Source organism: Micromys minutus (genome assembly GCF_963924665.1).
Source record: "Micromys minutus genome assembly, chromosome: 12".
Taxonomy (NCBI): Eukaryota; Metazoa; Chordata; class Mammalia; order Rodentia; family Muridae; genus Micromys; species Micromys minutus.
In genome coordinates this window covers 18,603,862-18,748,040 of record NC_137981.1, presented here as the reverse complement: position 1 = coordinate 18,748,040, position 144,179 = coordinate 18,603,862, and the positions used below count along the sequence as shown (strand labels likewise).

Below are 144,179 nucleotides of genomic sequence, written 5' to 3'. Positions count from 1 at the left end.
GCTGGGCCATCTCTCACTGAGAATCAATAACGATGAAACAGACAAAATCCCAAAATCTCAAAATAACAAAAACAAAGATATCCAAGTCATAAAATCTGCTAGAGTCACAAAGACAGCACAACTCCAATCTCAGCTGGTTCAAAGAAAGTGTCCATTAACAAGGGATTAACACAAGGGAAATACACAACCAGTCAATGGGGAATGAAAACATTTCACACAGCCTGGTCCATTTGAGCCCGCCCAAGGAGTGAGGAAAGGGGTCTCAGAAACCACCAGCCATGTTTTAACTTAAAGGGACACACTGTGGGTCTGAAAGTTTGGAAACTTCAGCCAAGCAGATGAGAGAAAGTACTGACTAGAGGCCTCTTTTAATCCTGTCCTTTGTCTTTCAGAGAGTCCTTACTGGAAAGGTCACACACGCTCACCATGGTAGCTTTTTAACTGTAAAGTTTAGCTCAAGTCCTTGCATGCTAGAGCTTTGGGGGTGATAGAACAGAAACAAACCCTGAGAGAATAAATTAAAAATAAAGTGGAATGCAGTTATCCTAGGCTATCACAAAATATGTAAAATAGTGTGCCCTATAAAATGTCAGAGTAGCGAGCTGGAGAAAGGTCTCAACAGGTAAGAATGTATTCTCCTTTTCCAGAGTAGCCAAATTTAGCTCCTAGCATTCACACTGGACAGCTCACAACAGTCTAAAATTCCAGCTTCAGGAATCCCAGCACACTATACACACATGTACATACTTACACACAGATACACGCATATGTGCAACAAAACTAATTTTTAATAAAAGAAGGCATGATGCTGAAATGATCAAATAATGCAATGATCAAGTACTGTATCCTCTCAAATTGGTGTTGAAGTGCATCTGTCAGTGCAACAGCGTTAAGAGGTGGTGCCGCTGGAACGGGAATGAACTGTGAGGGCTTTGCTCTGATAAGTTTGGTTCATTCTCCTATGAAGACACTTGGGGACCAGTGAGATGGCTCAGCAGATAAAGGCACTTGGTGCCAAGCCTGCCAACCTGAACCTGATCCCTGGGACCCAAGTAATAAAAGCGGAGAACCAGATCCTGTAAAGTTGGCATCTGACCTCTACACATGTGCCATGGCATGTACAGATCCCTCTCCTAATAAACAGATAGGTAGATAGATAGATAGATAGATAGATAGATAGATAGATAGATAGATAGATGATAGATGAAAGATAGATGATAGATAGATAGATAGATGATAGATAGATAGATAGTAGATAGATAGATAGATAGTAGATAGATAGATAGATAGATAGATGATAGATAGATAGATAGATAGTAGATAGATAGATAGATAGATAATAGATAGATAGTAGATAGATAGATAGATAGATGATAGATAGATAGATGATAGATGAAAGATAGATAGATAGTAGATAGATAGATAGATAGATAGATAGTAGATAGATAGATAGTAGATAGATAGATAGATAGATAGATAATAGATAGATAGATAGATGATAGTTGAAAGATAGATAGATAGATAGTAGATAGATAGATAGATAGATAGATAATAGATAGATAGTAGATAGATAGATAGATAGATGATAGATAGATAGATAGATAGATAGATAGATGATAGATAGATAGATAGATATATGATAGATAGATGATAGATAGATAGATGAGATGTAAGAAGTACTTAAATAAACAAAACACCCCTGAAAACTGCCTCCTCTTCCCATGTGTCTGCAATGTGTGGACAGAGGAACCACCTTAGAGATGGAGTCTGAGCCCTTACCACTCTCCAAATTCCAGCCCCTAGAACAGTGAGAAATATATTTTTTTCTTTTCTTTTCTCTGAGAATTTTTTTCTCTGTGTAGCTTGGTGTCCTAAAACTCACTCTGTAGAGCAGGCAGACCTCGAACTCAGAGATGTCTTCCACTGCCTCCCGAGTGATGGGATGAAAGACATGCACCACCACTGCCAGGTGAGAAATACATTTCTGTGACTTTCCTGTCATCTGACCTATGGTGTCTTAGAAAAGCCTCAGGGACAGATGTAGGGAGTGGGCATTTTTCATCTTAAAAATATCTGCTTAGAGATGATCATAAGCAAAACCAAAATGAATAGAGCAGCCCCATGGGCAGAATGTTCTATAATGATCATATATTTTTTTATAATGCCTGTGTTTTTCTTAGTAGCCAAGGAACCTCTAGAATTCAATTACATACATGTCTTATCTTGTGGTAACATTCAAATGTGCCTGTGAGGGTTAACATTTATAAAAAGTGAAAACTCTGTTTTCCAAATCTGTCCTGCCAGAAGTTGTAACGCTATGCATTTGTCGAGTCTCTATGTAAGCAGATACAGTGAGTGCAGAGGAAACAGCGTACTTGCTCATCACCGTGGTTCTGGACCTTAAGACTGACCCCATGAGCACAGCAACCAGGGGACCTGAACTGTGCCTGGCATCTGAAGTCTCTCTCCCAGATGCCCATTTCAGAGAACAGAAAAGGACAGAATTAACTCCTTATTTGTGTTGAATCAAAAAAAATTAATAAATTAAAAAAATTTAACCCTCAGAAGAAAAAACAATCGGCAATGGCAGAACATTGAAAATTGAGACTACCCTCAAAAGTATAATCATCTGCAAGTTTCCCACAACCTGGGTTCGGTCACCATCCTGGGAGAAAGTCATGTTCTAAATGGCTTCCCTGGCCATGTAGTGTGCACTCCACCAAGCTTCAGAACTGCTCGTGCCCCCAGCCTCTGCGATGGCACAGGTTACATATTCAGCCTGGCATGCTTGTAAAGTCTACCTACTTTTCTGACTACCAAAATCCTCCTGAGCTCATGAACTGCTAGCATCTTACGTTTCCTGAGGAAAGCACTTGATTTTAGCGCAGATGCAAAGCTCTTAAACTTACAGGCAGAGGATTTGACACAGATGGGGCTGGGGGTTGGGGGGAGGGCATAAAACGACCATGAATGTAGAGAAAGAGCCGAGGATAATCTGGAGATCATTGGCCTATATCTAGCTTGGAGAAGTCTTTTCTTGCCAGGTCTTCAAGCGTTTTTAAGATCGCTACTTAGCAAGCGGTCATAAGGCTCAGGGTCTCTGCCCTGAGTCATTCGTGTAACATCCCACAGCCACTTTCCCGCTACAGGTCGTAAGGTATTTGCTTTCACAAGAGGCTATCTGAGTTTCTCCATTGGGCAGGATTTTAGCAGTGCCTAGAGTCAACAAATCTCCCAAGGCAAACACATGACAGTCATGAAACATATGAATGTAAGGTCCTCAGGAGTTACTGGGCACTTACGGCCTATGCAAAGTTTTAGGATCAGAACCCCTACAATCCAGTCCCGTGGCCGGAGTCCTGCTCCAGGTACTATGATCCGGAGACTGGTTCGTGTCTTTTCTTGGAATCAGGAAGTCACGAGACACAACTCAGCCAATGAGATGCCGAATTAGATCCTGGGACCTTTTGGGTTAAGGTTGGCAATCTGAGCTGGAAGGCTCCTATGCCCCACTGTCCTTCTCTTCTTCCTCTTGAGCTGTGGCAGCCTACAGAAAAGATGAATCCAAAGACAAAAGCCACCACCTTACAAAATCGAAATAGATAAATTCAGTGAGTGGGTTCCTGAGGTCTTTGATCCAATACAGCCAGTTCAGACGGCCTCTTCCAGGCCTTGGAGACTAAGCCAAGTAAACCCACCTCGTCATCAGTGCGCCGGCGCTGTAGTTTTGAACTGCCAAGTTCACTTGTGAATGAGAAGCCAGCGATGGGTGTGAGCTTCATAATCCTCATTCACAAAGTGGGCGTCTAATCTCTACCAACTCCCGGGCTTTGCCGTAAAGACCGGTTGGTGCAGACGTTAGACCGTGTCCAAACGTCTGGCACTTGGAACAACTGTTGTCAAGTGTCATCTCGTATCTTTTTCTGTGGGCCATCTGGAAGGAACCGAGCTTTTCCCCAGGACAGCGCTGTCTTCTGAAAACTTGCACTTTATAAAGACCCCCGCCTGCATCCCTCCATCTTCCTGCAGGAAATTCTCTGCTTCCACTAACCTGTGCTGATTATATCTAACACTTGGAGCAAGCCGTTGCTCTGGTTTTTGTTTGTGAAACCAAATCTCTTGACTACATTTATTTCATTCTGAGAACTGGCCATACCAGCTGCTTAAAGAGCATGTCAATAAACTCAGAGAAACAGTCTGGATATTTCAAGCTTTGTCCCCAGACAGTGGGACTCACTGTCTACATTTTTATTCCTGGCTGTTCTTTATTCTCTTCTGAATACACAGAACAATCATAATCCTGATTAATTTTATGTGATGAGCAGATTCTGTCCACCCTTTGATTCTGTGGACAACACATCAGCTCTTGTTCATTTTTTAATTTATAGTCGAAGTCTCCAGGGAAAGCAATGTATATGGGCTGAAAAATAGATTCTTTGTAAAGATTTAAAGCGTCTGCTGCCATGGGCATCACAAGACCTTTGGAAGGCACCAGCTCAGGTTCCTTCCTACTTGTTTGTAACCCAAGATAAAATGTGGCTTCTGCACACCATGGGATTGTATTCAGCCATCAAGGAATTGGATCCTAGCTGCAGGTGGCGGCACACACTTGTAATCCCAGCACTTGAGACAGAGTCCAGAGTGTCAGCAGTTCAAGGTCATCCATGGCTACAAGGTAAATTCAAGGCTACCTTGGGCTACCTGAGGTCTTGGCCAAAACAAAACAAAAACAACCGGAAGAAAAGAAATACCGTCCTTTACAGTCTCCTAGATGAAGCTGGAGGATGTTGTGCTAAGTGGGGAAGCTGGGAATAAACTGATAAATACCACTGTTCTCACTCACACCCGAAGACTAATTCCTAAAGACAGAGTAATGCTTATCTGAGCCTGGTAAGGGAGGAGACGGAGAAGTCGAAGTCCGCCACTGTGTAGAAAATTGCAATTGGATGGAAGGAATAAGCCCTATTGTGCTCAGCACAGTAAAGTTAGTGATCTATTTTATTTAAAATAACTAGAGGAGAGGCTTAAGAGGCTCAGCAGTTAAGAACTCTTGCTGCTCTAGCAGAAGACTTGACTTCACTTCCCAAGCATCCATGTGACAACTCACAGCTGTCTGTAGCTCCAGGTACACATCCAGACACACACATGGATACACATACCTACAGGCAAACACACACACACACATAACATGAATAAACAAATCTAAAAACAAAAGCCAAAACAAAGCAAAAAAAACTAGAGGAGAGAATTTGACTGTTCTTAACAGCAGTGTGATAGGAATGCTAACTAGCTTGGCTCACTCCTTATAGACTGCATACTACCCTATCCCTTATATACAGGCACAATTACCACCAACTGGAAAAAGGAACGTCATCTAGGAGAGATACAGAGCCACATAATAGCAGAGAAACTCCCTTCTCTGAAGTTCTGTTAAATAAATTTACTAGTAAATGAAGTCTAACTTTCAGCCTAGGTCATACAGAGGCAGGGGACTGTGGGGAGTCACTGGGAGTGGGGGTTTTGGGTCCATCTCTCTAGTCTCTACTCTAGTTATTTTAAATATATAATAAATTGCTAACTTCATTCTGCTATAGAACACCAGGGGTCATTCCTCCTGTCTAACCAATGCACTGGATAAGACAGCTCATGGTCAGTCCTGAAACCCACATGGTGAAAGGAAAGGAGAACTTGTTCTCTGATCTTCACACATGAGGTGTGTGCACATGTGCATGTGTGCACAATTATTGAATAACTTGAAAAGAATGAATCTGTTTGTCAGGCTCATATACTGTTAAATTAGAATAAATGGCTAAAATGTACCTCTTTGTCCAAATGAATCTTTGTATTCATTTTAAAATTGAAATGTAGAGTTGATTTCAGTGAACTCTGGGTATTTTACAGTTTCCAATTTTCTATGGGAAGACCTATGTCAGGATTGTCTAACAGACACATAGGGTGCACCACAAATGTGAATCTGACATATCGTGTTACCCTTTGTCTCGGTGTATGCCTCTGAGTCCATTTCCAAGCTCTTCCATATAATGTCCTGTGTATCATGTGTCTTCCGCCTTCCCTAGATGCTTGGGATGGAACCCCTCTCTCACCCACAAGGTGAAAAGATAAACAGGGCCCCAGTTTGGTCTATGCTTGATGTTGAGTTTCAAAATTTCCAAAATATCTGAGAGAATGTGGACTCCTCTCTGACTGTTCCCACGTGGACACTAAGTTCGGCAGTAGCTCCATCGGTAATACATTTTCCTCTCTTGTTGGTATCTTTAGTCTTTTGTGGTGTTTATTTTATTCGGCTCAGATTTGCACCTAATCTTCCACTCACTGTGTGTTCATGCTCATTTTTGGATATTTTTGAAATTGGTGACCTCTGAAAGAGCCAGAGACACCTTTGCCAGGTCCTTGCAAAGCACCCCAAAGACTGTTGGATAACTGTGCTTTTGTCTCAGGAGAGGTGGCCAGCTATGGTCCCTTGACATATGAGCCAAGCAAACAAGACAGAGATTTGTTTTCAGTCATCCAAGATACATCCTCACAAACCCAGTAACAGAATTAAAGAAGAACCGTCCCCTGAGCAACATGTTACATGATTCTTTACAGAATTTATCTTAATCAATAATAAATACCGAGTTTGCTTTTAAAAGATTGCAAAGTTGGGTTCTTAACTAGTTAAGTAGGTAATTGCTTCATTAAAAACATTAAGACAAAATTCTGCTTCCGGGATATTATTCTGTGCGTGTGCTATAGATGTGAAGTTCTCTTTGTGAGGAGCTTTTAGATGAGGCAAACAGAATACATGAGGAAGCCACCACCTCCACCAAGTTCATCCAGCAGCCATTTAGTCACCCCCTTTAAGTCATCTGCACTAGCAGCCAGATGTCTGTACAAGCCAGAGGTGGCCCCAACTCAACAGCTGCCTCCAGAAGATGGGTTGGTGCCACCTGCTTAATGATGTAAGACAGTACAAAGAAAAGTTTACAGGGGTGGGAAATGCCAGTTCTGAGGCTCAGCTGTGTGGGGAGGTAGGGAAGATCCTACTGTTAATGACCTGCTTGAAGAGTATATAGCTCTAATGAGTTCCTTCATTTGTTCACACAGAATGCACAAGCATTGGTTATAGCTTAGTTTGAAACATTGGCTTTGCCAGATGGATTGTCGTAAACTTTTAATCCCAGCACTCCAGAGACAGACAGAGTCTCTGTAAGTTAGGAGCCAGCCTGGTCTATATAGGGAGCTCTAGACTGGCCAACGCTACATAAAGAGACCTTGTCTCAAAAACAACAAAATGCATCTTTACATTCTTATGAAGTAGCTTTAGCTATTAGCCATTAAATACTAAGCGCTGGGCAGGCATCCTGCTAGCTGTTGGCTGTGTATATTTTGTCCACGTTTTTCTTAAGATAAGGTCCACGTCGTAGAGAAGAAAGCAGCAGGTCAATGAGGCTGAAATAATCAGGTCAAGGTCATCTTGTTTCTTGCTCACCTTCCTCATGGCTCTGTGCCGCCCTGTTGGTTGGTTGTCTCTCACCATGGCAGCTCACAGGATGAAACAAAACTCCACATGGGAGACATCACTGTTTCCTGCTAACCTTCCTATGCCCAGCTCTAGGTGTGCCTAGCACTCATAGTAAGTGCTCAGTAAATGTTTGCAATGCCTAACAGTGAAGAAAAGCCAGAGGAGGGTACGGATCGAGTGTTAACGTATTGCAAACTGAGCAAAAGAGAGAGGCAGAAAACGTGGCCAGCGTTCTTAATTCACAGAGATGCCACGTGTCACTCTGCACCATTCTCAGTGGCTACATTTAATGATACCCGTGTGTGATTTACGTGGTCAGGAATAAAGTCAGCAGCAGCAGCCATCATTTCGAGAGCCTGCCTGGGCTCTTCATACCTGCTGATTTCCATTAAATGCTGCTTAGAAAAATAATTGTATGACGGGACCCTGTTGGCATGAAACATCAATCATTGGTCTGGCTGATAAAGTACATCGTTCAAGGTGTGCAGAGAGACAAGCAGCCTTTCCTTTCTTCTTCATCTTTTTTTTTCCCTTTCCTTCCAAGATACTTTAACCGAAGACCGGAGTAGCTGATGGTCCCCACCAAAATTGGCCACCGGTGCGCAGCTGCCCTGCGGGTGGTGTCTAGTCATCTGTGTCACGGGGACATCAGGCACAGATTCTGGCTGCAAGGGGTGCCCCAGTTTAATCTCATTTTTGAATGAATTAATATTATTAGTTTTGACGAATTAATGGTATTAAACGTTTGAGGTTAGTATGATTTATGCCCACATCCAACTATTACTAAACGTGCCTCATTTGTGGGCAAGAAAGCCTGCTGAATCAGTCCAGGGAAAGCCACTGGGTCTTAGCTTTCTAAATGTCTTACATGACTTATAAAGTAGGCCTATGTACTTGTGGACAAGCAATTCTTTATATATAAATTTGGTCTGACGTCCATACTAAAAGTGACTATAATTCAGTGGATAGGCAGAGGAAACCCTAAATTTAAGCTGTGATCACATTATAATCCTTTCAAGAATAGCCTTTTTGAAAACCTGGAGCCCCTCTGCTCTTTTTAATCCATCCCATGCCTATTTGTGAGAGAGAGATGTAGATAGACAGACAGACAGACAGACAGACAGACAGATGCATGGATAAATTTATATGTATATCTTTTTCTGTTTTAAGCCCTCTTTGTCTAACTTAAGTCTAAATGAAGTGCCTATTATTAGAATCATGTCACAAAATGTATGTATGTTCAAGTTTTTGAGGACACAATGATCAAATGTTAAATGATTCAAGAATTTTTTTTCTGAATGATACTTCAATCGTTTAAGGCTGCGAGCATATATAACAAATGCATCTCATTTATATAGTTAGTGGCTTTGTGCTTAATACTGTGGTAAGGGCTCAAAACTTTAGGCTTCTGCTTGTATTTAATTAACCAAACTTTGGTTGTTGATCATAGCAAAGGATAATTAAATTAGCTCACAAACCTGAGAATAAGAGTCTAAAGACCTTTCTTCACAGTAGGGCATCTTGGACTTAACTCATAAGTACCCAATAAAGGTGTATCAATCACTGTGTGTGACAGTGTCTAAGTTCAAAAGTCATTTTCATCACTACAACAAAGTACCTGAGGCTGGATACTTTATAAAGCCAAAAGGTTCATTTACCTCACAGGTTTGGAATTTGATCATCTAAATAGCGTGGCACTGTCCCTGGTGAGGACCTAATGGAGGATAGCTTCACAAAGGGAACAGAGAAGGGAAAATCATGATTAGTTGGGAAGCCAGACTAGCCGAGGAACATCTTGGAGGGTTCCACAGTAGCTCATAAATATGTCTTCCAAGGCCTTAGTGACTTAATTATTTCCAAGCAGACCCTACTTCCTAAAGGATCTACCCTCTCACATCATTGTACTGAGGACCAAGATTCCACGAGACACACTGTAGACAGAAATACTCAAACTACATACAAACTAGTACATAATCAGTATTTAGAAGATTCTGTAGTATTTGACTTTATTATCATTATGTGTCTTGCGCTTACAGAGTACCTCAGAGTGGCCATTACTAACCAGCTCACCAGCTTCTCACTGTCATGCCTCAGCCTAGATGACTCATTTCATATCACACTATCTCAAGATGTTTGTCTCCTTCTGCTTATAAAATTCCTGCTCAGTTTGTCTTTCTGTTGGATAAGAGGTCATTATTTGGTGTCTATTGGGAAAGGAAGGAAATGTTTTCTACTTTTGAGCCACCTGGGAAGGGTGGAGGTCAGAACCACCATGGGCCTTTCCTGGTGGCTCGTATCTTCCTTCTACACACCACCTTTGCGGCTGCTGTGAGCTCCCTGCATGAGTGGAATGGCTAAGAAGACAGCCCAGCTTCCACTTACAGGGGGATTTTGACTGTGTATTCATGATAACTAGGGTTTTTATAACACAGAGGTTCAGACTGGAAGAGACTTCAGGAGGTACGACGCTCGGTTGTATGTGTCAACTTCTCTGGGTCACGGGATCCCCAGATACTTGGTCAAACATTATTATGAGTGTTTCTGTGAGGGAAGCTTTTAGGTAGGATTACCATTTAAATAAGCAGACTGAGTGAAAAGCAGATTTATCTCAAGAATGCAACCAGTACTCATCTAAAAGCCTGGATAGAACAAAGGGCTTACTGTCCTACAAGAGGGAGAATCCTTTGTTCCTGGGATGGTTGTTTTAGACTGTCAACCTGACACAATATAACATCATCTGGGAAGAAGTCTTGAAGAGAGACTGTAGAGATGAAATTGGCTTACAGGTATAGCTGGGTAACTGATGTGAGAAAACCTGACCACTCTAGGAGGCATCATTCTCTAGGCTTTCAGATCCCAAACAGGGTAAGTGTAGCAAAGAGCTGAGCATGCCCTCATTCTCTTGCTGCTCTTGGCTGTGGATGCTTTAAGTTCCTGTTTCCCTGACTTTCTAGCTGTGAGAGATGAAAATCTGGAATTATGTGCAAAATTAATTCTTTTCCATTTAAGTTGTTTTCATCAAAGTATTTTCTAACAGCAACAAGTTGCAGTGAGAATAATAATAAACCAGTACCTTCAGCTGCAGCCACAGCATTAGTTTTCTGGGTCTCAGCCTTGGCAGTGCACCTACAGACATGGGCCTTGCCAGTCCCAAGAATTGCATGATCTAATCCCAATCTATACATACATGACAGGTAGATGATTGATAGACAGACAGACAGACAAACAAACAGGTAGATAGAAGGATGATAGGTGATAGATTGATTGGTAGATAGGTCATAGGTCAATTGATAGATTGTAGATAAGTAGATGATAAATAGATAAATAAATAGGTGATAGATGATAAATAAGTAGATGATAAATAGGTGATATATCAATCAATAGATGATAAATAGATGATATATAGGTGATTGATCAATTGACAGATAGTTGATAGATGATAGATGGGTAGATGATAGATAAGTAGATAGATAGATAGATAGATAGATAGATAGAGAGAGAGAGAGAGAGAGAGAGAGAGATAATACATAGATGGTAGATGGTGTCTCAGTTGGGTTTTTATTGCTGTGAAGAGACACCATGACCATGGTAACTCTTATAGAGGACAATATTTAATTGGGGCTGGCTTACAGGTTCAGAGGTTCAGTCCATTATCATCATGGCAGAAAGCATGGTAGCACGCAGGCAGACATGGTACCGGAGAAACAGCTGAGAGTTCTACATCTTGATCTGCAGCAGCAGAAGGGGACTCTTCTGAACTGGGCAGAGCTTGGGCAGTAAGAACCTGTCCCATGCCTAACGTCTCACCAGCAAGAACGATGAGTGGAAACAGGATTCTTCTGTGAACAACCTTTATTGTACAGTTCTCTTGAGCAGGGGACCCCAAGGAAGAAAAGTGCACTGCTTATATATGCCCAGGAAACTCGTGTCACTACCTGATTGGTGCTCCCTCCAGTACCTCATTAGCATGCCCCGAGAGCGGGCTGTGACGTGCGTGGTACATGCGCACTACATCCCTTGGGCTGGACAACAGTTCTGTTTGCTGAATCATTGGCAGGAAACTGGCGCCATCTTTGGGTGCGGCACAAATGGCTACCAACAAGAACCCTCAATGCCCACCTACATAATAACACACTTCCTCCAATAAGGCCACACCTATTCCAACAAGACTACACCTCCTATAGTTTCACTTCCTGAGGGACAAGCATATTTAAACCACCACAGAGAGATAGGTAGATGATACATAGAGAGATGTTAGATAATAGATAGTTAGATAGATGTAGATAGGTAGATGATAGATAATAGATGAACAAACAGACATCCAGACAGGCAGCTGAGGGAGGGCCATAGAGAGTTATGAATGTAGCTGGGGTTTTGACTCAATAGCAAACTCTTACAAATATAGTATCAGTTACTTTTCCTGTTACAGAAACCAAATACCTGGCAAGAAGCAACGTGAGGCAAAAGAAGCTATTTCTAATTACATTTAAGGAGACTTGGTGCATCTGTGTTAGGGACGTATTGGGACAGGCGGTGTTACTGTGTCTGCAGCCCAGGAGGAGAGAAGGATGAATGCTCAGCAATTTCTCTCTTTCATGCAGCCCACAGAATGGTACCACACACAGTAAATGTGGCTTCTCACCTCAATTAGCCTAATTAAGAAACTCCCTCATAGACATATCCATGTGTCTCCTAAGTGGCTTTTGATACCATCAAGGGGGCAAGATGAACCAGTACAGAGACCTTTCATCCAACTGTCATAGTGTCTCTAGCATGATCAGGATACTGACAAAGTCCACCTCCTATTCCCATGGATACCCAAGCTTTAGAAAGCCAAGTCCCTTCCATACGATGTTACTGGGTTTGCATATAACCTATGTAATCATTTCATACATTTTAATACTCAACAGAATGTAAATGTTATGTAAATGACCTTTATGCTATAGAGTTTAGGGAATAACAAGAATAAAAGTCTGCATATGTGGGACCTGGAACAAGAAGTCCCACACAGCTCTCTGGCTAGAGATGAACATGATCTCTGCCGTCTCCACTGCTGGGTCCCACTGGTTGTGTGAGAGCTTGGGTAAATGGAAAAGAACAAACTGGTTTGGCCGTTTCTGATATCTCTTCCCAACGGGCGGTATTATCAGCTCTTAAAATAAAGGCTCTCAGGTAGTGGAATGATTCATTCATATATATATATATATATATATATATATATATATATATATATATATGACTTCTAAAATGGTCTTGTACTTCCTATTGGCTTGGCCTGAGGGCTTGGGAAAACCTTGTCTACATATTTAGGGGTAGTCCAGCTTCTGCCTGGAGCTTATGTGACCTACGGTCACATCTACCTGTGGAGGAGGAACCTGGGGTGTGGCTGATCCTACCTCACCGGCGGAGGAGGGACTTGGGGCATGGCCAACACCCAAAGGGGCAGTGTGGTGCTTATGGTGACAGAAGGATTCCTGATTTGGAGATGGGGAAGCTTTCTACCATTTCATTCATTGCTTCCCGGGCTTCACCTGTCTCATCCAAGAATCATGGTTCCCATCACAGCCTAAGTCCCACATGCGCATGCTTCGGTAAAGATAGTTTGGGTTTTCTTTTTAGTTTGTTTGATCTGTTTTCTTGGATCTATGGAACTCTTGAATATGAAAGCCATCTACATTCCTGGAACTGACATGACTATGGAAGAGATCGTGATTTGATTAAAGGGCCACTGATCACAGTTCACTGTAGCAACTGTCCAGCAAAGCCTGTTTGTCACAGCAGGTCTGAGACAGTCATTTCAGATTCAGCTCCAGCACCTGTAGTCCGAGCTGCTTCGTCTCAGAAGGCAGTGGATGCTATTTTGGCTTCAGCTTTCTCTGCAGTGTGGTGAGGACGCTGTGGGCAGGACTCTGTCCTCAGTAACAGTCCTAGTGTGTGCTGCTCAAAGCAACTGCAGCAGAAGAACAGCCTCACCCTTTTCATCTTCCACATTTCCATGGGCCATCTTAGTAAAAGCGACCATTTCAGGCTTAGAATGTAGCTCAGTGTCAGAGAGTTTGCTTAGCATATACAAAGCCCTAGCTTTGCTCCCTGCCTCTAACACAACAACAACAGTTACATCTGAATAATATTCAGAAAAGGCAAAGGGTTTGGTTCCTCTTGTTGCCTCCCAAACTCTCAGCACAGGACCCGGGAGTATTGCTCTACATGGAGGGCAATGGGAGGCCCCGCTGGTGTGAATGGTTCTCTCCGTGTAGGACACTCATGTATGCACCGTCAGTCCTGAGCCTCCAGGAGACCTGCTATCACCTCTGTATTTTCATTCAGCTCACTAATGTGGAGGTGCTTGGGCTTTACTCAGACCTAGTCCCCAGTTCCATCCAAGTCAGCCTGTTCCTTATAGTATAACTCACCTCCCAATGGACTCTGCGAAGCCGCCCGGCTCCAGCCTGGCTCTTCACAGCCTTGACCTGGGCCCAGGAGTGAAGGGGCCTAACCGTCCCTGGGACTGAGCACTTCTGCAAAATGCTGTCACAATTCCAGAGTTCCTAAAGTGTTTTATCTACCTTTTTCTGCTCAGGAGAGAGAGAGAAAGAGAGAGAGAGAGAGAGAGAGAGAGAGAGAGAGAGAGAGAGAGATAGAGAGAGAGATCTTTTCAGGTAGCCACTCAAAACAAAGTCAAACAAATCCCACAGTAAATACAGGAAGCTGATCTCTCCCACTCACCCCCCCCTCATGTGTATGTGTGTGTATGTATGATGTATGTGTGGTATCTGTCTCTGTGTGTGTTGTGAGCATGTGAGTATGGTCTCTGTGTATGTGTTTGTGTGTGCGTATGTGTGTGTACACGTGTATGGTGTCTGTGTGTATGTGTGTGTGTGTTCCAAAGCTTTTTTTCCCCAACACAGTGATACTTTTTAAATACTTTTAATTTTATTTATAGGTATGCCTGCGAGTCTCTACCTAAGTGCTTACAGAGGCTATAAGAGGGTGTCAGGTCAGGTCCTGAGCCACCTGATGTGGGTGCTTAGAACCGAACTCTGGTTCTCTGGAAGAAGAGCAAACACTCTTAAGTGCTGAGCCGTCTCCCCAGCCCTGCCCTTGCCCAAAGACCCTGAGTGTTCTTCTTGTACCTGTGTATATTGTACCGTGCCTACCAACTGCCAAGTCGACTCTAATCTCCCACAGTAATTAGCCCTAACCAATATTTAAGTGCTTAATTTTTTTCAAGTTCTGTTTGTTTTGCCCATGACACTAATTTATGGTTAGGTCATAGAGACGGCAACCACCATCACTTAAATTTCTAAGACGTGCGTAAGCTTCTAAGGACCTTATTTTGGAGAGGAAGGGGGGAAGCCTTAAGGTGTTGTTTATTTTATTATTATTATTAGTTTAAAACGATCCCAGGATTCTTCTTTCCACGCTTAACTTCATTCTAGGGTCTTTAGGAATAAGCCGCAGTGAGCCTGTGTGTGTAAATCGGCCCTGGGCCATTCTTTATGTTGATTATCACTTCTTTTGGTGCTGTGAATGGCTGTTCAGTGACACTGTCAGCAAGTGGAAGGAACCAAATTACTTTAATTATGGAGTAATTGCGCAGAGTGATGGTAATTAAATCTTGATCAGTTTAAGTGAGTGAATTAATTGCTCTAACTTGGAATGCACACCACCACAAGAGGGGTTGTTTTGCCATTTAATTAACACCATCCACTGAAGTCTTATCATATCGGAAATGTAGACAATTAATGAGTCCGATATTACTCTCACCTTCACAGGAACAAGAGCCGAACGCCCTGGCAATGGTGGTGTACTTGGTATGCCTGTCACTTGTGCAGACACACTAGCTGTGATCTCTGTGCCTCTTTGGAGAAATGTTCAGGCAGAAGAATTTCCGTATATTAGCTTCAGGCCCCATTTCATTTCGGTATTCAGACCTACACAACAATATACATTTCCAAACTGTTTAATGTTTTAATGTCTACAGCCTCAATCTCACTGCGACTCCGAGATCATGCATTTCCCTTGCCTTTGGGAAGCTTTGGTGCTCGCGCAGACATACGTAGGGGCTCCATAAAATGTGTCCAGTTCTCAGTCATCATTTACTGAAATGACTTTTCTGTCTCTTTCTATTTATTGCCCATTTTTAGTGTTGGGAATTATTTTGTGTTTTTTTTTTAAGATTTATTATTTTATTATATATAAGTACATTGTCACTATCTTCAGACACACCAGAAGAGGGCATCAGATCTTAATACAGATGGTTGTGAGCCACCAAGTGGTTGCTGGGATTTGAACCTCTGGAAGAGCAGTAGGTCCTCTTAACCACTGAGCCATCTCTCCAGCCCTGTTTTGTGTTTTTAAAGCATGAAGACTCCTTCCTGGACCCAGATCCCCAGTGCTTGCCCTTTACAATGAAAACTTCTGAAAATTGCCAGTGCCCAAGCCCTGTGCAGAATTTAGGGGGTGGGGGTTGAGAAACAAGAACAGATATGCTTTTAAATTTCTTAGATGACTCTAGAGTACACCACAGGTTGAGAATAACTTATCTAGAAAGGTCCAATTTTTTTTTTAAAGTTGAGGTAGAACTATTTCTAGTTTTCTGAGAAAATGCCAAATTGATTTCCAAAGTGGTTGTACCCATTGGCATTCCCACAGCAATGGAGGAGTGTTCCCCTTGCTCCACATCCTCGCCAGCATGTGTTATTGCTTGAGTTTCTGATCTTAGCCATTCCGATGGGTGTGAGGTGAAATCTCACAGTAGTTTTAATTTGTATTTCCCTAATGACTAAGTACTTTAAGCATTTCTTTAAGTGCTTCTAAGCCATTTGAGACTTGTCTGTTTGGTTCTGTACCCCATTTTTAAATTGGGTTATTTGGGTTGTTGGTATCTAACTTCTTGTGTTCTTTATGAATTTTGGATATCAGCCCTCTGTCAGATGTAGGGTTGGTGAAGATCCTATCCCAATCTGTGGGCTGCTGATTTGTCCTGTTGACAGTGCCTAGTAGAAATGGCAAGGTGGCCATGAAAATGTACGGACATTTACAATTGCAACTGACCAGGATGAGGAGATGGGAGAGGGGAATCTCCACAATGGGACAGAGACCTGGGATAAAGGAGGCACTCAAGAATCAATGGGGGTGACATTATCTGTGGCTCACTATATTGGGGAAATGAAACCTGAAGAAGCCACCTCCTGTAGCAAGACAGGAACCACGGTGGAGTGATAGGGACACCAACCCACCCACAAAACTTTCAACTCAAAATTTATCCTGTCTACAAGAAATGCCGGTGCAGGAGATGGAGCAGAGACTGAGAAAACTTGAGACCCACCCCATGGGCAAGCACTATCCCTGATACTGTTATGCTTGCGTGTTGTCCTCTGAAAGGCCCCGCCCTACAGACAACCCCAACACATACAGACACCCACAACCAGTGGATGGAGGTTGGGGACTCTTTTGAAAAACAGGAGAAAGTATCGTGGGTCCCTGAAGGGGGACAGGAACTCCACAGGAAGACCAACAGAGTCAACTAACCTGGACTTTGGGGCTCTCAGAGTCTGAACTGCCAACCAAAGAGCGTACACAGCTGGACCTAGGCCTCCTGGATCGTGTGTAGCAGACGTGCAGCTTGGTCTGCATGTGGGTCCTGAACCGCTGGGATGGGGGCTGTCCCAAAAGCTGTTGCCTGTACATGGGATAAGTTCTCCTGTGCTGCCTTGTCTGGCATGATGGAGAAGAAGTGTCTAGCCTTGCAGAGACTTGAAGTACTAGGGTTGGGGGGGTACCCAAGGAGCCTTCATCCACACAGAGGAGGGGGGTAGGGGAATGGGGCGAAGGATTGTGGAAGGGGTGACTGGGAGGGGTCAGTTTGTGAAAGCGTATGTTTGGGATAGTGCACAGTCTTGTTGTGCATGACCAGAGCATGCACTGTGAGTGATAGAAATACATTGCGGAGAATGGGCCAACACTCTTGATAACCACTCCTAAGCAGGGTAGATAAATGGATGCGCCAGTAAAAAGCTGGTGTACAGAACAGAACAGTTCAGTGGCAGAGAGATGGGGGCAGAACCAGAACGGTTGGCGGGTGGCCCTAGGGAGGTTTAAAGGAGCACTAGTCCCTTCTGGATAGGAACAATCAGGAACAGGGATGATTGCACCATTGGGTATTCAATAATTGTAGTCAAGAAGCAGAGGGGATGAAGGCTAGGCCAGCAAGAGTACAGTTTCGGGTGTTGTTGTTTTGGTTTTCTGTTGTTTATTTTGTGTTTTTGGAGAAGGGGGCTAGCCTAGTCATTTCTGTCTGCAGAGCCTTTTTGTCTTTGCTCTTTTCTAATCTGATGGAGGAGAGAAGTTAACTGCTCCTATTCTGTGAGCATGGCGCATGCTCAGGGAGGGATAGCACAAGGTAGCTTCCCACCACACTCTTTGCTTTTCTCAATGGACAAGGGTCTTGATTCCTTAAATCGTATTAGGACTTAAATATTGAAGACTCTTTGGGACTGAAATAACCTAATAACACTTTGATTGAAAGACTACTTAGGAGTCTGTATGAAGGAGGCTCTTGACTATGGCAAAGATGAGTTCAACAGATGATTCAACCGAAACGGAGGAGCGTTCCTGGCAATGTGAATAGAGGGCAAGGAATACAAAGGTAGGAAGGAAGGGTGTGAGGGAGAGGAGGCCAGAAAGGACAGAATGGACAAAGGTAAAGGATAGAAAGGAAAGGGTAGAGCGGATAGAATAGAGAGAATGGGAGAGATGGGTGGGAAGGACGAGGCTGGGGCAGAGCAGGAGAGAGATCGGAAGAACACGGTGGAGGACCAGGTAGGAGGGAGACAAAGAAATAAAACAACTGAGACAAACAATTGGACGTTACGGACTTGCTTATTTTCACCCCACAAAAGGAAAACCCTCATGCTTAAAGTTCCTGCCTGGACACCGAGTTGGGGCCTCTGAAGTGTGGAGCTCTCTTGTTCCAGCCCTGGGAACGCAGCAGTAGGCTTTTCTCACTTCAGATGGAAAGAGCTTGAATGTTCATGAGTGAACATTTTATTTATGATCAAGAATGGTAACACAGAGACAGACACACCGCTGGCTTTTGACTTTCTTGGGGGAGGGACTGTCTGTTGTCCCAGGGCAGTGAGTCACGGATAGCAGGGACTAATGACAGGAAGTGACTGACACCCTCCATGACTCACCCGTCCAAGGAAGTGTAAGTGGGCTATCCTGCTGAACCTGTCCTGAAGTTGACGAGGGAGATAAGGAGCTTCCTTTGGTCTCCGGTAGGAAGCCACAGTAACTGAACACAAAAGACAGCTGATCACGGTACTTTTTAAAAACTGAAGCGATAATTAGATTCCTCTCTGGACTTTAGTGTCCGGGGTGGATGTGTGTACATGTCTGTGTGTGCTCACACCACAGGAGGACGTCAGGGGTCCCCAGCTACTTGGAGGACATCACTTGGATAGGATCTCTCACCGCATCTGGAGACCTGGGGTTTTTCAGGGAGGTTGAAAGTGGCCGCCAGTAAGACTCTCCAGTCTTCCCTTACTAGGCTTCCCAGCGGGTGGGGTTACAGGCCGCCACATGGGGCTTTTTATAGGGATTCTGGATCTAAACTCAGTAGGGCTTAGCAAGTGCTTTTACCCTCTAAGCCATCTCTCCAGACTCCTGGACTTTTTGTTTTTTATAATTTTTAATCCGTGAAATGGTGATTCAGTGGTATGAAAACCAGATGTATAACAAAAACGTGTGTGTCGGAACAGGAGCAGATCACACAGGATTGCGGCTGCTGATGATTATAAGGTTGACACTGTAATCCTCTGGGGTGGGGAGAAGGCATGGAAAGATCTTAGTCTCTCCTTCTAGTCTCTTTTGGGGCTTGGGATTGCCTCGAATAGCTTAATTTTAATCTGTGGCGGCACGGTTACATAAGGGGCTTGGGAAAGAGTACGTCTTAACATTTGCTTCTGTTCCATTTCCCGCAGATGCTCCAAGGAGCACGCCGCACTCACTGGTTTGATGCATTTCATGAGGATTCAGAAGACTTGTTTACCTAGTACGTCTATAGGGCTCCTCTGCAGATTACTGAAACCCTCGGAAAATGAGGATTCTATTAGTTCATGACCTTGTGTTTTAGTGGGGTGTGGGGAGTGGCTTTGCAACCCATAAAATGTGTTAATGTAGGGATAGAAATCTTTATCCCCCTACGTATACTCAGTCCAATCAACAGGAAGGATTAGGTTCTAAATAATCTGACATTAGTATTAAAACAAACATTTACAAACATGTGTGCCCATTACTGGCTATTATGTACGGAGCTTTAGTTCTTTATCCTCCAACCTTTTACTAGAAAGCATCAGTATATACGACACTAGGTAGGGAATGCTAATTAGGACTTAGGTCACCTTTTCATTTAGTAGCAGAGGAAAAGCTGTGATAACCATTTGAGAAAGGATAAGTGAACAGCGTGTCACACAAGAAGGGGTCTAAGGCTAGCTTAGCTTCGCACACTTTGCTAGTGACATGCTGAGTTGCTGAAGGGCATCTGCAGTAAGCGTGCCGGGCATCTGTGAACCGAGTTCACAAATGAGCGATGCTGCGGTTCAGGTCCCAGCCAGTTGAAACTGGTATGGGTGCAGCGGTGACTGTCCTCCTGTACCAGTGGCTTCTCTTGCTGCTCTGATCAGGTGCGACAGAAGCAACTTGAAGGGCTTGTGTTCTGTGCTGTTTGAAAGGCAGTCCATCTCTGTGGGGAAGTTCCAGTCTCTTGAGTATGAGGCAGCGGATGGTTACAAATCTGCAGTCAGGAGGCGGAGAGCTATGAATACAGGCGGGTTTGTCTGGTTCAGTCAGTTGATGGCTCCAGCCCATGACCTAGTACCTCTCACTTCTGAGCTCAAACCACTGTGAAAACAACTTCACTGACACCCCAAAAGGTGTGCTTCACAATGACTCAAGACTACAAATTGAGTTGACAATCCATATTACCAGTCACACCCTTCAAACTTGTTCCAGGATCCACACCCCCCTCACCTGAGCAACTCATCCTACAGACACACACTGAAAAAATCCTTGGATGCTCAAATTTCTTCTGTAAAATGGCAAACTATGGGTATATAGCAGATGTGTACAACCTATATACCTTAAACAAACCACAGCTAGCTCACGTATGCATCGTGCATTATAGATGCAATATAAACAGTTATTCTGTGTCACTAGAGAATAAAGACAAGATAGAGGGTTTTGTGTTACACACACACACACACACACACACACACACACACACACACTCAGTTCATGGTTGGTTGACTCTAAAAATTTGGGACTTGTGAATGCAGAGAGCAGACTGTAGGTGATGTGTTTCATTTTTATCACTTTTGGAAATAAACTGTTACTAAGGACGCATCTCTCTCACTTTTCCTCTGATCGAAGCCAGCTTTCATCCTGAGTCTCTATGATTGTCTCACTTCTGGAGCCTTTACATTAGCATCTCCAGTGGTTTTCATTAGAAACTGCAGCTGCATAGCAGTGTAGCTCCTGCGCTTGCTTTCATGTGGGTCTGCAAGCCTCCTTCCTTACAGGTTAAACGGGAGTGAGTCACAAACATGACACTCAAGTGACATTTTTAATCATGGTCTGGTTACCATGGTGCCAAATGAATGAAATCAGTTACGTGAGTGCTTCTGGCAGACAGGGCACCATCCCTACATGGAATGTAGTCTGTCGGCACTTGAAAAGAGCACAGGCATTATGTTAGTTTGTGAGAGATGAACAAGGCAAAGGGCATGCTGCCGAAACTATGTTACTATGGCAGGCTTCAAAATGAGCAAGCTAACCTCCTGGACTCAAAGCAGAAAAACTGCTCACAAGTGACCTCTTCAGCCAGTGCGTAGACCCCCCCCCCATATAGGTGAGAGGAAGACTGGTAAACACAGAACAATCATCTGCTTCAACAAGAAACCGTGGTGTGATCTAAAACTCTTCCACACAGCAAAGCGTCACTTGCCTGTGTCTCGGTTAAAACTTTTATTTCTGGGAAAAAAAGACACCATAACCATGGCAACTCTTATGCAAGCAAAACATTCCATTGGGGCTGCCTTAGAGTTCAGAGGTTTAGTCCATTATAGTCATGGTGGGAAGCATGAAGGCATGCAGGTAGACATGGGGCTGGAGAGGGAGCCGAGAGTTCTACATCCAGACCCACAGGCAGCAGGAAGAGAGAGTGAGACACCGGACCTGGCTTGAGCATCTGAGGCCTCAAAGCCCACCCCAGTGACACACTTCCTCCAACAAAGCCACATGTTCTCCAGCAAGGCCAAGCCTCCTAATAGTGCCACTTCTTGTGGTTCTATGTGGGTCGTTTTCAAACCGCCACGGCCTGATAACCCTGCCTCCCCAATGCCTAACTCAAGTATGCGTTTTTCCTGCCCATGTGACAGGAGTGACCTGATGCCAGCAATGCTCTGAGATGCTGAGGACCTTAGAGCTTGGGAGAGGAATAATCTTAGCCCAACTTATTTCCCTCCTGTTTCTCCTAATCTCTTTTGAGCACATGTTTACCGGGGGTCGGACTTGGTTTGCATATACAAGCTGCAGCCCCAGCACAGATCACGGTTCATACAAGGAGAGTTGGACTTGGTGGAATTTGTCTGCTTTGCTTTCTTGGCTATGTGGTTCAAAGCGTACCGGGTCCAGATTCCCTTGCTAAGGGAATGTTAAAATGCCTCGGGTGAGTCTGGCTTTAATTCCATGACTGCCAACATAACGGTGCTGAAATCAAAGCAGAAACGAATCTCAGTGGCAGCAGCTTTGAGCCAGTTTGCATCTAATGAAATTAGCATGACTTGCCTGTTTCCAGCAGGTGACAATCTGTGGCTGGGGGTGGGGGTCGGGGGAGAAGACAGGTCACTCACTAAGGTCTTTGACTCTTGCAGAATTAAAATAGGTCTTGGTTGTTCTAGCTTCAACTTTTGCATATCTTTCCCTCTCTCCCCACCCCCTACTTCTTCCCTCCCCATAAACCTTCATTAGCAAACAGCCTGCCCATTTATAGAAGCAGACCTTGAAAGAACAGTTGTGCCAGTTGCAGAGATGTGCTTGGCCCAGCGATCTCAGGCAGGAGGCATAAAGACCCCAAGCAATGTCCTGTGGCTTCAAAGGTGAATTCTACAGCAGTTAAGAGTCGAGCTGCCAACAGCTCCAGGACACGGAGCCTCTTTTCGTGTGGACGACCCTGATACTGCTTCATCTTGGGGGAGTTCTGGGTCTTCAGATTCAGGGCCACATCAGGAGATAAAGACTTTAAACTCTCCATGCTTCATCGGGACTCTACATTTTTCCTTGGCACAACAAACACTCCTCAGCTCCCTTAACCAAGCGGTGTTCCTTGAATGTGTCAAGGAAGGAAACAAAGGCTCCTGCCCTCTTTAGTTTGTGTTCCATCTACCCCAAAACTGGGGGCTGCCTAATTTTGTTTAGGACTGCAGGTTATATAAGGGACCCAAAGAGGACGAAGGCATAATTATGGGATCACAAAACTCACAAATACCACACATGTGCATCATTTTCTTTATGACTTCTCATATCTGTTCTAAAACAGAACGAGGATTCGACTTTCTGAAGCACCATGCTTTCCAGAAAGGACTCTGAGAAAGCACAAAGCTCTCAGTGTTGTGGTGTGAGTATGAAGTGGTCCACCCTTTGCCTAAGGCCATGCAGTGGTTGAAGAGGTGCAGAAAAATTTGGGGACAGGAGCCCAGCTGGAAGAAGTACATCACTGGAGTGGGTCCTTGGAGGTGTCTTGTTCCTGGCCTCTCCCTTGTCTATTCCTGTTTCCTGTCTGCCATGAAGTGGAGAAGCCTCAATCACAAGCTGCTGCCGCCATGATACCCTACTAACTATGAGCTCATCATTGACAGAGCCAAGGACCATCCACCCACTATCCATCCATCCATCCATCCATCCATCCATCCATCCATCCATCCATCCACCCACCCACCCACCCACCCATCCACCCACCCACCCACCCACCCATCCATCCATCCACCCACCCACCCATCCATCCATCCATCCATCCACCCACCCACCCACCCACCCACCCATCCATCCATCCATACACCTATCCATCTAATAAACACCTAGGCATGGTCTAAAGTGGGCAGCAACAGCCACACTTCTTACTTTCCTTGACATAAGCAATGGGAGTTTAAACACTGAACACAGAAAGAATGCCTAACTAAAAAAAGCACCTAGCTCTCACACGGCTTGCTGGCAGTAACCAAAGCAAGACCAGTGATAACAGGCTAGTTTTGTAAGTTCCAGAACTGCCTGTGGTGAGAATAAAAGGTGCACTACCTTTTACCTGATCGCCTCGTTTTCCCTGTGCCTTTGCTTTGCTGGTACGCTGATGTGCTCTTTAGCATATTTCTCTCAGTGCCCGGATGTTTACCGTATTTCTCTCGGTGCCCGGATGTTTACCGTATTTCTCTTGGTGCCTGGATGTTTACTGTATTTCTCTCAGTGCCCCGATGATGTTTAGCTTGTTTCACGCGGTGGTCCGATGTTTAGCATGTTTCTCTCACTTAGGACATTAGTCCCTTTCTTGTGGAGATTTTCTTAGATCTATGTCACATGCAATGTCTTCCTTGACTTTTTGTTTGTTTGTTTTTAAGACAGGGTTTCTCTTTGTAGCCCTGGCTGTTCTGGAACTCACTCTGTAGACCAGACTAGCCTCAAACTCAGAGATCCTCCTGTTTCTGCCTCCCAGGTGGCGGGATTAAAGGTGTGCGCCATCATGCCTGGCTTTGAGCAGCTTTTGATATGGCTTTTTATTGTCATTATACCATTCTTTAAATACCTAGGTGAATATATTTATTGCTCACCTACCAAATGACAATCACCATCTATCATTGGTAGTGAAAGATGATACCTGGAGAAACAGACCACTGTCCCTTAAAGACCTTGGCCCATTTCTGACAAACACCTCAATGCCCCATCTAGGGCCCAAACTTTATTCCTTAAGAACCATCTGTTTCTAGCAATGTCTGACAATACTGTGCAGCTGGACGTTCTCCCGGGAAGAAAACGGACTGTGAGTCAGGGAGCATCATCTGGAAACAGTATGTCAGGATTCAGTGCAGACGGGTTTAGTATGAGACTTATTCCTGGATCTGCGGAAGAAGCGATGCTGTAGCTCCCCTCCCCCAAATACTGTCTGGGGAGCTGCATGCCTTCAAAGTACAAACCTCTTTGCAGATCTTACTGGGGAATCTGCACACAATAACGTGAACGGCAAAGCAGGCAGTCTGACTGGGAGCCCAACCTGTAAGGGATGAGCCAGAAAGCCTAGCAGATGTATCATGTGGCCAGGGTGACCACATACTGCAGAGGCCACCTACTGATCGGAAAGGCCGAACATTCATCAGACATGCCTGGCGAGGTGCCTCGCATGCCCTGTTTGATCTACTAGCCACTGCTCCTTGGTAGACTTCGATTCTGTAGATGCAGTGCACCAGAGGAAGGAGAGCTGCTAACTAGATTTTCTCAAGAGAAAGCGAAATAGGGAGGTGAGCCCATGCCTGTACCTCCAGCATTTGAGGGCCTGAGATGGGAGGAGTATGAGTTCTAGGCCAGCCTAGGTTACAGTACATGGTGCTACACCCCCTCCCCACCCCCGCCCAAAAAAAAAAGAAGAAAATAGAGAAAATATAAAACCCATATGAGATACATCCCAATAAGACCAAACATACTTGCAGCGAGTTCTTTGGGACTCAGCGTCTGTAAGGCTTTCGCAGTTCTTGTTGTTATTACCGTTGCTTTATTTATGAAAGCCCATTTAGTTTCACAGATCGGTAAATCCCTTAAAAATGTGCTTAAGGATAGTAAAATAACCACACTGGGTTACAGAGAGTGTGAAGGAACGTGAGTCACAAATAAGAGTCCCACTCAAATGCCAGGAGGTATGTATAGACTGTGCTCGAAAGAGAAGGCTGGCCAGCACTGTGGATCACTGTCCCCTGCTTGGTGAAGAGAGAAGAGAAGCCTTGGGGAACACTGAGGGTGTGCTTCTCACCATCCTCCAGTATCCGTACTGCCCCTGTCTAATTAGCTCCCAACGTAGATGCCTACTGACAGAGAGAAATGGCTAATCGCTCCCTTTTAGTTACAGTTAGACTCATCCCTCTCAATCTGAGCTGCAGGCATGGGGCTTTATACACAAGCCTCCTCACTCACCTGGCTCGGCCGTCGGCAATTGGTCAAGGGCATGGCTTGGAGAACACAAGGCCTTTTGAAAGAGCACCAGGTCGTTGTAATGCACAACTAACCCCTAAGGTGAGAACTCCAGGCTTAATGAAACCCTGGCCTATAACTCACTGAGCACTTGGGATGGTTTACAAGGGCGCTTCCTTCCTTCTGCGGTACTGAATGGGTCTTGAACACAGGGCCTTGTGCATACTAGACAAGGGCTCTGCCACTGGAATATGTCCAGCCTTTTCACTTCAGAGCAGAGTTTGGCTAATTCTCCCAGGCTGCCTTGAACTTACCCCAGGCAGGAAGGAACCTTGAGATTCTCTTACCTCAGCCCCTGACTGGCTAGAATTACAAGCTTACATCACCAGGCAGATCCTTTCTCGGTCTTCAGATCCGCTCCTAGATAAGAATGCTCATTTAAAAATCTGAATTAAGATCACAGAGAGTCCTCCCACTGAAAATCCAGTCCTTTCTTTGTCATACCTGCTGCCTCTCCTGGGAGATGACAGGGATAGCACAGGGGGACCCAGAGGCAGGAGGAGACTGCAGCTTGTATTCTCAAAATGAAACTGACCGTGCAGACATGAACGAGGTTCTAGTCCAGGTTTCCTGCTCAAACTGAATTGCTACCTTAGAGCCTGTCTCCCTCCTGGCATTTATACCACCAGCATTTCTGCAAAGTTGACTGTTATCACTCGTGTCTTCCCTGCTGTCTCTGTGCTTGGGGGGCACCAAGACTGTACAATGACTTGTCTCCAAGGAAATCTCTTTCTGAGTTGAGTAGCAGATGTAACTGGGACGGTGGCAAGTTGATGGGAAAGGCGGTGAATTGCTCCCCCACCCCCATCCCCGTTTGAGCTGCACCCACACCACATGGGAGCTTGTTAGAAATGCAGAGTCCCAGACCTCACCTTCAGGACTGGAATCTGCATCTTAAATCCACCCTTGGGATGGATTTGTACACTCAGTTTAGAAGCCATAGCCTCGAACAGTAGCGGCAAGACTCAAGTCCCCTTTGGTAGTATTGGGAAGATCTGTTTTTACCTTGTCTTTTGCAAGAGAAGCCCCTGCCGTGCACGCCCTTTTTGCTTTGTGCAGAACATGGCTGCAATCTTCCCTCCACTTCCTAAAGCACAAGAAACCCAGAGAAGCAGAGGGCTGGGCTCCTGTTCATCATCCAGTCTTTTGTGAGACTCTTTCTATGGCCCCAGGTGACCTGGCACAGCTGCTGGTATTTAGTTGCGTTCTGCACCAGCAGCTCTAGCATTTGGGAAGTGAAATTTATTTTTTCCCCCTCTCTCTCTGGATTGTGAATGCCCGGGGGTGAGGGAGGTGAAGAAAGCAGGAATCAGAGAAGATCGCTGTTGGAAGCATCAGGTGTAACAGGGAGGTCAGAATCGCTTTTGTTTTCCATTAAGGCCTTATGTCAGCCTTGGCCGTCTTTCCCTTGAGTGGAAATGGCAGACCTGCTCTCATGAAATCAGGAACAAAGGTTTATAGTTCTAGAGAGCTCAACGTTTGACTCATACGTTCTTATATTGAGTTTCACTTTGAACAGAGGTTTCCCCTCTATTCAGAATAATTGCTTTCAGAAACAGTCAACGGAAGTCTTCCTGTCCATGATCTTCAAACTTGTGTGATAATAACTTAATTGTACCATTTAATAAGAGAATCTCGGTTCCATTTAACTTTACACCAGTGTGTGCCTTTTGTTTTATTAATAAAGCCAACTGGGCTCTTGGAGTTTAGCTCCTCTGTAACAAACCTGTTTGGTTCCTTGTTTTAGCACTAATAATAAAGACCCACCTTTGCCACTGAACATAATCCAAAAGAAAAGCTAGTCAAACAGAGAAAGAAATTGCACATAGTGGGAAACTCTTCAGAGTTTAAAGGATGTGGGTGACTTTGAAGGAAATCATTCCTATTCTTGCAAAGTTGCAAAATTATACTATATAATGTTTGCATTAATTATGATCCCAAGTCATAGGTTAGAAATATAACTAAACCGAATAGTCATAAGACAAAAAAAAAAAAAAAAAAAAAAAAAAAAAAAAAAAAAAAATGCCTGTGACAGCTTCCCAACTCTCCCCTCCAGGAAAGTCTCTTAAAGGAACATTTAAAACATAGGCTTTTGTTGCTTCAAGCTACAGAGCTTGGGTCAGATGGACCCTGCAGTGTGGCTGAAATATCTCAAAGTCACTCACAAATGTGATTTGACCTGCTGTTCTTCCAAAGACGTATGAAAAATGTGTTTCTTGCTGAGATAACTTGAAGTCACATAAACATAATCTCTTTAATTCGTTCTAAACAGTTCTATATTTTAAGTCTAAACACAATAGTACACAAAGCATCTGGCTTAAGAATTTATTTTCTTTTCTTAGGTGTGTTAGTGGAGGTGGTGAATTTTCTTCTCTTTCCACTTTACGGGAGTTTGATTTTTGAGAGTAGAATTTACATTTAAAACTAAATTAATATATCCTTTCAGTTTGGACACACAGACACACACACACAGACACACACACACACACACACACACAATGTTGTTACCTGGTTAAATGTCTGCAATGTGATTTCCTAACGGTGGTATCGCTAAGCAAAAGCAAACATTCTTATTTCTAATTAACTATCACTCCACAGACCAGAGGAGACCTCAGCAAAGCTGGCAACAAATTGAACAATATCTCCTTATGTAAAATCTGTTCTGGTCCATTGTTCTTATTTATCTGAAATAATAGTACTCACTCAAGTCTGTAATGGCAGTCACGGCTGGAGGGAGTTTGCTCTCCGTATTACGCCTCCTATCTGCTCCTTCTCCCTTCTTTAAAGAATTTTCAAGGAGAAAATCTGAATGTGGCTCAGATTTAAGAAGAAACACAAAGACGAAGATGGTCTGATGCTTCACCACGTAGGATGCCATTTTAGATTGTCGAAAGATTTTTACTAATTCTTGTTTGTTGCTCTTGGAGCCAAGGGGAGGAACGAATTTGCCTTATGTTTGAGGAGTGTGAGACTTGGGGACTCCTTATTCTAAGGCAGGGAGTTGTCTTGAAACAGTCCATTAGTTTCCTCTTCCCTTTTGTTGTCCTTTCCTGCGTAGGACTCCCCAGGGTTGGGGAGGCTGTACAGTTTGGGGGATACTGCTTGTCCTCGTCACCAGTAGAGTCTGCTGCAGTGCTGCGGAATCTCAGGGTCTGTCACAGTGGGCAAGGTGAGTGGGTGAGATGCCTTGAACAGGCTCTCCCTCTAGTCACAGACATGTCCTTTAATGGTCTGGGTAGACTGGGTTATGCATATCATTTGATTAGAAGAAGAACTGAAAGGTTTTAGCCTCAGCAGTCACACAGATAATATTATCAGCAACCTCTTTCTTCCTCTTTTTGTCACTGAATTGGCTTCACTTAGCTCTAGTAGAGTGGGAAGAGGTACTTCCTCCATCCACAAACTGTATTTTCAGGTACCAAATCTTTCACCTTATAATGTGTTCACGCTCCCAATAGTCCCCGTATGGGGATGTAGAGTTACTTAGATAGAATTAACTGCTTTGGAGAGAGTGAAGATTATGTAAACAAAACTACAGCTACTCCCCCCACCCCCTATTGGGAAATAGAGTGTGGTTTTTCACAACAGTGTTTCTCTATGTAACTCTGGCTGTCTTGGAACTAGCTCTATAGGACAGGGCTGGCCTCAAACGCATAGAGATCTGTCTCTTGAGAGGTGGGATTAAGGGTGTGCACCACCATCTGACACGGATACTGTTTTTATCAACATCACCTTTTCTTTTCTTCTTCATTTTTTCCCCCAGTGTCAGCCACGCATTACTTCCCAGCTTTTTGGTCTAGCTCAGCCGCCATCTGAGGAAGTTGAGGTGTCCCAGGGAAGGAAAAGATTTGTCTTGTGTGCCTGCTGTCTTTGTCCCCAGTCCCCGGGAGAAGACCTTTGCTCTATCTCCAGCGCTCTGGGTGTGATGACGGCATGGTCCCAGTATGTTCTGTTCATGTGTTGTGGTAGCATGATGCTCATCTCTGTGATTCCAGCAACATCTTCCCCTGCATGCTCCTCTGAGAACACGATGTGGGTGTTCCTCATCCTCTTCCCAAGAACAAACAGGTGAAGAAGACTCCCCAAGCCCTGTAGCCTTTCAGTTCCCCTGATATCTCCAGGAATGTGTGATCCTTTCAATCCCAGACCTTTAAACAGCATCACACCTTCTGAATGACTTTCTCCTCCATTGAGCCCATTATACTTGCTGATACAGTGTAGCCAGATATACTCGCTGATACAATGTAACAAGTTATACTCACTGATACAATGTAGCCAGTTATACTTGCCCATACAATGTATTCTAGAATGGGGTTCTTGCATCTGGGAACATTCGTCTCTATGGATGTCCAAGTCTTTCCACTCTGGGTTGAGTGACAACTGCCCCTGAGGCTCATGACCTCTGTCTCACCAGGCTACCTGAGTCCACTTTCACAATACTATGTCACTGGTTCTGCCTGGACAGTGGCGAGGCAGTTCAAGAGCCAGTTCCACAAGTCATTCAGAAACAGATTGGCCCTGCAGATTTCATTGCAGACACCCAGCTGACATGGCCAAGTGTGGCATGCTTTCTTTGACACTGATGGGTCTAGATGTGCTCCACCACATGTGTTGTATTTGATACACCCCTATTCCCAGCAAACTTTGAGTGGGTGTAGAAGATGGGGAGGCAGTTGTGCCATATGCCTGTGATCCCAGCAACGGGGAGGCAGAGGCAAGAGGACTCTGGCTTTGAGGCCAGTCTGGGTTACACAGTGATTACAGACAGTACGCTCTGTTCAGCTGAGGGTGATACTGGTTAATGTTCTTCCCTTGCAGGTTTCTCTTGTGTGACAGACATAGAGAGCTAGCCTAGAAAATCTGAAGCCCCTCGAATAATCTCTGCTAGAGTATTTGTTTCAGAGGAACACCAAGTAAAACCAAATGTAAATAAAATAGGTACATTCACTAAGTAGGTAGAGCTTTAAACCAAATCATAAAGTGAGTCCAGAGACACAGAAAGTTCATATGCTAATTATTATTAGCATATGCTAATCAGTGAGTATAGCATGATATATAAAGACAAGGTCACATGACACTTCAGTCAATGTAGGAAGGGCCTTCAACAGAGTTCAGTATCTTTTCATAGTAGAAGTCCTGAAAAAAAATTAAGACTAGAAAGACCATTCCTCAGCATAATAAGGCTGAATACAAAGGGCCCAGAGGCAAGAGCTACATGTAATAAAGCTACACACAATGTGCCTAAAGTCAACATAACACTAATTGGAAAAAAACAGAGTATTTTCCCTAAAATATGGAGGGAAAGGAGGGTCTTACTCTTCCCAGTGTTGTTTGGTATAGTGCTCAAAGTCTTTGCTAAAACAATAAAATAAGGGAAAGATTTAAAAGGATACAAATAGGAAGAAGCCAAATTATCCCTGTCTGCAGACAACACAATCCTAAAGTCTCTGCCAGAAAACTCGTATCAGACATTTGCAGCAATGTTGGAAGATGTAAAACTAATGCACAAAACCAGCAGCTGCCCTATGTAGCCATGGTTAACTCACTTTGAGGGAATCCAAGGCAGGAAAAATCCTGTTTACAACAACTTCTCCCCACATTCCCCCCCCCCCAAAAAAAAAATACAAGGAGGTAAAAGCCCATACAATGGAAAGTTTGAATACTGAGGAAACTCCAGAAGACACTAGAACATGGGAAGGCTTCTCATTCTCATGGGCAGCATTAGTACTGTGAAGACGGCAGGATTACAGAATATTATCCATAAATTCAATGCTGTGGCTTTCTCCATAAATCTAGAAAAACACCATAAAATTCACGTAGAAGCACAAAAGACCCTGAAGACCCGAAGCAGCCTGGAAATAACAATGAAATAACAATTCTGGAGCACAGTGCCTGGTCTCCATTTTGTCCCTGAGCCGTGATGACAGAACATTATGGTGATGCAGAAAATGAACACATAGGCCAACAGGGTATGAGAGAGGACCGAGAAAGAAACCAGCAGCCCCAGCCACCCAGTCTTTGACAAGGCGGTCCAAATCACTGGAGAAAGCATGGTCTATTTAGCAGTCGGTGCAGAGAAGACTAGATTTCCACATGCAGAAGAATAAAACGGTGTTTGTAGCTCTCATTCTTCATAAAAACTCATTCAATGACCCTGACGTAGTAAGCTCTGAAACACTGGCATTTGGCATAAACAAAGTCTTTCTGAAAAGACCCCCAAAGCACAGGAGATAACCCCCGAGAGTTGACTAATGAGACTGTAAGACATTAAGGAGCTTTCCTACATGATAGAGGAAATGACCACCAGGATGAAGAGACAGCCAGCAAAACAGGGAAAAAAATCTTTGCCAATTACACATCAAACAGGGACTCATATATAAGACATATAAACAGCTGCAAAGTGCCAACACCAAGAAACACAGTCGGCTACTCAATCGATGGGTGAGTGAACCAAATAGACAATTCTCAGAAGCCCCGCTAGCTGATAGATACTGAGGAGAGTTTAGCATCCACAGCCTGTAAGGCAACACAAATAAAAACGTGTCGGGAGGTCCTGTCTCACCTCAGTCAGAAAGGCTGTCAGCAAGAAATCAAAGGACGACAAATGTCCGAAAGGATGTGGGGAGAGAGAAACTCTTATTCACTGCTGATGGGAAGATACAGCTGTGCGGCCACTGTGAGAATCAGGATGGAGCTTCCTCGGAAATGACAAGAACCACTGTGGATTCAGTCATGCCACTCCTGGGTATGCATACAGAAGACGAGGGTCACAGAGATGTATGAGTGTGCACTGGGACATATTGGCACACCCATGTTTACTGCTGCTTTACACGTGTGTTCATAGATAGGCATTCTCTCTCCTCTCTTCTTCCCTCCCCCAACCCATCTCAGTGTGTGTGTGTGTGTGAGTGTGTGTGTGTGTGTGTGTGTGTGTGTGTGTTGAATCTGGAATAGAGATTACAAGTGAAAAGGAAGAAATTTTAAAGAAGGGCAGGAAAAGAGGACAGTAAGGTGATCCATGTGACAAGAAAACAGAAGGAGACAATGTTCGATGACAAAAAGGAAAACTAGCCAGGGGTGGCAGGGGGGCATAAGGAGGACAGTGGGAAAGAGATGTGTTAGGACAAAATTCGATGACAAATATGTATCAAACAGTCATAGTGACCCATTCATTTGAGTTGTGTGAAAACCGATATGCCAAAGATAAATAACACATAAAATACGGTAAATCTGAAAATAATTATGCCCAAGGAGAGTTCTATGTAGAGACAGTAACACACACAGCTTAGTAACTGAGGTTGGACAGCTTCATCTACCTGCAGGCTGAGGCTGTAGTACATTTAGGGACAGGAAGAAAGGAACTCTAAGGGCCATAACCAAAACAAATAGTTTTGATGGTAAACTTTATATGTATTTGATTGCAATTAGAAAGAGTCTGGAGAGATCACTCTGCTGTTCAGAGCACTTGTTGCTCTTGCAGAGGACCTGGGTTAGGTTCCTAGAAGCACACGGTGGCTCACGGTCCACTGTCCTGGGACTTAATGTTGCATTGTCCATATGATAGATCACTTGGTCATCTTCTTAGAGACGTTTAAAATATCTCTCCATGTGATCTAGACTAAAAGATCCTTAGAATACCACATGTTGAAATGTAAATTCACTGATGTTTTGCAACAGCCAGGCCTTACTAGATATTTTGAGACTCCTCTGTTATGGCCAGATGAACATTCTAATGTAGGCAGTAAGATTCAATATGCTGGGGACAGAGAGGGACAAGAGGAAGAAGCCATCCAGCATGCAAGGTTGACTCTCCCTAAAGGGGTGGAGCCCCTGCCACTGCCGTCAACTGTGGCATTAGCTATACAAGCCTGACTGCCCAAGTTCAAATCCGCACCCTGAACGCATGTAAAAAGCCAGATGTGGTAGCACACCCGAAATCCCAGCATTCCTGTGGCAAGACAAAGGCAGAGACGGGAGAGTCACCAAGAAGCGTTTGGCTAGAAGTGTGCAGCACATCAACAGAAAAAGCGAAATGCTGTTTGCTAGGGAGGAAGGTGAGAACCAAGTCTCAAGAGTTGTGTTTTGACCTCCATATGCACACCAGGACACACACACACACACACACACACACACACACGCACGCACACACACACAACTGCATACACACGCACAAATGAGTTAATACTTTAAAATGTCTTATAATCCCTTTTATAATCCTCTTATGTAATCATGCAGGCACATATAGAAGTGCGTGTGTCCCCATGCAGGCACCTACGTGTGCACACCCGGAAATGGTTCTGATCTTAGAAAAACCGTGGCTGGTGCAACAGGAGGGCATTCCAGAATCTTTATTTGTGTCTGCTTTTCTCAAAAATGCATCCTATCAAGAGATGGATACATAAAAGCACTTATAAGAATAATGTCAGGGCTGGTGAGATAGCTCTGGTTAAAGTGCTTACCACCAAGCCTGTAGTCGGAGGTTGACTCCTAGAATCCATGGGTTGAAGATGAGACTCTGACAGGTTGTCCTCTGACTTGCATACGGACACTGTGGTACCTGTGTTACTGATATAAACACACGAAAATGGATAAATGTAAAAAAAAAAATAATTAAAAGGATGGTTTCAAAGGATAGACCCATACAGGTGGAGTCTAAGTCAAGGACACAAAACCTAGCTGGGTCCTAAGGAGGAAGGAACACATTTACCTTCTTCATTCATAGCTGTGTCTGCTCATCTGAAGCAACAAGGACCGACTAATCACCTATAGTCATTATTTTTTTTTGTCCTTTACGGTTTTAAACACCATGGGTAGAAATGCACAGATAGACGGCTCAGCAGTTAAAAGCTGTTACTGTTTTTTCAGGAGACGTGAGTTCGGTTCCCAGGACTCGTGCTGAGTGGCTCACAACTGCCTAGAACACCAATTCTGGAGAATCCACACCTCTAGCCTCTGTGTGCAACTTGCATTCAGGTGCACAGACACAACACACACACACACACACACACACACACGATTAAAACCAGTGAAAGTGCTCTCTTTAAACACTACAAATACATATCTGAATAACTATCTCCTAAGTGTTTTAAATATTAGAATCATTCTACATTTTTTATGACTTCTGCCCTTTGCTCGATGGTTTGTTTGCTACTGTTATCTATCATACTATACATGACACGGCTTCGGTTTGCCGGTTCCTCCTGACACACACCATTGCACTGTGTGTTCTAAAGGAACGCATCTATTCCATGTCCATGGCTGTTAGCGGTTGCTCCTGTTTAACATCCATGAGCAGCAATGCTGTAGATATTTGGATCTGTCCCCTGCCTTCTCTAGGTAGGAGCCTCATGTGCCATGTCTAGATTTTAGGGTCTTCATCGTCATCTCTGTCAGAAAAATGTCTGTTTCCTAAAGTGCCTGAGTTCACCCCGCTAACATCTGTCTTTCTCAACACTACCAACATTATTTTGTCGAGCCTTGAGTTCTGCTAACTTAGCAGGCATACAGAATGCCACTATCATTCATAATCTTCATTTCTCTGATCACCTTTTCGTGTGCTCACTGACAATTCTAGACAAAAAATAAATCACATTATTATCCATTACAGGTTTTTGATAGGCATAGCTAAGTGGATCTCTCAAATGGAACACCAATTTCCATTATTACTTTACGAATATTAAACATCTCTGTGAGAGGAAAAGGTGAAAACTGGGCTTTATTTTTCAAATTCTTTGAACTCCTGATATTTTCCTTAAGACAATTAACAGGGATGGCTATGTCTCTTATGTTATTCTACTGTTGGAGGTTTATGAAAGAATATTCCAGATATCTAAGTTTTAGTCTAAAGTTTTAATGCAAATTATCATTAATGCTAGGGAGATAAAGACATATTTGGTTTTATACTAGTTGGGTTGGGAATGAGTGGACTTTGGGTTTTTTGTTGAGTTTTAGTGCACAAACACCTATAAGGTTAGCTTTGCCGTCTATAGTATACATGTTGGCCAGAGGACAGCATTTGTAAGACAGTTCTCTCCCTCTGTCCTTCCCCCACCCCCAGACTGTCTTTGTTATTTCTTGCTGTGTTTTCCTGCCTCTGTCTCCATCTCAGTGCAGAAGTCCTGTGATTACAGTTAACTTCACCACACCACTGTATCCCACTCTCGCAGCGGATTCGGGGTTTGACCCCATGTTGTCAGGCTTGTGTGACAAACATCTTTACCTACTGAACCATCTCTCTAACTCCTGCAAAGCCACCCTTAATGCTTAGAGAGAAAGAAGCACAGGGAAGTGACTTCTCCTTGCAGAAAGGAGATATTCACACACTTTTCTCTGTCTCTCTTGTGGAGTAGAGGAAATGCCTGACCTTGTACATAGGATGGACATAGAGCTACTTCCACACACATAGGGGATATGCAGAGCAGATGGCTTTACTCTTGCAACAATGGTACGGTAGTGAGATCCCAGGGAGGTGTTGTTTTGCTGTTGCTGCTACTGCTGTTGTTGTTGCTGTTTTCTTTGGTTTTGTCTTGGTCTTACTTTTTTCAAGACTGATTGGTAGAAGGGCTCGAAACTCACAGATGCCAATGGGCAAGGGTACAGGCAAGCAAGCAAGAAGTGTGAACCAGCAAAAGGCTACTCTGCTTAACTCCGTTTAACAAATAGAACGAGAAAGCAATGAAGATTAAAAAAAAAAAAAAGACACAAGATTTTACTATAACCTAAATCACAGCAAAAGCTGTGACAAGGGCTGAGTGGGGAGGAAGCTTAGACCTTTGCCATCTCCAGGGGCTCCAATATAACCAGCAAGATGGCACCAAAGAAGGCCGAGGGAGGAGCAGATTTGCTCTCCTTAGGTAATAAATGATGCTCTTGGTTTCAGTGGTGTCAATCACAGGACGCGATTTCCTAGGCTTCTGTCCCTACGCAGCAGTCATGGAGGGCGCCTTCTCCTCCCTTGACAGATGGAATCAGAGGGTCCAAGAGGCTCAGAATTTTTATTACCATCTTACAAAAAAGGAGGCTTGCCTCCTCTGCCTTACCACAATGTGGTGCCAGTGGGTGTCACAGGGAACTTCTTACAAATACGTTCTATTTTCAGTCATGTATTTCTTAACCCTTAACTGGCACCTGGTTTCCATATCTATCACTACTGAAACGGAGTTTTTGACCATCCAAGGTTTAACACTGCACAGGTCATCAAATCTAATTAGGAAGGGCATGCGGAAGTTAGCTCCCAGCACGTATTTTCCACTTACTTGGTGTAGCAGAACCTTGAGTGTGGTGGTTTGCATAAGAATGGCCTCCATAGGCTTGGATAGTTGCATGTCGGGTCCCCAAGAGGTGAATTGCTTGAAGAATTAGGAGGCATATCCTTGATGGAAAGGAACTGTGTCCTTGCTGGGAAGGCGTGTCCTTGCTGGGGGAGGTGTGTCCTTGCTGGAGGAGGTGTGTCCTTGCTGGAGGAGGTGTGTCCTTGCTGGAGGAGGTGTGTCCTTGCTGGGGGAGGTGTGTCCTTGCTGGAGGAGGTGTGTCCTTGCTGAGGGAGGTGTGTCCTTAGTGGAGAAGGCATATCCCTTGCTGGGGGAGGCATGTCCTTGCTGGAGGAGGTGTGTCCTTCCAGGGTGAGGCGTGTCCTTGCTGGGGGAGGCGTGTCCTTGCTGGGGGAGGCGTGTCCTTGCTGGGGGAGGTGTGGAAATTCACTGAAGTACCAGGCACTATGCTCACCTTATCAGTGCTGGGTTGGGATCTCCATAACCAGGAAAAGACTAAGATGGGTGGGCGCTGTTAATGCCAATCAACTTCACGGCTGAGACACTATGTTCCTGTCAGACTGCAGATAGCACATTTGTGAATGTTGCTCGTTTTCGGTACATTCTGACGCAGACTCTGTGGCGGTTGCCCCCCTCTCTTCTGGATAATTGCTAAAATAATGCAAATTGTAAGTGTAAAATGTTTACTGAGGACTGGAAAGATAGCTCAGAAGCAGGGTGCCTGCCTGGGCTGTGTGGTTGTCCAGTAGCTCCACCTCTTTCTACATTTCATTTGCAGTATTTATGTGGTGCCTCCATTTCCTTTCCCACTTTCAGAGCATGACTCCACTCAAACATTCTTCTTCATTTAAGTAGGAGACACTCTTATCCTGAAGAACTAATGTTTTCCCCAATGAACCTTCCTTTTTCTTTTTTTACTTACACTAAATAATACATCAATAAATCAAGCGTTTGCAGTGTGTTACCATGGTTGTTATGTTAGGAGGGTGAAAGAAAGTCAAATGGTTTCTTAGGAAGAAAAATAATAAAGATAAAAAAGATGAGCCATCGCCCTAAAAACTGACCAAAAGAAAAAAGGTGATGGGGAGGGTGGGAAGAGAACAGAGCTCCTCACTCAACAGCGCTCAAACGGAGGCAGAAGAGCTGGCAGGGGGAGAGGGGAGGCAGTTGATAGGCCCAGGAACTAAGGCCAAGGCTGTTCCTCAGAGAGGGAGGCAGGGAGGGAGGCGAAAGCCTAGGGAAATGGTTTCCCAGACCCTAGGCAATAAAACATCTTCACTTTTGCAGAAAAGGAATTAAGTATCTAAGAGACTTAGAGAGTGTCACTCAAAGTCTCCACTAGCAAAAAGGATGTGCCTGGGTGTTTTGCAGGTGAACAGGTTCTAGGAAAGTAAATATGTGTGCTTCAGGGCCATAGAACTAAGGCTGTGTTGCGGTAAAAATAAAAATGAATCTGCGGCTACCAATTCTCACTTTGCACATATATGTGGGAGCCCTCCAGCGGGGAGCCGCGGGCCACCAAGCTAGATCTGCTCGGCCTGCTGTTTCTCCACCACTTGGTCAGTGAGCCACTCTCTCCTCACTGTCTCCCTGCCAACTGGGATCTTTGCTTACATTCGCCACAGCCTGGTAAAATCATGACTCAACAATCAATAATTTATCAAACAGATTAATATGTTAAATTCTCAATCCACAATACATCCACACAATAAGCTTATAACCATTTGACAAAGATGTAAGCCACCCACCTAGATAAAACAAACTGACTCATAGAAACCCTTAGAAATAATATCTACCTATCCTCAATTAAGATTACCTGGGTCTAAATCCTCTTTCACCTGCTCCATGTTGATTTCCTCTTTCTTCCTCCTCTCTCCCGCCTTACAAAAACTTTGTCCCCACCCCACTCTCTACTGTCTAATCATGTATCTCTTTGACCACAACCTATAAGCCTGGTTCTGGAAAAGAAAGAGAATTGAGTGTTAAGTAGAAGAACCTAAGTTGGGTCATGGATTCCTCAGCTGGAATACAAGTCAGTCTCTAAGCCAAAGGGGCAGAAAGATTCAACTCTAGGTTACCGTGGTCTTTCCTTTTGTCTGCAAATTTCCCCTGAACTCAGGCTAAAATATCAAGTTCCCTCCTGCTTTGATGGCTTCCCATAAACACCCTCCTCAAGCATCTAATGTGGGACGTAGAGAGGCCAATGACTCTGATGACACAAGGCAGTTGGGGGGCACCCTCAGTTCTGGTTGCCCTGCCATTGGACAAATGCAGCCTCTGTGGTAGGAGCCCCTAGTGGTACATGGATTAAGTAAGTGTGGGGATGAAGGAGAAACGAAACCCAAGATATTAATGAAAAAAAAAAGAAGTAAAGAGGGCTAATGGGAACCAGGAGGTAGACGAGACTTTACAGAGAATAAAGACTTATACATATTTACAGGAAGTAGAAAAGATATGGTAAGACATAGAAATTGAATGTGAACTCTGGGAAGATAGAACACTCCTTTTGCCTGACCTTTCTTTGATCCACTACTGAGGCCACTCCCCAGTTGCTCGGACAAACCTATACCCAAGAATAGAGGTATGAATCAGTCAGAGGAAGCTAGCAGTGGAGACTGGATGTGAGTGGCTGTCACTCCTACGGACTTCTATAGGGCCTCTCCAAACCTCATTCCTTATAGATTCCATTTCATTTAAAAGGTTGCAGGATAGCCAAATCAATCAACCTCTCCGCACCCCCAAAACATGTATCTTGACTGAACTGCCATCAATTAAAGTGCAAACGGCAGGGACATGGTGTCTGGGGTTAAGGCCATCTCAAGGCCAGGGTAGGGGAAATACCTATGTATACATAGGCCTCAGAGGACGGTATCAAACTGGTACCTCCTCCAATTAAATCACAGCAGAACTAAAGATGCAGGCAACCACTGAAGATTGTTTGGAACACTCTGAGGTCCAGTCCCCACACTCAAGTGGGGTTAGTAGATGGGGACAAGAGGGAAAACAGCCTTGGGACGAGTTCCAGAGCCACAGATGACACTGCTCCTCACCCCCACCTTTGTCCTGTTACCTAACAAACTCCCATTCAGTGCCTGCGAGCTTGCCTCCCTGTTCTCACTCCTACCTAGGAACACCCTCCACAAGTCCAACTGATTGGTGCCAAAGTGTTCCATAGGCAAGCAACTCTTACCAGATAAGGAAGAAAAAGGAAAAAGAAATGTTTCCTTACCCCCTCCTGCTCCGAGTCTTACTCTCCCGGCAAGGTCTTTAATGTAACTAAAAGTATACTCCTCCCTTCTCAGTACCTGGGATTATCCTTCATCACCCTGTGAAGAGGAGGAAACCAGATCTAAGAGAGGGAGGGGTGCTGAGTGGAGGGAGAGGGAGGCACTGGGGAAACCATGGGGGGGGGGCTGAGGGGAGGGACAAGGACGGGACAATGAGGAGGTCAGTGTCTTGCACCTAGAACACAAAGTGAAGAAAGTTTGTTTTGGAAGGTAGGCCCTGGGGAGATTTGACCCCAAACCCCAGAGTAGGGCATAGTAGTGGCAAGAGCTACCTGGTGTTGGTTGCTGAAGCTTTAAAAAGTGCCATGACCGGGCCGTCAGGAGGCAGCCCTTGGGAGCCAGGGTCCAGTGTGCTGTTACCATAGGTGTGTGCTGAGAGGAGGGGACGGAGGTTATTTCTTAGCTCTCGTGCTAACTCCTTACATATTTGCTGTGAGCCACCCCCTCAGTTGCTACAGCACTGGTTCTTGTTCTGCTGGGACCGCTCACGAAGATCCACGCCCTGACTTCGGCCTGCTGCGCCTCCCCAGATTCCGGGGTTCACTCTTTGGCAACTTCTACTGCCAGGAAGAGATTGTTCATGTTCATAGCAGTCTTAGCTGAAGTCTCCATAAATGATAAGCTGTTGTCATCTGCATATGCCTGAGCCTCTTCATAATCCACCGTGCGCTTGTTGGCAAGGTCAGCTGCGTTCCGCCTCCGTAGGTCCTTCACCCATATCTTTGCCCGGCCAATGTTTTCTGATCATAGACCACGATGGCAGCTCGTGGGCAGCCTGGGCACCCCTGTAGTACATGGGGGCTAAACTGTGGTACCGCTCCTGCCCAGCCGTATTCCACATCTTGACTGTTTTGTCGTCTAGACACACGAACTGGGTGAGGAAGGCTGCTCCAATGGTACTCTTTTGGTATTCCTTTGACAAAACCTAACACCAGGCTAGGCTTCCCCACCGCAGACTCTCCCAGCAGGGCCAATTTGAACTGGCATATTTTGCTGGCCTGGGGCTGCCCATTGGTCCTGGCTGTACTTCTGCTAGTCTTAGTCAGGATATCAAAGTAGGAGAAGGTAGAGGGAGAGGGATGCCGTGAAGTGGCAAAGGAGGGGGGGGGGGGAGAGGTTCCCAGGCCTCCACTGTCCTGGGGCTTCTTCCCCGTCGGGCCCAAGCCGGTCATGTTAACTTTGTTAACTCAAGTATTTCAACGCACCCATGAGTTTTTGTGTTGTTGTTCTTCTTCTTTAAAAGACTAACAACCACAGTTTAATATCTTAGGATTAGTGAATTCATAATTAGCACACGAATTTACATTAATTTTAATGAGACAAGGCGCTATGAATACAATATCCGCGATCAATGTGTCCACTGGCAAAACATAATAGCAATTGGTGTATTTGTGGTTTACTCTGCATAGTTGGAACCCTTCTTGGGGGTCCTGGGGGGCTTTTTTCTGCAGTTCCACGCCAGGCCACAGGGGGTAGAGCAGCACTTTCTGGCTCGCGGTTCTCGACGCCGCTGCCGGTCTCTGTCGGAACCGACCAAGTCAGCGCGGGAAGGGGGAGAAAGCGTGAGTAAGCCTGGCCCATGATTGATGTCGTCGGGAATTATGCTTCCTTGTGACTCGTTACTTCTAACCACACCGAAGCATACACACTACCACGCGCGGTGACCCCCAGAAGACTCCTAGGCCGTGCCGGGGCGCGCCCGTCGCCTCCTCCTCCCCCACCCGGCGGGCGACAGTATGGTCCATTCCATCCCGCTGGACCGGAAGCCGGCGCGGGCTGCGCGCACTGCTCGGCCGGGGAAGGTCCGCGGCGCGGCGAGGGGTCGCGGTCCGCGAGCTGCGCGCGTCCCGGTCCATGGGTCTCCATGGCGACGGCGGGGGCCCGGCCGCCGGAGCGGGGCCGTGGCGCTCCGGGGGCCTCCGTGGCAGCGTGGCCGTGTTCGCCGCCGTGGCTGCAGTGTTCACACTCACGCTGCCCCGCTCGCTGCTGGGGGGAGACTCGGGTAAAGTACTCGCAGGCCGCCCTTCTCCCCGTCCCCCTGGCTCCGGGTGTCCGGTCGCCGGAGCTCCGCTCACGGTTCCGAGTTCCAGAACTAGTTCTTTCCGGTTCTGGAGCTGTCCAGCTTTTGTGGGTTTCAGCTGATGAAATTTAACCACTGTCCACTTTCCCTAGATCATTTTTTACTTATACCACCATCGAGCCCTTACAGTGTCACAGACAAAAAGATTGACTGTAGTTAACAAATAGCGTGGAGCGTTCTACTGTTTAGAGACGACACAACGGGTTTTTAAATAAACTGCATTTTAAGTGGTGGCGAGTTCCGAAGAAACTAAGAGAAAATGTGGTTGAGAGTGGTAATGAGGAGTAGGTCCTCCAGAAGGTCAGAAAATCCTTCCTTGGAGGTGTATTAGAACCTGAATATTAAGCCATGCAGAAAATTTAGAGGGGAACTCAGAAAACAGAATGCCAGGTGCAATTTAAAGCTCTTTCTGTGAAAACGAGAAGCATGTTTCACTTAGATTAAGCCATGACATAATTGTCCCATATTTGAGAATAGAAACAAGTTCCATTTTTTTTTTTCCTTGTTTGTACGGCCAGACCAAGTGGTCATTAATTCCTCATAATAATCAACAACGTTTTCAGAATGGTGCTGTAATGGAACATAGTCAAACTTCCCCGAAGAACCTGTTTATAATTTCATTACCTGACAAGTTCAGACAGATTTGGTGGCAGAAGCAAGGGAACATTTTCCATCTCCTAGTCTGTAGATCAAGTAGCTCTGGGTGCAGTTGAGCTAAATTCACTAACAAAGGACAAGTTGGGCGCCAGGTTTGCAGCCTCTCAGGGCCCTGTTTAGGAAGCATCTACTTGGAAATTTAAGTCTATCCGTTTGCTGTGTGACTCCGTAAGATAGTTGATTCCGGTCAAAAGAAAGAGATAGAGCGTTCCGTCACCTCTGTCAGTTTTGAGACCTAATCCCGGAAGTGATATGCCACTGTCCTGTTTTATTGGAGTGATTCAGTAAATCTAGACCAGTTCAAAGGGGAGAGGATTACACTGCAAGAAAGCCAGGGGATGGGGATTACCAGGTCTGTCTTCAAGATTGCCTGCCACAGAGATTCTTTGAGGCTACATTTTCAGGCCATCTCCTCTTCTGGCTTCCACTGAGCACTTAGGGATGGTAGTTCATTAGCATAGCTGGGAATGGAGTTACCAATTTCCAAAGACTAGTACCAACCAGTGAAGTTGTTGTAGGGTAGCAAAAGATTTGATGTTGGAGAGTTTAGAAGTTAGGTCTGTAACCATTACAAAGTATCTTCAACAATTTATTTGAGCCACAAATACAGAATAATAACATTGCATTTGCTGTACACGTCACTCCTTCTAAGTGCCTTTGTGGATACCCTCCCAGCTGTTCTAGAAGATAGGTATACCTCTGTAGATGAGAAAAGTAAGGGTCTTCTGAAAAGAACCTAATCAGATTGATGTTGGAACATTCTTCTTAATGCCTACTCAAAAGAGTTTTGTGACATTGCTAAGTTACCCATCACACATAGTGATAATAAATTTGAAATTGTTGCCTTTTAAAAAAATTCTTGTATTTCATGTGTTTCCGAAAGAATAAAGTTGTGCATTCATCTGAATTACCAGACCTATATGTTCTGATTTGTTTACTTGAATGCTAAATAGTGGTTGCTTCTGATATGCTATGGTCATTTTCAGGAACCATTAGTGAGTTATTTTTCAACTATATGCCAGTGTGGAAAATTTGTTTAAGCTTACTTTTGATTATATTGTTTCTGTGTTGAATGTTTATGAATATATATTCTGTCAATAAACAGAGCACATCTCAAAACTAAATAAAACATGCATTTTTTTCTGATAAGTGTTAAGTTTTACTTTATAGATGTATCCCAGTGTGTGTCGTTGCCAAAATTATTTCTTGCATTACTAAACATTCATATTCATGGACAGTTCTCATGATCCTCGAGAGAAAGAATTAACACAGAGATGGATTTATAAATGTTAAGTATAGTCTAACATGTACACTTGAAGCATCTACAGACAGCTCTGGGCTTTTTTTTAGATTTATTTATTATGTATATGAGTACACTGTAGCTGTCTTTCAGACACACCAGATCCCATTACTGATGGATGTGAGCTACCACATGATTGCTGGGAATTAACTCAGGACACAGTCGGTGCTCTCAACAGGCTGAGCCATCTCCAGCCTTCTGGGCTTGCTTCTAATTTGCATTTGGGACAACAAAGTTGTGTGTCTTAAACCTGAATATACTTCAGAATTGCTCAGCAGATTTCGAGCAGTAATGGTTCAGGAAATTTTGCTCTTTAACTGGGGAAAGCCTACCAACAAGAGCTAGGAGAAAGCAAGAACTCAGGAGGCACTGAGTTTATGTTAGTGTTTTTTGCCTTCCTCTTCACATTTACTTTAAGAACATTCCCTCTGCTCTTGATCAGGAAGACCTTATAGATTAGGAACAGTGGCATGCTTTTGTTTAGACTGAAATTGCCAAGAATTGATAGACTGCAAAAAACACAGGTGTGTGTGTGTGTAAAAGCAGTTAGAGGAAAGGGTGTCGATGTTAAAGTGTAGTTTGAATACACTCATAATGGAAGAGAATGAAGTCCTTGATGCTGGTACTGATGGTATGCTTTATCTCACAGAGCAAAAATTGAGCAAAGCCGTGGACTAAATTTGTAGGATCACTGTCTCTCAGTAGTTACATGGAGAACAGTTTCAAGCATTTTTAGACGATAAACAAATTTCTCTGAAAAGTTGTTCAGGACACAAAAACTCCTTCCGTTTCTGAGGCGTCTACATCAGCAGCATGTATCTGGTTGCCCTTAGGGGGCTTCTGTGAGGCTGTCGTTCACTTAAGAAAAGGTTTGTGACTGATAAGGATGTGATAAGGATGACAAGGTATGCAGTAACCACCCTCCAACCACAAAGGATTTTTATTTGATCCTTTGTAGATGCTCAGAGACTGGTGGTGTTTTCTTGACAGGATCCTGAAATGGATGTGATGATGTTTTTAAACTGAGAAATGAAACAACCAGCTGGAATAGAATCCCAAATAGAAAAGTGCTAAATAGTCTGACAGGTTCTGTGGAGGAAAAGGAATAATAGTGGATAGAGGGTGATGGGGTTGAAGCTGTGTAAGGGAAGGTGTTATTCAGAAGTGGCAGATGAATTGGGCCTTGACAGATTTAGGGGAGGAAGGTTGAGAGATATTTCAGGGTGTGAAGATGAGAGATGATGCTGTGTGTGTGTGTGTGAATAAAGGACCACTCTGGTAGAATACTGATATTCAGGGAGCATAGGTTGTGTGCCAAAGGGACCCTGAAGCCATTAGGTGTGACCTCAGAAGCCCTTATTCTTACTAAGCTATCTGAACTTTATTAGAAGCAGCAGCCATTGAAAGTATAGACTAGGGCTAGGGTCCAGCTTCTTGTTTTAATACATTGGAGGAAGGGTGCTGTAGTTAGGAGTAGTTTTGGAACAGAAGATACATCACAGTAGATAAGCCCAAGGTGACCTACTTTTATAACTAGGACAGTAGAAATCAAAGGCAGAGTATTGATGTCTGTGAAGAAATAGAAAATGGACACAAGTGTTTTTCTCAATAAGCAGTGGTAACCACAACTCACTATCATGGACTAATGTCTCACTGTGCTTCTGTGGAGAGGCGTGAGTCAAAAGGGTTCAAGTTACTTCCAGTAGCAGACGCTGCATTGCTTGCTGTGCTGTGAGCTTAGAAAGGACCGTTAGCACTGAAGAGCCCATGCAAAGGGTGAAATGACTTACTGGCTTAAAGCAGTGTATTCTGGGAGAGCTTACCAAAACAATACAGACTGTTTAAAGATGTCTAACTTAATGTAGACACTTATACAGGTGCCGGCACTGGGTAACATACATTTGATAGTGTCCAAACCTCACACCTCTGTACATTGTTTATGTCAGACAGCTGCGTCTCTCTCTCTCTCTCTTTTTTTTTTTTTTTTTTTTTTGTAGGAGCCGCAGTCTCACCGGGTCTTCCAGGATGGTCTCAGATTTATAGTAATCCTCCTGCCTCTGCTTCCAAAGTCCTAAGATAGCAGACTCTGTAGCTTTATGATTGCATCTTTATAGCTAGGCTAAACTCTTGAGAGAACGCAGTCACATTCATGCTTTGTAAATGTGTTTGTACATTTGCAAGTAAGTACAGCTTTCAGGAAGAAGAATGATTTTTTTTTTTAAAAAGTAAGAGTTCACCTGTGTTTCTACTGACCGGTTATTTAAAACTATGGAAGATAGTTAATAAGACCTATGGGGGAAAGTCCTGTTAGACCATTTCATGCTGTTAAATCTCCAGATTTACGGTTTTATCCAGTCAAATTAATGCAAAACCCCAATGCAAGCATCGGGATTTTAAAAACTTTGGAGGAGTGTCATTCTGTAATAGTAATTATTGGTTTTACATTATTTTTTCACAGGGGAACTGATCACAGCCGCACATGAGCTTGGAGTAAGTATTAGTTTTATTGTTTAATCAATGCTCTCATTAACAGTTTTAGGAATTAAGAAAGTTTAATTAAGCATGAAATAAAGTAGATTAATTTATTTTCAAGTCCTAGTTTTTAGTAACTTATAAGTACAGTACGTGACAATTTACTTTAAGTTTTAAATCCAATTAGCTGAAATTATAAAGCAAAGCCTTTACTATATATACAGTAGCTGGCTTATTATCACCCCAAATTTTGTATAAGCTGTGAGAATAAATCGGGTTAACAATTTTAATAAGTTTATTATTTAATAAACTTTGTTATAGTGTGTGATCCCTTTAGTCAAGACCTATGACTGTCAGCATGGTGGTAATCCGGTAGCAGTGTGGTCTTTTAACTCTAACCAAGATGATATTTCAGGACCTGCCTTCTCAGTAACCTTTTAAATGACCCGAATGTACTGTGAACCTGGGGCACAAACTGCTTAAGGACTGACGGTAAAATATGTCATTCTTTTAGTAAGTACTATAGGACAGACAGCCAGGCCCATTAAAGAAAATGACCACATTGACAGAGATTAACAGATGCCTCTGTTGAGACATTTAGTCACTGCTTGCCCGAGAGAGGGACTGCTTTTCGGTTAAAGCCAGTGTGGCACATCTCTTTAGATGAAAATATCAGACTGTTGCTTATTTTTCCCATAGGTCGCCCATCCCCCCGGCTATCCGTTGTTCACACTGATGGCTAGCCTGGCAATCACCCTCGTTCCCTTTGGCTCAGTCGCCTACCGCGTAAATCTCCTCTGCGGTGTATTCGGGGCAGTAGCGGCTTCCCTCCTTTTCTTCACGGTTTTCAGGTAAAGTGGATGATTAGTTAACTTTGAAGAATTAGAGTTGCGGGTTCCTCGTGGCCAGCTTCAGACAGCAGTAAAATCTTTGGTTGCTTAGGTGGCTCCCCCAGTCACGTGGTTTCGCTTCCTTACCCTCAGATGTACAGGGTTGGCTTCGCTTTGTACAGTGGGCTGAACGCGTCACCTGTTCCTTCACTGTCAAACTTCTCTGGCTAGACAGAACTAATGAGATTTGTCATTTTATCGGAGATGAGGGTGGGCTGATTGAATTCTGCAACACCAAGCTTGTCTTAGAAGTGGTCAGTTCACCTAATTACTCACCTAATTACCTGCAGCTGCCTCTCAGGTCCAATACCCAGTTATATTATAAATATGAACATAACTGCATGCTTTGGAAATGAGGTTGTTAACCAAGAAAATCACACTTGGGGTTTGGTTTTAGTGAGGTTTCACATTGTCCCACTGTAGTCCTCGAGGAGGGAGACAGAATAGGTCCTGCTGACTTCTTGGATGGATCCGTTCAGAGTTGGAAGCCACTATGCTTTTAATAGATTGGTAACTGGTCTGGAATATTGGTGAACTCACTTTCCTTCTATGTTTCTGTCTCCATTGTTAACTTTTTTTTTTTAAGATTTATTTATTTTATGTATAGTACACTATAGCTCTCTTCAGACACACCAGAAGAAGGATCAGATCCCATTACAGATGGTTGTGAGCCACCATGTGGTTGCTGGGAATTGAACTCAGGACCTCCGGAAGAGCAGTCAGTGCTCTTAACCACTGAGCCATCTCTCCAGCCCTCCATTGTTAACTTAATCTGAACTCGTTTCCTAAGAGGATGATTAAAAAAAAATACAAATTGTGTTTTGTAGAAAACAGAGGGGGAAATCCTGCTTCCAAAAGCTTTTGTAAGCTTTCTTAAATACATTAGTAATAATAATAATTAATAATAATAATAATAATAACAACAATGTAGTATAGTTTGAGTAGATTCCATTTTCACTGATAATTTTGGCAGCTAAAATTTTTAATATAACAGTCACAGTGTTGCCCTTTAAATTTTTTCTAATTTTTTTTAATTATGTAGAGAAGTGGTAAAGCTAACATAAGAATTCTAAAATTTAATTTTAAATGTATTTGTAGAAAGAGTTGAGACTCAACTATTACAGTTTTGGTTATTTACTGCATGTTATTCATACCAGTGGACCTGTCCCCATTCAGTCTTAGGGCCTTAGGAAGGGTGTGAAATAAGGGCTTTCCTGGGTTGTTTAGTGCAATGGATATTTTTTTTTTCTAAAAAGGTGGAATAATTTTGATTAAAGCTATTTCTTCTGAATATTCTATGACTAAGTACCACCCAGTGTTTTCACTGAGAGAAAATTTGATCTTTTTTCTTTCAAATATTTGAGTTGAAATTTGAAATTCAACCTGTTTATGAGTTACTAATTTTCACAAGAAACTTTTAAGAAAGGCAGTTTAATACTATGAATTTGTGTGTGTGTGTGTGTGTGTGTGTGTGTGTGTGTGTGTGTGTGTGAGAGAGAGAGAGAGAGAGAGAGAGAGAGAGAGAGAGAGAGAGAGTGTGCTGTGAGGCAAGTCAGGCAGTTGGTGCTCCAAAACTTTTCATATGTTCTCACATATTAATGAATGTCATCCCGCAGGAAGTTACTATTTTAAAAACATATATAAAAACCTCAATCCAAAAAGCTTTGACAATAATTTCCCTTTAGTTGCCCAGTTTAAAAATGGTTCTTATCACTTACTGGGCTTGAGTCTCTGAGCTGGAGATGAACACATTACCGAGTGACTCTGGTTTCCGTGCGCAGTGTCGTTGATGGGTCATTGCGTTTGCTGACATTTTCAGCCGGAGTTCTAACACTACTAAACGGGCTCTCTAAGTAGTTTCACAAATACATACTTCAGAAAAGTTGTTTTCTTCCTGAAAAAGAATCTGACATCGTTGCTCACACACACTTTAATATGAAAAATACTTCATTATTCTGAACACAAGTAACTGACAAGGTACATGTCCTTGGGGAACAACCCAGTTCAAGTGGCAAATCTGTTTTGTCAAACAATAGACACCCTTCAGAAAGGAGAAGCCATCTCTATGGTAATAGGACTAACAGTAGCCTATTGATTGAGCGGAAGAAGACATTATACAATGTCAGCTGGCTTGTTACAATTTCATTTGTTGTATGACCTGAACTTAACCTCTGAAACCTTTCTTCTGTGAATGTAAACCCAACAGCGGGAGAGGTTTTGTGCAGCCATCACACTGGTGGCTTTTCCCCAGTCCTGACATACAGTAAATATATTCTTTTCCAGCCTCTCCTCCCTCAGAATGTGTCTGGGAGAGAGCTCACTACTTGTTCATTTACAGACAGAATCTTCTTTCTGTTTTGCTCAATATTGAAGGGTTTTGATCCAGGAAGCAGTTTGCTTCTCTCTTCCCCCAACACCTAGAGAATTTCTGTACATGTGGTTTCCTGCTGACTGGTGTGCAGTAAATTAATTCTTTTAACAGGTTTAGGGTTTGTTTTTTTTTTCTTTTTCAGGTAATTGCTCACATAGCATTCACTATATTTAGCTCTTGGGGTGGACATAAAGACCTTCTGTACTTTTTAAACAAAGAGTGTATTTCAAAAGCAAATTTCTGTTTAAATGTGTTGATGTAAAAGGCTCCATTTTTTCAGTAAACATGGCTTAGATTGAAAGAACAGTTGTTTCCAGTTACTATGTAATCTTTGCTTTTTTTGTATCCGTCTCTTGCTTTTAAAAGCCCTAAGATATCATTAACACTTCACTTTTTGTCAGTCTTCCTAATGGCTGGCAGGACCTCATTTGTACTGGTTTGCTCTCACGTTGAAGCACAGGAGTGAGAGAGCACACTGAAAGCAGTGTGTTAGGGCTGCGCTCATGAATTAGAAGTAGCAAGAGAGCGGCCATACTGTGAGTAGTGTTCCCTGTGGGGCGTGTGAAAGCGTGCATTTGTTAGAGCAACCAACCTTTCATTTTAATGAACAAGTACTCAGTTCATCCTTATATCTTCATTTTAAGACTATGTAATTACCTTAGTGTTTTAAAAAAGTACCGGGATTTTTTCTTTTAAGGCTACTGAGGTAGATGATTTTTAAATGTTGTGGAATGTAACTTAAAGTATCCTATTTGTAATTCATAGATGCTATATATAAAATTTCTTAAAGTTATAGGTAATTTAATCACAAGTATGAATGTCATCTAACTTTACTTACTATTTGAATTTCAAAGTTACTTGCCAGGAGACATGAAGCTAATGGTGTGTAGTGACGAGGAAGGGGACCAGTGTCATCTTCACACATCACATCAAATGCATTTCCCTTGTGCTACTGCCGTTACAGAGAAGCAAGCACAGGCAGTGTGTACAAACGTGCTGTGCCTCGGGAAACTGTAATCGTGGTGACCTCCCACTGTTAGTGAAACTTCAAGTGAGTGCCTACCACGGTGTTTATCGAGCACCCAATGAGAAATGAGAGTAAAGCACTTTTAGTTTTTGTGACAAAATTCACTTTTAAAGAAACTAAGATAAATCGTCCATTTGATCTACTTTCAGACATTCTAAAAGTCCCTGTTCTGGGACTTATAAAAACACCAGGACCATTAGCACTGTGTGGTAGAAATCGGTCCCTTAGTGTCAACTGTGGTGTGTAGACTCTGTGTGTATTAATAATCAGTGGTGGATTGGAACTACAAAGAACTTATCAGTAGTTGGGTTTCTTTTGACAGGTTATTGTGTGTCCATATTCTATGCCCGGAATGCATATTGTGTATTTCTATGCATTGATTCGCTGCTAAAATTAGTTTGATTGTAGTTTTGGAAAGTGCTTGATTCTAGGCAGTGTATCCGCCATTCTTACAGCTCCCATTAAGATGCCATTCAATAAAGAATAGAAAATGAAAACGCCATACGTTGGAGAATGTGGAATCTCCTGCTTAAGGGACATTTGGATTTTCCAACTCAAAGAGTGTTTTAGATTATTGCCGTAGAGAATAGTGCACAGCGCTCCCTAATTTCAGGAGGAACGGTGCATAAGTAACAAGTCATCAGCAAGCTTTCGTACTGGGAAGAATGGAAGTACCAGAGCATTCATTTCCTTTCAGGGGAATATCTGTCTTGATCCCTGGTTAATTGATCATATATTTTTCTCATACATGTATTAAAATTGCATTGACTTTGGCTGGTTAAGCACATTAAGAGCCCAGTTGATTTGCATTTTCTTATAAGTTGAGGGACATATTAGGCTCAAATAGCAGTGCTTCATTTTGAAGGGAGAAAAGCAGGCCAAAACTCTTTTAAGACTGTAGAGTCTTTTCTGACAGCTAGTCAGAGTTAGAATTAGTTCAAGGAGATGTTAATAATGCACTGCCTGGCCTAATCCCTTTGATATCACCAGGTATCCTCCTGTTCATGGGTTAATTGCTTTAAAAGCGAAGGCAATATTCTGAGCGGTGGGCCGCTTCACCTTTCCACAGCTGTTACCATTGAGTGACAACTAAATCCCATGTGTAAGATGAGGAAGAGCTCAATCTCCAATTGGGAGAAAATTTATGTAAACCGCAATCCCTTCAGAATGTGCGGAAGTCATAGACTTTCTTGATTTACTCTGCTTTTCCCAGAAAGCGCTATTGTTCACTTTCCTAAGTCCCATCAACCCTTTGTAGCAGAATATCAGAGCGGCAGCAGATAGCTTGAAATATATAAATGCTATCATAGCTCTGATTAATAGCAGTGCTTATGAGTCAAGTCTGATAACAGTGCAGCTCTCCACTCAATTTCAGATACTGCTAATGGAATCTGTCTTCTCCAATTGTAATATGAGAAGGCCTAATTTGCCATGGAGCTTGGAGCTGTCACCAGTAGGGGATTGTGGGGTCAGATGGGAGCTGCCAGGTTTTTGCCCTGCAGCTTGTATCTCTCACTTTGAATAGAGCAGCCCCCTGCCTGCCAGTTAGCTGATAGGCCGCCGTGGGGCTTATGCCACGATGTACAATGGGAAAGGGCTGCATAGGCTGACTTTATAATTGTGAAGCTAGCTCATATTTCCACAGCTACTGTGCTGCATAATTTCTAATAAGTGGTTTTAACAAATGTCAGATTATGAAAAGTTTCCTCAATTACAAAAACTTATAAAACATTTAAATTGCTAAATCTGTTTCCTGCCGAGATCCTTGCTACTGGGACTAGTCATCAGTTATTACTGGCCGTCTAGTAAATCACACATTTCTTAAAACTACAAATAAAAACGGTAACTTGTAACTCACACAGACTCTCAGCTTTTCAGACTCGTAGACATAGATGATGACCTTAACGAGTTGATTATTTAATGCATTTCGTAGCTTCTCGTGATTCAGGTACCTCACATCAGTTTCATGTTTTCCATGTCTCTGAGTGTTGGTAATGGACGTAGCTCAGTGCTCTCCATCTGTTGGTTCTAATTATTTGGATGCTTTGTGTTTACTCCCTACACTTGTGAGTGTTAGTGTGGCAGTGAGGCCACATCCAAGCGTTCCGTTCAAAGGGCGTCGGGTGTTCTTGAGCTGGATGCCTTGGTCCGTGCCTTTGACAATAATGTCCTGGAGTACACTTGGAGGCAGTTTGAGGTCAGCTGCTGGACGCCAAGCACGCTGTCAGAGCTGAGGAGCAGGCTCATTTCACTGGGACACGCGTGGCCTGGGAGCCGGCCACTTTTTGAAGTAGGCAGCACCTCAGGCTCTCACCGTGTAAGTTCCTGGCTTACAGGGACAGAGGGATGCCAAAGACTAGTCCAGTGCTTCTTTCTAGATAGTGTAGGTACGAGATGGGGAGGAACGAGAACGTGAATTGTTTTAGACTTTATAGCTTTATTATATAGCTATATTTAGGTTAATCATTTTTGAAAAAAAAGTTGATGGGGGTTGAGGAGGCACGCACATACCCCAGGGCACCTCTGGAGGTCAGAGAACAGCTTGAGGGAGTTGGTTCTTTCCCTTCACCGTGTAGGTCCTGGAACTCACACTCAGCTCTTCAGGCTTGGCTGCAAGCCCCTTCGCCGGCTGAACCCGCCCGCCTGTGGGTCTCACTTCTCACCAAAACTGATTGATTACATTGATTCACGGAAACTGTTCGGGATCTGATCCCTTCCGTTTTAGTTGCGCTATGTTGTTATTTTCTTTCAAAGACTTTACACTTTTCTATGGTTTTAAATCACAAATAGCACATGGCAGTTTTCCTCTCTGAGCATCAGTAGTTATCCCGGGCAGAAACGATCGTCTTGATTGGCTCAGGAAGTGCAACAACCTTGGTATGGTTTTTCTCCGGAGTGGGAATACATTTTTTATAAAATTTTGGGTAAGAACTTATTTTCAAAGTTTTTAAAGATGGGAAGATTATCATTTTTGAGGCCTAAAGGGATAAAACTTGAATATACCACGTCCTCAGTTGCTGCTTTTTGGTTTTTGTTATTGGGTCTGGACGTGGAAGTAAAACGGTTTAGATGCTCTGCTCTCAGCTGCGCAGAACTCAACACTTTTGATACTCAGAGAACATTTGCTACAAGAACGCTGCCTGCAGCAAGAGACGAATGTCACAGTGCTTGGGCTTCTGTTCCCTAAGACGCTGGTCTGACCGTCCTCCACAGAGCCTGGAGAGATTATGAAAATTATGGTGTCGGTTATGTGATGAGTAAGAGGAAAACGTTCACATCATCTTCATGACTAAAGCCTCAGAAGATGAGAATGTGGAAGGATGAGAATGATGCATGTGGTGTGTGGTGGTGGCCCGTGACTTTAGTCCCAGCACTCGAGAGGCAGAGGCAGACTGATCTCTGAGTTCGAGGCCAGCCTGGTCTACAGAGTGAAATTCAGGACAGCCAGAGAAACTTCATCTCAGAAAACCAAAACCAAAGACAGACAGACAGAGGGGTGTGGGGGGGGGGCGAGAGAGAGACAGACAGAGAGACAGACAGACAGACAGACAGACACAGACAGACAGACAGACACAGAAAGACAGAGAGACAGAGGTAGAGAGAAAAGGTGTGCAGTTGATTTAGCCTTTAGCATACTTTTTCCTCTAACCCATTGTGCCTTTCTCATTAGGAAGTGACACTACAGTAATTTAGTGACCAGGGGTGTCATATGCTGTTGCCTGACCTGCATGCTTTTCCCTCCGAGTACTTGAATTAGGAGCACTCAGTATCAATGAAAGCTGGGGCATCCTCAGCGGGGTCCTTTGTCTGCAGGTGTCACTGAGGTCAAATGGATTTATGAATTTTATGAGACACATCCAATGTGTGTTTGGAACGAATGTCAGGTTTCGGTTATTTGCCTTCTGATTGAGGGTTGCTATGTGACCATACATGACAATCAAATACCATATAGTAGAAAGAAAAATTGCACATTATCATCTATAGCCAAGCTGTGCCAGTGCTATAAGTTGTAACCTGAGTTATCCGTTGATGAGCACTGTTCTGTCGGTGAGAAAACGCCTGCACACAGTAACTTTCTCAGGAGCCCACTCTGGGTCTCAAGGATGTTATGGACCAGAAGGAAGGCGGTTATGCTTTAACTAGAGAATTACGATGCTCACACTTGTTAGGATGGACTGAAAGCCACCACAGCGCTCTCTCTCCTTTAGTGGAGCGATTCCGCCATGTGCAGTACTCAGTGAAATTGAGGAGACTGGAGCACCCTTCTCGTACTGTCTTTACATGTCTGTCTGCATTGTACAGGACCACTGCGTTCTCCTCAGCTGTGGACCACGTGATGTTATTGTTGTTTTCAATACATCCCAACCACAGATTTCTCTCCTGCACTCCTCCTCCCCTCACCCCCAGATCCACTGTTTCCCTTGAGAAAAGAGCAGGCCTTCCAGGGACATCATCTGAACACTGCATAACAAGATCCAATAAAACGAGAGCCAAACCCCACATCAAGGCTGGGTGAGGTAGCCCAGTAGGAGGGGAAGGGTCCCAAGAGTAGGCAAAAGAGTCAGAGACACCCTGACTTCCACTGTCAGGAGTCCCACAAGAACGACTAGTTAACAACCATAACATAAATGCAAGGGACCTAGCTCAGGGCCATCTAGGCTCTGTGACTGACATTTCGGTCTTTGTGAGCCTCATGAGTCCTGCTTCATTGATGTCTGTGGACCCTGTCCCCCTGGTGTCCTTGACTCCTCTGACTCCTACAGCTCTTCCTTCCCCCTTCCACAGGGTTCCATGAGACCTGATGGAGGCATCCAATTTGGGATCCCTCTCTGCCTAATGTTTGGCTGTGAACCACATGATTTTAGTGATACCCTGGGCAATCAATCAATCAATCAATCAATAAATAAATAAAGTCACAGAGGCCGGGGATGTAGTTCAAGGACCCTGGTATAAAACCCTCTATATCCAGTATATTACAGAGCAAAAATAAGACAAATTTGGATTGTCAGTACTGCTGGATAACCGCGTCAGTGTGATAGTACAGTAAGTGTAATCAAAGCCCACTCGAATGGCTTGTTAAATTGTTGGTATTTTCCTTCTATTGGTCTGACACCTTAGAGTTAAGTACCCGTCTTCAGCAGTATAAAAGCTTGGTTTTGGTGATGGATATTGCAGTGTGGCTGCCCTTTACAACATAGTGGCTGTTTTGTCTCAATCCTCACAGCAGCGGTGTTCAAAGTGGGATTTCTATATGGACCATCAGGTCATACCTTTTGTAAGTCACAGTAAAATCTGAAAACCTGTTGTTATTTGAAGCCACATTGACTTCACATTATAAAAAAGCTGGATGAATAAATACTACAGTTGCCTCACTACAAAGTGTTAAATTAAATAGTGTCTTTGGATTGTTTTCAATATCTTAGTGAGTCTGTGGTCAATATTGGTATGACCAGGTATTATGAATTAGTCAGACATTTTTGTTTGCCTTTTAGTTTTAACCAAATTTTAATTTCAAGATTCTGACTTAGCACATTATTTACTGTATTTGCTTTCTTAAATGATTACTCACTTATTCAGGTTTGTTCAAGAAAATGAAAGGAAAATTGAGGTAGGGTTCATGGATGTCTGTGTGTGCATGTGTGCAAGTGTGTGTGTTTGTGTGTGTTTGGGTGGTTTTCATACATGTATGTCTGTGTACTCCATGCATACAGTGCCTGTGGGGGCCAGAAGAGTGTGGGGTGCCCTGGAACTGGAGTTAAAAGTCGTTAGCTGCTATGTGTGTGCTGGGAATCAAACCCACGTCCTTCGGATGAACAGTCAGTTCTAATATCCACTGAGCAATCTCTCTAGCACAACGATGGAGCTTTTGGTTAAGTCATTGTATTTTCTTTTTAATCATCAGACTTAGTCTTTGGATTGATGGCAACTGTTCTGTCATATTCAGAGAAATATTCCTAGTTAATGTACCAGGTAGACTTTATAGGTAGTACATGACAGCTTGTTTTATTGATCATTATTATGATCAATAATTTCATTTAAAAGTCATAGTCAAATATTAATACCAGACTAGACATCCTCCCACTTAAAAAAACAAACAAACAAACAAAAAAAAAAAAAAAAAAAACAAAAAACAAAAAAACTAGGTCTTCTTACTGTCCTGCCCAGACTACCTTGAACCAGACTAGCTTCTGACTCCTGAGTGCTGGGATTCTAAATATGCACCCTCATGCTCAGTTTCCTTCCATTTATTTATGAAAGAAAGTCTCTTTAGAAACATATTAGTGCTGTTAAGCCATTGAACAGTTTTATATGCAGGAACATTTATTAATGGCATTTTATTCTACTTACATAAATGACATGTTATATATAGCCTGTGGGACAGAGGAGATGGTGGTTCTTCCTAAAAGAGATTTCCACTAACTCGTCTAATCACACACAAGCCTCTCTTTCGTTGTTAGGAATGACAGTTTCAGGGCTTAGTCATCAAACAGGGCAGTGAATGCCTTGGAGACTGAAAGACTTCAGGGGGGACTTCCACGGAGTCAGAGGAAAGGCAGTTTACACTCAGAGCAGGTTCTCGTCACTTTTCTTAACACATTTAAGAGTACACCCACTCTTGGGGAGTTTCACCATTAGGAGCTCTGTGGCGTCATCTAGGAAAACCTGCTGCAGGTTCAATGTGTTTCTGCCTCTCGTGTGCTCTGCTGCTTTATTGTAAGGGAGTGCTCCCTGATATGGAGTGCTCCCCGATACGGAGGGCTCCCTGATACGGAGTGCTCCCCGATACGGAGTGCTCCCTGATATGGAGTGCTTCCTGATACGGAGGGCTCCCTGATACAGAGGGCTCCCTGATACGGAGTGCTCCCTGATACTTGACTCAGTAAACCAGACAGTGGGGATGTTGCGGAACCGTAAGGAACTGTTTTACACATCCATTTGTGAAAGGCAGTGTAATTGTGAACCCTCCGAATTTATTATCCTCTTGGATAATAATTTTGTAAGTAGAGGATAAGTCGAGTAATATGAGAGACAAAGGTGCTCTTTGCATAAATTATTTCCACAGCCTTCCCAAAAGGATATTTGAAGATTAAAGTACAGAATAATGAGAGGAGAGCGCCTGGGCGTCCAGAAGCTGTATCCACATGGACAGTGTACTCATTTAAAAAATCCACGTAACAAAGAAGGAACCCTTTCATTTTCTACCTTACTTGTTGCCAGGATACCTCTTTTTATAGTTTCAGAGAGCAAGCCTGTGGAGGTATGGTTCTTTTTATGTCTTTAGAATTATTTATTTTTCATGTATGAATGTTTTGCCTGAATGTATGTATGTGCGCCACATACATGCCTGGTTCACACAAAGTTCAGAAAAGGGCATTGGATCCCCTGGAACTAAATTTACCATGGTTGTGAGCCTCCCTGTGGGTTCTGGGAACGGAACCCAGGTCCTCAGCAAGAGCAACAAATGTTCTTAATTACTGAGCCACCTCTCCAGCCCCCAAGAGCCATGCCTCCTAAAGGAAACAACACTTACCCCAAACCTAAAATACATTTTGGTTTTGCAATTCAAAGATTCTCTTCGCCCTGTGTGGATTTCAGGTATCCAACTTAGGTTTTCAGTCTTGGCAACAGGCTTAACCACTGAGCAATCTTGTCACGCCGAGATTTTTTTTCTAAATAATAGAATAATTTCAAGCTTGATTTGAAAGTTGTGTTGTTGGGGTGTTGCTCGGTGGTAGAGAATTTGCCTGGCATGTTCTAGGTCCTAGGTTCAATCCCCAGTACTTCAAAAGGGGAAAAAAGAAGAAAAGAGAAATTGCTAGGCTGAAGCTGAAGTAGTTAGAGCCGTTGCTCTTTGGAGCCCATTTGAAGCTTAAGATTGTGTCTTAAATATAAAATACACAGTAGATAAAGCACTTATCTTTAAAAAGTCAAGTAGCTTTTCTCCAAACACACACACCAGAGATGTATATAATTCACTATTGACACGGCTGTGTAGTGGCACCAGTAGTCCAGATTTATTTTTATTTTTTGCTTTGTAACATATTATATAAAGAAGATTTTAACATTTATCTTTGTTTTTTAAAATAAAGTTTTTCAATAAAAAATAAATTTAAAAAAGAAGATTTTAAGTCACCCAATGGTTTTTTTTTTTTTTGATTTTTTACAGTAAAACATTTATATTCTTAAGAAACAATTATTTTTAGAAACAAAAATAATTTATTAAGTATAATACATTTAATATATTTAAATTATTGACTTTCTGGAGGACAGGCAACTACCCTAGTTTTAGTAAAAGTATTTTAGGGAAAACTTGTTAGCAGACCTGGTGCCTTTATTGAGCTAAGTGAGAAAGAGCTGGAAACAGCCTGCCTTGTGGATTGACTCTAATATGCCCAGAGGCTCGTGTGGTAAAGGCCAGCTGATGGGCATTACTTACTGTTTGTTGTTTTCATCCGTGTATACAATATTCTAATCACACCTCTGCTCTTGCATCACCTCCTGGCCTCATGCCCTTCCTCTGAACCCGTTCTCTCCCACTCTTCCCGATGGAGCGCTCTGGCATCCTCTGTGGCTTGCCGCAGTGATGGGAGCTAGGCGGTGGGACCTGGTAGGAAGGAGCGGGTCACTAGAGACAGCCTTTGGAAGGTCTGACTCAGCCCTGGCCGCGCTTGCTGCTGCCTGGCTGAGGGGTGGGCAGCTCGCCACCACCATGTCCTTTTGCTAGGATGCTGTGCTGCAGCTTATCCCAGAAACAGAGAGGGGAGGGAGCAGGAGGGGTATGGAGGGAGAGGGAAAGGAGGAAGCGGGTGCATATGAGTTGACAGGTCACCACAGTCTTGACTATGGTCATGGCCTTCTATTGTGGTTGCCATGGAAGAAGAGCCATTAAAGGTTAGGTGGCAACCGATGTAAGACTCAGTTTGTTTTAACTTCTTCCCTCTGGTGCTGATAGTGGACATCACCTTAGAGTTTATCATGCCTCACGATTGGTTTCAGCTCAGGGTGATTGCTAATAGCCAGAATAGGGCAGCAAATGGTACAGACGGAGGAAGACTTAGTTTGACAGCCAGTGATGGGGGCTGGCTAGAGAGATGTAACTGTGTTCCAGGACTCTGACTACCCCTTTGACCTCCGTGAGCACTGTATATACTTGGTACACAGATGCATGGCAAACACTTGTACACTTAGAATAAAAGTAAATATTTTTTAAAAGTAGTTAGGAAGTAAAATTGGCAACTTGTAAAATGTTTGGCAGGGAGAGAGGAAGAGGAAATGTTGCCCTTCATTTCTCTCAGACAAGTAAATAATGAAAATTAGGAAGTAGACGGTGAGGTAGCAGGAGCTGCGGCTGGCGGAGAGGGCTAGAGGTTCCCTGTGCTCAGGGTGGCAGCGACTGACTTGTGGCAGCAGATTCGAAGAAACATGGTAGTCAGTTGGATGTACGTACGGTCGAAACTAAGGGGAGAAGTATGCTAGGTTATTTTCTTCGAATGTGTGGTTGTTAGTTGAAAGTGAGACAGTAGATAAAACCAGTCTATGTAGAATGAGAGGAGTAATCCCTTCAGCCTGACGAGATTGAAATGATAGAAATCTCAGTGTTAGAAATTCATGGGGAGAAGGGTGTCTGGCATCCAGGCCCAAAACCTGCTTCCCAGCAGAGTGTCCTGGTCCCCAGAAGACTGGATAACCGCCATGAGGGTTCACAGTTGGATATCAGCGTGTAGCTCGCTCTGAGTCAGGAGACATTTGCAGGCTTAAGGAAACTTCCTCAGGAAGAGACTCTGTCCACTGCGGTGATGTCACCTAGTTCCGTGGAAGATCTGTTCCTGCCCCAGGATGCTACAGAGTTGTTAAAGGGCCTTGAGGAAGCCCCCAAGTGTCAGCTCCTGCAGAACAGGACCCTGTAGCTGAGGCCCCTGCACGAGCATGACTCTTGTCATCTTTTGTCCCTTCTCAAACAATTGACCAAGGCAACTATGGCTTCCGCCTGGGCTTCCTGCAGTTGGGGACAGCCAAGTCTGTTACGTGCACGTGCTCCCCTTCCCTCAATAAGCCATTCTGCCTGCTGGCGAAGACATGCCCTGTGCAGTGGTGGGTCAGCTCCGCACCTCCAGCTGGCTCCCGTGTCCGTGCCATGGCCATCTACAAGAAGTCACAACACATGACTGAGGTCGTGAGATGCAGCTCCCACCATGAGCGCTGCTCCGATGGTGATGTCCAGACTCCTCCACAGCACCTTATCCGGGTGGAAGGAAATTTGTATGGAGTATCTGGACGACAGGCAGACTTTCCGGCACAGTGTGGTGGTGCCGTATGAACCACCTGAGGTCGGCTCTGACTATACCTCCATCCACTACAAGTACATGTGTAATAGCTCCCGATGGTGGGCACGAACCGCCGACCCAGCCTTACCATCATCACACTGGGAGACTCCAGTGGGAACCTTCTGGGATGGAACAGCTTTGAAGTTCGTGTTGTGCCTGTCCTGGGAGGGACCATTGTACAGAGGAAGAAAATTTCCGCAGAAAGGAAGAACATTGCCCCGAGCTGCCCCCGGGGAGTGCCAAGAGAGCACTGCCTACCAGCACAGCTCCTCTCCCCAGCAAAAGAAAAAAAAGCTACTTGATGGAGAATATTTCACCCTTAAGATTGGTGGGCGTGAGCGCTTCGAGATGTTCTGAGGGCTGAATGAAGCCTTGGAATTAAAGGATGCTCGCGCTGCAGAGGAGTCAGGAGACAGCAGGGCTCCTTCCAACTACCTGAAGACCAAGAGGGGCCAGTCTACCTCCCGCCATAAAAAACCAATGATGGAGAAAGTGGGGCCTGACTCAGAGTGACAGCCTCTGCATCCTGGCCCCATCAACATTCTCCCCCTCCTTTCTTGCCATTTTATAACTTTAGGGCTTGTTATGAGAGCAGATGAAGCAATGCTGGTTCCTTCCACTGCCTTTTTCACCTTGTAGCTAGGGCTCAGCCCCCTCTGAGTACTGGTTTCTGGCCCAGGTTGGGAAATGGGTTGATAGTTGCCAGGTCTCTCCTGGCCCAGTGAAATGTTGTCCAGCCAGTTGTTAGGTCCTGGCACCTAAAATGAAATTTCACCCTACCCCACACCTTGTAAGATTCTATCTTGGGCCCTCTTAGGATCTGTATCTTCTAAGACCCACTTTCCTTCCACTTTGCAAAGCCTGTCTGCATTAATTCATCCCAACCCTGTCTTCTTTCTTTTTAACACCTTTTTATATATTAATTTCTTATTTTACAATCACATTTTGTTATCACTTGATAAAAAAGAAAGAAATTTATGGGGAAAGTGGAAACATCGATAGAAAATGCAACAGGAATATCTAAAGCTAGGTAAGGCAGAACAGGGGAGTGTGGGGTCCCACATATCCACCTCATAGAATGAACCTCGAAGAGTTATTACAGCAGCGGACAACACTGTAGAGGACCAGAACTAGGACGCCATTGTCACTGGGAGGGAGGGGCATGGGCAGAAGTGGTTCGCAGTCGTGAACTAGCGGGCCAAGCCACAAGGCAGATGAGGTAGGCACCAAGCCCAGCCAGGGCCCTGGCTTGGCTTCTTGCATTGGGATCTCTGCTGTGTTGCAGTGTGGTGAAGCAGGACGGACCAGGAAGGGAGGGCTTGAGCATCGTAAGCAGGCTGCTGCTAGGCGGAGGCAGTGAAGGGATGAAGGAACTCCATCTCCAATGCTGTGCACAGACCTCGTGCCTAACCCGATATCTCTGGCTCCATTTGCCATGACTGGAGTAGAGAACCCATCTCTTCATAGCCACATGGACCCTGGCTTTCAGGACAAACAACTTTGATGAAGACCTTCGGAAGTTGAGGATTGCCTCATTAGACTCTTTTCTATCATGGCGTGCCTTCAGCAAGAGTCCAGTTTTCAGTAACTAGCCTACTCCAGCCTCTGACAGATCTATACTTTGTTTTCCAACGCAATTTCTAGCATCCTTTAGATTTCAGCTGGGCCTTTTGCTCTACATATTTTATCTCTATCCTGTCGTGACTGCTTTTGCATCCTCTTCTAGGCAATCCAGTCTCCATTCCCTTCCTTTTCCTACCTGAACTCCGTCCTTGTCCTCCTGCTCTTCGTCCCCTCCAGGCTTGGTCCACTGCAGCTACTCCACAGCCACAGGCCCTGCAGTCTCCAACCTCAGCTGCACTTTTTCCTTTGTCACTGTCTACAAAGCTGTGTGTTCATCTGGGCTTGCAGCTTAGCAGTGGGTCACTGCCTAGCAAGTGGGGGACCTTGGATCGAGCTCCAGCATTGTGTGTATGTGTGTGTGTGCATGTGTATATGTGCATGTGTGTGAGTGTGTGTGTGTGTGTGTGTGAGTATGTGTGTGAGTGTGTGAGAGTGTGTGAGTGTGTGTATGTGTGAGTGTGTATGTAAGTGTGTGAGTGTGTGTGAGTGAGTGTGTGTGTGAGTGTGTGTGTGAGTGTGTGTGAGTGTGTGTGTGAGAGAGTGTGTGTGTATGTGTGAGTGTGTGTGTGAGTATGTGTGTATGTGTGAGTGTGTGTGTGAGTGTGTGTGAGTGTGTAAGTGTGTGAGTGTGTGTGTGAGTGTGTGTAAGTGTGTGAGTGTGTGTATAAGTGTGTGAGTGTGTGTTTTGGGTGCAGTCTTGTATGTATCACTCCTGAGTGCTGGTCTTTCTCACAGGAGGTATGTCAGATTACCTTCTTTTCTTAATCCACCATCTTATGCATGTTATAAAATTATGCAGTCAGTAATACTGATTCTGAATCTTAGCATAAAAACAGTGTTAAAATATGTGTGCATTAGAGCCTTGCATTGTTGGTGCATATCTTTAATCCTAGCCCTCAGGCGGCAGAGTTCAAGGCCGTCAAAAAAAAAAAAAAAAGAAGGAAAGAAAAAAAAGAAAAAAATGGGCCATTTTAGGGGAAATTCAGAGTCTGATTCATAAAATAATGTTGAAATCAAAGAAATGCATTAAAGTTCAGCTTATATAGATTAGTTTATGAAAAATAAAATTAAGAGTCCTCCAAATGATAAGTCCCCCAAAATGTTCAGTATTCCACCCTTTTCTCCTTTGGTTTTCTTGAGACGTGGCCTTGCTGTGCAGCCCACGCTGGCCTGGAACTCATTGCGGAGCACAGCTGGCTTCTTGGGGCATGGCTGTCCTGCCTCCCTTCCTGAGTGTTGAGATTATAGGTCTGTGCCTTCCCGTCTGGCAAACTCTATGTTGGAAAATGTATAGAGGTAATTAAAGAGACCTTAAAAGCCAGGGGTGGTTACAGAGTTTGGATTTCTGAGGCAGATCACGGATTCAAAGGCCAGCCTGAGCTACATGAGAACCTGTCTGGAAAAGGAAAAGGACCCCAATCATTCTGTGGCTATAAACATGCTTCCTGTATATACGTATGTTCATCTGCTGCTCCGCCTTCTAGGCAGTTTTCCCACAGTTGGCCTGGGGAGAATGGCAATTGTAATAAAGGACAATGGTGTCTTGTCTTGTGGGCATTTTTGGTTGCAACCATTTGATTGGCTGTGTTTAGTAGAACAGAGGTGTTTTTAAAGAGTCAAGTTTAGGAGAGAAGATATATGCAAGTGTATGCCTTTGAGTTCAAGTGAGTTCAAGGCCAGCCTGGTCTACACAGAAGGTGTAGGCCAGCCAGGGCTACATTATAAGACCATGCCCAAAACAACAAAAGAAGCTGAGAACTCTGCAGTCTGCTTTAAAGTGACCCAACTTTAAGAATTGGGTCAGTGAGGCGGCACAGAGGACAGAAGTCTGCAAATGACAGGCAGACAGAAGAAAGATGCATGGCATCTTTAGGATACGGCTACTCCACACCTTCTACATTGGCTTGAATCACAAATTCAGGTGAGGATGCTGGGCAGTGGTGGCGCACACCTTTGATTGCAGCTCTGGGGAGGAAGACGCAGGCAGACAGTTGTGAGTTCAAGGTCAGCCTGGTCTACATAGAGAAACCCTGTCTGGGAAACAACAACAGAATTGGACTATAAATGCTCACTGGGATGGAAAAAATCCAGCTTCTCATACTCCGCTGCTGAGAAACAGACAAATTAAAAGGCCCATTGCCTTCTGTCTTCAGCTTGCTTGAGAACTACAGCCCCGGATCTATTAGTTTAAACTCCAGTTAAGCTCCTCACATGCTAAAACAAGGATTATAGATGTGATTTCTGTCATCGTTTTAATAGAAAGTACTTCCTTTTTCATCTCTAACTTTACCCAACAGTTTCATATATTATTTCTCTGGCGCTGAGGACAGTTTAATGCAATAGAATATGGTTTACTGCAAAACCGTTCTGATCTGAGGTTAAAGCATTCAGATTTTGCGGGCATGAGGTTAATGTTCAGTAAAATCCACACCTAAGCATGGGTAAACCTAAGGTGACTAGATACATTTTCTTAGTGACGCCAATAATTTTACCTTGTTTCATTCCATATATCAGTCCTGTGAAATATCTGAAAGAACAAGTAGCAACAGTTCCTAATTCTAGTTAACTGCTGTAATCAGTTCAAATTTGTTGGGTGTCTTTTGCATAACAATATAGATAGAAAATCATTGCACATTAGGGGATCTGTGGCTTTCTTCTTGAGGATTTATTGACATCAGTAATATCTGTCTCTTTGAGTCTATTTAATTATCCATCTGGTGGCTTTAAACTTTGACAGTCTTTTCCTCTAGAAAAAAGTAGATTTAACCCTGTGAACAGAGGTTTTGAGTATAATTTCGTCTTACACAGTAGTATGTTGTTATGATGTAACGTGGAAACAAATACAATTCTAGTAACTATCAAAAGTTTATTCTAGTTCATTCCTCATTCCAGAAAGAACACATTTAATTAAAATACAATTTGCCACTATTCCACAACAAATCATTTCATACTAAAACCCAAATACCCCAAATACCGCCCCCCCCCCCCCCCCCCCCGTCAGTCACCCCAGGACCTGGGAAAGTAACCTGACCTGTCTGGGCCCCGGTTTCTTTGTTTGAAAATGGCAGTTGTTCCTCTTTAAGAACATTGTTATGGCACAAGTGACGGCTTTCATACTGACAGGTCTGTATGATTTATAACATGCAGGTGCAGCGTGTTCAGCCCTCATTACAAGTCTCTTCTGTCCCACACCCATGGTTTCCCTCTGCTTTCAAGTCCCTTTGATAAATAAATTAGTCAATTAATTAGGTTTTTTGGTACATGGTTTTTTTTTATGTAGCTCTGGCTATACTGGAACTTTCTTTGAGACCAGGCTGGCCTCAAACTCAGAAATCTGCCCGCCTCTGCCTCCTGCATGCTGGAATTAAAAGCGTGTGTCATACCTGGCTGCCTTTTTTATTGTTTAAGTCTAAAATTCTACATAAAATAAAATGTGGTCTATTTCTGGGCTTAATTTATTTTGTTTAATACAATAGCCCCAGCCCCACCATTTTCTGCAAGAAGATGATCTCTTCTTCCAGTTGATTACTACTCGGTTGGGTACCTGAGCCATCTTCATGTGTCATTCACCATGTGACAGGTGTGTGGGCTCCACTTATGTGCTATTCTGTGTCGCAGACACAGAACTGGTCTCTGTGTCAGTTCTAGTTTCCTGTTCCTGAGGAACTTCTGGCTGTGCTAACCTGCACCCCTACCTACTGTAGAGGGCACCCCCACCTTCATCCTTCCCAGTGTCTGCTGTTTTTTACATTATAGTCATAATGATGGGGTGAGATGAAATCTCAATATATCTTAATTTGTGTTCTGCTAATGGCAAAGAGCGGCAAGCACTTTCTTCATAATTCATTGGCATTTGTACCTCTTTATATAAGGACCCTTCGACTCATTTGCCCACTTACTGATCAGTTATCCAGACTATACAATGGACTTTTAAAAAAATGATTTTGTTTCAGACGCACTGTTTCCTTACCCTTGAGTCTGACATTTCTCCCAGGGTGCTATTTTATCTGTTAACTGGAGGAAGGATGCTTGTGTCTTACGACAACTTTCCAAAATCGAATTTGGTAAATGAAACTAAGTTCTATTAAAATGTTATAAATCAAGACAGCTGTGGTGACACACACCTATGATCCCAGTAGTCAAGAGTCGGGGCAGAAGGATTATGGTGAGTTTGAGCATAGCTTGAGCTACAAAGTGAAACCCTATTTCAGAAAACAAAACTCAGTAATGCTTTTAAGGCTAATGCACTTGTTCCTTCTTTCCTTTGTATCTTTGGAGTGAGGTGCTTCTAATATAATCGAACACGGAAGGTAAAGGGGTTTGGAGATGGACTAGAAGTCTGAGAACTGGAGAGACGTTAGACAGAAGTAAGGTGTGGGTGTAGAGGATGGAGAAGGGAGGACATTGGACTGAGAATACATGAGCCCTGATGTGCTGGGGACGATGTACCACATTAGGGAGCTTTGAAGCACACAGCTAGTCAGCAGAGACCATAATCTGGTGCTAGCTAAAGGATGGGGCCCAGTATATTGGATGATTGGATTCCAGGCTGACTCATTTATGACAACATTCAGACCATGAACTGAACCCAGGTCTTCTGGAAGAACTGTAAGCATGCCTCTCTCCCCTCACCCCGTCCTCAGACAGGCTTTCTTTCTGTAACTCTGGCTGTCCTTGGAACTGACTCTGTAGACCAGGCTGGCCTTGAACTCAGAGACTCACCTGCTTCTGCCTGGGATTGCTTTAGACAAAGTAAAGATAAATTGTATTTTTCTAAAGAAGCAGTCGGCAATGTAAATTTCAAGAAATGTAAAGAATCAAAGGCTACACCTGGAAACAAATTGTTCACGCCATAAATGCCAGCAAGAGCCATACGGTGACACCATAGGGACTCTGTACCTTGATTCTGAGTGCTGGGGTTAAAGGTGTTCGCCACCACTAGTAAGCGCCTCAACCGCTGAGTCTCCATCCCCGCTTCAGTGTTTTAAATTTTTTTTTTTTAATTTTACTTTTTTTTATAGTGGCTGATTGAAATTACTTCATATTTTTATACAAATATCTGAAAACTAAAAACTCAGAGCAATTAGTATCAATTGCTAGGCCAAGTAAGGATTATGGGATTTCCTAGTGCTGTTGAGATACTTAGGGATAGCTGGTAGAGTCCAAAACTCCTGAAATACTCTGTCATCGTCTTGAAATTTGTAGCTGTAGACTTATAGCAAGGTGGGAGTTATTCTGACTAGATATACTCTAGTGTTCGGTCATGTTACCAGTCACAAGTCATATCTCTGAATTAAGGTGCCGAGGCCCCGTGGAGTCCCTACATGGCTTTTGTTGATATTCAGGGAGTGAACAGTTTGTTTCCACGTGTAGCCTTTGATTCTTTACATTTTTTGAAATTTACATTCCCAGCCGCTTCTTTAGAAAAATATAATCTATCTTTACTTTTTCTAAAGCAGAAACAAACAAACAAACAAACAAACAAACAAAAAACAAATGAAGAAGATAGATGTGTAAGATCTTAACATTGTCAGATACTTTGACCTGGGTCTCCGCGGTCACACTAGGAGATAAAGGTAGAAGGTCCAAGGCTCCATCATTCCACGAGAACAAATGGAAGGCTCCCGAATAGGTATTTTGCATTTTGTTAAGTTTTACAGTTTTAGCTAGTCCATTTGTGGCTGTGGAGGACAATGACCCGGATTAATCTGTAGCCATCACTTTAGGTTGTCTGACCTGGCTTAAGTCCTAGCGTTCGACCTGAGAAATAAACCTCCTTCCGTCCATAGGCTTGCTGATTTGTTGGCATGTGGGCTTCTTAACTAAAGTCTGTTGGAATTATTATGTGAAGAACGTGTTGGGTACACTGTTGGGAGAGCCTGGGCAATTGTCATAATTTCTGCTGGTAGAGTTTCTGAAAGAAAAGTCAGCTCCCTTTGTTCAGAGAGAGATTTCATGTTATCTGTGTTTGCAGGCTTTCTGGTTCACACGCTGGAGGGATCCTTGCTGCGGGGGTGTTTTCATTTTCTCGCCTAACATGGCAGTGGTCCATTGCAGCTGAGGTTTTTAGCTTAAACAATCTGTTTGTGGGGCTGCTCATGGCGCTTACTGTGCGTTTTGAAGAGGCAACAGCCGCGGAGGAGAGATCAAAGGTAAGCTATTTTGATCAAAGTGAAATCAGTTTTTGTTTCAATTTTTAGACAGATATATTTCTTTTTAACTTTGGTTTAGACCATACTCCTCTATTCTGGTTTCTGTTAGGGGTAATGTGGACAGGTGGAGAAGCTGTCACACTCAGACCCTTTGCTAGGAATAGAACCATGGTAGCTCTCAAGCATGGTATTTCCCCTGCTCAAGAGTTCACTGGAGAATGAGAATTATGTAATGTCTAGTGAGTCCTGAGGAAAGAATATGTTTGGTTCATACACCACCGTGTGTGTGTGTGTGTGTGTGTGTGTGTGTGTGTGTGTGTGTGTTGTGAGGCCAAGGATGGACCATCTTAAGGTAAATACAATGGTAGTACATTTATTCCTTATTAATTACATGTAATTACCTGTAATTAATAAAGAATGGGTCACAGTTATAAATTATTTTTGGTCAGAAGAAGAACATCAAATGTAAAAACCCAGTGGTTCAGAGATGGCTACCACTGTTATCTGCAACGTCAAGGAGTCTTGTCATCTAAACACTTAGCCTCTGTGCCTTAGAAAGATTCCCTCATCCTACTTCAGGGAAGCTTGCTGTTAGAGCATAGAAACAAAGGATACCATGGACTATCTGTGGTTTCCACAAAGCTCCAGTGGTAGTAGAGTGTTTTGTTTAAAACAACCTTCTTTTCTGATTGTGTTAAAAAAATTTAAAAAACCACACGATACATACATATACACCATGTACATGTTTGGGAACATAAGCAGGCTTCCTTGCATTTGGCCATAGGGATCATGGGAGCAGGCTTAACTCCAAAGTCAAAGAAAAGTAGAAATTTATAGCCAAGATGTCAGGGAAAGAATCCTGACAGGAAACCAAGATAAAGGAGATTTGAGTTATACTAAATTTTTGTGCGGAAATAGGCCCTGATGAGCTGTGGATGTGGGAGTGGGATGGGAGGGCGGGGCAGTGCCCAGAATCTGCCCTGTGATTGGACAGTGGAGAATAGTTGAAAGGGGCCTAATTGCTATATGGTTAAGGAAAGACTGTCAATTATGAAACAGTTGCATGTTCAGTAACAACTAAAAGCCTCCTATGAGATAACCAAAGTTCTAAATAAAATTTTATTTATTTAGTAGGGTGAAGCAGAATTGTTGAACTTTGATGACAGATTTCAGTTAAGAATGATACAGCACCCCATTACTGGTAGTCATTGTAAGGGCTTCTCAGGCGTCACTTTGAAGATAGTCTTAAGGTCAAACTAGAGGGTTTTATGAGAATGGGGAAAATTACCCAAAATTGCCACTGATAAGTATTAGTGACTATATTGACGTGGTTGTTGGCATCTCAGGGCTTGGCTCTAAGTTGGCACACAGAAACTGTGCACATGCATTTTTTAAGGCATTTTACTGTTATGTTTAGAGTTTTGGGTGAAGTTTTGACTTAGCGTTTCCTTTTCTTTCTCAGATAGCAGCCATTGGTGCTTTTTCATGTGGCCTCAGCTTGTGTAATCAGCACACAATACTCCTCTATATCTTGTGCATAATACCCTGGATTCTTTTCCAACTTCTGAAAGAGAAGGTAGGTTTGTTTTTTTAATTATAAAGATTAAAATCCATACTATTTTACATAGGTTCAGTTCAACATTTGTGTTATTTAAAAATTTAGGGCTTCCGTGTTCCTTGAGTTTTTATGTAAGGCATAATCGACCTGAGGCTTTAACAATATTGACTTTAAAAAGAGGATTTACAAAATAATGCAGTATTGATTATGGTGGTATCTGGCTGACGCCATAATTTTCCTCATGATTATTGACAGTGCCTCAGCGCACAGGGGCAGAGGGACTGGGAACAGCAGTATCACGTTTCCTAACTGGTTTTCCTGCACATCCTAAGATTTAACCCTCAAGTAGCAATGCTTCAGGCCTTCAAGTGCTGGGTCCTGTCTGCGGGGCCAGGTTCTGGAAACTCACACTTCAGAGGGCATCTGGTAATGTGACACCATAGTCCTGTGTCCTCAGAATCCCAGATTCCTCCTCATAATTGAACACTGTTCATTTACTTTTTATCTTTCTTGGGAAAAAATCATTAAGGTTAATTAAAATGACAGAAAGCAATTCAGGAGATGTTTCCTTGTTAGACACCTGGAGATTCAAGTAGGAAAAGACAGGTAGTGAGTTGAACAGGGACTCTGAGAAGATAAAACGTTCATCAGGGTTCTTCTAGAAGGTAAACTAAACAAGGTGGAGCTGGGGGGTCACTTTATTGTTTCTTTGTTAAGAACCTCAGAGATATTTATTTCTCATTTTGTTATTTGTTAATTATAGTCAGAATTGCAATAGAAAACACATAAAGCATATAATAAAATTATTATGTGGAAATAAGGAAATAATTATACTAAAGCCTTAAATAATTATATTTACTGTACTTTAACACATCTTGGAAACTAGGCAAAAGGGGGTAATGTAGAGATTATAAAATTCTTATTATGTGATTAAATAAAAAGGAGACAATAGTTGACAAAGAGTAACTTTTTCTTAGAATTTACTTTTGTGATGTTGAGTAAGTCTAAACAGCTTAACCAGCAGCATATTTTTAGATAGTTGTTTATTGATGTTTGGTTCTTTGACACAGGGTCTCAAGGTGCTTAGCAGTAGCTTTATGGAGTATACAGAAAGTTCTTTAATGCTTTGTGATATAAACCCTTGGTAATAGTTGAAGACATAACTAGGTGCACGCCTGCAATCCCAGCGTTCAGGAATGTGAAGCAGAAGGTTTGAGAGGGTAAGGCTACACAGAGAGTTTGGAGCCAGCCTGGACTACAGGGAGTCTGAGGCCAGCTAGCTTTATATCCCAACATATATGAATGTAAGGCAAAGAGATAACATTTAAAAGTATAATTCAGCAAAGGCTATTAAACTCAGTAGCATAATTCCTCTTCCAGCATTAGTGAGCACCTGGATGGGGGAGGAGCAGGTTCCTGGGTGGGGGAGGGGAGCAGGCACCTGGATGGGGGAGGAGCAGGTTCCTGGGTGGGGGAGGGGAGCAGGCACCTGGATGGGGGAGGGGAGCAGGCACATGGTTGGGGAGGAGCAGGTTCCTGGGTGGGGGAAGGGAGCAGCCCTGCCAGCTCTAGCTTCTACTTCTGTCCTGAGCAGAGACCACAGGTTTATTTTCTGGAACGCTCTTGTCAGTTGACTGGAGCCTTGTAATTTGTGTAAAGTGTTTAGGAGCCTTGAAGAAGAGCCTTGTAATTTGTGTAAAGTGTTTAGGACTCAGAGTTAACAGAGAGCCTGAGCTAAGGACCTATTACACTGTCCTCAGGTAGGCTACTGATGGTTGGATTTTGACAGCTGTGACTCTTCAACATCCATCCCTCTTACATTTCTGTTACATAACAGCAGGGAAGTCAAAGGAACCTCTATAGCAATGTGGTGTTTGTGTGCTCGTGCTTCTGTGTGCACACATAGCATGTGTGTGCACTTACACTGAGACCTGATCCCTGTCTGTGTGTGCTCGTGCTTCTGTGTGCATACATAGCATGTGTGTGCACTTACACTGAGACCTGATCCCTGTCTGTGTGTGCTCGTGCTTCTGTGTGCATACATAGCATGTGTGTGCACTTACACTGAGACCTGATCCCTGTCTGTGTGTGCTCGTGCTTCTGCATGCATACATAGCATCTGTGTGCACGCACATTGAGACCTGAACCTCACCAGGCGATCTCAGTGTAGCGGAGGACAAGGAAGCACTCCCAGTCTGTCTGGAATAGACCTCATATAACTGCCCTGATTATTTCTCATACAAAAGGAAAACAATATCACAACTGCTTCTTTCCATTCTGTATTCAACTGTATAGCCTGCTGTACCCCCAGAAAGGTGAACATGGACTTTCCTAGACCTGTGTTTGGGAACAGCCGAGCCTGTCGTCAGATGAGATATTCCTGCCGTGGCTTCCATGTATCCCGTCTGCCGTAGAAATCACAATCAGTGCTATAACAAATGCTTTATTCTAACTGAGGGTGTCCGTTTGAAAGTGCTTGTTCTTCTGTTGGTCCCGAGTGCTGGCTCTTACACTCATTCTCTCAGATGAATTTCTAGTTTTTGTCAGGGAAAGAGTTGGTAGTTTCTAGTTATGATGTTTGTAAGAGATCCCCTTTCCCACTTATTTAGGCAAACAAGGCATGAATGTCTCTAGGATACCAGAATCCACATTGTGAGGACTTAATCTCTGGAATCTTCATATTGTTTTGTTTTAGAAATAAATGTTCAGGTGAAGGATGCCTCCAAGTAGAGCATATGAGACAATATGATTGCATGTAATAGCAAATTCCAGTAAACATAGTCAGAGGGAAGAAATGTGGGTGCTCCTGGCGCTCTATAAAAGCTAGCTTTGTTTACACCAAACCCTTGCATGAAATATCCAGAGCTCTTGGAAAGAATCTGTGTCCTTGTAATGAAGTGCACATTAAAGCCCCTTCTAAGGATGGTGGTGAAGCGAATTAGCATTAAAACAGTATTAGGAGGCAAACTACAAGCAGTCGCTTCGAGGAGGTCACCTCAGCTGCGAGCACTACCTGTCACAATGTCACAACAGGGTTTAAAAGGCACTACGCTTGATGCTCGATGCTCCTACGGCTTTGCTAATATCTGCTTCACTTAGGTTTCGCCACGGAAAAGGAACCCAGGCTGATGACATTTCCTAGTAATCTGCAGTCACCGAGGTTTAACACAGTATTCTGCGGTGGTGACAACATAAACTGAGAGATCAGCCTTAGCAAACACATTTGATGTTTCCCTTGATGTGTTTTTAAAGTTCTGGGATGCGTGGGCTGAAGTGAACATGTCCCCCGTGTCTCCTGTGCAGGAGCTCGCCCTCAGCTTGCTGCTGAAGCTGACTGTGGCCTTCTGTGCCGGCCTACTGCCCTATGTCTACCTGCCTGTCTCGTCCTACCTCAGTCATGCCCGCTGGACCTGGGGGGACCAGACGACGCTGCGAGGGTTCCTGACACATTTTCTCAGGGAAGAATATGGAACGTTCAGCCTGGTAAATATTTAAAGTTTCTCCGAGGAAGGAAACAAGTGTTGAAGTGTGAGGGCCGGTAGTGCAGCAGATAGCACTGTGGTTCTTGTTACTGCATTAGTCCCTTAGAGTGTGGCTTTCCACCTGTACAGTTCACTGTGACAAGAACACCCCCCCCCAAACACACACACACTTTTTTTTAACTTTATGAGCCAACTTCTTATTACAGAGCATAGGCTTGCTTCCACCTTACATCCTCATGCCTCCACTACTGGGTGCCAGGACTGTGAATGTGTCCCCACATTTCCAGGTACCAGAACTGGAACGTGTGTCCAGATTTGGCTCAACATTTCCTTTTCTATTTTTAGAAATTTGATTATTCATTCTATGTGCAAGGCTGTTTTGCCTGCACATATGTCTGCACACCATGTGTGTGCACTACTTATGGAGACCAGAAGAGGATGTTGAACCTCCTGGGACCAGAGTTGCAGACAGCTGTGAACTACCATGTGGGTGCTAGGAATCAAATCTGGGTCCTCTTTTAGACACTGAGCCATTTTCATCAGCCCCATGATTTCCTTTAGAAAAATATATACTTGATAAATAGTATTTGTGTTACTGTTTAGTTTTAATTGGAAGGTCTATCAGTGCTCAGAAAAATGCAAGCTTGATAAATTAGAGATACTGTACTTAAGAAATTCAACAGGCCTTGCTTCCCAGATTCATGGGGGGGGGGGGGTAGCAATAACTGCAGTAGAGGATGAAAGGAAGGAAAGCGGACAGTGTGTTATTGTAATACAGACACTGGTGTTAGGTTCTCCAGTGGGGTTTGTGCTCTGTGATGTTTAAGAAAATAAATGGCTCAGAGGTTAAGAGCACTGGCTGCCCTCCCAGAGGGCCAGAGTTCAACTCCCAGCAACCACATGGTGGCTCACAGCCATCTGTAGTGAGATCTGACGCCCTCTACTGGAGCTCAGGCATACATGCAGGCAGAACATCGTGTAGCTAATAAATAAATACATACATCTTTTTAAATGGAAAGAAAATACATTCAGAGGCCTCTGTGATACCACTGGTGGAATTCTAAACCTCAGAGACTGACGTTGCTGTCTAAGGCTATGTGCAAGAGTAGTGAAACCTTCTGAAAAGTGGGGAGAGGCCAAGCTAGATGACACACAGGCTGAGGCAGGAGGATCACAAGCTCTAGGCTAGTGGGTGATCGTGAGGCTCTCTGAATGAATAAATGAGTAAGTACATAACTAAGTAGGAATAATTGTGGAGGTAGGAGCCTACAGGTCTGTGGAGTTCCTGATGGTCCTGATGAGGTTTCCTTCCTTTATCTCCTTTTTCATCTGTTTGCTTTTAAAGACAGGATCTCCTCGTGGACCCCAGGCTGGCCTTGAACTCACTGTCCTCCTGCCTCAACCTTCCAGTGCTGGATTTAAAGCCTGTGCTACAGTGAGTGAGTGTGTGTGTCTGTGTGAGTGTGTGTGAGTGTGTGAGCGGGTGTGTGTGTGAGTGAGTGTGTGTGTGTGAGTGTGTGAGTGTCTGTGTGTCTGTGTGTGTATGAGTGTGTGTGAGTGAGTGTGTGTGTAAGTGTGTGTCTGTGTGAGTGTGTGAGTGTGTGTGAGTGAGTGTGTGTGTGTGAGTGAGTGTGTGTGTGTGTCTGTTTGTCTGTGTGTGTATGAGTGTGTGAGTGTGTGTGTGTGTGAGTGAGTGTGTGTGTGTAAGTGTGTGTCTGTGTGAGTGTGTGTGAGTGTGTGTGTGTATAAGTGTGTGTGAGTGTGTGTGTATGAGTGTGTGAGTGTGTGTGAGTGGGTGTGTGTGTGAGTGTGTGTGAGTGAGTGTGTATATGTGTGAGTGTGTGAGTGTGTGTCTGTGTGTATGAGTGTGTGTGTATGTGAGTGTGTGTGTTTCTGTGCATGTGTTTGTGTGTATGTATGTACATTTATATAATCTAGGACATGTTTCGTTATTAAAGGTAATAATTGTTAATTACTATTTTATATAGGGAGCTTACTTTTTTTACATTTATGCTCTTGTTTACTTACTATTGGTTTAGTCTATGAAAATGGGCCCAGCAAGGTGGCCCAGCAGATGAGGATGCTTGCTACCAATACTGTTGATCTGAGTTCAATCCCTAGGACCTTCATGGTGGACAAAGACCACTGAGTCCTGCAGATATAGACCATGGTGGCTATGGTGTCATACCTGTACACATGCATGATAAATATGTGCAGGGTTTGGGGGGTTGTTTGTTTGTCTGTTTGGTTTTTTGAAACAGTGTCTCTCTGCGTAGCCCTGGCTGTCTGGAACTCAATCTGTAGACCAGGCTGGCCTCGAACTCACGGAGATTCATCTGCCTCTGCCTCCCAAGTGCTGGGATTAAAGGCGTGCACCCCCCCCCCCGCCAAAGGTCCTCCCCCTCCCCCATGGCAGATACTTCAAGTTGGTTTTTCAGAAAGTGTAGCTTCAGGGTACTTCCTGATTTGAGATCTGTGTCTTCCGTGCATTGCTGAGAAATCTGAGCTATCAGATGATAGTGAACTCTCACTAAAGCCCTGAGAACAGAGAGGGGCCGCAGCAGACGTGTAAGAGAGGGTGAGTTCCCTGCGGGCCAGCTCATACCTGCTGGAACGGTTGAACTGATTGTTAACCAGTTATCCTGACAGCTCCCTAGCAGGTGCCCACATTTAGTTTTCACTAGTTCTGAAAGCTACAAAGACTAAGGGGAAATATTGGGTTATATATTTAAAATACAGAGTTCTTAACTCAAGATTATTAAAAATGTAGTCATTTCGCAGAGCTCCGGTTTAACGCTTGTACAAATGCACTCTCCTGTGTTTAGGCCAAATCTGAAGTAGGATCAAGCATGTCTACGGTGCTGCTGTGAGTATGATTTCAAAACTATCTTAAATGAATTTTCTATTGGCTATGTGAAATGATTCGGGGAGATTTCTCATTAGTTCCTTTCTTAAGAAGCAGTCTGAGGAACAATAGTTTCCACCTCCACAATTACTGGCTGCTTATGTTCACTGCAGTGCGAGTGCATTCGCTCTCCACGAAGAGAAGGCTGGAGGCAACCGTAGCTCAGCAGTCAGGCTCCCGTGAGCCTGGCCAGTGCCTAAAGCCAGCATTCCGCCTGCATGTCAAACTGCCATACGGTGATGCTCGGAAAATGACTTGCTCTTCCCCATGGCTTCCTGTTACCTTTCTCTTAGGGACGTTGGAGCGCTGCATTTATCACGATCTGAACAAATTTTTGTTATTTTGGTTTAAATTCTGCTCATTTAATCCTTAAGAGCTGAGTGTGTGCACTATTTCTTATGACTCCCTTTTGGCTGCCGTAAGCTTTATTTTTGACTTTTATATTTTTAACATCCAACCTTATTAGAGCCAGCTTAAGCAAATATATGTCATATGTATTAACCAATGGTTTTCTCTGAAGAATGGATTAATGTTTGCTTTAAAACCTACAGAGATTAAGGCACGTGAAAGCTATCCATGTCAACTTTAAAGACGATCAATACCAGTCATAATTCTTCAAATATAAATTTTAGAATAAAAATAACTTTTCATAACATTAAAGTGTTCTCTTAATGTTTGGTTTGCAGCTCTCTGGACAATGTGAAAGAAAGCTCTACCTTCCTACCCACCCACCTACTTACCTACGTCTGTCTGTCTGTCTCTGCCTATCTATCCATCTATGTGTCTATTTTTCTATCGTCAATCTCTTATTTGTCTGCATATCTGTGTGTCTGTCTGTTCATTTGTCTATGTGTGTCTTAGACAAGGCCTAGCTTTGTAGCCCACACCAGCCTGCAACAGCAATTCTCCTGCTGTAGTTAGGATTATACGCCTAGGCTCAGTGGTCCTCAACAGATGCCTCAATCCTTTAATTTAATTTTATTTTTTTGGGAGTTTGGGTTTTAGTATATAACCCAAGCTGCCCTTGAACCCACAATCCAACTGTCTTGGCTTCCAGAGTGTTGGTGCACCTCTATCTTTGATATTCTTCGCTTTTAAGCATTTTTCCTATTCCAAAATAAGATATATAATCATAGACATTTTTGAAATACAAGTAAGCAAAAATAAGAAAACTAAATGTCCAGTAATTTCAACATGCAGAGATAAGCGCTGTTACTAGTTTGTTAATGTTTTGTGTGTAATTTTTAAAAACGTACTCATAAGATACAAACAATTCTGTTGGTCTGTTTACACTTTCCAGCAGCGTTTGAAAATATTTCTCTGCCATAGTTCCCTTTCTCATAACTAGTTTATGATGTTTCCTTTGATGTTTGACTCAGACTTTCACAACACTTCTTTCTTTTCTTCTGTTGAGAAGTGGGGAGAGCCAGGGTTTCGCTGCGGACAGACGTCGTCCGTGGCTCTGAGCTTTCCCTGCCTTCTGCTTCTCCCCATGTAGAAAACACCCCACTGCTCTTTCCTGCCTTCCCAGGATTACGGCTGTATGTTCCCTCCAGAGAATGTTCAAGAGTATCATAGACCGTACAAGTCATCTGTTGGGAAATTTACATTAGATACGAGTTGCTAAGTGCTATATGTAGAAAAAAGGCGACACAGGAGATGATCACTCACGTGCACACATGAATCACGAATCGTGCAGGTTGGAGACAGAACCCTCACTCCGAGTGAGATAATTTCTGGACTTAACTTGTTTCAGTTGGTGGGTTGTTGTAAAGGAGACGCATAATTAACTTACAAGAAAAGCCCCCAGAATGATGGGATGTGATCACCTACCCTTTTCCAGTCAAGCAAATTAGGTCCTTTCCCTACGAATATCTATAAATTGCAATTCTGTGTAAGGAAATTACTGAATCTAACCTTAGGCAATGAACATCTTTTAGAGTTTACATTTAAGCAGAAGATCTCTAAAATTAATTCTGAGACTGACTTCATTTCTTTAGAAGAAACAGACCTCACAGCAGAATCAAATTTTCGTGTGTGTTTGTAAATGGGGGAGGGGGTAGCGTCTCATGGCAGCTTCGTCTCCATTAGGAAAATGCTCATTGTGAGTCTCTGGTAATTACAGCACCGCCTTTTCCCCAGGACACTGCCAGTAGGGAGAATGAGTTTTCATAGTGTGCAGACCTAGTTCTTTTTATAGAAATTAGCGTGCCGATCTTAGGGCTTAGCACTTGAAACTGCCTGCTATCTAATGGAAGAATTTAGCTCAGTTATACAAAAGAAGATGAACATATTTCTCTGAGATTGCTTTAGTATTTTCTGAAGCAAATAGTATAGGAAGAAAAAAGAAGTTGCTTAAGGAATAAGAAACCCCAGAAGAAAAAAAAAAAGACAAAAATCTTCCTATCCTTTTGTCTCTTCATAACTGGATCTTCAGAAAAGAGTTTAGATTCATTTTTTATCTCAGTTACTAGATCGCCAGTGACATCAAAAACTATCTAAAGTTCAAAATCACTTCTCACCTGAGCCATTAGGAAACTCTTGTACTTTACTTGTGTCCGTCCTAAGTCACATGTGCTGAGAGCCAAATCCAGTGCCCAGAGAATGTTCTAGAACTGCTGGACATTTTCTGCAATACTCTAACCCCGCTTCAAAATTTAAAGGAAGAAAAAAAATCATTTTAAAATACGGCCGTAGTCCTTAGAGCATTTCAGTGTATAATTGGATGTGTTATTGGTAAAATATTTTGTTTGAAATGTATTGGACTTCTTTTATGCCAACAATAAAGTGCTTTGTTTGTTTTTCAGTTCACAGATAATAAATATGAAGACGGAACTTTCACTCAATATCCAGGCTCTTGCAGTTTGGGCAAATGTATGTTTAGTTAGAAAGTGAGTGATACCCCCTTTACTGTTGCATTTCCCATGTTCTCTCGTCGACTCTGTGTTTTATATATCACTATAGAGGGCTACCAGCACTGCCTTGTATTTACAGTAAATGACTCCTGATCTTCTCTATTAAGTGTGTGTATATGCACACATATATGTGTATATGTATATATGCATACATATATATGTGTATATATATATATATGCTGTTTCTTGATGTCTTGTTTTGCCTTATGATTACAAGTAAGTGACTTAAAAGGTTTGAGCATCTCAAACCCTGGATTTGATCCATTCCTCTGCCCATACCTGATACTATTGTTGTCTCGAAAAACAGGCCTGCAACTGTATAATCCCTCCAGGGATTTTACAGAAGGAAAAGCCGTCTTCTCAGGCGTGATGGCACATGTGAGCCTGTGTAGGCTGAGGTAGAGCCACCATGAGTTCGAGGCTGGCTTGCATAATAAAACCCTGTTTATTTTTTATGTATTTACTTTCTGTTTGGTTGAATGTATTTGTTTGTACACACACACACACACACACACACACACACACATACACACACACACACGCACACACACACATAATTTGATTTCTTTAATAATTAACATTATAAAACAATGCTAACATTTTTCTATACTAAAGAAAAAAACAAAAAACAAAAACCCCTTAGGCTGTTTAAATGTCGATAAATATATTCCATTTTGTAATCATGGGAGAGTTAATTTATGTATCATCTGTGGTGCTAAGGAATGAACCCAGGGCCCTGTACATGCATAGCAAGTACTTCACCACTGGGCTGAGCAGTATCTTCAGATGTACTGGGAAATTACGTGTTCTCCTGTTTGAGGCTCATTAAATTGTTTCCACTGTTACAAGTGGTTTCTAAAGCACGCATAGATGGGTGGGCATTGCTCGAAAACATGTATCTGGCCAGCTCCCTGAGCCAGAGCCTGTGTGTCAGGGATAGTGATAGAGATTTCCAAGTTCTCGTCACAATAACTGTACTTTGTCACAGCACCGCTGAATTCTTATGGAATTTGCTATTTTAAAGCTTTATGTTTTAGCAGAAAAGTGTGTTTGTATTTTCGTGTGCTTGGTGACCAGTTACATTTGACAGACTGCTAGCGTGTGTGCTTCCTGTGAAGTCCCTTCTGCCTCTGCACCATGGCCTCTGCTAACCTGGCTGCAGTGGGTAATTGTTCTTATTACTCTAGCTTCCCTGTTCCATGGAGATTTTGCTCTTTCTTTTTTAAAATAGAAAGTTTTAAAAGTTTTAAAACTCCATGTATTCCCTTGTACTTTACAGCTATGTATATTACTGATATTCATGCATTTAGGTAACTTTAGACGCATTTTGGGTTTTGCAGGGACAGGCGGAAGTCGTCTGTAATATGGCTTTTCACTGGAATGCTTTGCCTGTATTCATTCTTCTTCGCTTGGAGAGCAAACTTAGATATTTCAAAACCACTTTTCATGGGTGTGGTAAGTTTTCGTTCAGTATATCTTTTAAACAGTAAATTTGTGAAGATTGTACACATTTTCCCTTCATGAACCTTGTTAAAGGACAAACTAATTCAGAACTAATAAATGTATGAAATATACACACATAATCCCAACACTAGGGAGGCCGAAGCAGGAGGATCAGGAGATCAAGGCCATCCTGGGAGGTGTGAAATCCTGTCTCAAAACAAGCGAGCAAGCAAGCAAACATTCTGTTCAACTAACAGAGTAGTTAAATAAAAAAATAATAAACCCAAAATAGATTTAATAATTTTTTTGTGTTCGTTCTTAAAAATACAGGGGGCAGCTGTGTTCTGCCTGGCGTTCCTTTTAGAACAGCACGAGAGCTGCGGGAGGAGGGCAGGGAGGACTCCTGTCATGTCCTCTTATTTCAGCCCCCTCCGCCGGTGCACACAAGGGCAGCCATCTCTGAGATGGAGATAAGGATTTTTGTTTGTGGTTTGTTTTGTTTGAGACAAAGTCTCACCATAGCGCAGTCTTTCAATAGTGGCTTCACTATCTTCATGCCTCAGATCTTGAGTGCCAGGACCGAAGCCATGAACCATCTATCCTGACTCTAGAGTTTTCCTTCTAGAGCCCGTAGATGTAAGGCAGCCCTGTCTTGAAAACTGACGCCGCCTGGCCTTCTGCGTGTACGTTCTCAAAACCTAATAACTGGTGCTCTACTTGACCCTCTAAGCTCTGAACCAATGAGAAAGAAGACAAGCTCCTCTGGGCCGGTGGGGAGCACCTTACAGACTGGGAATACTGCAGACTGGAGAACCTAACTTCTTCCTGTGAGCCTGTTGTTGTGCTGTCTTCGAAGGTCGGCAGTCTGAGCCACCGCTCAAATACGGTGCTGCACACCAGTCAGCTCCACCCACTGGGACTCCAGGAGAGTCCATGTGGACCAGGACTTCACTTGCAAGAGACACAGAGAGGGAGAGAGAAGGCTGTGTTGGCCTAGTGGAAGCTGCCAGTTCTCTATGGACTAGTCCCCTGTCACAGAAAGACATCCAGGAGTGCATAGGGAGGGAGGAGCTGTTTCTCCCCAGAGGGAAGCCAGCCACTTCTGTATCTCTGCATACTGCTAGAGTGGAGATGACGCCCGTGGCGTGAGGCTACTTCGTGGGCACATGCCCAGTTAGGCAGGACGAACATTGGAAAACTGGGACAGAAACTGACCCAGGGCTGGGCTGGAGAAGGGAGTCAACAAAGCCTAATGACAGTAGGTCTAAGCAGCTGAGTGTGTCCATTGGTCACCTAAACCTGTCATCTGCACACACTGTTTGCATGTCTCCCTCCAGGTGGAACGATTCTGGATGCAGAGCAATGCAGTGGTGGCCGTTCTTGCTGGCCTCGGTTTGGCCACGCTTGTGTCTGAGACGAATCGAGTGCTCAACTGTAATGGGGTTCGGAGCCTGGAGTGGCTGTCAGCGGCCCTTTTCGTTGCTTATCAAGTGTACTCAAATTACAGGTAACAGCACACAGAAACCGTCCCGGAAAGTGGTCCTTAACACCTGACACACTGGGCTCTGTAGACCTTAGGATGTTCTGTTTCCTTCTGATTCCTAAGAGCAGCCAGGGAGAACAGCTGGGCACAGTGCCAGGGATGGGAAGCAAGAGTGGAGCAACGCACTTGCCTACGTGAAATTTCGTAATTGAAATTCCCTTGGGGCTGGAGAGACGGCTCAGCGGTTAAGAGCACTGGCTGCACTTCCAGCGGTCCTGAGTTCAAATCCCAGCAACCACATGGTGGCTCACAACCATCTGTAATCAGGTCTGATGCCCTCTACTGGTATGTCTGCAGACAGCCACAGTGTACTCACATATATTAAATAAGTTTAAAATGTTTAAAAAAAAAACAGATAAAAGAACTCTTCCTCTCATGACCCCTTTCTAGTTTTTTGACTTGCAAACACACACACACACACACACACACACACACACACACACACAAATATTTATACATATATACATTCTTGCATACATGCATATGTATACTTATGCACGTACATACATGTATCCTTGCATTTACATATACACGTGTACATATGTGTAGACTCATACATATACAACATATGCATGCATACATACATACATACATACACAATTTTAGGTCTATAATTCACTGTGACAGGAAACTGCAGTGCTTGTCTGAGTGTGGCTGTTGAGTTTATCGTAGTGATTTACAGCTGTGTTTGTCTTGCAGATGCTATGATTTGCTTTTCTGTATAAAATCTCAGTGTTTCTGTACGCTGTACTTTGATTACCAACCTACCTGTTGATGGATTGCTGGTTTCACTTCCTGACTTAACATGTATAGTGTAGCTACACGCATGGGTGTTTGCACATATCTATTGTGATCATATATAGTCCTTTACTTCTTGCTCAAGAGCGGTGTATTTTAGGCAGTGCCATACTTCCTCTGTGGCTGCACAAGCTTCCTTTCCAAGCGTGAATAAAGACTCCTCTTTCCTTGCTTCCTTTATACCTGTTGCTCTCTTCGGGACAGCAATTCTGGCTAGAGAGAGATGGGACTGCCTAAGCCACTGCTTCTCAACTTGCGGGTCATGACCGCTTTGGGATGTCAAATGATCCTTTCACAGGGTCACCTAAGATTATGGGAAAACATAAATATTTACATTACTATTCATAAGAGTAGCAAAATTACAGTTATAAACTAGCAACAAAAATAATTTTGTGACTGGGGTTCACCACAACGTAAGGAAACGTATTAAAGGGTCGCAGTATTGGGAACTTGAGAGGCGTTACTCTGCACTGTTTTAATCTGCATTTTCCTCGTGGACAAAGATGTCAGATACTTTCTCAAGTATTTATTGGCCATTCACATTTCTTTTTGAAATGGTGTTCAATTTATTAGCCCGTTTATTGACTGCGGTTCACTGTATATCTTGTGTACTGGTCGCCAGTCAATGTGCAGTTTGGTCAGCATTGTCTCTCGGTTCTCCACTCTGATGACTGTTCCCTTTGCTTTGCAGAAGCTTCTTAATTCCGGGTAACCCCACTCATCACCTCCCGGATCACTTCCTGCACTAATGGGTCTTGTTCAGAAAGTCCTTGCCTGTGCCTGCCTTGTGCAGTGTCGAACTTGTGTGTTCCTCCATTTCAGAGTCTCAAGTCCTATGTTACTGGCTTTCATACACTTTTAATTGTTTGGGGGCTGTGAAAAAATATGGACCTAGTTTCATTCTTCTAATACAGAAATCTAGGTTTTTTTTTTCCAAGTTTGTTTTTGATAGCTTTTTAGACGTTTGGTGACTATAACAGTGGATTTATTTCTGGATCTTCTTTCTATCCTGCTGGTCTGCCTGGATGTTTTTGTTCCAACACCATGTTTGGTTTTATTTTGACTGTGGCTCAGTAACAGGAGACCAGCATCACGCTGTCTCCAGCACTGTTGTCGCTCTAGTCACTCGGGGTCCTTTGTACTTCCGGTGTGTATTTTAGGACTTTTTCTCATTTTGTGAGGAAAGTCATTGGGTTTTGACAGGTATTTCCCAGAATTAATTAGTTGAGATATTATAAACATTTTATTATATTAATTCCACCTAATCACGAGCATGGAAAGTCTTTCCATCTTTTAGTATCTCCATGAAATTCCTCTGTATTTAAGTTTTTGCTGTGCAGGTTGGGTCTCTTCTTCTCTGAGTTGAGTGATTACTAGATGTCTTTAAGAATGGTTCTGAATGGGGTTTCTGTTGTTGTTGCTTTTGTTTTTACTGATTTTCTTTCTTAGAAAGTTCATAATTGGCACATAGAAACCTGAGAGTGTTTATATTCTGATTTTGTGTCCTGATACTTTGCTGAAAGTGTTTATCAGGTCTCAGAGTTTTCTGGTAGAGTCTTTAAAATAAAGGATCATGTTGTCTGAAAATTGGGATAAATTGACTTCTTTCTATCTGTAAGCCTTTTATTTGTTGCTGTTGTCTGTTTGTTCTGGCTAAGACTTCAAGAGCTATAGTGAGTAAGACTGAAGGGGAAACAGTGGGCACCCTTGTCTTGTGGGTCTTAAAGGAAATTCAATTTTTCCCATTTAGTATAATATTGTCTCTAGGCTTGTTATATATAGCCTTTATTATGTTGAGATATTCTCCTTTTAGTCTTAATGACTTCATGGCTTTTAATATGAAGGAATGTTGAACATTGTGACTTTTGTGTGTCAATTGTGACTTTTTGAGTACAGCGACCCTTGAGTACAGTGTTACTTGAGATATTGCATTGCCCAGAAGCTAGAACGATAGAGGTTTGTGAGCCACCCAGTATGGGTGCTAGGTGCTACATCTGGGTCCTCTCAAAAAGCAGTATGTACTCTCTACTACTAAGCTGGTCTCCAAAAACAATTATCAGGAAATTTTGCACCCTTGAAAAGCAGGGAAACTGCTCTACAGTTTCTTGTGCTGTGTTCTTCTCTGGTTTCAGTTTGGCAGTGTGTGCTCCCTTTCTGTCTTACAGACTAGTTTATTTAAGGAACATTGATAAGGAATTGGTAGAATTCCCCAGTGGATTGTGTGGACAGGACTGTTCTTAATAGTAGAATTTTCATTACTATTTCAATATCAGCAGTTTTATGGATCTGTTTAAGTTTATGTCCTCTTGATTTAATCTTGGTAGGTCACATGTGTCTAGGAATTTATCAGTTTATTCTAGATTTTGTAATTTCTTTTAAAAAAAATAAGTTTTCAAAGTTTTTCCTGACGATTCTCTGGATTTAGTTAGGGTCTGTGGTAATCCTCCTCTTTTCAGTTCAAATTATATTAATTTTTTTAATTCCAGGAACTTTTTCATTTTCACCTGATTTCTTCAATAACTCACTATTCATACAAGAGTAGAATGACCAGTCTCCACATAACTGTGGCTTCTGTAATTGTTCTTGGTATTGATTTCTAGTCTTATTATACTGTGATCTTATTGATATTAGAGGGTTTTGTTATTTTATGTTTGGTGTCTGGTTGCATTTTGTATTTGTACTCGATTTTGTGGCCTGGAATGCGACCTGTTTTGGAGAAAGTTGTATGGATTGCTGAAGTGAGTGTTCATTCTGACTTTGTTGCACACATCTGGGTTAAGTCCATCAGACCTGTGGTGTACTTTACCTGTGACTTTATCTCTTCATTGGTTTTGTTTGGATGTTTTTAGTGATGGCAGTGAAACACTGAAGTCATCTTCTGTCATTGTCTCAGGACTTTTATGTCCACTAATGCTTGTTTTGAAGTTGAGACCCTCCCCCGACATAGGATGCGTATGTACTTACGATGAATCCTCTTTACTCATGATCAGGAGCCTTCCTTACTGCTATTGAGCACAGTCATGCTAGCGTTTTCTCTCTTTTCTTTTGTCTTCTCCATTTCCTTCCATCCGTTGGCTCTGTCTGCAGGCATCTTCACCAGGCTGCCTTTCTTCCTCTGCGCTGCACAGTTTCTTTAAGTATCTTCCTTTATGCCTGTTTGGTAGTCATGAACTCTTAGTTTGTGCTCGCCTTGACACTTCTTTATTTCTGTATCAATTTCATTGATTTATTTGCTTCTTTGTTTGAAATAGGATTTCTGTCTGTAGCCCCGGCTGCCCTGAGACTCGCTCTGTAGACTGGCCTGGCTTGCACTCAGAGATCTGCCTGCCTCTGCCTCCCCAGTGTTAGCACTGAAGGTGAGCGTCACCACACTGGGCTTTCCCCATCAATTTAAAAAGACACCTTTGCTGTATGTGGCATTTTTGCTTGGCAGTTATCTACTTTCGGAGCTTGAAAGATGTCCTTCCGTGATTTTCTGGCTTTGAGGGTTGCTGAAGAAGGAACTGATGTTTGTCTCATGGTTCTACGTTATGAGTGAGTTGGTGTGTTCCCGTTACAGCTTTTGTTACTGTTTCTGTGCTTCAAGCTTTAACGCCTTGCCTCAAACATGCTTTTGGGAGGTTCTTCTGTGGTCATGTGTATATGGGTTCTGATGCTTCTTACGTTTGAATGTCCACTTCCTTCTCTAGCTTCAGGAACTGTCCGGCTATCTTGTCCTCCACTAGGTTTCTGTGCCTTCGGTGTTTCTTACTCCCCCCCCTCCGTGGGATCTTGGACATGGCCTCTTGATTGTATTCCAGAGTTCCTGGGTGGTGTGGTATTGCCTGCTTATTTTCCCTTCTTAGCGCTTGGATGCAGTGTTTCATCAGCCTTGAGCTCCGTCTCCCATGGTCCTTCTTTGGCTTGGACACATCGGCTAGTGATTTTCCACTGCACTATATTTGTTTCGTTGAGGGTTTCTCTTCTAACATTCCTTCCTTCCTGCTTCCTTCCCCTGCATCCAGAATCTCCATTTTTCTCCACGTTGCTCATTTTCTCATCCTTTTTGCTTACCTTCCCTCTGGGCTGCAGACGTCACTCTTAGGTCATGGGTCAAATTCTCCCTCTGAGCTGTGAGCTTCCCTTTCTAGGTCATGGATTAAATTCTTCTGCTTATTGGTATCTTCTTTTATCTCATTGTTACCTGAACATTTGTATGCTTCTGAAATCTTTACCGGCTTACTGCCTGTCTCAGTGTCTTTGAGTTTAGTGGTGGAGGGACTATAGTCTTCTGGCGGGGGAGGGGCATGTTGCTTCTTGAGTTTCTGCAATGAGTGTATGTAGCTATTGACTTGGGTTTCTCTTCTGGATTTGGGGGAGGATCTTACTGAGAAGGTTAACTCTCCCAGTGAGGAGGCAACAGACTGCTGTAGCAGCAATGTCATCAAGACATTTAAATACACTTAAGACCGCCAAGTCCACTACAGCATTGCCAGTGACCACCGACCTGACGGTGACAGAGGCAGCAGCAAAGGATTCTGGGTAGTGATGAGGCTCAGGACAGAAATCAGGCAGCTGTGAGAAGAGATAAAAAGCAAATGTAAGAGTGTGCTTTAAAAGCTTGTGATTTCAACAGAGGGAGAAAAAGAGGGTGGAGATAAAAAATAAACTCAGAAAATGTATCGCTGCCCATGGGAAAACGTGTAAACAAACGTGTGCTAACATTTGAAGGGGTAACAGATAAAATCATAGATTCCTAAACTATTTCTTTAAAAAGGTTGTAGTTGTATCTGATTTCTCTTCGGGAGGTGCTATGCACATGCACAGCTGATCAAAGGACAACTTGAAGGAGCTGGTTCTCTCTCTCCATCATTTCTTAGGGTACCAGGGGTCAGACGAAGGTCATCAGGCTTGGCAGCAAGACCTTTACCCTCTGTGCCATCTCACCAGACCTTGAAAAAATATTTGAAGTAAAAATCCTACCAAATATGTAGGAACAAAAAGAACCACACTGGGTGGGGGACGAGGTGTTACAGCCCCTTTTGGGGGTCCTTGAGAATTGGAGACTCTCACTTATGCATAGGAGCGGGGTCGTTTGAACTTACAGACTCCTGTGTTTCCTTATTTGCTGTTGAGGAGTCTCAACCATGGGTCCAGTGTCCACCAGCTCTGCCTTCACAGCGGCCATCTTCCTCCTTTGTGTGTCAGGGCCCTCTGCTGGCCACACTTGGCATTGCAGTCTGTGTGGGCAAGTCTCTCACCCTGAGACCCCAGATCACACTCTCTGGAGGCAGAGGTGTCTCCCATGTACCTTGTCAGTGTGGGAAGCAGCCACAGTGCTGACAGGAACACGGGCTAGTGTGCCTCCCTGTTGAGGGCAACTGTATGGTGTACATCCCTGGAACCTCAGAGTTCTCAGGCTCTTCAGCAAAGAGATAGGTAGCTCTAGATTTTAACCCCTGACAGTCTCAGAGCTATCCAACGCCAGGGTAATTCTGTTAGGGGTTCTATCCCTGACACAAGCACACTCCCTCTCTACTTCCTTCCCTCTCTTCCTTCTTTCTTCCTGCCCTCTCCCTTGTCATTTCCCACCCTGTGTCTCCTGCCACCTAACCCATTGTTGTAAGTGTCTGTCTGTCCTTCCACCTCTCCACAACTGCTTCTCTCAGCCTTCCCTCACCCACAGGCTGTGGCGGGCCGAATGGAGACTCCTGGCCTATGGATGTTCCGTGACCTCTGCTCACAGGGTAGCTCAGCTCTTTCAGAACGGATTCTCTGTCAAGCCAGTGCCCATGTTTGGAATACAGTATGACATACATACTGTCTCACAAAACCTGCACCTGGATTGGATTGGAGGCTCACGAGAGCTGTGGGCTTTCTAGAGGATAGGCTGCCCATGCGTTGTGCATGCGTACCCACGGGAGCACCCTCTTAGCCAGTCCCATGTCAGGTGCCGAGCCCTTTTCTGGCACTTTTTTACTTTCTCTGTACATCCCACTGTGGTCCCAGGGAGAAATCTTTAAACTGCATGTGTTACTGAAGCCAGTCTCAGTCTCTCATGGACCTGGCTCAGGTCTTTGAGGGATGTCCAGTCTCAGCCCCGGTGATAACACTGCACGTTGGGCGGTCTGTCCATAATGTTTGGTTGGTTTTTGTCTTTTCTTTTATTTGCCCCTGGAGAACGGAAGGAATCGCAATTTTCCTGGTGACAAGATATTAGTTAACCTGAGCAAAGTAGGAACCCATCATGGCTGTCTGGAATGCCAGGACAAGGTGGTACTGTTTTCTACAAGAGCTCCTCTGCTTGTGATACCAAGCTATTGGTGGAACTCAGCCCAGCAAATGGATGGACAGAAAGACAAGGAATGACAAAGGAGTCCTTTGGTTTTCTTATGTTTTGGTGCTTTGTCCTCTTGGTCTTCCTCCATTGATTATCCTCCAGACTCATCCCCTTTTCTTTGACATCAGAAAGCTCACGTCATTCTTGAGCTTTGCTGCTCATTCTTGGCTTGGCATTGGCATCAGGGGACAGCTGCCATGCAGCAGACGGCTCAGAACCTGCACCTCCACTTCCTTCTCAGTGCACTCATCCTCTGGAAGGTTCTGACCCCCCAGGGATCAGGGATCAGGAAGCCTGAGTTGGGGAGAGGCTCCCCCTGCACACGCCTAGTCACACAAATGCTATATAAACTCTTTTCAGTATTCCTCTTGTATTTCTGACTAGGTCTTTACTAAAGAAAATAAATGGAATTAAGATAAAACTGCCTTAATTCTACATAGTCAGAAACTACTCTTGTTAACTGAAATTGGATTGCTTGGGGTATAGAATTACACGTGACATGATTGTAAATTGATAGAGGTCATACAGTGGGCTTTTCCTTCTCCTCTAGTTTCAGTTAGAGGATGCTGGGCGGGTGTGGCAGCACACGCCCTTTACTCAGGAAACAGAATCAGCACTTCTCTGCGTTCAGGCAGCCTGGTCCGCAGCATCAGTCCCAGAACAACCAGGGCTGTGTGGAGAAACCCTGACTCAAACAAACGGCCGAGCTCATAACGTCTTCCGCTTAAGTGCTGTGCGCCTGCTCGGTGTCAGCTCTGAAGCGCTGAGCGTGCATGCAGAGCAGGAGAGGAACGAAGAAAGGTCTGCTTTAACTGACTGAAAAAAAAATCTTTTTTTATCTAGCATTTGTGACCAAGGAACCAATTACGTGATTGATCAGTTTGCACGGAATCTTCTGGACTCCATGCCTCGTGACGCCATCATCCTCCTTCGAGGAGACCTTCCAGGGAATGCCCTCCGTTACTTGCATTACTGTGAGGGGCTGAGGCCAGATGTCTCGCTGGTGGACCAAGAAGTAAGTGAATGGAAACGTCCGTGGTGGCATGTGCCTGCCGCCGTAGTCCAAGACCAACCAGTCTGGGCAAAGTATGATCCCATGTAGATAAACAGTCAGTTTTTTAAAATGTGCTTGGGGTTACTTCTCATAATCATTGTTTTTTTTTTTTTTTGTGGATTTTCAACGGAGAAAGGAAATTTTTTGCTTTTACCAGGGTCTCACAGTGCAGACTGCAGTAGCCTAGATTACACCACACTCCCCTTGGTCTCAGATGCGCTAGGGTTTCCAGTGTGTACCACCAGCCTTGAAATTCTTAGAATGCCTGTGTCACAGTCCTGCTTATTTTCGGCTGACTTATAACTCGCTCCTCATTTAAATGGCTTTATCAATGTTTTCTTCACTTTAGAGTCAAGTAATAGTGGTTACAAGACCTACTGGACTTTTATGTTTGGCCAGTTCACCAAGTCAAAACCCCTCTACCTTTAAAAATTAAACTAGTTGGATACTTTTTAAAATGTGGGTAAATAAACATTTCACTTAAATTAGGAATTATTAGTTATAATAGTGCTATAGAATTTTGTTGAGTATTGGTTCTATGACAAAAATCTGTTTAGAGGTGACGTGTAAAAACTCATGTCTAAAACTGAATAGATGACTGTTCAGGTGCTAAGTCTGCTACTGGCTGCTTTTCCAAAGGACTCAGGTTGGATTCCCAGCACCCATGAGGCAGCTCACAACCATCTAATCCAATACCTGCTTCTGGCTTCTATGAGTACCAGGCATGTACGTGATATAGACATATATTCAGACAGGACACATGTATATACAATATTAAGTATTAAAAAGTGGCTACTTTTAAAAAGTGCTATTAAAACAGTTTCCTGAACTGGAACTGTGGCAGAACCGCATAGATTGGAGATGTAATCCCCACACTCAGGAGGAGGAACTGGAGGATCTGACGTTCAAGGTCATCCTTAGCTATTCAGGAGGCCAAAGTCAGCCTCATGTACGCGAGACTGTCTCAAAAGACAAACAAATTACAAAACAGCAAATATCTGAAAACTGAAAAACTGTACTTAATTATAATTATACTATTATAATTAATTACAAGATTGATTATTTTAATCATAAATGCCAAAAAGAGAGCAAATCCAATTTTTTGAATGGTCCCTAGGGAAAAGAGAAACTCTGGACTATGAAGGCATAATAACCCAGGTGAGTGGGGCATCCCACTCACTTCGTAAATGATGGGAACCTCGAAACTAGGTTTGTACACTGTGTGTATGAGCAGTTTGTGAGCTGAGCTGTCAGAGTGGCATCCCTGAGCCCAGCTCCTCAGAATCAGATGCTATGCTGGTGACTAGGTGTGCACCACAGTTGTAAGCACTGTTGGGAGCAGCAGCTGCTGTGCTTAGAAACCATGGCTCTCAAAAAGTATTACTCAAATTCGGTACCTCAGTCTGTCACCTTTCGGTTGTGTGGTGGGACTGATGATTCTTCCTCTGGGAACTTCTGCTTAGTCACAGACGGAAAGAGGCTTTTGAGTACTTGAAACAGAACGCACAACTAAGAGCTGTTTAAACTGTGGCATAGAGTGTGACATCACAAGGGGGAGGTTGCAGAACTGATAATGCAGACAGTTTAATGATGTCAGCAGCGTTATAGTTTGCTTTCTGTCACTGTGATAAAACACTGGGTGAAACCAACCCGAGAAAGGGCTTGTTTCATTCACACATCATGGTCCCATCACAGCGAGGGAAGCCAAGGCACAAACCCAAGGCAGGAACCGAATTCGGCAGAGACCACAGCGGAACACAGAGACCACAGCGGAACACAGCTTACTGGCTTGCTCCATGGCCCATCCAGTCTGTTTTCTTTTGCTTAGGACCACCTGCCTGGGGTGGTACCACCCAGAGTGGGTTGGCCCCTCCCACATCAATTGTTAATCAAGAAAATGTACCACAGACAGCTCAGTGGCAACCCTGATGGAAGGAGCTCCTCCCTAGTGAGTCTAGTTTGCATCCAGTTGTCAAAAATTAACCAGCACAGATGCCTAGTTTTAAACCTTATGTTCTAAAAGGAAGCAAGACGTGTCTTGTCCTGCTGGCAGAGCACTCGGCCAGGAGTAACACGCTTTCCAGAGCTCCTGCAGGCTCCAGCAATTCAGTTCATAAACCCACTTCTAAAGCACTCACTAGCACAGGTGAGTCACTGTACCTGAGCACATGGTTGGAGTCGGTCACAGTAGGGTATGTTTATAAAGAGGAAGGTGGCAGCTATTGAATGGGCCCTTGGTGGTTCCTGACAGAGTCATAGCAAGGTCATTATGAGAATTAACTGCAGAATATTAAGTTCATAGCATGCTGCTCAACTGAAGTGAATAACCCCAAGTAACTGAAACCACCGGGTAATACAGTCTTTGAGTTGTGCAATGTATGCATTTAAAATTAACATCGTTTGTTAATTAAATGACTTATTCAGAGTAAGTAAAGTGTGAGCACAGTTGCTTAAATGATCACATTCAAAGTGTAAGTAGGAGTCTTTTCTATGTATACAGTTACCAACAGTGATTTCTTTCCGATAACTTACTTTAATGAATAGACACGTGAATCTAGGTGCTGTGGCACCTCCCTATAAGTACTCAGGATCTGGAAGCAGGAGGTTCAGGAGTCTATAGCCATCTGGGCATGGTGGTGCAGGCCTTTGATCCAGCATTCAGAAGGCAGCGGCAAGCAGATCTCCGTGAGTTCAAGGACAGCTTGGTTTAAAAAGTGAGTTCAAGACCAGCCAGGCGGACACAGTGAAGCCTTGTTTCATACAAAACAAAACAAAAAGGCTAGCTTGTGCTACATAGCAAGACCATGTCTCAAAAATAAAAAAACAAAAGATGTATAAGGATATGTGGTTAACTGGGGACTACTAATACATTCAGATTATTTAGCCACAAAGGTTTTCACTTCTGAGAGCTAGGTTTAATTATTGAGCTTCTCAAGGGCAGAGTTATATACCCATTATAAGTGACCAATGCTTAAAAAGACAAGAGTGTCGTAATGATGCGTTTGCGCAGATGTCTGTCCATCAAAGACATTTCAACTACAACTAAAGCAAGTGCAGCACTGTTGTGTGTTGTGCAGTGTGCTGGGTGCACAGAGATGAGGAGATACAGTTCCTGGGAGCTCAGGCTAGGGTCGAGTAGGCCTGGAACTCTAGCAGAGGTAGGTACAGAGGAGGGACATGGGAGGGCTTCCAAGGGCTGTGTCTCAAGGTCAGTTCTCTAGGTCTAAGGCTGGAGACCACCATGATGGTAAGTGCATGGAGAGGCTCTGGTGACAGTCATCGGCAGTCATCTGGGACGGGAAACTGCACATCCACATCCTGGAGCCTTCCCAAGGATGTTGGTGAACCCGAGTGTTTGCAGCCTTGGCTGAGGTGTGGCTCCCTGTGTGCTCTTTCCCACAGATGATGACCTACAAGTGGTACTTACCCAAGCTGGCCAGGCATTTGCCAGGAGTGCACTTTCCTGGGGACCGCTGGAGCCCGGTGGAAGGAGTGTTGCCGAGTGGAGTAGTCACATTCAATCTTTATCACTTTCTTGAAATGAATAAACAGTAAGCATTCTGTTCATATAATGGCTTTTCTCAACTGCGAAGCTTTTCTAAAATTGTTTCTGAAGCAGCTGTGTGCCTCATCCACAAGACCAATTTTCTACCTATTTCTCTGTCACCTGTAAGATTATCTTTGTAATTAAATTGAATATCTGTGCATAAATGAGGCCAGGCAGAAATAAATGGTATTGTTCTGGGTAAAAGAAAAATAAAGACAGATTAGCAAGAACAGCAAATAAGATCTTAGCACAATTCTGAGAAATTGGAGATGTGCCTGCCTACTTGAAATCATTGCAGGTGAATTGCAAGCAATTACAGGTTCCTCCCGATCGGCACTGTGGCCCCTTCTAAGCATAAAGCATTTTTTTTCCCAAGAATAATCACTATATAAAAATAGCTTAAGCATTTTTATAAAGGATAAAACATTTTTATAAATAAGAAAAACACCTCCAGTGTATGCTGGCTGAGGATAAAATATGAGAACTGTGAATTCTGTACTTGAAAACATAAAATGATTTGGAGGTAAGGTCAGGAATGTGCTGAGGCCTGATGTCGACTGCTTCTGTCTGAGACGCTTGGGACTGGCAGGGGCTCGAAAAACAAGCATTTAGTTCACGTTCTGGTTTTCTGTTTCTTTGTTTTCCTGTGAAGAGGACTTGAGAAAATTTTTATAAATTCCATTGCCATGTTATCCCTTGGTAGAACCACAACAGTGCAGGTTTCAGTGTTGCTGCTGAGCCAGTTGTCAGTGGCTCACAGAGCGACAGAAAGGGAGTGGGTGTGGGGCAGGTGTCCTTGAGTGTGATGGAAGCCTTCTTCTCACTTCAAGTGAGCAAGGGTTCAGGCAACAGACAGTCCACAGCCACCATAGCTACCCAGGCCAGAGGCTTCTGGGTCTCCTGACTCACAGACTCACAGGATGAATTTCACGGATAATGGAGAGGTTGACTGTTATAGCTTAGAGCTCTTTAAGAGAAAGGAAGTAAGCAGATGTGCGTCTGGCAAAAATGGTCGCAGGCAAGGGCTGCCATCGAGCGCCCCGCTCTAGAGGTTGATACATTTGTATTAGATTGAGGCGTGGTGTGGGTGACCTGGTCAGTCTAGCTGTCCCACCCACAAGCTGTTCCTTTCCTTCTCCCTCCTGGCGTCTGACCTGGAGTTCAGGGCACAGCTAAAGGGTCTGATTCCTCATGGCCTCCTAGAAGCTGTGCTCATTAGATTACTATTCGGAAGGACGAAGATGAGAGCAAACCACAGCACACACCAGTACCCTTAAACGTTTTTGGTCTTTTTGTCCTTCGGCCAGTAAAACCAAGGACATTTTTGGCTTATTTTTGGCACCACATCCCTGGCTGACCAGCTTTTATCATTACTCAGCATCTGTCCAAATCCTAAAGAGTGTGGTTTGCACTTTGGTCCATCGTGTAAACCCCACTTGGAGCCAGAACTCCACAGCACAGTGAACTCATGGCTCAGTCACCCCAGTATTTTCCAGTTCCCTAGGGCCTACTTTCTTGGTACTTTAGACCAGAAAGCTTTCATCTTCTGCCTTACCCTCCCTCCCTTCCTCCCTCCCTTCCTTTCTTCCTTCTTTCCTTTCTTCTTGAGACTCTGTCTATATCAGGCATCAGACTGAGCTCATACTGCTCCTCAAACTCAGGATCTGGGGTTACTAACCAACCACAACTGCCACCACCACACTGATGCTAATAGCTGCAACTTCCGTATAGCTCCCATGCCTGAGGACGGAGAACCTCCCACCCCTAGCGATCCAGCCTCCGGACCCCTTCCTTACTTCTTAGGCTTGAAAACTGGGAGCTGCCTTGGTCCATCCCTCTAGTTTCAGCACTGGGGGAAGAGAGAGAATGGAGCCCTGCTGATTTGGATTTGGGTTCTTTCCCGGGCCTTCTCATCAAGGTCCTCAGATGGCTTCCTCCCAGTGTGTTTTCCCCAGAGTGACCTGTTCCACTGGAGGGTGAGCTGCATGCTAGGACACCAGGCAGATGAGAAGGCAGCAAGTTAAATAACTCCCACAAATCATAGAGGCAGAAAGGGGTGAGGGGGAAAGTAAGCTCTCCACTCCCATTGTCTCCTTTCAGTGTTACCCATGCCTTTTACTTTCTAATCATTCTCCAAATTCGGTGCTCCCTCCCTCCCTTCATTCCCTCCCTCCTTCCCTCCCACCCACCTTTTTTTTTTCTTTGAACTTAACAACCACAAATTGGAAGAGAGCTATTGTTTGAGCCATTTCTGTTTCTAACTTTTGTAGGCTCTAAGGTTCCTAACAGTCATTCAAATCTGATTAATTTAATTCCAGCCAGTATTTATTATGTGTTAACCTCGTGCTGTGTGGCATTCAAAGTTGATGCCGGGAGTCTATCCTCAGGATGCTTCTGGGCTTCTCAGAGAGACTTACAATTGCAAATAACAAGCATAGAAATGGGGGGAGAGGATGGAGTGGCTGTGTGCTGACCGTAGGTCTACCTGTAAAACTAGGATGCCAAGGAAGGCGGCTGTTGTGATGCAGCTCTCGCCAGCCTTCCTGCTGATAAGGTCCTGTCTTAGGGTGAGGGGCAGGGAGGCTTTTCTGTTTCCAGTTTGCCCCTTCCTCTAGTGTTTTGGTTTTCTTTTTTTTTTTTTCTTTTTCTTTTTCTTTCTTTTTTTTTTCTTTTTTTTTTTTTTTTTTTTTTCTTTTTTTGTTTTTGTTTTTGTTGTTGTTTTTGCAGTAAGTTTCATGTACTCTACCTAGGAAAGATGTAAATAAACCGACATATTCATAAATGGTGTGTATAACTAAGGCTTATGACCTCCAAAACGATCTTCCGTGAACTAAAGGAACGTAACACTTAGAATTGTATGCTTTTCTGGTTTTTTGTAGAAGAGAAACATTTGTTTGCATAGGAATTCATGAAGGTGACCCAACCTGGAAAAGGGACTATTCCCTGTGGCCGTGGGGATCTTGCGACAAGTTAGTGTCTTCACAGATTGTATTCAACCCAGAGAAGTGGATTGAACTCACAAGAGCCATCTATAACTGGACGGAGGAATATGGCAGGTATGAATAGCCACCATGTTTTCCTTAGATGCCAGTTCTGTATGTCTAAGAAGGGAAAGGGCTACATGCTCAGATACCCTTTATTGTTGTTTTGGGTTTTTGAGACAAATTTTTCACTGTGCAGGCTGACCTTGAACTCAGGATCCTCCCGCATCCGCCTCCCGAGTTCCTGGATTAAAGGCCTGACCCACCACACTTGGCTTTTAAGATGCCTCTTAACTTTTTGGCATTGTTTTTTAATCAGTCATTTTCTGCCCACAACAGATCCTAATGCATGAACAAAGGAGATGTTCTCTCTCTCTCTTCCTCCTGCCAAGGGAGTCCCAGGGAAGATGAGTGGGCTTCCTTAGAGTCTGATGAACAGCTCCTTCTGCTTTCAGGCCATGACGCCACATGGTCCAGCAGCCTGTACTTCATCACGCGGAGGGACTCAGTTGTGAGCTGTGGTTCAGGTTTGCAGGGCCCATGACACTGAAGTTGCCATGCTCTTGCTTCAGGAATACAAACCCGAGTTTAGCATGGGCTCAGCGGCAGCACTCTCCCAGCATGTGGTTAAAATGGGTTATTCAGTCTCCAGCACAAAAGTAGAAAGACAAACAGACAGTTTCTGTAAGGAAGGCTGAATCTGAGAACCTTTTCTGTGGTTGTCACCAACCTTGTTACATTGCTTAGGGCATTATTCATTTTTTCTTAAACATGTCTACATAAAGTTTGCCTTCACCTATGTGGAAAATACGTCCACTGAAACTCATTGTCCCTGTTATCTGACTTTTTAAATTATGTTATTGAGCCTGGGTAAGAGCCTGCACTGCTCCTGCAGAGGACCCAGCTTTGGTTCCCAGCCCGCATGTGCTTAAGTCTAGCTCCAGGGGATCCAATGTCTGCATCCAGCTTCTACAGCCACATGCATTCATTTGTGCATACCCACGCACACAATTACACAAATATTTTATGTTACTGGGTTATTTAGTATTAGATAACCTATTGTTTATAATTCAGGCGCAAGAAGAAAGATTGTATTAACAGGCACTGTGAAAGGTCTTGAGACAAGAGACAACATCACGTTGTATAACAGCATGAGCTTGGTAATTCACTTTGATTCATAAGAAAAGTTGGAAAATTACAACCAGCTGGCTGTGGTGGTACATGCCTAAAATCCCAGCACCCAGAGGGCAGAGTCAGAAGGATTGGGAGTTCAAGACTAACCTGATCTACACAGTAAGGCCTTTTCTCAAAAAAAAAAAAAAAATTTAAATTACGTTTTCTTCAGATAGTCATGAGGATTGTGTATGTGTATGTGTGTATATTTGTGTGTGTGTGTATATATAGTTCCTTATCACCATTCTCTCTAAACAGATACAGAAATTTTAATTACAAATTTCTTACTTTTTATTATGCATTTTTAATTATAAAACTTGGCCAGCAGTTGCTTGGCTGCAGTTGTCCGAGCAGCCCATGGCCAGCCAGGTTTATTGAAGCTTCTCCTCACACAGGCTCTTGGCTGTGTCCTAGTGAGTCCTGTGCCTCAGGAACAGCTGCCCAGTGCCTACAGCCTCTTCCCCTTTGTCCTCTGCCCCCTTGAGGCACCTACTAAATGCAAAGCTTTGGTGTGATTATTATCAGTACACCCAGAGCCAGCCTCTTCTAGTGACCTTAGAAGATTATAAAGCAGGCATTATGGGCTCATACTATAATGTAATCAACAGAAAAATACTGGGGTTTTTTGTTTGTTTGTTTGTTTGTTTGTTTTTTGTAACTACAGATTTGATCCATCTTCTTGGGAATCTGTGGCCAATGAGGAGATGTGGCAAGCAAGGTGAGCGATCTACGTTTTATTGTTTGCAGCCTGTTTTTAATATGGAAAAAAATAGCCCCACGGAACTTTTCATTCTGGGACTGTGGATGAGTGGAAATAAAAATAACTTCAGAGCAGCTATTTGGTTCAAGACATTGTATTACTATGTATGTGTAATTCGTCATAATATTAATGATCTTCATAATGAAGCTTTGTTGTCTCCATTTTATAAAAGAACAAGGCAGACGGATTTCCAAGGGCACTTAATGGCAGTGCTGGAGCCCAAAGCTCAGTGTAACCCTGAGGCGCTCCTGACTCCCGGGCTTCTCTTCTATAATTAGGCCACTTGTGCTGAAGCACTCAGCTAATACTTACTAGAAGCCAGAAGCCATGTGTGAATGTGACACAGTCCCTGCCCTCATGGAGCAGTTTGTCATAGTAGACTATATGAAAAGACATCACCCGCCCCTGTGACTGCTCAGAGAGGCAGGCTGTTCCAGATGGACCGCTGCTTAGAGGCACTGCTGCTTTTCTTGGTCCCTGTCATTATTTTTAAATAGTCAATAGGGGCCTGCAAGATGGCTTGGAGGGTAAAGGCGCTTGCTGCCAAGTCCAGTGACTTGAGCCTGATCCTTGTAAGCCACAGGTTGGAATGAGAACCAACTTCTATAAACTGTCCTCTGATTACCATATTCAAGGTATGGCTTGCAGGATCACACATATGCAAAATAAATAAATGTAAAAAAATTAAAATTTGGCAGACTTTGGCCAAAACATTAATACAAAAGTCCCAGGCAATATAGAATGGGGTCTCATGCATATAGAGTTCTTCCTTCTGCAAAAATAGATTGATGCCCAATCTGTGCCAGAGATTATGTTTTGAGACTAGAGTTAGGGTATAAAGCATTTATATATGTGTAAAGATTTATTAAGAATTACCAAAAAGTATAGCTCCTTGGGCCAGCAAGATGGCTCAATAGATAAAGGCACACTTGCCTCCAAGTATGCCAGCCTAAGTTCAGTCCTCACTGTACACACGGTAGAAAGAGAAAACCGATTCCTGCAAGTTGTCCTTTGACCTCTACATTGTAGTCCCCCACACACCACATACACCATAAATAAATAAATAAGTAAATAAATAAATGAATAAATAAATAAATAAATAAATAAAATGTAATCAAAATCTTTTTCAAGAAAGAAGCATAACTCCAATCTAAAGGTTACAAAGTAGCTGTAGTGTAGTTTGTATCAGAGGGCTTTTGAAAAAGTTAGAACAGGGCATAAAGCTGCCAGTCTAGTTACAGAGGCAAGTACTCGCACTGAAGATCTGATCGAAGATACTCTGCACAACTGTTTGTTGTGGTTGAATCTGGGAAAGCTGAAAGACAGCACAAAAGAGAAGAGAGGGAGCATTATCTGGACGGGCGCCATTTTAATCGGTGCGTGGAACCCAGTTTGGATGTGCGGGTCTCAGAATGTCCAGCCACTGTTTTGATGAACTGACTGCTTGTGGCATGAGCTTCGGGGACGGGCACCTGCAGGGTTGTACTAGAAAGCCCAGCGACACTCCCTGTCTCTGACTGCTCCTCCATTACAACGATGGGCACCTGCCGGGAGCCACACAGTGACAACATGAACCTTTTCCCAAAAGCTTTAGTGTTGAGTGTGAGCCCCTCTGCACCTCTGAGGGCTTTGGCGGTGGCCACGAGAGCTGTGAGGGAGAATGCTGCTGTGTCTTTGGGGAGCCCTTTGGGTTCCTATTCCCATGATCATGAGTGAATGAAGAGTGCACAAAAAAGAATGTGTCCGTTCCCCCATCTTGATGATTGTAATGAGGGTTCTTCCCCCGTCCCTCAGGATGAAGACTCCATTCTTCATCTTCAGCCTGGCCGAGTCTGCCGCAGTTCCTGCGGGCGTGAAAGCACAGCTCTACACTCACGCGTATAAAGTACATTTCTGGGAGGCGGGGGTGGCTGGGGTGGAGGCAGGGCGTGCGGCGGAACTGTTGCCCTCTCACGTCCAGGCTGTTGTGAGCACATGTGGGGAATGTCCAGTTGTGTCATAAACAATGTGAAACTAAAGGGTCCTGGTGAATAGAATGACACCCTCACACCACAGTGCCTGGGCCACTGCCTTCTGTGACAGAGGTCACAGTGTGCGTGTGGTTGAGTTAAAGGACTTGAGGTTTGCTTCACTGTGATCAAAGGGGCCTCACAAAAGGGAAACCAGGAGAGATTTGCCAACGGTATCCACTAGCCATGGGCATGAGGGAGTTACAGGTGCGGAAGCTAGAAAGAGACGGGAAAGATTCTCCAGAGCTCCAGAAGCCTCTTATCTCAAGCGCAGGACAATAAACCTTTGTGATTTTTAGCCAAAGTGTCTGCCATGTCACCCTCAGGCCAACCTGATATTGGGTACACATGAAATTATAGGCCATGGCTGGCGAAGGAGTCCTGAGGACGGATAAGCGACAGAAAGAGTGTGTCTCCTAACTAGCCTTGGGCGGCCCATCACACCTTCAGAAGACACCCCTACACGCTCCTCAGGAAAGGCTCACAGAGGAGAGGCTTGTGGTAGCACATTTGACAGAGCTCTGGTTCCCTGTGGCTTTTAGAACTGACCTAAGTTTGTCTGGTAGACCGGCACTGGCACTACTAAGAAGTCAGCCAGCCTGCCAGGTAGAAGGTAAGGGCCCGTGTACACCGAGCATAGCCCTGGGCATGTGAGTAGCCACGTTGCCTCTTCCTGGGCTGCCATGGTTCTACTCAGCTAGTGTAAAGCTTGCTGCATAGTGTCCAGTCAGCATGACTCCTCCACTCCCCACTCACAGCAGTTGAACACCTACTCAACGCTGCACAGTGCATTAGAAACAGTCTTGCCCGCTGTCAACAAAGGCAGCAGGTTCAGAAAGGATGTCGAGCATGACCCACCCCTCGCTCACAGATGTTCATGTGGGACCCAGGGAGCTGAGCCTGTGTGCTCGGAAGAGGTGTCATGCTGGGGAAGCAGGGAGGGTGGTCCGTAAGGAGGTAACTACTGGGCAAAGGCAGAGTCCTCCAGGGTACCCCACTCAAGAACGGAAAGGCATTCAGCTTTTAAAGGCAGCCTGTAGAATTCTGTCTAGAAGCTAAGAAGAGGGTCAGAGTCTAGGCCACTCCAGCCTAAATGTCAACTGTGAGTCATCTGTGTACAGGAATAAAGGAAACTATTCTGAAAGCAGCCTGGAGACTGACGGGTTAGTAAATCTCCAAAGGGCGGTCACAGGCTGTGGAGTTCTTGACAAGGGCACTGCCATACAGTAGGCATTTATCGGGCTGCTTTGGAGGAGATAAGGAAGAAGATGATCTAATTGGTCCATTTCAACTACATGATATTGTGAACACAGCCCTAATTAAAAGACCAGTGCTCTGGTCTATCTGAGAGTGTACTGAACACTCCTGGTTACCTAGTGCTAACCTGACAGTGAAACTTCCGAGGAAGGAGGCCTCTTGTTTCACTTTGCAGACTAGTCTCCACTTAGCCCCCTTGTTAAATATTGATGCATTCCCTCTGGAAAATTCAATATCAGAAATTCTAGACCACTGATGGGATGGCTCAGCTGCCAAACCTGATGACCCGGAGTATGATCCTCAGAAACTAACTCCACAGTGGAAAGATAGAGCTAACTCCCATGTGTGCCCCGTGGTGCTTGTATGCCCGGGTGGGTGCATGAACACACACAATTGCTTTTAATTTATTTATTCTACTTCTACTGCCTCTGCAGTGGGGAACTCCACAGTTCGGAGTTTCTATGGGCACGGCTATTAAGGTGGTAAATTGTAGGTGCTGTGGAGATTTTCAGAATTGCCCTTTTAGGGAATCTCTCTTGATTCTGTTGTGCCCCATACACTTGATAACAATGGAGTTATTTGGAATGTATTGTTGCTAATACTACTATTGTTTCACGTGGAGAGACATCCACGCAAATAATTTGAAACAGAAGTTCAGTTCTGCCAAGTTCTACTTTCTACACTATCTACTAAAAAAGCTGCCTCCCCACCTCCCCCAGCAGCTACATTTAGAGGTTTAGCCACTCGGCCTGTTGAGTATTTACTCAAGCTAGAGCTAAACCCTTTCCCAGAACATCTTCCTACAGGAAGAGCATTTTGTCCTGACTCGGGGTGTCTGGGGTCCTGCAGCATCAGAAGCCCCAGAAGCAGTTTCAGATTCAGCACATTCGCCTCCTGCGAGTGTAGTAATTACGTAGCATCCCTGTATTTTCTGCACGGCCTGGAAATGATTAGATTCTTCCGGTAGGCTGCTTGGATGTTTTCTTTTTCCCTTGTGTTGTTAATTCTTCTCTGTTTTCTGGTTTTGAAATGAGGAAATCCACCAAGATAACGTGGAATGCCAACCTCTGCTGTCTTGTAGCTTTATAAGGAGATCGTGGACCTGGGAGAGCGGCACCCAGTAAATTGGCACAAGAACTACGCCATCGCCTGTGAGCGGATGCTCCGACTTCCGGGCGCCGGGGTAGACCCTGACGTCCTGCTGTCTGAAGCCATCAGACACTTCCATCTCTACACTCAGAAAGCACAAAACGACCCACAGCGAGCAGACATTATAGCTGCCCTCAAGCATCTAAAAAGAGAACTGCAAAGTCTAAGAAATACAAAACAGGCCTGAGGCAGCAACGTGTGGTAGCTCGGCTCACTGTTCTGCTTCCACAGTTTCTAAAGTTCAAGGGTTTTTCCTTCAAGTAAAGAAGCTGCACCAAAAAAATGGGGGAATCTCAGTACCTCCTGGATAAAAGAATCAAGCGCAGCAGAAGCATGGTAACGGCTGAAGTGTAGGCCATATGCAAAGTCCTGTTTATCTCATGTGGTCAAGTTGGCATATCCGAGAGAAGCCTCCAGAAACACCCGCAGGCCTCTCAGAGCCAACTGTAGGTTCTAGATGAGAAGGAACTGTCTTGCAGACCTGAAACATTGGCCGGGATTATTGGGATCCAAAGGTAAATGTTTAAGAAATACTCACTGCAGACCAAAGTCATTTTCTACTTCCCATAAGATAGTTTCTAAAAACCAATTCTTGTTATGTATTTCATTACGATTCCTTTTTTCTTTGTTAACCATAATTATTTTAGTCTTAAACGTTATACTATATACCAAGTATCTGATTTTTTTTTTTTAACCGTGAGTTTTATCATCTTTGTTCTGCAGCCCCTGAGAAGAAAAGTTAATTTCACGTTCTCTCATTTCTGTTGCAGAAATGGGCACACTAACAGGGCATTTTTTTTATGTCCTTTCTTAATCTCATATCCATGCTGTCCTCCTTGGATTCACAGATCTAGACCAGTCGTTAGTAAGTAGCTGCCCAGATGAACAAAGGGGCAGTGAATGAATGAGGGTAGAGGGGGCGCGAGGAAGTCGTTGGGTAAATTCATGTCTGTTTCGGGCATCTTTCATACACATTACTACAGAGAGCATAGCACGAAGTGCAAATAATAATAGCTCTTTATTTTATTATGACAGTTAATTAATAGCAACCTGTTTTAATGAACAAAGTCACTCAGAGTCCTTCAGCACTTCCTAAGTAGAGGCCAGAATCTGTAGGGATTCTTTCCCCCTGATTGTATAGCTCCTAGACTCCGAGCACTATATAGGCCCCTGTATAGAAATGCTCACTAATGAAGAGGGAGGGCTAGAAGCTTGTCTGCATTCAAAGATCACTGGTGAGTCATTCAGCAAGAAAAGGCCCCTTACCAGGAATAGTCACAGTTCCGTGGCATTGTACTAGCAAAAGGGTCTGATCAAAGGTCTCCTGTGGAGCCTGCATGGCTTCCTTTCATACTACGGCCATAATTAAAACCACTAATTCTCTTTTAAAATGCTGCAGGATACCATGTAGGCATCTGTCTGGAGTGTCCTTTGTGATGTCATAAGCTGTTAAGGACCAGCGGCCGAGGGCTTTTGAGTGAAATGCCAGTCATGAAGGTGCCTCAAGACAAGGGCACCTCTAAAAGCCTGACAGGGCCTTGACTGCACAATTCGAGCTGAATTTGCCCCTTGTCAGCTGCCAGTAAATAAATCTCAAAGGGGGAAAAGCTGAAGTTTCATTACCTGATCCATGGGGCTTTGTTGGTTTTGGCATCACACAGGGGAAGCTCTTGCTCCTCCTTTCTCTGGATTTGAAGATGCCCATTGGAGCCTGCGGAGCCTGGACAGGGTTCAGAGCGGAACCTTTTGAAGAGTGTCAATAGTTGTAACAGTTCAGCTGTTAGGAAGACAAATACATGGAGGAGCTCATTAATCCGCTTTTGGCTCTCGGTGCCTTTTGCCCTTTTATCACAGCCTTATTAGGCTCCTGCTCATCTTGAACCAGGAAAAAAAAAAAACTGAATTGAAGTTGTTGAGTACTAATTGGCAAAGACTTTTAATCATGGGCCAAGAACTTTCACTGACTTGAAAGTAACTTCTCCACAGGGAAGAGCCAGAAACCTGGTTCACCTTAAAACAAAAGCCTGTTGGAGCTCAGTGTGGTGTGAGTTGGAGGAAGCATCGGTAAATTGTGTAAGGCTATCCACTCGAGAGAAATCATGGAAGATTATGACTTTAACTCTTCTAGGGGAGAAGGACAATAAAATGCAGACATTTCTTCAGAAAGCCTCTGCTGGTTCAGAACGATGGCCTGAATGTGTGTAGTGGCCACGCGTGTTCCTGAGCATCCTCCTGTGTGTGATCTCCGAGGACCCACACACAGTATTTATTAAAAGGAACATTTGCTATCTAGTCTCATGAGTGGCAACCATGGCCTCTTTGAGAACACCTTTTAAATGTGTATCAGCGTATAGGGGTGTCTGCTTCTGAGTGTGCTGTGCACGTGAGTGTTATTAGCACATGGCACATAGGTTATCTGATATGTGTACAGCAACGACTTTAGACCTCTTTGACAAAGCAATAATATGTATGGCTTGAGACAGATAAAATGGCCACCACCATCGGTAAAGAAAAATATTTCAAATGGAACTAGCATTTAAAGATGGTTAGCCTTGGCTAGCCTTCATTCCCATTCAAGAGTCCTTTCCTTTCTCCTGTGTGAAGCTAAAGTTGTTCTTCCCTGCTTGTTCTTCCTTTCCCTTGGCTGGAGCGTAACAGCAGAAAATCAGATAAAGGGCATCCTTCAGTCCAGCCCCCAGGGCTGTGGAGGGCATGAGGAGATGGTTTCTTATATAGGATTTGGCCAGCATCCTCCTCCATGTCCCCGGAGTGCCATGGCTTGGCAGATCTACAGGAACCCCACAAAGCCAACTTCTGCCTGGAGGTGAGCCTAAGGAGCAAGTGGAAGCCAACAGAACTGCCACTCTTCACACACTACAGTGCCCTGCTGCCTGGACCCTGAGGCCAGCCCACACCAGAGGGCACAGGACAAGGGCACTGTGGCTGTCAGATTCACTACCAAAGCACCGAGCCGGTCCAACCTCCCACCCTCCTCTGTGTCCTGATGTGGGAGCATGGGCATTTGAGAGCATGCGCAGTTCCAAGAGCTTATTCCCTCTTGTTTTTTAAAAGAACCTTTTAAAAAAAAGTATATGTTTTGTTCTTTTACTCAAATTGTAGCCAAAATAAAATTAATTATAATGTATTCAAAAAGTTGAAAGCTTACTGTAGAGTTTGTCAGTGTTACTTTGCACATATCCTCAGTGTTCTCTGATGAAGCCGTGATGTTTAGCCATTAAGAGATTTAATTAAAGCCACAGGGGGGGGGGGAGTTGGAGTTGGTCAAGTTATTATAATCTGCTGATAACTCGGTGTCATCAGATTAGGATATGAAGAATAGATTTTTTATATTTACATATTAAAAGTTAAACATTGTGACTCCTTAATCATACTTCCCATTAATATCCATCCCCAGTTAAAATGAGTGCTTTTAATATTCAGGGGAAAAAAAACACTTCAATTTCAAAGGTTAAGAAAACGAATCCTATTACAGTAAATCCTTTTGTTCTATTTCTGATATAATTTTACAAATGCACCATCATTGGGTAATGAGATTCTGAACTACTCAAGTGCTGTGACTAGGTAAAGGGGGTAATTTCGGACCCCTGAGAGACTCACACCGGTTTCCCTTATCCTCAAGTTCTGTTGTGGATGCAAAACCATTCTTAAGCTTGCCCGCCAAACAAGTGAGGTTTCCAAGGATGCTGGGAACATTGAAAGCCAAGCTCTTGGCGGAGCCCTGCAGAGCAAATAAGGAGCAGAGGCTTAGCTCTCACTCAATGAAGACGTCATTGCCAGACCTCTCCGGCCTGTTTGATTTGGATCAGAATGGGTGATGTCTTCCAAAGCCCAGAGAGCGGTGTAGTGGGCTTACCTGGTGTTAGGGAAGCACTCTGACCTGGATGTATCCTGAAAATGCTGTTGTTTTGTTTTTCAGCAGAAAAAGAAGTAACTTTACCGGCACAGCATGTGTTAGAAAGATTGCTCATGCTGTTAAAAATCAACACTGGTTGGTGGGAGGGGCAGGTAGAGGTTTCCCCACACCATTAATGCACAGCCAAGATTGTTGGCCCCTGAAGGGCAGCTTTCTGGCAGAACCAATGTGTTATGGGCTAAAAACCAACTCTCAATCATATAGATATTTTGAAGAGACTTAAAGTTTTCAGCTGCTGAGATGGCCTCATTGCAAGATAATGGTCAAAAGACCAGCATGTAGATCAGGCCTGCGCTGCTCCCCGGAGCTTAGCTTCAGCATCTATCACTGGCTCTTACACTAGGAAACGGTAAGTCATAAATTCAGTCATAAGTAAGTCATAGATGTTAAAAAACAACAGCAGCATCAAAACCAGAGACCTAAGCCCAAGCCGGGAGCTCATCCTCTCATGACTGCATTGTTTAGAGTTTGTCATGTCTGGTCTAAGTCTTATTAGAGGAAGAAAAGTACAGTAGACCAAACGTAATGCAGCCAAGCTCCCTCCACAGAGCTGCATCAAGCCCTGGAGTCAAGACTTTACATTAGTATATGCTGCATATTACAAACTAAAATCAGACACATTATGAATTTTGTTTTTTTTATCATTGTCACTATCATTTTAACATCGTCATCTATTGAGAAGTGGAGCCTTAAAGGGATTATTTTGTGAGGAAATACTTTAAAGTGGAAATTTTAAATTTCCTTTGCTAAATGAAATATTTCTTCCCTTGCATGGCTAGACCACTGGCAGTGACTTAACATTTGCAGTTGTGGCTTATCTGTGAAAGTGCTAAAAACTAAAGAGATCACACTGCTTGGGAAATCAGAGCAGAATTCTCTGCCCTGTGAATCACCCACTGCCCAGAACCTCACGTATCCCAAAAGACAAGGCCCCGTGACACTGATACACCAAGTCTCAAACCCCAAATCTGCAAGAGTGGAAATACTGAAGATTTTGAAGACCCAAATCATCTTACCACGTCATCCTTCGGGATCAGCTTTGAAGGTAAAAAGGAAGCAAGTATATGCAGACAAAGCACTCATACACAGAAAAGAAAATCCTTAGGAAATAATTTGCAGATAGAAAAACAGAAAGCTGAAGGCCAACGTAAGACAGCATGACTCGCTGGTGGAGAGGGCTTACACTCAGTGGTTCTTACGTAACTTGCTGAATTTTAAGTCAGAGCATATTCATTGTCCACGACTGGTCTTGACACCACCGCTTATCTTAGAAAACACTCACCTGTGCACTTAGCTGCCTTGGCCAGGACAGGCTCTCAGTATGTAAGGTGAAGTGGCTGTCAACTTAGTAAGAACCGGCCAGCTTTGTCCTATTGAACTAGAAGGGAAGCCTAAGAATGCATCTGAGCTAGCATGAGGGAGTGTTACTTTATAAAACTCGGTTTCCTTTGCATATATGCATATGTGTATGTATAACATACTTACTAAATGAGGCTATTAATATCTACATCTAAGAGTATGGATTGAATTGCAACATAGAATTCGCCTCCTGCAGAACATTGTAGTACACTTCTATAATCTCAGCATTCAGAAGCATAAGAATCATGAGTTTGAGGTTAGCCTTGGCTACAGCAAAGATACTGCCTTAAAAATAAGAATAAACTTTATTTCCTATTAAGGGCCATGGTAAAAATAAATGTTTCATAAATACTGGCTTTGGAAAAAGTAATTCCAAAATGACAAGTAGGGGACCCCGAGCACAAACTATCATATCTGTCCACAGAAGCCAGGGATGATGTAGGTCACGCCTGTAACCGCAGCACTTGGAAGGAGACAGGAGGATTACCAAGAATTGAAGAACAGCCCAGGCTATGCAGTTCCAGACCAGCCTACACTAGAGTGAGATCCTGTCTCAAACAACAACAACAGAAAAGGGGGTAGGTGTGTCTGACCCTAGCACTGGAGAAGCAGAGCCAGGTGGATGCCGAACTAGTGAAACTGGGGCGCTCCAGCTTCAGTAAGAGACTCTGTCTCAAAAAATAAGGTGAAAAGCAATCAAGAAACACATCTGTACCAACCTCTGGCTTACACACACACAAAGATCAAAGATAGTGTATGAAATCAAAATCACCTTATCACAGAAAATTTAGACCCATATATAAACATCTTCCTCTGGTCCAACCTCCCAGCATGTGATTTCTTTTTCCTTTCTGCTTTTAGCAGGACCAGATGTATCCCTGACTTTTCACTGGAAATTTCTCTGCCTTTTCTGGATTCAGGAATCTATCCAAGTTAAAGGGGTTCTGTATAAGAGTCACTTTTGAAATCGAAGGACTTAAAATATCCTAAATACACACCTAGAAGTTTGTACATGTTGGGGAGAGTGCATGCTCATGTGTATGCGAGCACACGTTTATGTATATGCATAGAAACTAGAGGTCTACCTCAAGTGCTGGTCCTCAGGAGCTGTCCACCTTGGCTTTTTTTTTCTTTTTTTTTAAGATTTATTTTATTTATGTGAGAACATTGTCACTGTCTTCAGACACACCAGAAGAGGACATCAGATCCCATTACAGATGGTTGTGAGCCAGCATGTGGTTGCTGGGAATCGAAATCAGGACCTCTGGAAGGGAAGTCAGTGCTCTTAACCACTGAGCCATCTCTCCAGCCCTGCATATCTTTTTTTTAAGTGAGCACCTATTCATCTACTCATTACAAATAATTTCCTTAATAAGCATTTCCTGAACTTCTAAAATGAAGTAGGCTTGAGTAGCAGCTTTCAGACAGGTTCTAAGCAGACAAGGACGCTAAACCCTAGGAAGTTGCCCTTTAAGGAGGAGGAAGGAAGTTAAAATGCAGGTATAAAAGGTACCTAAGGGTCCCATTACCTCTAACAAATCTTACTCAAGCATGGGACTCCAACACACCTTCTCATTGCTGGGAACACTGCGTAAGAAGTGGTTGCCGTTTCCTCTCAACAGTCACTGGTTTCCACCCACTGAGATGTCTGCAGGTGGTTCTCAGGTTATCCCGAGCCCTGCTGAATCCACAAAGGCTACACTAGCATGTTCCTTATGGTGCGTCACTATGTACACCCACACCTCGGTGCCTTGCCTTCTTTGGCTGCTTCTTGCCCTTCTGCTAATTTTAATGGTATCAGAACTTTACAAAACCAAAGTTGTCTCCCCACAGCAAAGAAGTGTTCCCAGTTCTCCATCTGCCGTGATCATAATAGAGAGAGCAATGAGAGGGCAGACAAGCGTGTCCCTGTCTCAGCTCATGCCTGGCTCTCTTTTGAGCTGCTCAGGTTCCTCCAAGCACCCTGATCTCAGGGAGCCTTGGCAGGTCCTGATTCCTTCACAGAGCACCAACAAAGAATCCTTGCTTCTGTAGATTTCTTACCCCGGATGTCCATTCACTAATTATGAGAAAACATTGCTCAAACAAGGGAGAGCCAATGGAAAACTGGGCGAGCTCTGTCCAGATGTCCCGGCATCATGAAAGATGAGAAGGAGCCGAGAAAGGTGTCCAGAGCTCAGAAGACTCAATAGACATAGCAGCAAAATGTCCACTGGTAAGATTAAAGCCTCTGAGTGGACCACAGCTGCCTGCGGATGTGTGTTTCTGTGGGGTCTCGTGGAACATCCACAAGGTGAAGCTGGGTAGACAGGTGCTTCCCAAATCATCTTTGTGACACTGTTGTAATTCAAGGACCATTCCAAAACAAAGAGATTTAAAAGATGCTTCTACATAGAAAGCCATTGTCCCCTGACTGTTTGTCATCTTTTCTTGACCGCTTTCAGGACTTGGGCAGAACAATAGAGAGGACAACGGTCTTGGCTAGTTTGGCACGCTAGTGATCAAAGAGTTAGGGTTCTTAATAACAAGTGCCACAGCCTGCTACCAGACAGGCCACTGGGGTAGGTGGCCTGCATTAGCCCTGGGCTCACCCTCCTTCCTTTTCTCCCTCTCTTCCTCCTTTCCTCCCTCCCTCCCAGTGGTCAATCAGGTGACCTGGGTGAGAAAGAAGCTTCTTGAGAAAGCCTGATGTTCTGTGTTCAGAGGTTGGGGGGTTCTGAGGAAGCCTCTGTGCCTAAGTGCCCCCCAAAGCCAGCAGACTCATACCTGACTCAAAGCCATCAGGATCCACTCTGAGATTAGTCCCCGAGTTCTGGATTCTTCTTCAGAGGGAAAAGGGAGTGGAGGTGCATCATCCTTAATACCCTAATTCTTCCAAAAGATGATTCAGACTTTTGTAGCTTCATTAGCATTTGCAGATAAAAATACATTTTAAGTGGCATTATGCTAAGTAATTATTCTTACAAGATGTGGAATTAAGTACATTTCCCTCAGCATGAAATCATTCCTGCCACGTACTGAGTTAGGTGACAGCTTAAAAAGAATTTGGACAGGGGTTGCCACGAAAGGAAGAAGCATTCTACATTCTGGAGTTGGCGGGGGAAACAAACCCAAAATATTCCACCAAAGGTAAAGTCCTTGTAGCAAAATTATTTTGGCTAGATGGAATATTAAACCTGCTACTATAAATTTCACGCCTTGCATTCCTAAAGCAGACGCAGAGAAATGATGCCAAAAGTTAATCAGAAATAATGCCGACCTTGCACGCTCTTTCCAGTAGGGGGCAGAACAGATAAGACTGTGTGCACTGGAGACTTCCCCAGACTGATAATAAGGCTTGTTTGTAATTGCTTCTGTAAAGATATGTAGCTGCATGCTTGAATGCTTATTTACATTTTGAGATGTGGTTGGGAATAGACACTTTCGATTTAGAACTTTGTTTCTGTCTCTAAGTACATGGGAGACTTTCAGCTGTCTCAAACATTGTATTTACCAATGCGTGATGTTCAATTGCCGGATTTAATTGTTACAGTACAGTGAATTACTCTATTATTTCTAACTATTTTTTTTTATCTGGAAAATTCAAACTTTCCAGGCTTTCGGGCAGGATAAAATGGCTCTGAGTATGTCAGCGTCTCAAGAGAGTACATTATTTTATTATTGGATCGAATTAACTTTACAGATGAAAATTTGAAGGAGAATTTGAAGGCTTAGAGATGAGAAATTTGGAGAAGAAAAGAATTATGTCTTCAGATTTCTGGAGGGGTTAGCGGGCAAGTCTTTCTGAAGGCTGGTGGAGCTAATTCCTGTAGTAGACCAGACCTGAAGACTGTCACAGACAGGCACTGAGTACTTTAGCAGGGCGTGAATCCTGGAGAACAAGAGACTTGCCAACACATTGATTATCCAGGGTTTACCCTCCTCTTGTAGCAGGCACAGATTTTTTTTCCTCTTTTTTTAAGATTTATGTGGGCTTTAAATTTACTTATTTATTGTATGCATGAAGTGTGTGGGCACACAAGCCACGGCATGTGCGTGGAGGTCAAAGACAACTTGGTGGCATCAGCTCTCTTCTTTCCCTTTCTGTGCGTTTCAGGAATCGAGTTCAGGTTGCCACCCTCACACTGCAGCTAGTGCCTGTCACCAGCCGAGCCACCCACAGGCCCTCTAAATGCACACCTCGGCAGCCTTAACGTTCCACAGCCTGGGAGGGGTTTTTGGCCCGTTCCACTTAGTTTAAAACACAAACATAGTCTCCTGCCTCAGAAGCAGAGAGCCACCCCTGAAGGGACAGCTACATGACATATATAAACAAACATCCTGCCGTAAGTGCTCTAATTGACTGCAAGGCAAAGCTGAAGAAAAACAGAATGTAATAAAACCTAACAGGCAAAAGCTAAAGACAAAAAAAAAAAAAAAAAAAAAAAAAAAAAAAAGAGTATAGGTCTCCTCCTGCCAAGAACTGGCTATTTCCTGAGTATCCGGTGGTGGGGAACAGGCAGCCACGAGCTACCCCGTCTGATCAAACCTTCTGAAAGCATCAATGTGATGGGCCTGGAATCCTGGCCGTCACCCCCTCAGCCCTTCCTCACACCCTAGAGCTCTGCAGTGCATCTTTGGAAGCCACCTCAGGAGCCTGAGACCTAAGAAGCATAGGTGGGAGCTGCCACAGAGCTGGCTTTCAGGCAAGGGAGGAGCACCTGAGTGTGACAGAGGTTCCACTTGTCCCTTTATGCCACTGGTTCTCAACCTGTGAGTTGTGACTACATTTCGGGGGTGAGGAGGGGTGTCGCACATCAGATATTTACATTGTGACTCATAACAGTAGGAAAATTACAGTTATAAAGTAGCAACAAAACAATCTTATAGTTCGGGGTCACTAGAACCCATTAAAGACTTGCAGCATTAGGAAGGCTGGGAACCAGCGCTCTGTGCTCTTCGTAGTTTTAAATTTTTTTTTTTTTTAAGATTTATTTATTTATTTTATGTAAGTATACTGTAGCTGTTTTCAGACACACCAGAAGAGGTCATCAGATCCCATTACAGATGGTTGTGAGCCACCATGTGGTTGCTGGGAGTTGAACTCAGGACCTCTGGAAGAGCAGTCAGTGCTCTTAACCACTGAGCCATCCCTCCAGCCCCGTAGTTTTAAATTTTGTACTGTGAATAGCTATTGTGAAATCTTCAAGGCAATGGAAGGATTGTTTGTTTGGTTCTTGGTTTTGTTTGTTTGTTTGTCTGTGTTTTGGTTTTTGTTTTTGAGAGAGAACAAAAGAAGGAAGTCTTCTCAGTCAGGGAAGAGCTTGCTTTTCGGACATGAAAATCTGACTTGAATTCCCTAGAACTTGAAAAAGGACAGTCTGAGCACGGTGGCACATGCCTGTGATCCCTGGAGAGGAGAGGCAGAGAGCAGCGGGCCCCTGGGTTGGCTAGCCATAGTGTACTCAGCAATTTCGGGACAGTCAGGAAACCTGTGTAAAGAGAAAAGACAGCCAGAGAAGGGACAGCGAAACTAGTCCTCTGGCAGCCACGGGCACGCTTCCTCTCGGACATACAGACACACACAGGAGTGAGGAGGGTGAGGACGGACAGGCAGATGAGCAGTTGAACATCAGGACAGACAGACAGCACTGAAAACTGCAAGCTGGGCCAGCAGAGGAATGAATGATCTGTGGAGCCCTCCCGTCTGTCAGGAGCTCACGGAGTGACTGTCCCTTCTGGGGTTGTGCACTGCACACCGTTGCCACTGTCTCTTTAAGATTTGACGCTGCTTCTGTAGAGTTCCTTCACTGGCTCCAGTGTGTGTTGGGTGGCAGAAAGGAGGGAAGCCACTTGTCAGCAGGAAGATCGGGTTAGAGGAATTCAGCCTGCAGGACTCACCGTTTAGACCTCAGGCTGAGCTTGGGTGCGTTGTGAAATGAGAGTCCACACACATACAGGTTTTCTTGTAAAGGACAGACCTAACCCCAGCTGGTTTGCTAAGAAAGATGCATTAAAGCAGCAGAGATGTCTGTGACACACACAGACACGTACGGGCGTGGGAGTGGGGAAGCAGACAGACAGACAGACAGTAGAGATGGCTGTTGGAATTATTATAGAGATGTCTCACTCAGCTCTACAGGACCAGAACATCTGGAACGGCAGTTTTCTGGAGCCAGGAAGTTCCTTGACACAGTGGGAGCTAGAGCTTCGAGCCTGACACCATGGCCACGCCAAGGAAGTCACCACAGTCAGGGAGTCACACAGCTACTACAAGCAGAATCAGCTCGGTACCAGACAGACTCACACCCACAAAACCAGAACTGGCCTCCCCCTTCACCACACAGGCAGTGACTCTTCGCCATGGGTGGTATATGACAAACCTTCTTCTAGGGACACTCATGCCTGATAGAAACCCCAAAATAAACCAGGAGGATTAAAGGCACATACCTTTAACCCTAACACTCAGGAGACAGAAGCTGGTAGATCTCTGAATTTGAGGCCAACCTGTTCTACAGAAGGAGATCAAGGACAGCCAGGGCTACACAGAGGAACCCTGTTTCAAAGAGAGAGAGAGACAGAGACACAGAGACAGAGACACAGAGACAGAGGGGGTAGGGAGGGAGGGAGGGAAAAAGGGATGGGGGAAGAGAGAAAAAATAGAAAAAGGAAGAAAGAAAATAAAGAAACTAAAGTCAATGAATATGAGTTTGGGGGAGATTTCTTAAAGAGGTGTAGTGACAGATTTCTTAAAGAAATGGCCCAAAGGCCCAGTCTCAGCACACTGCAGCACCTGCAGGCATCCCAACATGTTGGAGAGCATCCTTTCCAAGTGACTCTGATCTAAATCTCTCCCAGGCAGTTGGTCTGGCCTCATAGTCCTCTTTGCAGATTGTCTTGTCTTGGGTCTTCTTTGAAGTTTAGCTCTCCTGAAAGTAACTCTCAGCAGATTTTGCTTTCTCTGAGAGGACAGGGCCTAATGAATCTGGTCAGTTTCAGGGACTTCCTGAGCTGTTTTGAGTTGTCTCTCTTCCTTCTTAAGTAGCCTCCCTGCAGTATGGGCTGTTCCAGTCTCAGAGGAAACTGTCATGCAACAGGGAAACCAAGTCTCTCTATCTGTGCTTGCCTGCAGGAAATGCATGTATTTGTGTGCAGCTACCCTCAGGTCCACATGATGGATCTAAATGACTGAGTTCCACTCATGCCTAAAGCCTCACTGCAGGGATAGTGGGGAGCACAGTTTTCATTTCTCACCCTCTACAGGCACAAGCAGCATCTGGAAGGTGGTTGGAATCAATGTTCTTTATACAGTTATAGAAATGAAAACATAGTTTTCAAAAGGGATTATTTATAGACGGTGTGCGAGAGTGAACCGCTCCTTTAGAAGTGAAAATAAATGTGCATTAGAAATAAATTAGTGAATTTGAGCAAGGTGACACACACCTGTTGCAGTAAATATTAAATATGGAATTATTTATCTCTTGATCGGCCACCACAGTCTCACTCCGTGGACGTTGCTCTAGTGTGGAGCTGTGTGCGCAAGCTCTGTCACTCGGTCCACGAGCTACACTGTCCACGAGATTCCCTTCCCAGGCGGTTCACTCCACTTGCCCTGGTGCTTCTGCCTTAGCATGTTTCTTTATCCCACAGCCCGGCACAAGCATGACTCTAAGGCCCGATAGCTTTTCATGCATGTTTATAATTATATACTTAATTGACAAACCCTCTATACAGTAATATTACATCCAATAGATAAGGATACAAACTGCCCTTTTATAAGAGATAACAGACCTGTAAAATCCTTTAAAAATATTCAGTGCTACCTAACGCCAATTACAGCCACCAGGATCCAGGTCTGCTTTCCCTGATCCATCTTGATCTCCTCCCGATCTGTTTCTCTTCCATTTTCCTACCTTTACTTCGCCTACCTCTTCACTGTCCAATCATATATCACCTTAACATCAATCCACACATACCTACACTCCCATCATATTCAGGAGGCTGAGGTCGGAAAATCAGCAGTTCAAGACAAGCTTGGGCCACATGCAACAATGAGTGAATGAATGAATGAATGAGTGAGTGAATGAATAAATATGAGGGAAAGAAAAATTGGAGAGAAGAAGGGAGGTGAAGAAGAGGAGAGAAAGGAAAGCAAAGGGTGGTGGGAAGTCCTGTTTCCTTTATGTAGGTGACAGAGAGTCAGGCAAAGGCCACTATGAGTCCAGAGGGCACTCACCATGACATTGATTAGAAAGAAGAGAGAAAGAGGAGTTAAAGGTGGCAAACAGGGCACCTTCTGGTTTTCCTCAGATCCCTGTGTGTGATGTGAGTGTACATATGTCCTCAGGATCTTGCAGGCCTGAAGCAAAGTCGTGCTACCAGAAGAGAGCTGCTAAAAGGAAGTTCCAGGTACCCCAGTGACCCAAGAGAGACTGCCAGAGACACACTGCTCCAAGGCTTGCCGAAGCCGGAAGTCAGCAGGAAAAGTAGCAACCGTGATAGGACAAGAGGAACCACAGATGGCAAGGGAGACAGAAAGTGCACAGAGCAGACAGCCACCATGAGGCAACCCTGCAGATACACACCTGCAAGCCACCAACAGAGATTCTCACATCCATGGAGAGCCACCTCGTGAGTCCTGCAGAGGAAGGGACCCCAATATCAGCTCTGTTAGGTGCTATCTCTGTGTACCCAAGGCAAGCAGGCCAGATGTCCCAACACTTTAAGATTCCTGTGAGTTTCACCATTGGCCATTTAATCTTATCATGTCTCACTTATGTTTAGCCACCTGCCATTTGCCAGGTATCATAGAATACAAGCCAGGAGGGGTGGCGTTGGATACCTGTGACCCCAGCACTCAATAGGCAGAGGCAGGTGGATCTCAATAGCTCAAAGCCAGCCTGCTCTAGATATCAAGCTCTAGGCTAGCCAGAGATACAGAGCGAGATCCAAAGAAGAAGGACGCAGACATGCAGGAGGAGGAGGGAGAGGAAGCAGAGGCTATTGCAGGACAGACAGCCACAGTGACAGCTCTGGAGAATGAAGCAAGGGATGCTTGAGGTCACCCTGAATGGCATCGTAAGAGCCATCAGAAAACAAAAACAAACTGAAGGGATGACTGTTTGTGTGGAAGGAGAGTCAAAGGCAGATGGCACACAGCAGACAAAGTTTACTCCGAGCGTGGACATCCGTAACTGAGTGAGGCTGTGCCTATGAGACTCAGCTGGGGCTGGCTACTAGCTTGCTCACCGTCTCATTCTTCTGGGGTCACCAGAGCATGCCCTTTCCGTCACAGCATTGAGCTAGCAGGTGAAGATCAGCGCTGCCAGTGTGTCTCCAGTCCCTGCCAACACTCCACTGGCAAAGGCATGCCCTCCGCGCCACCCAGCTCAAAGTCAAGAATAAGCAAGAAAAGCGTCCCAGGAGGTGATGTCCCAAGAGGCGATGTCACTCTGCTGTGAAGGGGACAGGCAAAGGACTAATTGTGACCTTGTCGACCAGTTTAGGACTATATCATAACCATTGGCAGGAATGAGGATGTTTGAAAGAGACCTTGTATCCCTCCCTGTGGCTATCAGAGTATTGAAATAGTGGACTCTGAGAAATTGGAACTTCCCAAGAAATCACATGCGAAAAGGAAAAAGTTGGTGCCAGCCAGAGGAAAGACTTGTTTCTGAGATTTCACACAGCTGACAGCTGACCCGGACCATGGAGATGACTGAAGATAAGACAGAGGTGGGAGGGGCTACATCTGACCAGGACTGCTTAACTGCAAACCTCTGGCCCTTTGCTTCACCCTAAACCTCCTGTCAAGAACTGGAAAATGGTCTTGGGTAAACTCAGGTAGCATTGTCCCTGCTTCCCATGGCTCCAGGCAGCCACACCGGGAAACACTGAGTAAGAGCTAGTGGGTCACATATGGTTGGGACCATGAGCTCTGAGGCAGGAGAGTTGTGATCCCAAATCTTCTCATTTGACTCTTCCCTGATACCATATTTCTCTATGCATCTGCTTCTTTATCTATAAAATGTGTGCAGAGAATGCAATGATGGCATGAACGCAAATCATCAGCCTGCAGGAAGTGCTCCCTCGGAACCCAGTGCAGCCTTTGCACTACATCCTGGGAGTACGCCTGAGCTCTTCCTACTCTATTTCCCTGGACAGTCTATTTGGACTCTAAGAACAGAGGATCTGAGTGGCTTTATGAGCAGCAGACATTTATTTCTCCGGGAGCTGGAAGTCCATGTGTCTTCCTTGACAGAGAAAGGCATTCCTCGATAGAACCTCCAAATAGTCCCCATGCATCTGCACACTTCTCTGTTGTTCCAGGCCTCTTCCCACTTTTACTTCTGTGGTAAAACACACACACACACACACACACACACACACACACACACACACACACAAAACCACACCTTCCAATCAACAAAGGATTGCTAGACAAGTTCTTGGCGTTTCTTTAGGAAAACTTGGGATGGAGTTGGAGAGACTGCTCAGTGATTAGAAGCACCCTCTAGTCTTGCCGAGGACCTGAGTTGGTCACCAGCACCCACGCGGTGGTTTATAACCATGTGTAACTCAGGAGATCTGTTCCCCCTTCTTACCTCTCCAAACACCGTGTGTGCATGTGGCGCACACACACACATACATGTGAGCAAAAACACATAAAATAACATGAAAACATCTAATAAACATTTTAAAAATAATTTTTAAAGGGAGAAAAAAAGAAAACTTGGGTTAAGACGTGTGAATGTGTTTTTCGTGGTGTGACAGTAGTCAAGAATCTACCTCAAAGATATGTGGGGACAGTGATGGGCAGGGTTTAGGGTGGTCATCTGTGGTGACAGTCTCCTCCCCACCCCCAAGGGTCCACAGACTGGGTGTCTGCTCTTGTCTCTGTACATATTTTCTTTCTTATGCTTGGACACTGCTCTGCTTCCTGGAACACACGGTGTGAATCTTCTGTCTACAAAGACATCTCTGTAGGTTCTGCTCCAAATCACGGTCTGTCTTCCTCTAAAGTTGGATGCAGATGATTTGCTCATCAAAACGATGTGGTTTCTAGTCTCAAGAGTCTCATCCCTGTCTCTCCCTAGGGCTGCGATTTCAGAGGTCGATGCTTCTCTTGAGAGGACTTCCAGTAAGAAGGGCAAGGTCACTTGAATGGGGACAGAGGCAATTGTGCTGTGAGTGACACATGCTATCATCACTCATGACGTCACTTTGCTGATGTCACGTCATCAGGGGTCCACTCATCTGACCCCCAACACCGTTCAAAGCAGCAGATAGCCTCGTTCCTGCAGATTTGTTTATGGTTCACGGGAGGGCGCGGCTTCACGCATGCTCACAGCAGAACTTGTGAGAGCTGGTTCTCTCCTTCTACCATGTGGATCCCAGGGATAGAACTCAGGTTGTCAGGCTTGGCAGCACATGTCATTACGGGCTGGGCCATCAAATCAGCCCTGTTCTTACTTAAACAACAAGAGACCCCATTCTCTTTCCAAAAATTACAGACTTGTTTCATAAAATTCTTTCCAAGTCTTCTAACCCAGAAAACTGGGAGGTCCCCAGGCATCAGAGAGCATTCAAGGAGTTTTGGAGCCTGGTAAAGTTGGACCCAAGCCCAGACTATCCCACCTCTTAACTTTGTAACACAAAGCTAATGACTGCTTTGTTGAGCCCGTCCTTTGAATTATTGATTTCTGAAGTATTGATTTCTACCCAAGAGGACTGGGACAATTACATAGGACGATGGTACAATGGGAGGTGCTCAGGAGATGTTATCTCTAAGACAGACGTATGGGGACTTGGACACTAGTTTCGGCCCACGTTTCTCAAGACAGCACTAGAACTCAGAAATCTGCCCCCCCCCCCCCGCCCCGAGCTCTTTCAAGCGAATGTGTATGCCGTAGAGAGTATGAAGATGAAAGTCTAAAAACAGGGTACTATCTGGGCCCATCGGTAATCCCAGCACTGAGACTGAAGAAGGGAGATCCTGAATGTGGGGCTGTCCTGGGCTACTCAACCAAACTGTGTCCGAAAAGGCTGCAAGTAAAACTGTCTAATAGAGAGACCTTGGTTTTATTTTTCACATAGTGAATGTTCAGTGTACATTTGCTGTGTATTAAGCCCCCCAACTGGCAGAAAGGATACAGGAAGAGGCCAGAACCAGAAACTCCATTTATTCATGGGACTGGGGTTGTGTGAAAGCTTCTCTTCCTAGCTCCATTTCAGTTTGGCTTTTTGGGCCCGACTTTCTAGAGTCCAGTCTGGCATGAGCTCCTGGTCACGGCAATTTCCGGAGCTGTCTAAGAGGAAGCCACCCAGCATTTGTGCCAACAGTGAGAGATCTTTACCAGCACATAATGCCCTCAGTGTTTTGTGCTTTCAGCCATTCTAACAGCTAACTAGGGCTGTCTCTCTGTTCTTTAGACATGTGACTCCTGGCCGACTCTGACACAGTGGGCCACCATCTCATACATGTACCCGCCGTTGATTTAGTCTTTGGCGAGAGATCTATTCAGACGTCACCTCTCCTTTTGAACTGCACTGATTGTTGTCTTATGGCTGTTCAGAGCTGAGTTCTTTGTGTGTTTTCTCATACAAGTTCTTTAACAGATTAAGTGCTTTACAAATATTTTCTCCAAATGTGTGCTCTGGGGCTGGAGAGATGGATCAGAGGATCTGAGATTCTCAGCAGCTCACACCCATCTGGTTCTAGAGGATTTGATGTTGTCTTCTACCTTCCACGGGCACTGCACACATGAGCTGTATGGAAATACACGCAGGCAAATCATATGTATACATGTGATGGTGTGTAAATGCTTGTCCAGGGAGTGGCACTATTAGGAGATGTGGCCTTATTGGAGTAGGTGTGTCACAGTGAGCATGGACTTTAAGTCCCTCATCCTAGCTGCCTGGAAGCCAGTCTTCCGCTAGCAGCCTTCAGATGAAGATGTAGAACTCTCAGCTCCTCCTGCACCATGCCTGCCTGGGTGCTGCCATGTTCCTGCCTCGATGATAATGGACTGAACTTCTGAACCTGTAAGCCAGCCCCAATTAAATGTCTTCCTTATAAGAGTTGCCTTGGTCATGGTGTCTGTTCACAGCAGTAAAACCCTCACTAAGACAATACATAAAAGAAAAATAAATCTCAAAAAAAGAATCAAGTTTATCATTTTTTTTCTCAAAATTTTAGGAACTGTCAGTATACAAGCCAGGTTAGGCCTAAGCTCACAATCCTCCTCCCTCAGGTCCCCATGTGCTGAGCTTACAGATGTGCATTGCTGAGCTTACAGATGTGCATCGATTCAGCTTACAGATGTGCATTGCTGCAGCTTACAGATGTGCATTGCTGCAGCTTACAGATGTGCATTGCTGCAGCTTACAGATGTGCATTGCTGCAGCTTACAGATGTGCATTGCTGCAGCTTACAGATGTGCATTGCTGCAGCTTATAGATGTGCATTGTATCGCTTCAGCCAGCTATCTTTCCGTTCTTTAATAGAGTGGCTGCAGAGCAGGAGGTTTTACTTTATGTTATTTATAGGCATTTTAAATTTTAACAAAGTTGAATTCATAAGTTTTTCTTCTATAGATTGTGCTTTTGGTAACACACTGAAGACTTCATAGGCAACAGGCAGCAGTGGTGCAAGCCTTCAGTCCCAGAACTCAGGCAGCAGAGGCAGACAGGTCTTGAGTTCAAGGCCAACCTGGTCGACAGAGTGAGTACCAGGACAGCCAGGACAAGAGAAAGAAACCCTCTCTCAAATTAATAGAGGTGGAGGAAGAGAGAGAGGGAGGGAGGGAAGGAGGGAGGGAGAGAGGGAGGGAGGAGAAGAAGGAGGAGAAGGAAAGAAAAGAGAGCATCATGACTCAGTCCAGGTCACTTGGGCTCTTAAATAGTAGAAATATTGTGGCGACTCTTTTATCGCTTTCTGTGGGCCACTTTATTTTAACTTCTGTAAAATAAGTAAAGGCTGTGTTTCGTGATTGTGACAGGCATGGGGATTTGGAGCGGGTTAGGATGTCAGTTTTGACTTGCCTTTGATTTCTTGTCAACGATCAGCTGACTGCATTCGTCTGTTTCTGTGGCGGGTTGATCATCAGAGTTCCACGTGAGTCTTGAAGCTCAGCACCTTCAACTCTCTGTTCTTCTCTCGATAGCTGTTCTACAGCGTTCTTCCTTTCCATACATGCTTTCTTTGACCGTACATACGAGTGTGTGTGTGTATGTGTATGTGCATGTGTGTGGTGTGTGTATAGTGTGTGTGCTTGTGTATGTATGCACATGTGCAAGTGTGCATGTATATGTGGTGTGTGTGTGTGGTGTGTGTGTGTGGTGTGTGTGTGGTGTGGTTTTGTGGTGTATGTAGTATATGTACATCTGGAATGTTGTATTCATGTGCCATGTACTGCATATGGAAGTCAGAGGACAACCTGTTGGAGTCGGTTCTTTTCTTTCACTATGTGAATTCCAAGAGTTGCTCTCAGTTGTTAATCCCGATGGCAAGTGCCTTTTTCACTGAACCTTCTCATCAGCCCACGTAGAAAAGTCTAACGTATTTGTTAATAGTCACAAAAGGATTTGCTGTGACTTTATTTGGGATTGCATCATTTGGGATCTAGAAAGAAGTAACATCTCGGTACTGAGGGTTTCTACCCTGTCCATGAGCACGGGATCATTCCTAACCCTAAGTACAGGATGCTTCTCATCCACATGTATGAAACACTGCTCTATTTACTTAGTTATCCTTTGATTTCATCCATCAGACTGTTTTGGTTTTCCATATGTTAATATGTATATTATATGTGTGCATATATCTATGCATTTGGATGTAAATAAATATTTCATTTTTAAAATATTTGTTTTATGTGTGTCCATCTTTGCCTGAGTGTTGGCCTGGCACCTATAGAGACCAGAAGAGGCACCAGCTTCCCTGAAAACGGATTTACAAATGGTTGTGAGCCTCCACGTGGGTGCTGGGAATTGAACCTGAGAACAGCAAGTGCCCTTAACCTTTGAGCCACTCTGTAGGCCCTAAGTGTTTCATTTTTATGTGGCTGGAAAGATGCTGACTTGGTTAGTGACGGCAAGACAAGTATGTTGTTAAGTAAGAAAATAATATGTTTATTTTTAAGTCATTTCTCAATTCATACACACATGCATATGTTATATAAATGTATATTTTATAAAACCTCTTGACATACAGCAGTTAGTGTCAGACATCCACTTGGCTTTCTCTAGAGTTCAGTATGTCATCAGCAACCTTCAGCCTTCTGTATGGTGGGCACTTGTTTCTTCTACTGTGTCCTGGGACATGAGGCAGATGATGTCTTTCTTTGATGCCAATGAGATAATTTATGTTGTCACTTCTTCCAATGATTTCGTTGTACATGGTATGAGACTTGTCTTCTGGCATCTGCTGAAAGCTTGTCTCTGCCACCAAGGAAACGTATTACACAGTCTTGATGTCTGTCTAGAACCATCTCCCTGGTACACATCTTGGAGGTGATGTCTTAGAACCATCACCTACACTTTAGTTTCTCCAGCCTCCAAGCTTCCAAGCCTCAGGTCTTTTCATACATACATGTACTATTTGTGTGTGTGTGTATGTATATATATATATATTATCTAATATAATTGGATACATCATATAATTATTTAATTATACCATATTATATAATATAATTACATAGTATATAATAATATATATTCTACAGTATGGAAGTTGAACTAAATTGATACAATCTAGAATAGGATGACTTGTTGGCATTGTTTTGTTTTCTAAAAAAATAGACATAACATATAATATGTAATTTATAATGTTTTATAATATTTATAATATATTCATCTTATGTAAGATTTATAATATAAATTACATATTATATATTACATATCATATAATGTGTTATATATTATATGACACATACATTGTATTTTATATAATGTATATGTGTATTGAATATATAATTATATATAATATATTGTCTTATATAAAATAGATAATATATAGAATTATATTGTATATGGTTATATTTTATATATATAATACTTTGATTTCTTTTCCCAAATCACCAAATTTCTTTTCTTGAAGGTCCTCCTCCTTCTGTTTCTCTTAAGAAGGCTAACTTTTATCTTTACTTATCTGTGGGTGTGTCTATGCCCCTATGTTTAGTTTCCTTGGAGGCCAAAAGCGGGGGACTATGAGCTGCCCCATGTAGGTGCTATAGGGACTGAACCTTAGTCGGCTGGAATAGCAGACATTGTGCCGTGAGTCATCTCTCTAGCCCGTTCCTGCTTGATCTTCTGTGTGTGTGTGTGTGTGTGTGTGTGTGTGTGTGTGTGTGTTTGTCCCACTGCATTTAATTATGGTTGCCTGCTTGGGTGGTAGATTATTTACTTGAGCAAGTCACCTTGTCAGTGACTGATAAAACCACTGAGAGCCCTTCCCCCCCCCCCAGGATGATATGTTTACTTTGAAGAATATAATTCTAGGAACAGTGTGGAAGATGAACTAAATGTGAACACGATCAGATACCGGATGACTTGTTGGTATAAGTTTTTGATAGGCATAAATAGAAATTAAAGAACAAACTACCAAAACCTCTGTGATGGTTGACAGACTGAGCTAACACCCGAGTCTCTGGGAGGGTCTCTGGGAGGGTCTCTGGGAAAGAAACACGGAGGAGAAAAGGCTCCTTCCCCAGAGTGAGTAGCACTTTTGGTTGGGTGTCTCAGATACAACGAGCTTCAAAGAGGAGCAACAGCACTCACCTGCCTGCCTTCACTGTTTGCTGGTAAGTGTGCTATTCCATAGCTGCTGCTGCTGCTGCTGCTGCTGCTGCTGATGATGATGATGATGATGATGATGATGCCGATGATGATGATGATGATGATGATGATGATGATAGTGGTGGTGGTGGTGATATCCTTCCCTGATGTCAGAATCCAGCGTCTGCCTTCCAAAAAGGACTTCAGACAAACTGCTCTGCAAGGATGTTCCAGGCCGTCAACACTATACTCGTACTGTAGGTATCCATCTTTGTAGGCTGACCAGCTACCAATGTGCACAGCCCCTGTTAGTTCTGCGGCATTCTGGGGAAGCCCAGGACGTATGATACACACACACACACACACACACACACACACACACACACACACTGTTCTGCTGTCTGTTCGGCTTTGCTAAAGAGCCCTGACTAATACAACAGCAAGAGGAAAACACTTGTGACACGCAGCCGTAATTCCGGGACAGCAGACTGAGATGAGAGAACTGTGAGGTCAATGTCAGCCAGAGAACAAAGAAAAATTAAAGGAAAGAAGAATTAAATCCAACAGTAGAAATAAGGGAAACGATTGGGATACTTTTCACCAAAGCCAAACGCACATATCCCAACAGCCTCTTTAGACTCTTCAAGTCTTCAGCTACTCAAATCTCCGGGTCCCAGGGAAGGACTCGGTGCTATACTTCAGAGCCAGCAGCCTTCCCACTAGCCAATCGCCACGGGACGGTAACGCCAGTGTTGAGTTGATTGGCCTAAAGGTGGACTCGTTTAGACCAGGAAAGGACAATTCTGGCTAATAGCACAGCAGAGAAGTCAGCCACCCAAAGGAGAGACCAAGCCATGAGAACAAGGCAAGGAGAAACCATCTCCTGCCTCATTCTGAATCTTGCCCTGTATCTTTAGACTCCCCAATTTCTGAGTCCAGCAGAGTGAAACCAACAGTGAGGTTGGTAAAACACAGAGTAGGCATCGTTACGCTGCTCAACATTTTTTGCAGTCTGCAAGGGCTTTCTAAGACTTCAGTCTGAAAGCCCCCTGTCTGCTATACCAGCTCATGCACCTCTAGAAACACAGAGGGTTTTAAAGCATTTGCTTAGATCACACCCCTCCCTACAGGAGGGTTTTGTCCACTTCTTTGTTGATCTGTATACCTCTCTAGAACACGGCACTTAGTAGGTGTTTCACAAATAGCTAATGAAACACCAGGAGCCTGCATCACCTCAGCCACGTTGGTTTCCACCTCTCTCTTTGCCCCTGAAAAGTTCCCGTTTCTGAGCTGTGGCTGACGTATACTCTTGACAAATGCCAAAACTTAGAGAAATAGGTATATCGGGGCCAGGTATCATGGTGCTCTTCTGTAATCACAGTACTGGGGTACTGAGCCAGAGGACCAGGAGTCAAAGACCATTATAGGCTACATGGTGGGTTCAGAACCACCCTGTCTATGTGAGATCCTGTCTCAAAAACAAAACAAAACAAAAACATAAAACAAACAAAACCAAAACCAAAAAAAAAAAAAAAAAAAAAAAAGACAAAACAAAACACACATACACACAAGAAAGGAAGAAAGAAAAGGAAGGAAGGAGGGAGGGAAGGATAGAGTGAGGGAAGGAAGGAAGAAAGGAAAGAAGTAGGGAGGGAGGAATAAGGGGAGGGAAGGAAGGAGGAGGAAAGGAAGGAAGAAAGGAAGGAAGAAAGGAAGGAAGGTGGGAGGGAGAGAGGGAGGGAAGAAAGGAGGGAAAGGAAGGAAGGAAGGAGGGAGGGAGGGAAAGATAGAAGGAGGGAAGGAAGGAAGGAAGAAGGATAGAAAGAAAGGAACAAACAAAAGCAAACAGGTTTGCCAGAACCATTTCTGTATGTGCTGTATAAGAAAGGAGCTCCCCAATAATAATTTCATGAGTTGATTAGAGCATAACATGTGTGATGTTTTTAGTGTTCCCTTTGTAAACTGTCCTAAAACAAAGCAGAAAGGAAGAACTCACCTCCTCCCGGAAACCTTCCTCCTGTGCTAGTAGACTATATAAACTGTTCAACCACTACCCTTTTTTGCACTGGCTGCTAGGAAGCTCAGGGTGTGATTTGGTGCTAACTCATAGGAAATCTACTACATGTTATAACCAATGCTTGTTCCTTTCCCCTTTTCAAGGCTCTGCCTTTTTCATTTTAGTTGAATGACCTTATTGTGTTTGTCTTTATTCTAAGTTGCTTCAAATCCTTTTCAGAAAGGGTTGCATATTTAAAAAAAAAAAAAAAAAAAAAAAAAAAAAAGTAACAGCTCAATTCTGAAAAGCCACACAGAGCCCAAGCGGGCACCATTTGCTTTTTGTAATAGCCTGGGAGGGCCCCTAAAGTAGCCCTGTGCTTTATCTTTACAAACACATGTCAGCCAGAACAGCGGTGCTCACCGGAGATCTCAGGAGACAAGGGCAAAAATCACCGGTCATTTTCTCTTGAATGGGTGTCTGGAGGACCGTTCAGGTTCCTAGGGACTGGATTTTGGGGAAGGATTAACGTGAAGAGCCCTTGGAAAGCAGCATTGCCTCTGCCTGCACCGCTATTGTTCAGAGGTGACTGTGCCGTCTAGGTTTGAAGATAGAATCTCTCTCCAGCCTGGACTCCAGCCCCAGGCTTTGTACAGCTCTGCCCTTTCCCCTGCCTCTGGCCCACAGGCTCCCAGCCTGGCCTCCGTGCCAGCTGGCAGAGGGTGCTCTTGTACAGCGGATCTGATGCCCTCCCCGCTCTCCAGCCTGCTGCCTGGACCTGCTGGGGGCAATGGAACCTTCCAGACTTTGGGAGGTGAGAGGAGGTAAATTGTTCAGGTTTTCCCAAAGGCTGATCTAGGCTCCTCCCCCAAGCCGCCACTGGGTTGACCTCCTTCACCTTCAAGCCTCTAGAACACTCTCTTCACCCCGACTTCCCTGCAGGTCAAACACAGAGGATACACACACACACACACACACACACACACACACACCACATGCAAACACACCACATTCACACAGCACACACACCCCACACTCACACACACCACACACATACACACACACCACACTCATATACACCACACACACCACACACATACATACACCACATACACCACACACATACACACACACCCCACATACACACATGCACACACACACACACACATGCACACACACCATGCACACACATACACACACATACCACATACACACCATACACACACCACACATGCAAACACACCACATTCACACAGTACACACACCATACTCACACACCACACACACCCCACACTCACACACACCACACACACCACACACATACACACACATACACCACACACATACACACACATACACCACACACATACACACACCCCACATACACAAATGCACACATACACCCACATGCACACACACCATGCGCACACACATATATACACACATATATAATGGTTTGGTTCGCTATGTCATAGTGCACGTGTGTGTGCATTTAAAGATGGGTAGAGTACGGGAGAGAAAGAAACAGAGAGGATCCGCTGCCTTCCTGAAGCTGTAGAGTAATAGATTTGTGGTTTAATTGGAAATTGAGTAAATCTGCTAAAACATTTAGTGGTTTAATTTTTTTCCTGTTTGGTAAAAGAATCAAAGGTTTCTGGTTTACTCCATGTCTTTCAACAAGTTTAATTTCACTCATAGATTATGGATGGAGGTACTATCTCCACTTCATCGAGCACCGGGTATTAAGGAGACAAAACCCTTCCTTGTTCGCAGCCCTAGGAATTTTTTTTCAGACATTAAGCTGTAGGTGGCATTCTTTAGACCTGACATCAGAGTACTTTTGTAAGTCATAGAGCTGACAGGATTTACTGCAAGCCCATCCTAGGTGTTCGAGGCCGGGAAAACAAGAAAATATTTCATTCAGGTGGGCAGAGTGAGGAGCGCCACACGGTGATCGCCCCGATCGGGTGACTGCTGCTTTCAAACTGTGTAATTAAAGATCTTTAGAGTTCTTCGAAGGGAATTAATTAGCAGAGAAAGGCTGTTTTGTTCACGGCCTTTCCCATCAACAGCATCAAAAGCCAACTTTGATATGGATGGCAAATTGGACTGAATTCTCTGGAAACCGAGAACACTTCGTGCCTGGCCATTTTTTGTTTGTTTGTGTCTGAGGTTTGTTGTAACTGCATGTTAATTTTGCTGTCGGGTGTCCTCCAGTTATGGGGACGGAGAAGGAACGGTGCACTGTGGATTGGGTAAGGAAGCACGGTATTGTCAAAACACACAGGGCCAGGCGTGCATGCCCCGTCACTAATCCTGCACCTGTGTGTGTGCACTGGCAGGTCATGGTTGTGTTTAAGATCACCTGTCTGCATGGTCTGGCCACGGGTGATTATGTTTTCTGGTCTGGACCCTGGCACCTGGGAAACCCTCAAAAAATCACCGAGTAATATTAATATGTTACAGGCAATATCACTGTAGCAGCCCGATGGCACCAGAAACAGCCAGAGTGCTTCAGAATAAGTGCAGGTTTCTAGATCCTACCTAAACCGGAAGCCCCTGGAATCTGGCTTGGGGATCCCCCGGAGCTCACCGTGCAGCTGCGGGGAACCAATGATCTGAACTTTCCGGTGGCCTCAGGGCAGAAGGGTACAAGCATCAAGTGTCGAGCCTGGAGATACCCAAGGAGATTACCTTGAGACAGAAATGACCAGTTATAGCCACATTAGGTCTGCGATGCCCATAGTCTCACCGGAAGGGTAATTCCATGAAAAGTTTATGTTGTAGGGACCATCGCCGAGGTGACTCGGTGAGAAGAGGCACTTGCTGCCAAGCCTCATGACATATGTCCCATACTGAAAACTCACAATGGTGGACGGAGGTAACTCCTTTAAGCTGTCCTCTGACCTCCACATGTGCCACAATACACCCCCCAAAGCAAACACACTTCCATATACACAATAAAGAGAACAGATGATAACATTTTAAAGTTTATACCGTTAAAATAAGTATTTTAAAAAGAGAAAAAGTAAAGCCATTCTGAGTAAAGGGCGAAAGCTCTCCCTATAATCTCACCGTTCGGAGATAATCCTGGCTAATGGTGTCAGCCACCTCGTTTGAAGGATGTGGATGTGGTTCAGAGATCCAACAGTGCGTCTGACACTGCCAGGGCCAGGGGTTCTGACCCCTGCCCAGGACTTTGTCTTCTTTGAAGAGCCTCTCCCAGATACCCAGGCTCTTGAACTTTTTGTTGTAGTCTTCAAAGAGGCGACTTACCCCTTGCTGGGGATGGCGGTGAATCGGTAAAGCGCTCGCCTAGCGTGCAGGACACTTTAGGTTTCATCTTGTGGTGTAGTGAGGGGTGATTAACCCATTTCTGGTGCATCGGTGAAGATGGTGAAACACAGGAAGTGATATTCCAAACCCGGGAGCTACCAGACTATAAGCAGCACACACAGGGACCGACTCTTCCCACACCCTCTGGCTTCTATGCCCATGAGTTATCTGAATGAAGTTACTCAAGGCGTTGGGATACTCAACCCGGAGCAGGACTGAGCATGCTCTGTAACGGCTGGCTTTCTGAGAAGCAACTGCAACCATCTTAGAAAGGGGCTTGGGAAGAGGGAAGAGAGTAATACAGTACAAGATTTCCTACATGCCTTTTCCCCTGCTCTGCGTTCACAGGGAATGAATTACCCAGGCCTCACTGTGCCTTGTTTCTTTACAGTGTACAATCTGATAATGATGCGGGGATCCAGGACAGTTCAGCCACGGTGGGGCGTTTCCCCGCAGGGTGACTGAAACGGAGACAAAACTTCAGCTGCCCCTTGCTACTCGCGGACTCAGAGTTCACACGAGTAAGTACTACCATGTCGACGTTTGGCAGATCAACATCAAACGTGCACTAGGAGTACATGCTTCACAGACGTGACCAAATCTACTCAAGAACAGGATATTTTCCTCTCCGGCCTGGAAGAAAGATGTTGCGACTCCAAACCCCCAGCTGATGGCACACAGGTTTCAGTCATGTTAGCGTGACTGCGGGGCCTGGGAGTTTATAAATGTTATCACAGGCTTAGTGTCAAATCTTAGTTTCCCCACACCTGAAGATAGCCCATGAAAAGGGGCCAGGCCAGTGTGACACTGATTTCCTACTTTGTCCCCCCACCCCCTGCGCCCAGCAGCTAGACGGTGAACTAGGTTGTTCTCCTGTCGTGTTGCACAGAACATCTTGATCTTGGTATTGAAGCCCTGGCCACTGAGGATTCAGCAGGGTGTTGGGATTGTTATTCTGCCCCCCTGATTATTTTGTGCTTAATTCCCTTCTTCCCCCTAGAAACAATGATCTCCACATTTGTGGAAACTCCTTGCCAATAACTGACTGCAGTGACCACGATACTCAGAAAGAAAGGCTCTCAGATCTCGGAGAGGAGGGAAGCTGAGTGTGTAACACCCAGAGACACCGAGCCAGCCCAAAAGTCATTTTCAGGATGGCCAAAGGCCCAGAGTGGCTTTTTACTTTTTTTTTTTTTTTTTTTTTTTTTAGCGTTTCTAAACTCATGTCAATAGAGTGTGGTTCTTCTGAGAAACCTTACTCTGAGTCTTCTCTGGATGTGCCCTGCTTTTGTTGGAGGAAGAGACCTTCATTTTCTTTCTCTTTTTCCTTCTCTCTGTGTCCCTCCCTCCTCCCCCCCAAATGTCTTAGCGTCTGTTAATCCCAGCTGGAAATCTTAGCAGATAAAGTCATGTTCTGTGTAGATTGCTTCCAGAACAAATACAGGGTGGTAGATAATTTAGTGTTTGGTTTCAGGAGGGCTTAGGGTCTGGTCTGCAGAGGACTGCACCTCTTCCTCATAAAACATCCAGCCAAAGCAAAAACGAAGTCATTCCCAGGCTCAGATGGAACGCATGTAGATCAGGTTCCTTCCCAGAGCCACTGCCTGCATTTAGGTGATATTAGAAGCCACCATGACAGCAAAGTAGTTTTATGCACAGCGGCTTAGCAGATACTTTGAGAACTAGTTTAGTGGAGCTATCGGGTTGAAAAAAATACCAAGTCACAACGTTTTAATGAAAGTAAGTGTGGATCAGCACATGATAAGGACCATCCAGGGGGACTTAAAAGATCCGAGGGTGGAAATTAGAATGAATCTTCAGGATTTATTTGGCAAAGCCTGTCTAGTTTGACTCCCCCCCCCCCATTTTATATTAAGGCTACTGAAAGTGTTTTGTTTGGCGGGGGCTCGGGGAGGACGGTAGCTGTTGGTGCCTTTGCAGCCAGACACTGCAGTTTGGCCTCCTTCAGTGACTGATAAGGTCCCTGCATCAAATAGCAGCTAGAAAGGCTATCAGAGATTTTCTTGCTTTGTTTCTCTCTGCACTTCATTTACATCTGAAGCTATATTGGTGATTCGGATTTGAATTAAAAAAGAAAAAAAAAAAAAGACCCACAGCTTAGGCAGCGATTAGATCTCAATACTTGGATTTGCTATGAAATTGCTGCATTTTTTAACTAGATGCATTTTAGAAACACTGTTGAAAGCTGACACCTTGAGTAACTTTATCATTTAAAATGGAGCTTCGGAGGCAGGTGGGGGGAGCCCAGCTAAAATGGGGTGTTCGTTGTCGGGCCTTTGACTCAAGTGGTGTCAGGGGTTAGAATTAGACAAAAGGCAAGCTCAGAGTGACTTGGGCAAGAAAGGAGGCAGATCCATCGACCCACCTTCCTCTAAGCCTGCTCTCCCCCAAAATGTCAATCGAAGCAGTGCTCCCATAACCTGGAGAAAAAAATAAAGAAGCCAAAGGGAACACACGATTCAATAAGGACCTTTTTATTATTATTATTACTCTGAGGTTTTTTTTTTTTAATCATAAAGCAATATTTTAGCTCTGAAGTTAACCTGCTAATCCTTAAGCTGGTGACAGTAGTGTCAAATGTGATGGGATTCTGTGATCCCCGTCATTGCTATGTATTGGTTCTCCCATGCTCTTCCATATTAATATTTATAAATGCCCTTTTTATAGAACCGAGAGGACCAAAACCCATTATTAAATTTTTAAAATGGACAACCTGCGCATCCAATATAGTTGATTACAACTGGGAACAAAAAGGATTTCTGTGGCAATCCACTCCTTGTGTCTCCTGCTTGTTGATTTGGGTAGACAGCAGAGTTCCTGATGTTATTTCTTTTAAAACTGCTGTTTGCACAAGTAACATCTAAATGGCAGGGAATAACAAAATATTGACTATGCTCTGTGAGAGGAGGTGGAACCCACCACATGCTGGGGACGGAGGGGACAGGATAACGGAGCCTCTGAGCACAGCTATGGTACTTAGTGCCTGCAGGAACGCCAGAGTGAGAAAACTCGCTAAAAATTTCACAAGTGGAGGCTGTTCATTCAGTTGATTTCAAGTGCCTTGCTGGGATTGAAAGATGCCCTTCGAAGAGTTTGGCGGGCGTCTGTGTGAAACAGAGACTCCATAAGAAAGAGGGCAAACCCATTGTGCCATAGCTTGTCAGAGACGAGAGTCCAAGTCTCAAGTTGTCAACCTAGAGCCATCCTCAGTATCAAGGGTGCAGTTGAATATCCTTCAAAGGCAAAAGGGAAAGACTGCTGTCCTCAGCTGTAGTTAGCCAACGACAGTCCTCAGTACAAGAGAAGTCCAAGTCCTGGAAGGAAGAGATATCATGGTTGCCTAGCCCCACCATCCCTGCAGCCTCCAAAAAAGCAGATGATTGGGACCTTGGGGTGACTGAAGGACAAAAAGTGATGTTTCTGCTCGAAAAACCAAAAGCTTATACAGGCGTAAACCTTTAACCCCAGAACTCAAGAGGCAGAGGCAGAGGCAGATATATCTCTGTGAGTTCAAGACCAGCCTGGTCTACCTAGTGGCTTCTAAAACAACCAGGGGATACATAGAAATACACCATCTCAAATAATCTATCAAACAAACAAGCAAACACCTAGATACAAGAAAACAAAACAAACGGACCAAAAAAAAAATAATAAAAAAATCCTGACACATTAGAATACACAATTAGAAACACCGCAATTTGCCCCTTTGGAGAGGGTGAGGGTATTTGTTCTTTGGGGTGGGGGTGAGGTGTTGAAATGGCTTATAAATATAAAATTCCTCCCAATTCCAGGTCCTCTTTGAGCTGTGTGATCTTGAGCAAAGTTGCTTAATCAAAATTCCTTAGCTATAATATAAGGAGACTGGTCCGTTCCACTCTTTTGTAAGAATTAAATGAATTAACTACATCTCATACAGGGTCTGGCACATAGAAAGTAGGTAGGAAATCATGGTCCTAACTAGCCATACACCTACAACCTCCAAGACTTGGGGGACTCCTTTTAAATCTATGAATCATTTTATATGTCTTTGCCCCTTTGGGTTAAGTTTTAAAACCTGTATGTGCAGGTTTCAGCCAGTGCTGGGTGTTTGGGGATCCAGGTTACTTGGAGAATTCCCAACGATAGTTGGCCTTCTGGCATAAACACTTGGGCATTTAGTTTTAAATGCGCCTGAGGTATTTTCCAACACCAAGGGAAGAGGAGTCGGAATTGATGCCTAGTGGTTCTGACAGCTACCCTATTAAAGTACAGAGCTGTTGGCCACAGAGGTGGCACCGCCTCCCAGCTGAGGAGTATTGTGTGTTCAGAGCAGCAGTAACTCAATTCCAATGAAACCCAAGTTTGGTTGGGCAGGGAGAAGGCTATTCATTGTGACCAGTCTTTATAGAAACTGGCCTTGCCTTCTGAGGAAACGTGGCTTATATTTCAGACATGTGTTGTTGCTGCGTTTTGCAAGGAAGCATTAGCTGAGGAACTGTGCTTAGCAGCGCTAAAGATACAACCTTCTCTGGCTGCCTACACACTTGTCAGACTTTGTGTGAAACCCCTGATGCTCTCCCGTCTTTATGCTGCTTTATTTGAGTGTCTCCTTGAGAGGGTCATCCCATCCCAAGCAGAAGTGGCAGGTGTACCATAGCACTTCCTCTCCACAGAAGACCTCTGGCCTCTTTCCAGAATCTTTTAGGCAATCTGTGATCCAAGCAGGCCTCATGGGTTCTCCCCACCACTGTGCGCCGCTCCCATGGTGTTCATCTCTTACTGACTGATCAAATCCTGCCTGTACCTGGATGGTTTCTGTGACGGGTTTTCCTCAAGCCACAGGACATTCAGCCTAGTACAAAGCTTGGTCAGAACTGAATGTGTATGGTTCTGTGGTAGAACATTTTTTAAACACATTTGAGGCCCTGGGTATTCAATTACTGCATCAAGAACCATTGGGGTTCAGGAGTCGCCCCACAAACCACATGAACACTGACCTCAGACAGACGGGGATGGTTTATTGAACATACACCTAAGACTGGCCCATCAGGGCAACATCTCAGAGTCGAGAGCTAAAAGCTGTGTGTGCTGGACATTTCTCAGGGAGAGCTTATAGAGGCTAAAACCACAGAAACCACAATTAGTTCAGGAACAGGTGCTGACAGTGTTGCCCAGCGGTCGGTCCTCACTGAAGCCATTTTAGACATAACAGTTCATATTGACCTTTAATTTGGAGTGTCCTAAGTAAGCGAGGCTTATGATTGTGGAATTTCCCAAGATTAACAAGCTTCAGGGCTGGAGAGATGGCTCAGTGGTTAGAGCACTGACTGTTCTTCCAGAGGTCCTGAGTTCAATTCCCAGCAACCACATGGTGGCTCACAACCATCTGTAATGAGATCTGATGCCTTTTCTGGTGTGTCTGAAGACAGCTATAGTATATATGTATATTATAAATAAATCTTTAACAAAAGAGTAACAAGCTTCATGACATTCAGAGCATGACAGGGTATGTGGTCAGCATGACCCTGCTCTGAGTTATTTTTCTGTGCCAGTGACTGGCAGGCATGTTACAGCAGGATTATGAAGTAGTTGGCAGGCCTGGAACAAAAAGGCTACACCTCTGCTTTGTGTGTGTGTGTGGGGGGGGGGGGGGTCTCAACAAAACAAAAGAAAGAAACAAACAAATGGTTGAGGGCCCATAAGTTTACGCTGGCACTAGCCTGGTATTACCATGACTTACTGTCCCACAGATTGAAGTCCCTCTCACCCAGGTACCTTCCATGCTGCTCCTTCCTTCTTCTGTCCCTGTTTTTGTTTCATTTTGAGATGGGTCTCACTGTGTAGACCAGGCTGGCTCCAACTCATACAGACCAGCTTGCCTCTGCTTCCAAATGCTGGGATTAAAAGTGTGCGCCCCACTCAAGGCTTTGATGCTATCTCTTATATTGATTTAGGGTATTGTGTAGGTCCAACTGTTACTGCATCCCACCATGCCCAGCTGCAGCCTGGCACCCCTTTTCCCCCAGCTCTATGTTCTTTCCCTTGCCTGCCAGTATGAACCAGCACAGCTTCCTGGCTCACATGTAAACCAGGCCTAGTCGTAGGAGGGAGTCCACACCCCACAGAGGGAGACAGTGGGGAGGAGATAGAGAAGCCAGCATAGGAAGGACCTTTGGGCACGTCTTTCTACTGGAACTTCAGAAAGCCACCCAGGGCAAAGAGAGTAATGAGGGAAGGTGAAGCCCATTCGAGTGCTGTACTAGCCATTCTGCTATGTGTCCTTATACTGTTTTTTGTCCCATATCCTGTGTGTCTTCCTGTGTCCCTCTCCCAGTGCCTCGGGTCATTTTTTTTTTTCAAGAAATCTCCTCCCATTTAGGATTATTGACACCTGCTCATCTGACACGATGGAGGAGACATCTTCTTCTTCTTCTTTTTTAAAGAATTATTTAGTGTTTGTGTGTGTGTGTGTGTGTGTGTGTGTGTGTGTGTGTGTGTGTGTGTGTGAGTTCACTGTAGCTGTTTTCAGACAGACCAGAAGAGGGCATTAGATCCCATTACAGATGTTTGTGAGCCACCATGTGGTTGCTGGGAGTTGAACTCCGGACCTCTGGAAGAGCAGTCAGTTCTCTTTACTGCTGAGCCATCTCTTCAGCCACCATTTGGTTCTTAGACATAGCTCTGCTATGTGGCCCGAGCTGGCCTTGAACTCAAAGTGCTGTTTCCAGCTTCTAAGTGCTGTGATGTCAATACAGGGATTCTTAAGATGTCTCTGACTTGTGCCTGTCTCCAGGGACACATGGTAGGGCAGTAGGTTACCTCTAGGTCTCCTTGTTGACCCAGGCACAATCTTCTACAGCTTTTGTACTACTGGATTATCATAGCTTGCTTTGTGTCTCTAGCATTACACTGAATCCAGGGACAAAATACTTATGTGTTCCTGTGCCTACTATAGTGTCTGGACTACAGTAGAAACATATTTGTACCATGATAAAGCTGTGTGTAGTGTGACAAATATAATTCGAGCACTTAGGGGACTGAGGTGCACAAGGTTGAGACCAGCATGGATCATGGAGTAAGACAGAATCAAACGACTAAATTCAGTAGACGAATGAATAAATAAACAGGTGGGGCAGATATGAATGAGCCACAGCCTATAGGTATCATTTGTTTCTACACATGGTTTCTCCAGGATTCCTACGGAGAAAATGAAGGGAAGTTTGTCTAGACTTTTTCAAAGGTTTTAACACCACTCGGGGCTATAGCAGCCAGGTGTAGGTAGAGCCCTTTTAACCTTGACGAAAGTCATCTTGTGGTGAGCAAGTAGCAAGAAAGAGACGAATCTTTAAACAAGTCCAAAAGCTCTGCTCACGTCAGAAGCATTATGTATGGCAGCTTTTCTGCAGTCCAATGCAAAGAAAGCCTTGTCGGTGGGGAAGGGCTCCATGACGAAGGTGTGCTGAGACACCGTCCCGCAGTTCAAGGTACAATGCTCTCACAGACTTCCTGGGGTTGTCCGGTTGGTTTTGGAGACAAGGTCTCAGGTAGCTAGGCTGGCCTTGAATTTGGAATACAGGTAAAGAACACCCTAAAGTCCTCTTGTCTGCAACCCTGAAGTGCTAGATAATGGTGTGTTCCATGGTACGTAGTAAATTATCTTAAGAGTTAAGTATAGTGAAAGCCTTGGAAAAACTGCACATTTTCACGGTAAAAACAATACATTGATTTATTTATTATTTTAAATTTTAATCACTTTCATTTAATTAAATTTTAAAAATTAAAAAACCTAAATTAGCTAGTGCAGCAGTAGTAGAGCGTGCCTTCAACCTCAGGGCGTGGGAGGCAGAGGCAGGCAGTTCTCCGAGTTCCAGGTCATCTTGGAGAGTGAAGTTCAGGACAGCCAGGGCTCTACAGTGAAGCCCTGTCTCAAAAAGAAAAGCCAAATTTTAACGTAACATTTATTAATTTTTAATTTTAATTATGCTTAATTTTTAATGAAATAAATGTTTGTTATTTTTATTTTCATTTTTAAAGGACATTTATTCATTAACAATGACAGAATGTATTATCATAGACAGTGAAGAAAAGAAATCTCTCAATGTTTTTAACTTCCAAGTATGTTACTCTGTGGGGGGAGTACTGGGGGGAAACCCATCGACTGAGAGGAGAAGGGGAGGGGTGATGGGGGGAGGACGTGGGAGGGGGAGGGGTGATGGGGGAGGACGTGGGAGGGGGAGGGGTGATGGGGGAGGACGTGGGAGGGGGAGGGGTGATGGGGGGAGGACATGGGCAGTGAGTGGGATGTAAAGTAAAATGGAATCATATTTTAAAAGTTGGTTTCTCCTTCACACAGACGAGAAACTGAGCATTCAGCAGCATCTCAGTGACAAAAGCAGTAACGCCAGGGAACTGACGTAAGTCCCATGTGCGTGACCCATGCAGGGGCAGTGAACCACCCAATGATTCTTCGGGATCATCCTGCCAGCACTGAGCTAGAACTGAGCATGTCATTCGCCACAGAGCAACATCCCAGTCCCAATAGGATGGTTTTGGTTGCAACTAATGAAAATTCTAAATCAAACCAAAGGACCAAAGTGAATAAGATTATATATATATATAAATCTCCTACAAGAAGGTAAAAGCCACAATGAGTTCAAGGATGGATGGGTTCTATGGTGTCAATACATCGTCTGGGCGCGTGGCTCATTTGATAGGACAATTTGCCCAACATGCATGAAGTCCTGGGTTCAGTGCCCAGGATCACGTACAACTGATGTGGTAGTCTACTATAATTCAAATATTTAGGAAAAAGAGCAGAAAACAACACAGAGTTGCTGCTAGAGTTATTGGGTGGCCTCTTGATGAACCCACATCCCAATAAAACCCCCTTGACCTCAGTCATATTCCTTATCCACAGACTATAACTTGGAGATAGGGACAGGGTTTTGCTCACTTGGAACTGTTGACTTCTGCCTCAGTTTTCCTAAAGGGAGTTGCAGAGTTAAGGAGAGAGTGAAAAAACAAACAAAAGCCAACCAACCAGGGAAACAATCAAAAACAGCTGGGCATAGTGACTCATGCCTATAATCACAGAATTTGGGAGACAGAGGGTTCCTGGAGAATTGAGGACAATCATGGATTACATGGTGACAACTGCCTCAAAAAACAAAAATAAAATGTAAAGTAGTGTGTGTGTGTGTGTGTGTGTGTGTTGCAGCAATTATTAAAAAGGGAAATAGTTATCTCTTTATCAGCCCCGTGATCTCACTCCGCAGGCACCGCTTCTAGTGTGGAGCAGGCACACTATTATTCTGGACCAGTTTTACTGTTGTTCCATGCTGGCTCTGATGATCCACAGCTGAGGGTGGTTTTCAATCCCTGCTCTTCTGCCTCTGCCTCCCAAGTGCTGTGCTTGCAGCTGTGTGCCACCAAACCCAGTTTATGAAGTGCTGGGGACCAGAACCAGGGCTGAGTGCATGTGCGACAAGCCTCTGCCAAAGCTAATAATCCTGAGGAGTGTGACGCCGAGTGGGAGGAAACACGACCAGCCACCTCCTCCTCAGCCCATCTGAACTATACTCTTATGACTATAGGTACCCAGAGCGGGCCGAGGTCGTCACAGGCAGGGAGAGAAGCTGAGAGAGAGCTTGAGAGAGCACAGTGAGAAATTGTGTGCTGATGGGATGCTGTGTTGTTGACTCTAGGGATGTCAGTGTTCTGACATTGTTTATATTTCTGCAAGATCCTGATGTGAAGAGAAGCTACATCAAGCTTCTGTAGGGAGAGGCGGAGTACTTACGGCAGAACTCGGAGCCACATCCCTGTGTTCTTTTCTTTCCTTTTTAGATTAAAAACTATTCTTTTTGGCACCGGTTCCTTCTGAGTTGTTCAAGCTCACATTGAATGTGGTGGAGACACACGCTGCCGGTGAAACTACACTTAGTGCAAAGGAAAGCTCTCGGTTTAAAAGTGGAATGAGATCATATCCAGGACAGGTGCGTAGTAAGCCTGTAATAGATGTTAGCTACTATAGGTTATCGCCTTTTTTTGCAGTCACTTAGCATAACCCTTGTTTTGTCCCTAGGACCCTTCGAAAATGGCACTGGGCATTGTAGTGCAGGGGAAATCAGGGCACCCTAGGAGCCCAATTCAAGCTCTAAGCAGACAGCAAGCTCTGTGATTTTTTTAAACCAAGATAAAGAAATCTTTCTTGGCCCTCATTTTCTTCATGAGTAACAATGAGATTCTTAATCCCCTGGTGTCCCCATCGCTCTGCTTTCTGGGTTGTTTGTTTGCTTGTTTGAGAATGAAGTGAATGATGGGCAGGGAGCAGGGAGCCTTGGAAACTAAGTGCTATAGAAAGGCTAGCACATTCAACATGCATTTATTAAATACCGCTTGCTCATTGACTGCTATTACTAATAAATATGACCGTCTACTCCACTGAAACCCATGCTGGAATTTGGCATGCAAATTTCCCGAGTGTTGCTCATTTGCATCGGAAAAGGGGCAGGAGGTGGGAAGTCTTTTGAAACCTTTTTAAAAATTGAGCTCAGAGGGATGAATTCTTATCGCTGGGCCCAAGGTAGAATTGATTTTCTGCACAATGGCTCACAGGTGTTACATTTAACACCCCAAGTAGGTGGAGGACAGAAATGTACCCCAAGGTGCAGCTATTACTTCAAATGTCTAAGAAGTCAGTCCTTCCTGGGGGAAGGCCTTGTATCCTGGGAGGGTGCAGGGGTGGAGCTTCACCCAGTGGGGGGGGGGGTGCTGACAGATTCACCTGCTCCTTGGCATTCGGATTTTCAGTGGCCAGGAGCCAAAAGCGCCTCCTTTAGAACCTGCATCCCAAGGTGAGGGCAGACCCACCACGAAATACATATTAACATTGTAACAACCCTCTCAGATTCCACTGTTGCTATGTCAACAAAGCAGCTGGGCAAATTGGGAACCGAGGTTGGCTTTGGCAGCATGGCCCATGTTTCCTCCTCGCAGAACAATCAACCGTGGGCCTGGTCGGGCTTTTCTTACCTTCATCTTCCTTTGCTTGTTTATTTGAAAATCGAGAACGCTCTTGATGGCTCTCCACATTTGGAAGTTAGGGAACTTCTCTGTCACGTAAGAAGAAACAAACCAAAGGATCCCGCCTCCTCAGCTCCTCTTGCTTTTGTGGATTTCTGGGTCTATCAGAACCAGAACCTGCTTTGCCTGAGACTTTAAAAAACGGCACGGACTTCATCTCAGCATCAATTTGCTATTTGTCTAAAGCCAACCACAAATTTGTGAGACCCAGTAAAACACTAGGAAGGCGGGGCCACTGAATCAAAAGCAGACATTTTACAACAGCAGCGGAGCCTCACGGAGGGAGCAGCTCTAGGGGCCCTGGCCTATGTAAGCCCAGGCAATCCAGCCTCTGAATCGGACGTCGGTTCATGAAGAAGGCGAGGCGCATTCATTTGGCAGCAGTACTGTATTAAATGGTGACTATTTCATGTGGGACCAAAGTCCAGGGGAAGAAGAGGTTTTGAACGATGCACCGGTGCATCAGGCGTCACGGAAGTGCTCGGCAGCTCGGTTCCGCCCCTGCTCTCTTCAGCCTTCAGACTTAGGCATCTCCAGAGGCTGCTCAGCCCTTCACAACTATAGCCACACTCTTGGTTTATTCAATGCAAAGAACCCGTGCAGGGCTTCCCTTCCGGTAAGGTAAGCCTGGCAATGTGGATAGATCTGCTAGAGATGGATCCTAGCGGGTTTCAGAATAGTGGCCAGAAGCCAGGTATAACTCAGCCAGTGACCCCAACACTTGGGAAACTGGATCAAGAGGATCACAAGATTGAGGTTACCCTGGACTACATGTTGAATTCTGGGCTGTACATTGAAGACCCATCCACAATACAAAAGGATGATAATGAGAGGGGGGGTTGAGGAGGAGGAGGGGGGAGAGAAAAAGCGGGGAGTCGCCAGGAGAACTACTAGAGCCAGGCAAAGACGAAACTGTTGGCCACAGTAGCTCCCACCCATCATCCTGGTATCCAGGAGGCTGAGGCATGGGGATTATGGTGAAGTTGAGGCCACCAGGGTTACAAAGCCAGTTTTATCCTAACTGGGCTGTGGTTTATCCAAAACCAAAAGCAGACAAACAAAGCCTAGTGGTGGGAGTGCCAAGAAAAGACTGGCAGAGAATCCTGCGGTGCCTGTCTGCTGGAGGGCCAGGGAAAATAGAATCGTAGCCCTTGGCATGGAAAGACCCCTACAAGTTTGCGGAACTGGTCTACACAAGTTCCAGACCAACCAGAACTATGTGGCAAAGCTCCGTCCCAGCGGAAGAGGGATACCTTGGTGAGATGGAATGCTTTTAAGCAAATGGATTTATTCTAGACATACAAGAGAAATGTTCTATGCAGAGGCTATATAGCTCAGTTCAGAGTGTTTGCCTGGCATGCACAAAACCCTGGGTTCCATTCCCAGCACAGAATTATCCAGGTTTGATGGTGCATCTCTGTAATCCTGCCCTTGGGTGGCTGAGGCAAGAGGATCGGAAATTTAACTTCATCTTCAGCCACACAGTGAGTTCAAGACTATCCTGGGTTACACAAGACCCTGTTTCACAAGGAGATGTGGGGGGGGGGGAGAGGG

General features: G+C 44.1%; 1 protein-coding gene and 2 pseudogenes across 4 annotated transcripts; 2 read left to right on the top strand and 1 right to left on the bottom strand.

Moving 5' to 3' along the window:
* Window positions 1–40,818: 40,818 nt before the first annotated feature.
* Window positions 40,819–42,229, bottom strand: LOC308428288 (ras-related protein Rab-5B-like; annotated as a pseudogene). The gene is made up of 2 exons: window positions 42,009–42,229; window positions 40,819–41,518 (listed from the first exon to the last, which is right to left on the bottom strand). The product of its transcript is annotated as a ras-related protein Rab-5B-like (transcript).
* Window positions 42,181–107,298, top strand: TMEM260 (transmembrane protein 260). Of its 2 annotated transcripts, XR_013975284.1 has the most exons (17): window positions 42,181–42,375; window positions 46,869–46,900; window positions 47,582–47,733; window positions 69,093–69,270; window positions 70,733–70,846; window positions 74,132–74,311; window positions 77,136–77,176; window positions 80,023–80,106; window positions 81,471–81,585; window positions 82,911–83,080; window positions 91,077–91,248; window positions 94,690–94,838; window positions 97,714–97,890; window positions 99,653–99,706; window positions 101,543–101,633; window positions 104,096–104,678; window positions 105,563–107,298. XR_013975284.1 is itself a non-coding variant. In XM_080926862.1 (16 exons), exons 1-16 carry the CDS (start codon window positions 42,228–42,230, stop codon window positions 104,348–104,350), a joined length of 2,112 nt encoding a protein of 703 aa, XP_080782988.1. In that variant the 5' UTR covers window positions 42,181–42,227; the 3' UTR covers window positions 104,351–107,298. The 2 variants fall into 2 exon arrangements, 1 of the variants encoding a protein (XP_080782988.1); XM_080926862.1 differs by having other exon boundaries at window positions 104,096–107,298.
* LOC308427983 (cellular tumor antigen p53-like) lies at window positions 61,108–62,008 on the top strand (annotated as a pseudogene). Its single transcript has one exon. The product of its transcript is annotated as a cellular tumor antigen p53-like (transcript).
* Window positions 107,299–144,179: the final 36,881 nt, after the last annotated feature.

Bases quoted from the DNA above. Each gene is read 5' to 3' on its own strand.
- TMEM260 (XM_080926862.1), top strand. From the start codon at position 42,228: ATGGGTCTCCATGGCGACGGCGGGGGCCCGGCCGCCGGAGCGGGGCCG. The intron at 74,312-77,135 runs GTAAATATTTAA...TCCTGTGTTTAG, and splicing joins AATATGGAACGTTCAGCCTG to GCCAAATCTGAAGTAGGATC. The intron at 101,634-104,095 runs GTACATTTCTGG...GCTGTCTTGTAG, and splicing joins TCTACACTCACGCGTATAAA to CTTTATAAGGAGATCGTGGA.